Consider the following 115,327-nt stretch of genomic DNA (forward strand, 5'->3'; position numbering starts at 1 on the left):
TTGAAACAATCGAATTCGAGGCCAAATGCCACACAACCTATGACGTCAATGGTGAATGAAGCTAAGAGCTGAAACAAAAATGTTATCTTTTATATGTATTATATTATATTATGTATATTTTAATTATTTTAAATACTTCACATTAATTGAAATGTTTTTCTAAAAGTGTGAAATTGTTTCATATTTTATCCAAACTCAAAATAAATCTTAAAACCCTAATACCCGAACTGGTGACCGTACCAGTGTCGGGTATTAACTAAAAATGTTTATTGCCTTATTTTAAATACCGTTTTTATTGCCCTGTTGTTACAGTATTGGCCAAAAGTGGATGAACCAATACCAATAATTGCGAAGAAAATCAGATTTGAGGTGTTAAATATCAAAATTATTTTATGTACCTTTGTATGTTAAAAGTTTAATACATTCTCACCAAAATACTACAAACAAATATAAATTCTTCTGTTAGTCTTATCATTTATAGATAAGAATTGGCAAATATTGCTTTTTTGTCTTGGACAAAAGTTAGTTTCATTTGTTCTGCTTTTATGAACAATTGCGATTTAAAAACATTTGAGCTCTTGTGATATATCATGCCACGTGGAATTAACTTGTCTGCAGATCTTAAGTTGCGAGTAGTGAATGATGGTTTGAAGCAATCGGAAATCGCTAAGCAATTACGCCTTGGAAAATCAGCGGTACATTATATTTTAAAGAGATATATTTAGAGAGGAGATGTCTATAAAAAGAAAACCAGGACGACCTAAAAAAGTTGGTCCCATTATTATAAAAGCCATAAAACGAATTTCTTCACAAGATCCATTTTTGCCGTCAACGAAGATAAAAGCAAAACTTGAAGAAATGGGCTATCCACCAGTGAGTACAAGGACGATCCGACGTAAATTAGTTGACCAGAAGTTGTTTTCCCGAAGACCCGCCAAGAAACCACTGCTATCAAAAAAAAATTTGCCCGAGGCCCGATTAGCATTTGCCAAGGAATATCAAAACTGGACTGTGACATAATGGAAAAAAGTTTGTTTTAGTGATGAATCAAAGTTTAATTTGGTGTCATCAGATGGAATTCAACATGTAAGAAGACCTCCCAACACACGATTGCTACCAAAGTACACGCAACCCACTGTAAAACATGGTGGGGGCTCAATCATGGTATGGGGGTGTTTTTCTGGGTATGGGATGGGGCCTCTCCATAAAATTGAGGGCATAATGGATCGATTTGGCTACAGAGACATTTTACAAAACCTTTTAGTGCCTTATTTGGAGGAAAAAATGCAAATTGTACAATACTTCCAACATGATAACGACCCGAAAGAAACATGCCTCACAATTGGTTAAAAGGTTTTTGGAAGATGAAATGGTGACTGTTCTCAAATGGCCATCGCAATCCCCAGACCTGAATCCAACAGAAAATTTATGGGAAATTTTGGATCAACACATTAGGACCAAATTCTACAAAAATAAGGAAGAATTATTTGCAGCTTTGGAAGAGTCTTGAAAAAATATCGATTTTTCTATAATTGAAAATCTTCTGGGATCTATGCCTAAGCGATGTCTGAAAGTAATTAAGAATAAGGGTTATTACACTAAGTACTAGTAAATTATAAGTTAATTTTTCAGTTTTTGTTAACATAAGAATTTTTTTTATTAAATATATATTTTGTTCATCTACTTTTGTCCCATAGTTTTTTCAATTTAAATTTTTTGCTACCTTATTAAAGCACATTTTAAAAAAACAATGCTATTTATTTTTATAGCACTGACACTAGACTTCAAGTAAATATAGCTCAAATTTTAATTTTAAACATATTAGGAAAACCCCATTATTTTAACAAAGTTCATCCACTTATGGCCAATACTGTATATACCGGATGTGTCCATCTAAAAAACGTGTTGGCATGTCACACTGTACAAAGTGGGTCAAATTGGACGCTTTTAAAGGGAAACATCCTTTTCTATAGGAGATAGGCGAAAACTAATATCGGTGTCTGTAGCTCAATTTTCATCAAAAACATGATGGTGCAAACCGCACATCAACATCTGTTGCCGTTTCGGAGTTACGGAGTGTTTTTCAAAAATATGCATTTTTAACAAATCGCTGTAGCTTTTTTGCTATGGAAAATTTTGTATTTCTATGAAAACATTTCCAAATCACCTTTTTACGTAGAATTTATTGGTTTAAGTATAATTTTTTTAAAATTAATAATTTAAGAGTTATCAACAGAAAAATTGATTTTTTATATGGGACACCCTGTATATTTTTAATTAACTGAAAATAACTTAAAATTACCTTTCCAAAAATATAGCACACCTGATATTTTGTTATAAATCCCTTCGAAATACAGAATTTTTAAAAGTTCGCCACTTTTAACTAGTAGGCTTTGGACCCCTTATTGATGATATGCCCCTAATAGAACTCGAAAACATATTTTTCCAGCAAGACGAGGCACCGCCTCAGAACGCTGAAGTTATAAGCACATTTTTGCAGCCAATTTCAAATAATTGAATAGCTAACCAAGATCCCAGGCGTTAGCCGTCGAGGCCGCCGGACTTAGTGCCTATATGGATCTAATTCTATGGATATATTTGCGGAAGAATAAAGGTTCTTATTTTTAAATTGCCCGTATAATCTAGACAAGAATTAGAAATACTTAGCAGTTATGAGAGGGTATCTTCCACCCCCACTGAGTTAACGAATTCCGCAAGAAATTTTCAAAAACGACCCCGTCTGTCCATAACAGAAGACGGTCGATATGTCGAACACCTGTAGCAAAATTTCATGTCTTGGTTTGCTGTTTATTTTTATTGTTATTAGATATAGTTTAAATGTGTTGATGTTAGTTAAATATAGTTTAAATTGTTATAAAATTCTACATCTCTCATAGTAAATATTATTTTCCTTTGAATTGATGCTCACAGCTAGAATTTTTTTGCATTACAGCCGAGGCCGTTCAACGCCTACTTGTTTAAAGTGAGCGAATTTTTATAAACTTTATATCTCGAAGAGGTATAGAGCAAAATATCAAGTGTGGTTTATTTTTAGAAAGGTAATTTTAAATTCTTTCCAACAAATTAAAAATACACAGGGTGTCCCATATAAAAAATCAAAATTTCTGTTGATAATTCTTAAATTATTAATTTTAAAAAAATTATACTTAAATCATTAAATTCTACGTAAAAAGTTGCCTTGGAAATGTTTTCATAAAAATCAAAATTTTCCATAGCAAAAAAATTACAGCGATTTGTTAAAAATGCATATTTTTGAAAAACACCCCGTAACTCCGAAACAGTAACAGATATCGATATACGGTTTTAACCAACATGTTTTTGACAAAAATTAAGCTCCAGACACCGATATTAGTTTTCGTCTATCTCCCACAGAAAAGGGCGTTTCCCTTTAAAAGCGTCCAATTTGGCCAACCCTATACAAAAGAAAAAGTATTTTGCGTTTATAATGAAGGTCTTGTACTATCAGGCTCTTAGAAATATATTATAATTATAACTTAAATTTATTGATGACTTAAATTTCTGTTATATAAAATATGTATGTTACGCACAATACTCGAATTCGGATAATGCCCGAAAAAAATGCACAGAACTAGTTTTGAGCAAAAAATATTTTCCAAACCCGAAATTATACATTTAAACGGGTATTGCGCATTACAAAATAGTCCAAACTAGTATTGTGCATTTTGAATTACGCAAAACTAGTATTGGACATTTTGAAATGCACCAAACTAGTTTTGCGTAATTCAAAATGCACAATACTAGTTTTGACTATTTTGTTATGCGCAATACCCGTTTAAATGTATAATTTCGGGTGTGGGAAATATTTTTTGCTCAAAACTATTTCTGTGCATTTTTTTCGGGCATTGATCCCGAATTCGAGTATTGTGCGTAACATGTATATTTTATATGAAAATTTTATTTACGTATATTCTATTTTAATGACCATTTTAATTATAGAAAAATATAGTACGTTGTGAATATTACTTTTAACAGTTATTTAGCGTTTAAAATAATTACAAAATTTGACCCCAAAAAAAATCACTTACGTCTTTGATATCAATGTCGTCTTTGGTACCGCTTGCAGCTTCAATGCATTCTATCATCGGTTTCGAACACTCCACCACCATATCGAACATCATTTTCATTTTGGCCGATGTAAACACTGGTGATAGCTTTGTCCGCATGTTTTTCCATTCATCTTTTTTCACGACAAAAAGGCTTTCGTTTTTCGGGTCATGTACTGGATTAGAGTACATATCACGGTCAACAAAATATTGAAAGTCCTAGAAAGAAGTTTGTGTAAAACTTGGAAAATAAGTTGGTTATAATAATGGTTTTATAATTTGGAAACTCTCTATTTATTTATCTAGTAATGCTGAAACACTCTATTTGAAAGTCGATTAGAGAAAATAGTATGATTCATTGGCAAGTAATGTAAATATTTACGATCCGGTAAAATTGTGATGTAAGAGGAGGCTTAGCTTGCCTGAGGCGAGTCAGTGGTTGATAGGCCGGCCGGCTGTTGTGTTGTGTTTTGTCATAGAGCTGATATTTGGGGGTTGAGAGTCTTTTGACTATAAACGTTGCAAGTACTGTAAGGCAACGGGTCGTTTGACCAGAAGAAAACCTCTTGTGGTGTGACGTCTTGCCTTCGAGGTTGGTCTTGAGAGTTTGAGGTCTCCCTTGCCTTCTCGATTGACACGATGCGGCGTTGGGGTAGTGAGCTACCCCAATTAGCTTATTCGATTGGGATGCGAATCTGTTTAGCGGCAGAATTGCGTTCGGGGGAAGCTCCTATACTATTTCAGGTGACCTAGCTAGTGGCCCCCTTGTTGAAGATTATTAACCAATAGATCCGAATAATATTTGAATTAGATGGAAGATATGAAATGTGATATATTGAATAGAATGTCAGTGATGTCAGTGGTTAGGGGGCGGAGTACCCCCGGGTGAGTCTTACTATTTAATTATCAGTTTTATCCAGATCAGTGAATGTTTGTTTTGTTATTTTCATGTTCAATGAGAGAGTGCTTGCCAATGACCAACTAAATGGATATTTGAGGTGAATTTGCATTGTGAGACCCGGTTGAGTAAGCCCCGAAAATTCCGATTTTACATTTGTTCATTATTTTTAATGGAATTATACAGGGTGTCCCAGGCTGAGCGTGCATTAGAAATTTCCAGAGAACTACAACATCTATCTCTGAGATTTTTTGCACATCATAGTCTCACAACAAGATGTATCGATTAAAGATATTTTCAATATGGCGGCACTTCTGGAAATACCGGAAGTTGACGGCAACTTTCTTATTTTAAATGGGTGCCCTCTTTTTTTATTACATACTTAAATTCTCTGTAAAATTTTATGAATTTTAATATTAAACAGTCTATACCTAACACTGACCGTTTTTGAGAAAAAAAATATTTAAAATTTTTGAACGAAAAAAACTACCTGGCAAAAATATCTGTATAGCCTAAACGTCAAATTTAGTGATTACCACAGCCACTGTACCATACAGAGAAAACATGTGGCTAGCTACACCAAAAATTAAATTATTCGAATGTCATATAATAATGGCCCCAGTTGTCATAGAATTGAGCAATGAAAAAGTATCATAAATAATTTTTTTCAAATAGAAACCCACTTTTTTTATTTCACTAGTGAAAAGGCTTTTCAGTTCGTTACTTTATGACTACAGTTCGTCTGCTGGATCTGTGTCTATGAAAGGAATGCGGACAAAAAACATTTAAATAAACAGCAATATATTTTATACGTCGACTTGACGAGTACGTCGCCGCAAATCGCTCCGCCCACTCATTTTATTGGCTACTTGCAAAAACATCGAGAGAATATCGTTTCCCCTCTCACGGATACCCCGTGGCCACAGAACGGACAGACGTACTGTATACATATTCCTATACCTAAAATAAATCGTTTTTAAGTTAAAGTGAATAGTTTTCTTGATTTTAACAAGTTGCCTATGACTTTAAACATCAAGTGATGAAAAACAATAGATCTGGCCATGTCGTATTGTGACGCTTTGTTCAAAAAGCAGCATCATCATTTCCGAGCCAATTTTGCGCTGTTTTTTTTCGATCATACGGAATATTATTAATATCAACTTTTAGTGATCACTAAAGAGCGATAATACGAGATGTATTTTTATAAATATACTTTTCAAAACTCTTAAGCAAGCAGTATAACTAACACCTTCTAGAACGCATATATAAAGTCATTTCTTATATAACAGATTTCAGCTAAACGAAAGTTGAGCCTACAACTTTATTACAGTTACCTTTAAAAGAACATCTCTAATATAATCAGGATCGGTTAGCAACAGAACTGGCTTTGCCCAACTCCAAGCCCCACCATATTTCAAACCCCTGCTCTTGAAGTCTTTGTACCATGCAACAGTTTCCAAGCCATAAGATGTTGCTTGGGGAGCAATACAATCATTATTACCTAAAAAATAATCGGTTATTTGAAATTATATCATACGTGTATATAATTTAGAGTTAAGGCACAATAAAAAGAATAAAGAAAATAACTTAAAACTGACCTACTACCTCCAAAAACTCACATTTTTTTATAATATCTAATGAATACTCATTTTATGGATTAACTTTTATTTAAATGAAATCATATTTAATAAAATATTGGCAAAAGCAATGTGTGAATTTAAGGTAAATTAATTAATTACAGAAGGCATTATAACACAGACTCTTTAATCAGTATGTTACGGATATATTGCTTACTTGGCTAGTTTATACAGGGTGTCCCAGAAATAAGTGCAAGTATTTTAAGGGGTGGTAGATCTCGATAAAAGGAGCATATTTTCTCTTTATCGTTTTTCAAATAAGTCCGAAATAACAGAGTTATTTTACTTTCGAAAATTTCCAAAAAAAAATAATTTTTTGCTAAAATTTTGAGAACCACTGGATCTTCTCTGGATTTTCTTCCTTGTAAATTTAATCTAATACCTATGTATGTTGCCATATTATCAAGAAATTATGTTTTTAAACTAAAAACTAAAAAAAAATCAAAACAGTTTTTCAAAAAATTTCGAATTTTTAAAAAAAAATCGCGAAAAGAACCTCATAGGCGTGTTTCTGGGGTTGAACTATATACTACCAGTTAAAATACTTGCACTTATTTCTGGGACACCCTGTATAAGCTAGCTGGAGAGTATACAAACTATAATAACTACAATAGGCGATTATAATATATTATAATACACACACTTGATCTAACGCTGGTGCAACTTGCTTCAATAAGTATTTAAGAGAATTATTTTTTTTATGTTACTAATAAATAATTAATTAATAATATTTAAAATACGAAGATACGAATGGCAGAAAAATTATAGATATGTGATTCTTCTGAAAATCTTACCTAGAGGAAATTTGGGTTTTATATATGGAACAGCTTTTCTCCGCCAATACGTGTAAGAATACTGAAAATATACATAAATGAATATAAACACAAGAAAAAATGGTAAAAATCCATAGAATAAAACGGTTTCTAGTAACATTTCCGAAAACAATGTCATTTAATAACTTTGTATACAAAAGTGCGTGTAATCTCGACTAATCTCAATTTGAACTAATGTTGATAAATACTCTCGCATCTTATTTATATGACTTTGAAATTAAAAATAATATTATTGATGAGAATAATAAGAGTACGGAGAATTAAGCAGTATTAATTGTAGTGAAAAACATAAAAATCTGTTTAAAAAACAATGTATTGTATAATTTAGTCAATTGCAGGTATTTTATTAATAGTAGCTTCTATAATACCTTGATCTATATTTAACTATTTTAATAACATCGATTTAACTATTAACTAATGTTGTGTCATAGTTTTTGCAGAGTATAACAAACGTCTTTTGTTTAGCACAAAATTATAAAGCTCCATATAGCCTAAGAGCTGACGACATATTTAGAGAACATATTTTAGGCAAGCTAGAATAACTAAAAATGTATAGTTTATTAACTGGTGAACCCAGAATACTAAGTCTGGCTGGGGGGTTGGGGGTATTTCGCTACTGCGCAACCCATAACATTTGCAAAAAAATAAATCCAAAAAACATTCTTTAGGCAACTTGAATTTGTATATTCTTAAATTTTAGCATCTATTTAACCTAGAAATAAGTATGCCAGTCTTTTTTTTCGGGTTTAAAGTGTAACCAGACCATTCCAAATATGTTTAATTATTATACTTGGAAAACATACTTTAGGCATTCTAAAATTTTTACAGCGTGTTTATTAGATGATATTAAGAATATGTGTTAATTGCCAGACGAATTCAATGGGATTTAATACTTGCCAGACGCGAATAAAGATTTTAAATGAGCGCGATAAGAAAGTCTTATGAGTACCTATAAGCGCGAGAAAGATAGTTTATTGAGACCCGTCGACAGCCGATACGGCTGACGTAACAGCATTTTGGAGTTGTAAAAACTTAAAAAAAAAACTAACTAATATTGAATAAATAAAAAGAAACATTTTTTAATAAAAATGTATGATTGAAATGCTTTCAATAAGAAGACTTTTTAATTTAAGCATTTTGTATCTGAAAGAATAAAAAGGAATAATTATTTAAAAATTAGCATAATATAAAATATATTTTTTTCAAACGTCACAAATGTATAATTATTATTATACTTTTGTGAGACATATTATATTATTATTAATTTTTGCGACCTGATTGACAATATAAAAAAGTAATTTTAACGCCTAAGCATAAAAGTAAAGCACTTTTACTTACTTTTGAATCTATTTAGAAAGATTAACAATGGTAGGTACTTTAATAAAATTCCAGAATACTTATTTTTTAGCACTGTACATGGTACCCTTTTGTCAGGACTACGTTTTCTGGTAAAATCACTTCTTTAAATTTTAAACCATGTTGTTGGCGCACTTTTAAAATTTCTTTGCATTTTTGTAGTCTGCCTTCATCAAAAACAATAACTTTGTCACTAGTAACTTTTTACAAACTACACAACTTAAATGTTTTTATCCATTGTGATTTAGTAGTTAGTAGCGAAATTAGTAGTTACTAAAATATTTATTTGCAGTAATTATTCTAAACTATTTACACTATGCACGTCAATATTTAATTTATAAATACATATTTGTACATGGTAACTTAATTCCAACAAAATAATCTCTGAATTAAAAGCCTGCAAATAATTGAAATGAAACCGAAAAAAATTGTTTTTATGAAAATTTGAAGTACATACTCCAAAATACTGTTACGTCAGCCGCATCGGCTGCCGACGGGTCTCAATAAACTATCTTTCTCGCGCTTATAGATACTCATAAGACTTTCTTATCGCGCTCATTTAAAATCTTTATTCGCGTCAAGCAAGTATTAAATCCCATTGAATTCGTCTGACAATTAACACATATTTTTTAATATCATCTAATAAACACGCTGTAAAAATTTTAGAATGCCTAAAGTATGTTTTCCAGGTATAATAATTAAACATATTTGGAATGGTCCGGTTACACTTTAAACCCGAAAAAAAAGTCTGGCACACTTATTTCTAGGTTAAATAGATGCTAAAATTTAAGAATAAACAAATTTCAAGTTGCCTAAAGAATGTTTTTTTGGATTTATTTTTTTGCAAATATTATGGGTTGCGCAGTAGCGAAATACCCCCAACCCCCCAACCAGACTTAGGATCCTGGGTTCACAAGTTATTAAACTTTATTTTTTTTGTTATTCTAACTTGCCTAAAATATGTTCTCTAAATATGTCGCCAGCTCTCCGGCTATACTCACACTTCACTCCTTCGTCCATTCGCTTCCTTCCTGCGTCCATTCGATGCTTGGAAATTAGTCGATTATGCAACAACACACCACAAAATATGTTTAATATAGCAGAGCTACATGTTTATTACGAAATATCTAGTAACCTCTAAAATTTTTATTATAAAACGGCAATTCTTTGTCGTGTCAAAAGTAAAAATTGAATTTTAATAATATAATTTTTTTAATAGATCCGAATATTTCGGTATTATGTACAAGGTATATATCAGTATGAATGTACAAGGCGAGTCAACAATAGAGTAAAGTTTATTATGTCATTTATATCGAAACGAAATATGACATACTAATTAAACGTTGATGTCAATCCCTATTTTTTCAGATATTTTTGTAAAGGCATCATGCACACTATTTCTATTTTTTTATTTTTGTCGCTACGATTACATAAATATGGACATGTATTTCTTCACAAATATGAAGACAAAATTGTCTTTTCGTTCCATTTTTAAGACTATTGTGTGTGATATCTATTTTTATATCGACTGGCGATCGCTAGATGTACAGGGTGTCCCATTTTTGTGTGTTTTATGGGGTTTCTGGTTTATGAGTAGAGATATAAAGATGCCATTTTCACATCTGTAAAACCTGGAAAATAAGTTGGTTATAATAATGGTTTTATAATTCGGAAACTCTCTATTTATTTATCTAGTAATGCTAAAACACTCTATTTTAAAGTCGATTAGAGAAAATAGTATGATTCATTGGCAAGTAATGTAAACATTTACGATCCGGTAAAATTGTGATGTAAGAGGAGGCTTAGCTTGCCTACGGCGGTTCAGTAGTAGACTGGCCAGCCGGCTGTTGTGTTGTGTTTTGTCATAGAGCTGATATTTGGGGGTTGAGAGTCTTTTGACTATAAACGTTGCAAGTACTGTAAGGCAACGGGTCGTTTGACCGGAAGAAAACCTCTGGTGACGTCTTTCCTTCGAGGCTGGTCTTGAGAGTTTGAGGTCTCCCTTGTCTTCTCGATTGACACGATGCGGCGTTGGGATAGAGAGACTAGTGAGGTACCCCAATTAGCTTATTCGATTGGGATGCGAATCTGTTTAGCGGCAGAGTTGCGTCCGGGGGAAGCCCCTATACTATTTCAGGTGATACTAGCTAGTTGTTGAAGATTATTAACCAATATATAACCGAATGATATTTGAATTAGATGGAAAATATGGAATGGGATATATGGAATAGAATATATAAGTGGCTAGGGGGCGGAGTACCCCCGGGTGAGTCTTACTATTTAACTATCAATTTTATCCAGATCAGTAAATGTTTGTTTTGTTATTTTCATGTACAATGAGAGAGTGCTTGCCAATGACCAACTAAATGGATATTTGAGGTGAATTTGCATTGTGAGACCCGGTTGAGTAAGCCCCAAAAATAACGATTTTACACATCATTGTTCTACTTATTATGAAACTAAATATGTTACACACAGATTTACCCTAGCCTTCTTAGTTCAAATTTATTTTTTATTTCTTTCTTTTATACTTTTTATTTTTTAATTAGTAGAAATTTTTGCATTCTTCGATAACCTTTGTATCTCGATAATCTTATAACTTATCAAAAAGATGAAAAGGGTCAGTGATGGGCGGTGGGTAAGTACCCAATTTGTAGATTAACAAAATCTGGCTATATACCTGTACATTTACTGTAAAAGAGTTTCCGACGATCGCATAGTAAATACCCGGTAGAATACCGGGAACAGGAATATACCAATATATAATAGGAATATTGTAGATATATTCCTGATATTACTGGTATATTTCTGGTATTATACCGGATATTTACTGTGCGGCCGTAGGAAACACCTTTTATAAAATTAGACTGTTCATCTAAATGTACAGGTATATACCGGATACCCTGATTTTGTTTTTTTCTACCTATTGAGTACTTACCCACTGCCCGTGTCTCGTTTTTCAGGTAGAATGCAGTGACGAAACTAGTTCTTCGTTAGGAGCTGTCTATTTCGAAAAATGACTCAAACTTATGTTCTGTTTTTAAACAGGACGGGGAAGGAGCGTTTTGAGGAAGTAAACGGAGGAAGGAGCGTTTTGACGAAGGAGGAAGGAACACACAGTCGCATAAAATCGACAATTTCCCATAGTAAATATACGATTTTTGGACGAACGGACGCGACGAAGGAAGGAAGTGAAGTAGCGAAGTGTGAGTATTACTCTTTACGACTATCAACCTTTTTTAACATTAATTTTAAAAAAATAGTGTTAAATCAATTCTTGTTGTAAATTTTACTAAATTGGTTTCCTATACAATAATTTTCCTACCTGTGAGATGTTAATTTCAAACAGTACAAAACAAAATTAAATTAAACAGCCTGTTTTTATACGTACAAAATCATAATAAAAAACAACTAAACTAATAAACGCGCCATAAAAACAAACGGCACTTTGAAATTACCCTTAAAAGTATTCCTAACAAATTAAAACTTGTTCAAAAACAGGGTTGAAAGAATGCAAATGAAGATTTTTACAAAATTTTATCGCGGAACGACTAAGGAGAGGTAGACTGGAGAATCTAAAAGTAGATAAATTTAATCACGAAGCTGCTCGGCATAAAGGAGTAAGATATTAAAACTTCGAAAGAAGAATTTTTCAAGTAATTAGATAGGATTTTAGTAGGATGCTTAAGAATTTGCTTAAGTTTCGGCATTTTCTACAGAGCTTGCTTTACGAAAGAAGCTAGCCGATTTTTAATAATAATAATTTATTTTATTAGTTAAAAAAATTATAAATTAATTTAACTAATTTTGTTTTAATTTATTTTAATATTTTTTTAATACCAATTTTCTCTTCTAAAATAAATAACTTAATGATTACCGATCTACGTAGATCTAAAATAAATAACTTAATGATTACCGATCTACAGTAAATGTTGGTCCAACAGCAAAATTAAACACTAGTTCACCACAATATCATCAACATATCAATAATCATCATAATAATTTAAACCCAAGGATAGGAAGAGGTGGGCCAATTGCAGGGGCCTCCTCGATCACCTGACCTATCTATTTTAGGTTGTTTTATGCGGTATATTTTTTGAATATTTTCTAAAATAACTTAAAGTGTATGTAGTGATATTATTTTTGTAAGTTTTAGTTTTATGTAATGTAAATTGTAAAGAACTGTTTAATAAAATATTCTGTCTTTTTATAAGTTACTAGCGTGTACCAGCGACTTCGTTCGGGTCGAATTAATCATTTGTAATGATGATGATAAAGCAGAGCAAGAATTTCCATTAACATACAAACTGGATAAAATTTTCTCACATTTATGTCAGCATGAAAAAAAACGATATGGCGATATTATTATATAACTTGGTAATATTTGAGGGGTACTTTCATCTCGTTGGAATTTGACCTTTGAAAAATCTGTTTGCCAAAAATAAGCTTTTTACGTCAAGCAGTTTAAGCAGAATCGTGGTTAAGAAATTACCCAACATTTTGGAACACCCTGTATGATTTTTGAAAAAAATTCAAAATATGTAAAAAACCAAATAAATTATTCTTGTGCAAGCGTTTTCTCGAAAGACTAACCGTTTTTTAAATAACAAATATTGTAATATTTGAGAGGCGTTTTCACCCTCTTGGAATTTGAGATTCGAGAAATCCTTCCTTATCGAACCTCTACACCCCACAGTCAATCCGTTTGCCAAAAATCAGCTTTAAACGTCAAACAGTTTAAGCAGAATCGTGATTACTCTATGGTCATATTTTATGAAACGCCCTGTATACAGTTTTAAAAAATCTTAAAATATGTAAAAAAACAAAATAAAATATACGTGTTTAAGCGTTTTTTCGGAAACTTGACCGTTTTTTAAATAAAAAATATTGTAATATTTGAGTGGTGGTTTCATCCTCTTGGAACTGGAATTTCGAAAAATCCCTTCTTATCGAACCTCTACACCCTAGAACCAAGCTGTATGCCAAAATTGAGCTTCTTACGTTGAGTGGTTTGAGCAGGATCGTGATTAATCAGTATGTCAGTCACTTAAGGATTTTATATATTAGTATAGATAATAATATACGTATATAGTGTGACCAACGGATCTGTAGCTACGGGGTATCGGCAGAGGAACGCAGTTGTAAACAAGACACGCCCAATTTCATTCATAAAATAGGCATGGGCGTACGGTGTTTTATGAAAATAATGTGTATCAAATATAAATTCTGATTAATATTTTTTTTACAAAAAACTTTATCCTGTTTGAATCGTTACTGTTGAGTTAGCAGGTAAACACACTAAAAGCTTTTAATAAAGCTCCCTTAAATATTTTGAATAATTTTATTATTATGTGTTGTTAATATAATAGAAGAAATAATTACAGCTGGGGGTTGGAACCTTTGGTGTTACACAGCAAAATAAAACACTAAATCAGCACAATACACCAAAACACTTTTACTTTTACACTGGGCGCACGTTTCGCTAACCATGTTAACATCATCAGCAGATGATCAAGACTGAGTCTTGAGGTATATTTATTTATATATCTGTACTAACTATATTTTTTTCTACAATACATAATTTTAGATATAACTATTTCCAGCAAAAAAAAATCTTGAAAATAGTTAACTTTGGAAGCGCAAATAAAACATAATTTTACTCACCAGTAGATCCAATATTGCCTATTACACCAGATATGGTACCGCCCCGCCAGCATTTTTTAAAGGTTAGGTCATTGTCTACCCATGTTTCATCCAAATAGATAATACTTGGCGATATTTTCGAATTTCGCGTATATATTTATATCTCTCTCTGCAATATAATGGGCCGCTGCATTAATATTTATCTGTTATTTTAACATTTACGCCAAAAAAATCCATTTGATTTTAATAACTCCCTAAGCGTTTCCCTGCCAAAGGAAAATTCGATTCATCCTGCAATTTTTGCAAAAGTTTTCTAATTGTGGGGACGACTTTGAATTCGAGATAAAATCTATTTATCAAATTCCTGACCACTTGGAAATCAAAGTCGTCGAGCTCACGTAGCCGTTTCTTTCCAGGGCTGGATATCATTTTCTCGGGGTTAGTTTCCAGTCTTTTTTAATCTTCTGTGTGATTTTTTGTATAGCCGATACGCTAACTCCGGTATAAAGAGATATCCCCTCAAGTTTACGTTTAAGCGCCAACTTAAGCGAACTCTCTGTAGCTTCTTCGTCGCAAACCCTGTTATGAACACAAGGAAATAAACCAAATGAGATTTCATCCACGTTTATTTACATTTATTTTAGTTTAGCTAAAATATTTAGGTAAAATGAGTGCTTTTCATTTTAGCCAATATTTAATTTTAGTACTCTAATAATTACATTATTATTATTCTACTTACCTATATAAATTAGCTATTATTTCTCTTGCCCTGGCTATGTAGTGTCTTACCCTTAACAAATTTATTCATTTTAAAACACAAATATACGATCAAACTTAATATTAATAATTAAAAACTACGACCGAAAAACATTATAACAAGATAACAAAACAATAAAACACATTTTAACTATTAAATATACGAAAAATGAGCAGGATCGTGATTAATCAGTATGCCAGTCACTTAAGGATTTTATATATTAGTATAGATAATAATATACGTATAAGTCACTTGAGAAAATTAGCCAAACCTAACCTACCTAAACATTTCCCAGCGTGACTTATATGTAAGATAACGCACTAGTACAATAAATAACTATTTAACTTGTTATTATTATCTTAGCTTCAGAATATAGATTAAAGAAAGCATAAAAGCAAAATAGTACTGAAGCGACATAATTTCTCACGATTAAATCCGAGTGGAACTTTTTCCGGTCGAAGTCGAGAGCGCGGAAAATCTTCGCCCCAGAGATCGCTTAAAAGCAGAAAAGGAGACAGCCAAGGCTGGAACTAACTACAATTTGCTCATTGTTCCGGCACGAGGGGCATTATCTTTATTAAGTTGGGCAAAATGGCAAACTCAGACGCCCGGCTTTCGTCTGAAGACCCCTTTAGAGGTTTCCACTCTTTCTGTAGATATTTAATATTGATAATGTAACCCTTCGCGGCTATCCGGTGTTCGCGACACCATCGTATAGGAGGCGGAACGGTGCTTAATTTATTTTAGACAATTCTTATGCCAAGCCATGGCATGGATGGGTCCAGACCAAGCAGACAAAACAACGACAAGGCAGAAACATTCATGTTTTACGACAAAATTGCGCCAAAGCCAATACAGGGTGTCATTAAAATGGTGTAAAAAAATCGGAGGGTGATAGTACTCCTAAAAATAGTAAAAAAAGTTCCTATAGGGCGGAAAATGCATATATTTAGGGAGTTAGGGGCACTGAAAGGGTGAATTTAGAAATTGTAGGTTTGTTGTACATCGCCCAGAGCGATGGTTTTCGAGAAAATTGAAGGAAAAGAGTTTGCTCTGATGGGTTCCTAACTGGTTAATCAACATAAACTTATGAAAGTTATGGCGATTCAAAAGTAACCAAGTAGTTATCAAATAATTAATTGAAAAATCAAAAGTTCATGATTTTTAAAACATCTTATTGCTTTAAAAAACGAAATAATCCAATTACCAAATTTCCTTATTAAAATAACGCATTCCCTAATTAATTCATAGTAAATGTTCAAAGTGACCACCATTCATTTCAATGCATACATCTGATCTTCTTCTCCACCATCTGCGTACCCTGTGGAATATCCTTGGTGTTGTCCAAATTAGATTGGAACAGTCAATAATGCGTTGCCGTAATTGCTCTTCAGTATTCTGAGTAAACCAAATTTTTTTAAAACCAATAAAGTTTATTTCGTTTTTAAAGCAAGAAGATGTTTTAAATACCATGAAATTTATTATTTTTTAATTAATTATTTAGTAACTACTTGGTTCCTTTTGAACCGCCATAACTTTCATAAGTTTACATTGATTAACCAGTTTGCAACCCATCAGAGAGATGGCAACTTTCATTTTTAATTTAGAAATAGATACTAAAAAGTCAAATAACTTAGCCGCAAAATGCTTAAAAAATCATCAAAATCGGTCCTCTAGAACCCTAGATCATATATACTTACATGGATAAGTAAATCACTATGGAAACTGTCGCAAACATATCAACACACTAAACACTTTCTAGATTTTTACGAGTATTTAGAAATTCCAACGAAAAAAAATAGAAATATAGTTGTACAAACTTAAAATTAACTTCTCACTGAACACACTGGCATTCTTGGCTATATAAAAGCGGGCGATAAAAGAGTAATTAATACAATTTAAAAAATAAAAAACGCAAAAAACCAGCGTCGTTACACAATGGAAATAAGATTATGATATATGATTATGACAATATGATGACAATGAAAAGTTGATTTCCATAATAATGTACAACAAACAAACTTGTACTTTCTAAACTGTATAAAATTGTGATTATTTTGGAAATACGTGCAACTTTTAGTGCCAAACATGGAAATGTGTTTAAGATTTTCCAAAAAAAGATAGATGATAAGTTAAATCATGTCTGTCATGAATGGCGTTGCTATGGGTGTGTTTAGTTGCATTCATTTGTTTCAACGAAACGTCAAAGTTGTTACTTCTCCGAGATAAGAGGCAAATGGCTAAATTTTATGTTTAAAATTATAAATTGTTGTTGTTCTTGTGCTCTTTTTACGTATATATTATTGTTTTGATTGAAAATGGGTCAGCAAGCTGCAGGTATGTATTCTACAAAAACGTATTATTTATTTTGATATTCTCTATACTAACGATTTTTTTTGCAACTAAAAGTTAGGCGTTCAGAAAATTTGATTAAATTTGTGACATTTTTATTATACTTAGAGATTTAGTTCCGCATTTCGAAGAATTCAGCTTATTGTCTACATATACGTTTTACTTAGTAAACATTGGGCTTTCATACAGTAAAATAAAATACTGCGACTTTTTGCGACTTTGCTGATAAAATGAGAAAAACCTTCTTGGTTTGTTTAATAATAATTTAATTTGCAAATCAGTGATATACTAATGCAAGGTGTAAACCGCGATGGCATTGTTGTGTACAAATCGATCGCATTAGTGCCATTAGCAGTATAGCACAATTTGGCATTAGTAGCGACTTTAGTGGTATGGGCATTGCCCGCGGATCAGTCGTAGCATTAGTAGTATTAGTTGCGATATTACTACTGGCATTAGTGGCATTGGCCGTGGAAACACTGGAACAGTGATTTTTCTTTCTTTTATTTTAGAATCGACGAATTATCCTTTATATTGTTCATATTATTTCCTCTTTAATTGAAAATAGCAATAATTTATATAAGGTCTACATAAAAAAATTTCGATCAACTCTCTGTGTCAAATACCCCACTGTGTGCCGGTGCGGTGAGTGTATTATACTGGTGATTGATAGTTTATAATATTTTATCATAAAATTAAATGTATATTGTTAACACAGATGGGATCTTAAAATTAAAGCTTTTACTTACCTTACGTCTTTTGGAATAATTTGCAAAGGATTGAGATATTTGCAATGGGACGATATGCGTGTAGGAAGGAACTAACATTCTCCCGGTGTTTAGATTAGGTCTCATCGGGGTCGTGTTGGTTCAGTTTCTGGAATAGTCCGGCGGCGGCAAGGCTCGTAATTGGAATTAGGGCTGTCGCGAGAGATATTCAGGTAATAACGGTTTCCTTAAGGATGTTGATACAAGCAAGGCAGGAATAATAGAGCGCCAATCTTGGGAGATTATTTCAAAACAGCGCCCGTGTTGTTCTTTCGAGGTTATGCTCGGCATTTATTACGCTGATTATTTCGTCTATGTGGGGAGAGAGTGAAGCGAAGGTGTTTGTTTTGTGGGGCTTGATATAGAGATAAACCAGCTAGGTGATGCTTACATCTGGTGTATAATAAGGGTGGTTTCTCTACGAAGAGAATATCGCTGCTTTCCGACAAAAGCGGCACAACTCAAAATTAATAATAGAACTTTATAGTAGAGGCAATTGAAAATCTTTGAATCATGTTATGGGTTGGTTTGGTTTGTGCCCGGTGGTGTAGAGGTACAGCTCTCGTTTACCAATCCAAAGGTTGTGGGTTCGAATCCTATATCCGGCATTTCATCAGCCGACTATTTTTATTAAAATAAAAATAGTTTGGGTACCTAGGTCGACTCAGCCTTAAACGAGTACTTGGGATTCACAATCCTGAGGTAATAATAGGCGGTTGGAGCGTAGTGCTAGCCACATTACCTTCCTTGTATACCGAACGGCTCTAGTATGGCAAGCTGTACCTTGCCACTCCCAAAGCGTTAAAGGCTATATACGGGAGCTAATATTATTATTATACGGTTTCTTACAAAATCAGTTTTTAATATAATAATAGCTCACGTATACAGGGTCCGGCGATAGTGCGTCGGGTATCTGTAGCTCCTAAAATAGAAAACTTAGCAATTTTGTTTAAGTGCAAACCTAAGGTATGTATTAGGATGTATTTCAGGAAAATAACTTAACCTCTACAGGGGTGACTCAAAAAAGTGTGAGTGGATCAGACTGATTTTTTTTTAAATGGGACACCCTGTATATTATTTCATTTTTAGCTTTCTTTCTAATCACTTTACATAATCTTAAGATCTTTTTAAATAAGTTTTGATAGTTTCATAGATATTAATAAATAAATAAAAAAAAATCAGCCTTTTTTAAAAAAAATATTTAAAATACAAGAAGTGTCTAATTTCAAAATTTGAATGTTTAAAATATCTTACAGCTAATAAATAATTAAAAAAATTATTCGTTGCCTCAGGCATACTTGAAATAGAGTATATAGAGATATTTAATAAATAGGAACAGTAGCAAATTCGCTTCTTCATATGACAGATAGACTATCTACTTCGCGCAGCCGCAAAGAAAATTGAAAGCCGGTCTGTCGCTACTCGTCGGTTTACTAAATCAAGCGAATCGCTCGTCGCTTGCTACTTGCCATTCATCACCGAAAGAATATGTGCCTTGCGCACGCAACTTACTGCTTGGCGTTACAAGTTAGAGGTGGGAATTCTAGTTCCTTGGGAGGAACTAGTTCCTTAGTTCTAGTTCCTCCAGAGGAATAGTTCCTTGAACTAGGTCTTTAGTTCACAATAGTTCCCGACTAACATTGACATCCACCTTGCTTGCTAATGCGTTTCGTTATCGATTTTCAAATTAGCTGATAATTTGTGAGATACAGAGGCCAACTTAATTTTTTTAAATACGAACCTGCATTTTTTATTACAGGTTATGAAAGAACTCGGTCTCCTGAGTACAATGATATACCACACTTAATATTTTTTTTGTTTCGGAATTTTGAGCACAATTTATTTAAACTAATTTCAAGTCCGGCTCTGTTTTTTTTTGGAAATATTTAATCTATTCATCGTTACAATGTTGATAAGCTTTCAAACTTAATAATGACTTGGGCTAAAATATTGAATACGGAAAATCAAATGCAATAAAATAATAAAAAATAAATAATATGTGTGTGTGTGAAATCAATACATCTCAGCATTTACAATTTACAATAAAGAGTATAAAATGCATTCGGAAGTATAAGAAGAAGATCTGTTCCAAGAGCTATAAATAAAATTGAACGAAAAATATATTTGTGCAATATGGAGGGTTATAATCATTTCGAACATGTAGAGCACTAGAAACTAGTTAGTAGAAGTTACAGTTGAGGGTTGGAACCTTTGGTGTTACACAGCAAAATAAAAACACTAAATCACCACAATACACCAAAATACTTTTACTTTTACACTGGACGCGCGTTTCGCTAACCATGTTAGCATCATCAGCAGATGATTATAAACTCAGTTTATAAGTATATAGTGTTTTTAAGTAGAAGTTAATTTATTTATAATAACTACGATTAATATTATGCAAATTATTAGATCGTACACTGAGATTTCAAATTCACAATAAAAAAAGTTAAAAATAATATCTTTAAATTGCTGACCTGGATATTATCAGGGCCGGATTTCCGCCTAGGCCTGCAAGGCCCGGGCCTAGGGGCCCAGCCAGCCTAGGGGCCCCATGCAATGAGTGGCGCGCAACTTTTATATATAAGCTCGATATATAGGCTACGTCAATGCTAGTAACATGTCAGGTGTATATTCTGGTCTTCAAGCGAGGATGAAACAAGTGAATCCTTTGATATATTTCGTTCCCTGTTCGGCTCACTCGCTGAATCTTGTTGGATCCTGTGCGGCCGAGTCTTGTGAAGCTGCTATATCTTTCTTCGCTATTTTGCAATCATTATACAATTTTTTTTCGGCATCAACACATAGATTGGAAATATCGCTGTCGAAACTGAAGCCAAATTTAACAGTCGTAAAACCTCCTTCACACACAAGATGGTCTGCGCGAGCTGATGCCTGCCGAAGTCCTGGAATGAGATCATGGCAGCTCTTCAGATAATTGCCAATGATGGAAGTGAAAAACCATCTTTGCGCTCTGAGGCTTCGGGTCTTCTGAATTCATTAGACTCCTTGGAAACTTGCTTTTTATCCATATTTTGGAATTACATCTTGGGAAAGTTTAACAAAGTGAGCAAGTCTCTCCAATCTGTAAACATTGACCTGAGTACGATCGCTGAACTGTATCGGTCTTTGGTAACATACTTAGAAGACTTGAGGAAACACAGTACCTTTGATTATTATGAGTCGAAAGCCATAGAAAAATCCGGTGAAAATAGTTATTCATATGACATGCAGAGGAAACGTAAGTGTAAAGTCCAGTTTGACGAAGTCAAAGGAAACGAGACCGAACTCTCTGGTAGATAATAATTGGTAACTGGTAATTTATAGAATCATTAACGATGAGAATCATACGGCGAACCATTTTTTTAATATCGTAAATAATATAGTAACATAGATTTTAATATTCTGATTTGATGTTTATTAAAGTCATTAAACTCGATTAAAAATTATATGTTCTGTACTAGTGTATTTAATTCGGCAAATTTCCAAATTGGCTATGACAAGAGGGGGGGGGGGCCCAAATGTCAAGTGCCTAGGGACCCTGGATGTCTAAGTCCGGCACTGGATATTATTTATTTGAATCTTTCAATTGGCTCGATATTATTATTCAATGTTAAGTTTAAATAACATAAAAAATCAGAGTCGGACTTGAAATTATTTTAAATAATAATTAAATAGTTTTGTTGTTGTTAAGATGCCCAAAACAAACAAAAATATAATAGTGTGGCATATCATTGTACTCAGGAGACCGAGTTCTATCATAACCTGTAATAAAAAATGCAGGTCCGTATTTAAAAAAATTAAGTTGTCCTCTGTATCTCACAAATTATCAGCTAATTTGAAAATCTAAAAATATTACTAGATAGACCTTATAAAGTAGCTATGAGAATGTACAATTCGTTTTTTGATTTTCTATAAACCAACGGCAGAAAAAAATTAAATTGATTTTCAAAAAAATTAGTTTTTTCCAAAAAAACTCAGCAATCCTTGGAATTTTTAAAACTCTTTTGATGGCATCTTGGTAAACATGCCAAGGCGCAACTTTGCCCCAATTTAACCATCTTCGTATCTATTACGGTTTCCGAGATACCAATGCTCCTACCTCGAATTTGTAGCACCCTCTATACTCGATTATTGAAATTTATAGGTTTTTCCCATTACTAGTAAAAACAGCTTTGTAAAAAACCGGTTTAAATCGAAATAAGGACCTGTTAAAATATTTTTATACAAAATTATAGCGCATTTTTACCGTTTTCCGAAATCCATTAATCTTGATGTTGTGGCGCAGAGTGGCTTACAATGGAAAATCTGGAATCATACAATATTCAGGACGCCCCGCGTACGCAGCATAATTTAAGAAGATTCGAAGACCATCAATATTCGAAACAGATCTATCGGTTGGGGCGCAACCACATATTTTCCACACGTATCATCCAATATAGTCTACTTTATCGTTCATTTTATATTTTAAATATACTTTTATGTATTCGCAAAAGGATCTGCCCGTTTTTTTCTGTATTTATTCCACTTTTTCCGCGCTTCCTTTACCAAACATAAAATTTGATGGTATACGTGACTGTATAAATTATTATTTTTGTTTTAGTCTCCATACAGCGTGCTCTACCGGGTGATGCATCGTCGTTGGAAGTATAGGAAATCCCATGCAAATTTTGAACTGTCCAAATATTGGCTCCCCTATTTATAGTCCAAGATCCCAGAGCGATCAGACATAACTTATTTTCACAAGGATGAAATCTTAGTACTCTAATGTGCTGTGAATACCGGCGTGTTTGTGGAGTTCGCCCTGTGACACCTTGTCAGATACCAGATGAGAAAGGTAAAGAAATAAATAAACTTTACTTATTTTTACATGTCTAATTTTTACATATGTTATTAAGATAGCTATTATAAAGTTATATTTAATCAGTCAGACAGATTGTAATGGTCAAACATCCTCTAAACACAAAAATTATTCAGCCGTGACTATGAACGCGCCGGGAGAACTATGCACTTCCCAGTAAAGTATTTAAATATTTTAAAAATACTTACTGCCTTCGATTTAATAGTTCTGCATCTCTATTTAAATAAGATGAGCTTTTTTTATTAAAATAATAATTAATAATTATTATTAAAGTAAATTATTTTTTTAATTTTAATTATTATTTATTGCATATAAACTTTACTCGGAAACGCATAGTTCTCCCACGCTCATAGTCTAGCTTTCCATAAAATCAATAGAATGAAAAATATATGAAATAATATACATGTACTGATTTCTTTCGAAAATCGACAACTATGAAACTATGATCCCTTCCCCGACACAAACGGTACATTGTGAGACAGGAAATTGTAGAGAGAAACAAGCCCTATAACATAGGATACAACATTTTAATGAACAGTGCTTTCCATAACATTAGTAAAATGAAAAATATACGAAATAATATACATGTACTGATTTCTTTCGAAAATCGACAACTATGAAACTATAATCCCTTCCCCGACACAAACGGTACATTGTGAGACAGGAAATTGTAGAGAGAAACAAGCCCTATAACATAGGATACAACATTTTAATGAACAGTGCTTTCCATAGAATCAATAAAATGAAAAATATCCGAAATAATATACATGTACTGATTTCTTTCGAAAATCGACAACTATGAAACTATGATCCCTTCCCGGACACAAACGGTACATTGTGAGACAGGAAATTGTAGAGAGAAACAAGCCCTATAACATATGATACAACATTTTAATGAACAGTGCTTTCCATAAAATCAATAAAATGAAAAATATATGAAATAATATACATGTACTGATTTCTTTCGAAAATAGACAACTATGAAACTATAATCCTTTCCATGACACAAACGGTACATTGTGAGACAGGAAATTGTAGAGAGAAACAAGCCCTATAATATAGGATACAACATTTTAATAAACAGTGCTTTCCATAAAATCAATAAATTGAAAAATATACGAAATAATCTACATGTAAATATAAGAAATTTCTTTCTTAAAATCGACAACTATGAAACTATGATCCCTTCTGTTCTCCGATTTTTATTGTCAGACAGGAAATTGTAGAGAAGAAACAAGCCCTATAACATAGGATATAATATTTTAATGAACAGTGCCTATAGATATTCCATAGAATCAATAAAATGAAAAATATCCGAAATAATATACATGTACTGATTTCTTTCGAAAATCGACAACTATGAAACTATGATCCCTTCCCTGACTCAAACGGTACATTGTCATTGTGAGACAGGAAATTGTAGAGAGGAACAAGCCCTATAACATAGGATACAACATTTTAATGAACAGTGCTTTCCATAAAATTAATAAAATGAAAAATATACGAAATAATATACATGTACTGATTTCTTTCGAAAATCGACAACTATGAAACTATGATCCCTTCCCCGACACAAACGGTACATTGTGAGACAGGAAATTGTAGAGAGAAACAAGCCCTATAACATAGGATACAACATTTTAATGAACAGTGCTTTCCATAGAATCAATAAAATGAAAAATATACGAAATAATATACATGTACTGATTTCTTTCGAAAATCGACAACTATGAAGCTATGATCCCTTTCCGGACACAAACGGTACATTGTGAAATAGGAAATTGTAGAGAGAAACAAGCCCTATAACATAGGATACAACATTTTAATGAATAGTGCTTTCTATAAAATCAATAAAATGAAAAATATACGAAATAATCTACATGTAAATATAAGAAAGCATACACTTAGTATATATACTTCCAATAGTTCCTCTGTTCTCCGATTTTTATAGCATTATTGTGATCTTCCAGGGGAGGGTACATGATTTTATCAATAATATAATAACTTAAGGCTCAAGGCCTCTTATAGATAAAATCATAGTCTCGCGACGGACGTCTAAATACAGTTTTCCACGTTTCAATACACATAAGATGAGAAATCTTTAATTTTAACATACTTATTGCTTACGATCTAATAGATTAAAAAGAGACGTGAAGAAATTAGAATTAGTTGTAAATAAAGCATGTTTTAATATTCCCTTCTCTGTATATTAAACCCTTTCCCTATTTTAGGAGAGGGAGAATTATATTTTGAAAATTTAAACTGTTTAAGCCGCCAATTTGAATATTCTTATCAAGTTTTAGAAACTTAAATTGACAGTTTATACCTTGGGACTTAACATCTTTAGTGAATAAGAGGATTTTCTGGATGGTTACTTACGGAAAACTTCGTTGATGCTGTAAAGGGAGCAAGGGCGGACTTAACCAACCATAAAGTCTGTGAAGTTTAAACGCTTACAGTTTTTACAAGTTTATCTACTCTTCCTGCTGTTATATCTTTATTTTAATATAAGTTTTTGTTTAACCCTTTTCTGTATAAAAATTTTATTTAAAGAATACTTCATAATAATTCAAAAAGCAATTATTTTAGTTGCACAACATATTTTGTTTAATAAATATTATTTGTCCAAAAAATCCTATATGGGTATTTCGCCACTGCAACAAAATCTACAAAATAAAATAGTTATTTTTTGTACACACTTCTGCGTGAATCCCAAACCGAAACTACTTGTCAGAAGTTAGGTTTAAAGATATACAAATTTGCATAACGAACAAAAGAATGCTTAACGTTTCGGAAAGTTTATCTCTTTCCGTCGTCGGAAGCAAAAAAAATACAAAGAATAAAGAAAAAAACTATTTAAAATATTTAAATTCGATTTAAAGATGGTGGAATTCCACCATCTTTAAATCTAGAAAGCAACTCCACCTAAAGAAAAGCGTTTTGGATTTGATCATACCACTAGTAATAACGACAGCTTCAAAACTGGTCTATCTCTTTAACAATATTCATAAGAACACTTCAGTCAGCACAAACATCTATGCTGTAATGGTATGATTGTTAAAAAAAATGTTATAATTGTTGTTAAATATAAATATACATCTATAGTATAATTTGAATGACGAAGGAGGACCCCAGTAGAATAAAATGAATAAGATAAGAGAACCCAGATAGGTAAAAAATGTAAAAAACATACATAAACTACATAAGAACCAAACACGCTAGCTATAATAAAAGAAATATATAAAGTGGTCTATCATAATTTAACAAATTATGATAATAGTGAAACAGTCACATCCGTAAGTGGGGAAACGAAATTCTCTGTTAGCGAGCAATTCATGGGCGTGCTATAAACATTTTAAATGAGATTGCTTACTTGTACAACATTTTTTTTTAAATGAGACATAATCTTTGCAATAAATAATTAATAAAATCATACAACTATTTTACCGATAATGACTGCACTGCACTAAGCTCGGTCTACTACCGATCTCGTCAAAAAAATTAGGCGATGTATCTCGTCTATAAAAATTCGAAAAATTTGCAAGTGGCTAATGTAATGAGTGGGTGGAGTGTGTTTGGCGGTCAAATCCACGTGGATTCTCTGCTGCGTGTATATACAGTACTAGCGTGTACCAGCGACTTCGTTCGCGTCGAATTAATCATTTGTAATGGTGATGATAAAGCAAAGCAAGAATTGCCATTAGCATAAAAACTGGGTAAATTTTTCTCACATTTATATCAGCATGAGTAAAAACAATATGGCGATATTATTATATAACTTGGTAATATTTCATCTCGTTGGAATTTGACTTTCGAAAAATCCGCTTTTTACGTCAAGTAGTTTAAGCAGAATCGTGGTTAAGAAATTACCCAACTTTTTGGAACACCCTGTATGATTTTTTAAAAAATTTCAAAATATGTAAAATAAGCCAAATAAATTATGCTTGTCCAAGCGTTTTCCCGAAAGACTAACCGTTTTTTAAATAACAAATATTGTAATATTTGAGGGGCGTTTTTACCCTCTTGGAATTTGAGATTCGAGAAACCCCTCCTTATCGAACCTCTACACCCCACAGTCAATCCGTTTGCCAAAAATCAGCTTTCAACGTCCAGCAGTTTAAGCAGAATCGTGATTAATCAATGGTCATATTTTATGAAATACCCTGTATAAATTTTTAAAAAATCTTAAACTATGTAAAACAACAAAATAAAATATACGTGTTTAAGAGTTTTTCCGAAAAACTCACCGGTTTTTAAATAAAAAATATTTTAATATTTGAGGGATAGTTTCACCCCCTTAGAATTCGAGTTTCGAAAAATCCCTTCTTATCGAACCTCTAAACCCTAAAGTAGATCTGTTTTCCAAAAATCAGCTTTTTACGTCAAGCGTAAATTAGTCAATAAGCGTTATTAATTAATGACCAGATTTTTTGAAACACCTTGTATACATTTATAAAATATCTTAAAATATGTAAAAAACAAAATAAAATATACGTGTTTAAGCGTTTTTTCGGAAACTTGACCGTTTTTTAAATAAAAAATATTGTAATATGTGAGGGGTGGTTTCACCCTCTTGGAACTAGAAATTCGAAAAATCCCTTCTTATCGAACCTGTACACCCTAAAATCAACCTGTATGCCAAAATTGAGCTTCTCACGTTGAGTGGTTTGAGCAGGATCGTGATTAATCAGTATGTCAGTCACTGAAGGATTTTATATATTAGTATAGATGTCCCCTGGTCGTCTTTACAAGAGGAAAAAGGTGAGTGGTTTTTGAATTATGAGGACGTTAATCTAGTCCAAGAACCTTCGTATTAGAACTTCTAATCGAAACGATCGACTTATTGTAAGTTTATCGCTAAGATACCGTCGCGTTGACCAGCTTTTCAAATTTATAATGAATTGCACCTAAGGAATGTACATATTAACTAACGGACTATAAGAAGAAGACTATATAAAGCAAATCTTATGCCAAGAAGACATGCTTCGGGACCAGAACTTACTAGATCTGTTGACTAGGACCTTACGAAAAAATGTTAGTGTCTTCTTCCAAAGTGTATATCCCCAATAAAAATAAAGCTAATGAGATGAAACTATCGAGAAAGGATGTATCTAGATGAAAAAATGATTTTTAAATTTCTTGCTGTTTTAACATATTCTACAGGGTGTTTCAAATTTTCACTAAAATATTTGTTTTCCCTAGTATAATTAACAGATGGGGAGTTTCATTTTTAATTTAGAAAGATATACTAAAAAGTAAAATAATATGGCTACATACTGCTTAAAAAATCATCAGAATCGGCCCACTAGAACAAAATATATTGAACTTTAAAATTTAAGGTGTCCATTTTTCGTGCCGGTGAATGTATTTCAAAAACTATACATTTTAGTCATATACTTCTCTAATAAAACTCACCTTTATTTTTTTTTACTAGAATCCGAAAATTAATTAATATAGGTATAAGGTTTTCCATTACAAAAAAGACAACTTTGATGTGTAACTTTTTTTAGAGACACCCTCTAGAACTTTATATGAATTTTATAAAATGCTTTAAATTGACTTACATAAGCTCAAAAAATTTCACTTCAATACAAACTTTTGTTCGCCTTACAAAAACTGCGACGTATATGACGCGCCACCCTGTATAATTCGATTTCAATCAAAATTTCAATGATTAGAATATAAGCAGATTAGGTATAGCTTATCCATTAGATTCATTTATTTCAATAAAAAAAATTATAAAAACAAAAAAATTAACAAGGAAATAACTAAGGATTTACTAAAATTATTAAAATAAAAAACTAAAAGCAACGACAAAAAATGGGTAAACATTTTAGTATTTTATCTATAAAACACAATAATACATTCATAGTAATTGAATTCCGAGGTAAAAGTCTCTGGGCAGGGTTCGGAAAACTACGTGTTACTTTTAAAAACTACATTAATTACATGTAATGTAGTTAATGTAGAGGGTGTAGTTTATGTAACTTATGTCTGTAACTTTCAAATATCAAAGGTTTGAGGTGAGGTTTTAATAAGCTGAAGCTTGAAAAACACATAATGTATTTACGAAAACAGAAGAAATATGGCTTTAAATATAATATTTACATCATATTATCTCTATTACACCTCATACAAAGGAAAATTATTCATAATATCAATACATAGTTTATTAACGTAGTTTTCATGTAGTTAATGAACGAGAAAAGACGTAGTTTTTGAAGAAAAACTACACGTAGTTAATCAGGTAAATTACGTCTTAATTAACTACTTCCGAACCCTGCTCTGGGGACTCCACTAAATCAAAATATTTTGAAAATTTACTATTTAATAAACTTGTTTTACAATTCTTATATTTTACAAACTATAAATCTCCCCACAGAAGATTAAAACCCCATACAAAACCGCACTTACGGAATATAAAACCTAATCCTAGACTTATTCCGCCCAACTAAGACCGCCAAACGGCCTGATATTATCCCATCGAATTAAACAACACCGACGTTTAATCGGCAGTCATCAGGAGAAGCCGCGTCGTACAGCCGCCACCCTCCAAATTACCATCTTAAAAACTATGCCTTATCCCACATCATTAATCTTACTTTATAGGCGCTGGCAATTTTATGCCAAAGTTGGCATTAGCTGCCGCATCGAACGCTCGTCATCGGCAAAAGAAAGAGCGGAAAAGAAGAAGACTTATCTGCCAGGCCTCTCTCGATTACCCCCGCGTAAATCGCGTGTCATTTGTTAGCGGAGCGAGCGGCTGGGAAAACGCAGGTGTTCTGTGGGTAATTTGGCCGGGATTTACCGTTTTTACGTTAGAGCATAAAACACAGAGATACCCGTGGCGGCTTGTGATATAGTTTTTTAAACTCTGATTTGAGTTTCTTTTTTATTTTTTTATCTGCAATAAAACTTACCTACATGTTTTTAACATACACAATTACACGTCTCGTTATATCTCCGTACATTATAAAAATTATACAGATCATACTGTGAATAGTTCTGACTGACAACGAAACGCATTAGCAAGCAAGGGGGACGTCAATGTTAGTCGGGAACTATTGTGAACTAAAGACCTAGTTCAAGGAACTATTCCTCTGGAGGAACTAGAACTAAGGAACTAGTTCCTCCCAAGGAACTAGAATTCCCACCTCTAATACAGGGTTGTTCACCACATACGACACGGAGTATTGTAGCTAAACGATTAGATTTTTACAAATTGTAAGTTTTGGCTTCGTTGAAGGACTATTAGAGCTACAATTTAAAAATATTTTTACAAGATACAGAGTGTCCCAAATAAGTAAAAGATATTATAGTTGTATTTTTTTAAATAGAACACCCTGTATATTATTCTGTTTTTGGATTCTACGATTGAAATAAAGGTAAATTTGATTAAGGTTTATCACACTTAAACCTTACCGTTTTTGAAATATTTTCAATTTTATGAAATTGCAGTAAAAAATTTAAGGCTTTATTTCTCCAAGGGTATCAAAGTTTTTAATACTAAATATTTACTGAAAGTTATTTATTGATCAGATATTATGTTGCAATAATAAAAATTTTACTACCTTATACAGAGTGTCCAAAAATTTATATTAAATAATTACTAGCTTTAAACGGCAATAACTTGTTTAATTTAAATAGAACACCCTATATATTTTACGTGAATCAGATGCACAATGTAATTGTCTATCAAATTGTGTTGTTCCATTTTTTACCCATCTCTTCAAGTTTTCATAGAAAATGCATTTTCTTATAATTTAGACCTCATTTATCACTACTATACTCATGGAATATTGACATTTCAGATTTTTTTATAGCACCATAATATGTACAAAATGTACAGGTGGTAAATATTGCAAGCCCATTGGCATACAAAAAAACTATTTAAAAAAGAGTATACCAATTAAGTATACCTATATAATATGTATAACTCACAGTATTCTCACAGTATCTCTTGAAGCGATATGGGTGTGATTTTATCTATCATCGCTTGTCGAGTCGAATCAGTGGAATTTAAATTTGTTCCCTAAACTTCCCTTATTTTCCAAACTCTCTATGACATAATATGACCTAAGGTTATCCATGGCGTGCCGCTCGCACTTGTTTTCCCCATTCCTTCCTCTCCTCGCTTGTTTTATGCCATTCGAACGGCTAATCGGAGCCTTTCGTCTTTTTCCGGGCAAGATTAGGATTTCGCCAAGGCGCCTGTGACGGCGCTGCGGTAAGATTTACGGTTTTCCCAGATACTTAGGTAATTAAGAGGCCAGTTCAATACGATTGCTAAGGGAGGTTTTTCTGAAAAGAGATTCTGCTACTCGAGTTCATTATTACCGAGGCGACGTCTCTTTAGAGGAAACGTAGTTAATCAATAAACACTCGATTATTAAGAAGTTGAAATAAAATATTTCGGTCAGATATTATATCACAGTCTGTTATCATTAGAAATTTTAAAAATAATTGTGAATTTTGGTTAGTTCAAAACATTTACAGTTCGCAAGCGCTTACGAGAATATTGATTGTTTTCTTAAAATAAGTAGGAGAAGTATGAACGGCATTTTCTTAAGTTCTTAAAGTTAATTTCTTAGGATTAATGTTAAGAGCCAGATTAGGACTAATTCACAAAGTGTGAAGCCACCATAAGACAAGTTATACGGATCTTTTGATATAGTCTGTGAAGCGAATAACTTTGAATTTGACAGTTCCCGCGGGCTTTTCTAGTGTTAATTTTATTAGGTTAGCAACTTGCGGCCATGCTGACGCAATGCCGTCTCTAATAGAACAGCCCCGGAGCGAGATTTATGATGTCACGCTAGTTAGATACTACGGATTAATAAATATGTTGTAGAATACATGGAAAACATAATTATTCCTCGTATTTTTGGTTTGTATTTTAAAAATGGTACAGTTTACATGAAATATAGATAATATACAGTTAATAAATACAATATATATACCTATTTATAGTAATAAATACTTTGGCAGATAAACTATGATCCATATAAATGCAGCAAATGTTTTACAATATGGCTGAAATCGTACTCCATAGTCAATGTAGATAGTTTTTGTGTTAAGAATAATAATTTTAAAAAATATGTGGTCATCTTTTGACAAGTTTATATTAGTTTATTAATTGCAGTAAACATTATAATATATAAATAATTTTTGTGAATGCAAATAATAATACATCACTATTAGTAGATATTGAATGTTTTTTTGTTAAAATAGATCGATTTTCAAACCCCAAAATTTAAAATATATTTTACATTTTACCCATTATCTTATGTACCACCTATTCATTATTTGTATATTGTAAAACATTTGCTGCATTTGTATGGTTCATAGTTTATTTTCCAAAGTATTTATTACTATAAATAGGTATATATTATATTGTATTTATTAACTTATATTATGTATATTTCATGTAAACTATATCATTTTTAAAACACAAACCAAAAATACGAGGAATAATTATGTTTTTCATGTATTCTACAACATATTTATTAATCCGTAGGATCTAACTAGCGTGACGTCATAAATCTCGCATATCTCTCGCTATTAGAGACGGCATTGGTCTAATATTTAGAAATGTCAAAAGCTGATGACATTTTACTTTTGTCAATTATGACATTTCGTGTTGATTTTTGCAAGAAGAGGAAGAACTGTCACTTGTTTTATTATTTTCCTTTTCTATTTCACGAAAGTAAAAAGAGTTACATGTCTGATTCATTCAGGCACTCAATTTAAAGAATATCATTAACTTTTTTGATAGAGGGATTTTGTATTTGCCATGTTGGTAAAAAATAACGGTCAAAATTCAAAGTTATTCATTTTATAGACTATACCATATATATTTTTGCCTAAAGGATGCTGGGACAGATACTTATTTGTTTGGAGTATTTAGTTTTGACACAAATACTCCTATCCTTATTATTTATACCGGGTGCGCTTGAAAAGTGGCTCAGCCCTATAACTTTTTTATTTTTTCAATTAAAAAACGACATTTAGTATATTAGTATATGGCATAAATTAGGATTGATTGACGTATTCAATTGTTTTCGGTCTCTTCCTGTTTCACCCTAAATGACTACAACTTTTGATTATTAAATAGCACCTTCGGTATTTTTTTACTTCATTCGATAGAAAATGACACTCTAAATAGAATGACATATCACATGTCAACTTTTGACATTTTTTTAATTGAGAGGTTCTGAATGAACTTTACTCCTGATTCTCCGCTTCTGTTTTCAGCCAACCACAACTCCAATGTAAAATCCTCGGCGCGCGTCACCACTAATTTTCCTGTGACTCTCTAAATCAAAGGGGTCGCAACCCCCATCCTCTACGCCCTCGCCGCTAGGTGTCGCTGTTTCTTAATTAATCCACTCGAGATGTTTAACGTCGTTGTCAACGTCAACTCCGTCGCCGCGCAAACAATGTGTCTCGCTGTCTGAATATCAAATTTGGCGGTTTCGTCGCGTCTAATACAATTTCCGGTGGCGCGAGAATCCTATTGCTAAATGCTACGTAAACGAAAATTTGCATTTTAAGACATTTGAGATCAGACAAACACCTTAGGTATAGGCTAGAATTCAATCCAAAATAATAATTTAAAGAAATATTATAATTAATATATCCCTATAATTAATATACCCCTGTATATCTGTTCAAAAATGCAGGTAACTATTCTACAAACCGATTATTATTGTTATGCGAGCAAGTGAATTAAACGGTTCTCCTCTATCGTCGATATACTGTTTTTTTCTCAGGTAAGATTTCGACAGACGATGACAGAAGAAAAGCAGATGACGTCCCATACCAATCTATTTATTTTACTAAAAAAAGTTTCTAATTATTTTTAAGTTATCTATGGATGGGTTTAAATATAAATCCGTCATGCGTCGTGTCTTGTTGTTTTTAACCAGTTTTATTGGTTTATTTCAAAAATGACAGATCGTATTTCAATTTTATTGGTTTGACGGAACGATGAACGATAAACGGACGCCGATGCGTATGAACTCGCCTTTAGATTTTTGTCATTTTTGACGCTTGTCAAAGTCTTGCCAAATTATAGGTTATAATTTTGTGTCAACTTTTGTTAAATACCCTGCGTTTTGGAAGATGGTGCATTTTGATTCGTATTATTACGTGTGTTTTGTGTCTTTTGAAGTCAAGTGGAGGAAAAATCGAGTGAAAATTAACTGTAGACCCAGAGCACAGTTTATGGTTAATACTCGCTGCCCAGGCAGAAAGTCTTATACACCAATGAAGTTGCCATCGATAAAGTTTGTATACCATTTCGTCGTAGATAAGTGCATCTCGTATAAGGTAGAAGGATCAAACTAAACACATACTAAAAACTGGAGTAGCTGTAAAATATCGACATCACACGATAGGCAAATAATGGATTTTAGTACTGCAGAAAAATAATGTCAAAAGGTACTGGTTTAAAAAAATTAAGATTAAAGTTAATTAATCAACCTTTATGGTATAAAATTTGGTAGGAGTTATTATTAATAAAATAGTTTGTTTTATTTACCTATGTTGTTTTATTTATTCCGGTGGAATATTACAAATTTGTATTTGTACATAAGTTATATTGATAAATATAATCATAAATGCGGGTAGTTTCATAAAGCTTAAAAGTAAATAATAGTTCTTTTTTGTATTTTTTGGTATGTAGTGTCTTGTTCTTGTTTGTTTTGTATTAACACATACCGTTTTTATTAAATAAAATAACTCGATTACCTTTTTTCAGTTTTATACAGTTTTTTTCACAATATTTTGAAGTAATCACTTGTCATCTTGTCAATCAAATTTTAAATATTTCCTGCTATGCGTTCCAGTTGTACCAACTTATTTCTTTGTAAAATAAAATAAACTACTTTGAAATTAAAATAACAGACACATCTATCACTGTCAAGGATCTTCTCGTTGGACAGACTATAGATAAACCATGGTATGCTCATTTGTCATGTCATTTCAAATTGGTTCATTTCTGCGCATGACGTCACATTCGATTCAAATCCATGACAGCTGCATTTGATCTAATGGTTTTTATCTGGTTTTTATCGTGGTTTTATGGTAATTTGCCTGTTTTTATAGAGTGAGTTTTGTTAGTATTTTCCGTAATTCAGTTTCTAGTATTTAGCACGATTGATTTTAGGTGGCTAGACTAGGAATTAATTTGTTTTAAAAGCTTAAAATGCCTGGGTGTATGGTGGCTACTTGCAACAACACTATCGGAAAACGAAAGGCACTCACAGTAAATATTTCGGATTTCCAAGAAGATTTGGCTAAACAGTGGATAATTGCTTGCTATCGAGAGGATAAGATAAATCTAAAAAATTGGTCAAGTGCGAGTTGGACTCGCGCACGAAGGGTTCCGTACCATTCATTATCTATACAACATTAGATACTATATTATTATAAACTTTTTTTTCCGATTTAGCTGAAATTTTGAATGCGCGTATATAAGTAATTATTTAAAAAAAATGAAGAAACACATTACTAAAAATTGTATTAATCAATAATAAATATGTAAAAAGTAAAAATAAATATGGAAAAATATGTAAAATTTAAAAAAACGATTAAAAAAAATCGCCTTGACTAGGATTCGAACCTGCCTTACACGGCTCCAACATCATAGCAGCGTAAAGTCCTAACGCTTTACCGAGGACTTGAAAGATTCTATGAAAATTCTTACTTAAAAGATAATGTTTAGTGAAAGTACTTTTTTATTTATAAACATTTATTTAATTCTGTTTTTAGTATTTGTTCTTATAGCGGCAATATAGATACATTATCTGTGAAAATTTCAACTGTCTAGCTATAACGGTTCATAAGATAGACCTTTGTGACAGACGGACGGACGGATAGCGAAGTCTTAGTAATAGAGTTTTTACTCTTTACGTTTTTACCCTTTGGGTACGGAACCCTAAAAATGATTAGATTACATTTTGAAATACCGTGATTTGTTGAATTTTTACCGTGGTTACAAAATTGGTCCGAGAATACAGCGATTTTTTTACTCATTTTCAACGAGTTGTAACTTTGAAAAAAATTGACCAATTTTGTTGATTTTTTTAGCATATTAAAGATCGTTTTTCGTAGATTGATCTGATTTTTCTAAATTTTGTATGAGATTTAGTTTTCTATGATATACAGGGTGTGAAAAAAAGGAATGTAATTTTTGTAATTTTTGTGTTGCTCCCATTTTGCTAAAAAACAATATTTAACTAGAATTATAAGAGTTCTGGGTATAGCTAAGACTAATATCTCGGGACATAATATTTGGAATTTTTACGATAACTCATCGGGAATAAAAGATAATCAATTTTTACTCTAACTTGTATTTATTCTACCTTTCTTAAGAGACATGCTAACAAAACTGAAATTAACTTTAAAATTGTAGGATATTCGTTACTTTTATAATATGAAATAAGAAAAAATGATTTAACTAACGCAGTTTAATACAGGATCTCTTAAAAATACGACCAGCGAAAAAGTAAAATTATTTTTTTAATATTCTGAACTTAACAGTCCATAAGGTTAATATAAAAGCTCGACACGTATTTGATATTTTTGTAAAAACTCTTTTAACAAAAAAAACTTTTGTCTAAAAATCTGTAGTTTAGCTGCAACTTAGTAGGTTTTTTTTTAATTTAACGTTGTAAAAGTAACGAATATCCTACAATTTTAAAGTTAATTTCAGTTTTGTTAGCATATCTCTAAAGCAAAATAAAAACGCTAAATCACCACAATACACCAAAACACTTTTACTTTTACATTGGACGCGCATTTCGCTAACCATGTTAGCATCATCAGCAGATGATTATAAACTAACTAACTAATAAATAATTATAACTCAGTTTATAATCATCTGCTGTTGATGCTAACATGGTTAGCGAAACGCGCGTCCAGTGTAAAAGTAAAAGTGTTTTGGTGTATTGTGGTGATTTAGTGTTTTTATTTTGCTGTGTAACACCAAAGGTTCCAACCCTCAACTGTAATCATATCTCTAAAGTTAGAGTAAAAATTGATTATCTTTTATTCCAGATGAGTTATCGTAAAAAATCCAAATACGTCCCGAGATATTAGCTGTGATATTAGTCTTAGCTATACCCAGAACTTATAATTCTAGTTAAATTTTGTTTTTTGGCAAAATGGCAGCAACACAAAAATTACAAAAATTGCATTCCTTTTTTTCACACCCTGTATATCATAGAAAACTAAATTTCATACAAAATTTAGAAAAATCACATCAATTTAAGAAACCCGATCTTTAATATGGTAAAAAAATCAACAAAATTGGTCCATTTTTTTCAAAATTACAACTCGATGAAAATGAGTAAAACAATCGCTGTGGCATTTAATTTGAGGGGCAGTTTAAATGCAAATAAACATATATTGAATATAGTCACCATTTTAATAGTCACCCAGTATTACAAAGTTCGCTTTGCATACGGGTAACATCCTCTTGGAGTAATATTGAAAGGAATTTAATAAGCGCTATATTAAATAGAGAGTAAAATTGAAAATGTCCATACAAAGGAACTTGAGGATATATTGAAGTGGTAATAGCTAGAGTCCTTTATGTCCGGTTTCTTTTTTTTTTTCATAAAGCAAGGACTTATATTTCGTATCCTTTTTGCAATATACATTCTGAAAAATATTACTTCGTGAACTTTCTGTCAATAACAGACGGTAAAAGAAGTAGCAAATATATACAGAAATCCTTTTAAATCAATATAGATATTTCAATGTGTTAAATATTATAATATATTGTTTTATTATTTAAATATATCAAAATAAAACAAAAAGTGTGAACCGAAATATTTCAAATGTACAGGGTGTCCCACTAAGAATAGCTCTCGGCTGTATCTCGGAAAGTATTAGCCGTAGGGCTTACGGAAAAAAATATTTGTTACTAAAAGGGCTATGATAAATTGCTGGAAATTATTTTCAAGTTTGTAAAACGGCCGCTAGGTGGCGCAACTGCTATGGAAAAGAAGAAAATAGAATTTTTACAGAATTTTGCCTAGATAATGGGTACTATAAATAATAGCTTTATAATCTTCAGTAAATTTTGGATTTTTTTTGTTAAAACCATTTTCCCCTATCTGCTAAAATAAAGTGGTGGGGGAAGATTAGGTCTATCTTTATTTATATGTTAATAACTCCGGACTGAATGATCAGAATCTAATCAACGAGGGCTCATTTAAAAGAGCGTTTCTTACTCTATATTATACCATAAAAATAATAAGAATAAAGTAGTTTCAACGTAGACGCTAGAGGGCGCTTTCTTACAATTTAACAAACATAGCACGTTTTTTCAAAAAAATTAAATACGATAGTATATGTAATTTTAGCTGATAGGAAAGAGTAGTAAAAGCTTAAAAAGTCAGCGAAAACCGCGTCTTGATATCTTCTTTGAAACCGAAGATATTAACAAAATTATAATAAATACCAAAAAATAAACCCTTAATTACCTTATTTTAACAACACGGTATCAGTAGCCCTCTTGATTGTGCCCATTCTAACAAAAAAATAAGGTAGAAACAGTTAGTTTATTTTAAAATCGACGAAATACCAGAATACCATAATACCAGATGTATTAATATCTAATAATTAAGATATTAATAACAGTGAACAAGAAACGATGATTCAGTGAAGTCATGGTAGGCTTTGGAAAAAAATTGCTTTTGACGTAATAGTATAAACGTCAATTTGTTATTAGATCAACATTTTAGCAGCGTTTTTTTTATCTTTTAATTGCTTTTTCAAAATGCCTTTATTATTTGAAGTAGTTGAAATTGTTGAGACATTTTGAAGAAGCAGTCAAAAGATATAGACTATCAAAATGTTGATCTAATAACAATTTGCCGTTTATACCATTACGTCAAAAGCAATTTTTCTTCAAAGCCTACCATGACTTCACTGAATCATCGTTTCTTGTTCACTGTTATTAATATCTTAATTAATTTAATCGCAGCTATGTGCGATTCGCACTTAAAAATTAGAAGTCACTATTAAAGGCGTATATCCTCGGAAATCGGCTATATGAACTTCCACCTTCATCATCTCACTTCACCATGGAAATCGGAAAACAAGTCGAGGAATGATTACGGAGACGTAAATCGTATACCACTTGGGGGAGCTCCCACGGCACCAGATGGTGCCTCTGTCCGATTCAAAACGTGCCCGACTTTTAAATCCCCTCTCGACGACGACGGATTAAATTCGAGGGGGGTAAGGGGGCCGTTCCTTCCTTTGGAGAACATATGTTTCCTCTCCATAATACGACCCCCGCACATGGTCGTATAATATTTTCACACTCAATTTCGGGCGCTTTATTGCGAATTTAAACCTTATGATCGAAAGAAGGATGGAATATTGAACGGCATCTGAACGTTTGTCTCCGTGCTAAAAAGCTAAAAGATTTTGATTTTTTAGGTATCCAAAAACGCCTAGAGAATTCGTTACAAATTATTATACATTAGTAAAACAAAGTTTCGATTACTAAAATAGTTATTTATGGTGTGTTATCTTACATATAAGTCACGCTGGGAAATGTTTAGCTAGAGCTAATTTTCTCAAGTGACTTATCTGTTATAGCACGCGAGTGCCATACAAAATTTTATCCAACAGCAGAACTATTTCGTGTCCAATCTCTAAAGAATAATCAAGCAGCAAGTCAGATTTTAAAGAAAAATGATTCAGGAAGATGTTCCGCAAGAAATTATTAACCAGGCAGAGGCGGCTACAGCACAAATACTGCCAGAAAAGTCTCGTGGCGTATATGATAGGGAATTCAAGGCGTTTGAAGAGTGGATGAAAGATGAAAGTAAAACATGTCAAAGTTATAAACGAAATAACTGTATTTATCGTTAATTTATCGTTTGATTTTTAAATTATACCCTCGGTATTTTTTTACTTTATTTGATAGAAAATGACACTCTGAATAGAATGACATATCATATGTCACATTTTGACATTTTTGAAGCACAATATATCAGTAAATCGATAAATCAATAAATCAATAAATCGATAAATCGATAAATCGATAAATCGATAAATCGATAAATCGATAAATCGATAAATCGATAAATCGATAAATCGATAAATCGATAAATCGATAAATCAATAAATCAATAAATCAATAAACCAATAAACCAATAAACCAATAAATCAATAAATCAATAAATCAATAAATCAATAAATCAATAAACCAATAAATCAATAAATCAATAAATCGATAAATCGATAAATCGATAAATCCATAAAACGATAAATCTATAAATCCATAAATCGATAAATCCATAAATCGTAAATCCATAAATCCATAAATTCATAAATCCATAAATCGATAAATCCATAAATCGATAAATCAATAAATCAATAAATCAATAAATCAATAAATCAATAAATCAATAAATCAATAAATCAATAAATCAATAAATCAATAAATCAATAAATCAATAAATCAATAAATCAATAAATCAATAAATCAATAAATCAATAAATCAATAAATCAATAAATCAATAAATCAATAAATCAATAAATCAATAAATCAATAAATCAATAAATCAATAAATCAATAAATCAATAAATCAATAAATCAATAAATCAATAAATCAATAAATCAATAAATCAATAAATCAATAAATCAATAAATCAATAAATCAATAAATCAATAAATCAATAAATCAATAAATCAATAAATCAATAAATCAATAAATCAATAAATCAATAAATCAATAAATCAATAAATCAATAAATCAATAAATCAATAAATCAATAAATCAATAAATCAATAAATCAATAAATCAATAAATCAATAAATCAATAAATCAATAAATCAATAAATCAATAAATCAATAAATCAATAAATCAATAAATCAATAAATCAATAAATCAATAAATCAATAAATCAATAAATCAATAAATCAATAAATCAATAAATCAATAAATCAATAAATCAATAAATCAATATATCAGTAAATCGATAAATCAATAAATCGATAAATCGATAAATCGATAAATCGATAAATCGATAAATCGATAAATCGATAAATCGATAAATCGATAAATCGATAAATCGATAAATCGATAAATCGATAAATCGATAAATCGATAAATCGATAAATCAATAAATCAATAAATCAATAAATCAATAAACCAATAAATCAATAAACCAATAAACCAATAAACCAATAAACCAATAAATCAATAAATCAATATATCAATAAATCAATAAACCAATAAATCAATAAATCAATAAATCAATAAATCGATAAATCGATAAATCGATAAATCGATAAATCCATAAAACGATAAATCCATAAATCCATAAATCGATAAATCCATAAATCGTAAATCCATAAATCCATAAATCCATAAATCCATAAATCGATAAATCCATAAAACGATAAATCCATAAATCCATAAATCGATAAATCCATAAATCGATAAATCCATAAATCGTAAATCCATAAATCCATAAATCCATAAATCGATAAATCGATAAATCCATAAATCGATAAATCAATAAATCAATAAATCCATAAATCCATAAATCAATAAATCAATAAATCAATAAATCAATAAATCAATAAATCAATAAATCAATAAATCAATAAATCAATAAATCAATAAATCAATAAATCAATAAATCAATAAATCAATAAATCAATAAATCAATAAATCAATAAATCAATAAATCAATAAATCAATAAATCAATAAATCAATAAATCAATAAATCAATAAATCAATAAATCAATAAATCAATAAATCAATAAATCAATAAATCAATAAATCAATAAATCAATAAATCAATAAATCAATAAATCAATAAATCAATAAATCAATAAATCAATAAATCAATAAATCAATAAATCAGTAAATCAGTAAATCGATAAATCGATTAATCGATAAATATCATCTGCGATGCAATGAAGAAGCAGTAATTTTTTGTTCCATATTTATTTATTATAAGTACAATTATTGTCCGTCGGTGCCAATATTTCATAATACCATGTTATCTGTATATAATACCTCAAAATGTACCGCATAGATAATGTCTAATTTCGTTAAATGATAAAGCCTAATATAAAAATGCCCATTTTCTTCTTCTCCGCCCAAATAAACCCCGCATTTTGCCTGTTAAAAAGGTAAGTAAGTATATTTCACATCCCCTCTTAAGAATTCGTTCTTTTCTCCCAGGCCTGTAAATATTCCTGGCTTTATCGGAACCGGTGGCAGCGGCGCCTAGGTGAACTAACACCACCTTAAAGACAAAGGCTGGAAGACGAGGATATGAATAGGAGGGACTCAAAAAAGTTTTGTTGGTTTCTTTATTAAGCAAGCTGTTATTTTTTGCTTTAACTGTTTTTATATTCGCATTTTTATGTTATTGTTTGTATTTCTTCTACAAAACATTGTAACATGTCTCTCTTTTCTCTGTTATGGTATTGGGGGTCTTTTTTCCACAAACATGAGTATTTTTCATAAAGTTTAATAAACCCCGTTAGAAATTCAATATTTCCACATAAAAAACGACAGCGATCTTTATTTCATAGTCATAGGCGACGGATCGGCCAGCGCGATCGTAGCCCGATGCTATGCAGGAGTGGGGAGTGTCAGCCGTATGTTATCGGACCCGAACCTAGAGGAACTAAATAAAAGACTAATTTACGTGGTTTACGTATGGATCGGCCAGCGCGATAGATGCTAGGCAGGAGTGGAGAGTGCCAGCCGTATGTTATCGGATCCTGACCTAAAGGAACTAAATAAAAGACTAGTTTACGTATGGATCGGCCAGCGCGATTGATGCTAGGCAGGCGTGGGGAGTGTCAGCCGTATGTTATCAGATCCGGACCTAGAGGAACTAATTAAAAGACTAGTTCACAGGAATCTATTCAGTCGGCCGATCCGAGATATAATACAGGGTGGCGACGATGGATTCGGCTTTGTCTATTGCCACAGCCGGCGTAATTACCACAGTTTGATACTGTTTTTGATTTTAATTTGTTCTATAAATATTTTATGGGAATGTTTCACTTTAGGTACCTAAAAATAAAAAAAATATCTTATAAAACAAAGTAGATATTCTGAATTTTTAGACAAAAACAAAAAGCTGGAAGTGAGAAAAAATGGCAATTTTTCGTAATATTTGCTCCAATTGATTTGTGATATAGTTTTTTAAACTCTAATTTGAGTTACTTTTTTAATTTTTCTTATCTGCAATAAAACTTACCTATATGTTTTTAACATACACAAGTACACGGCTCGTTATATTTCGTACATTATAAAAATTACACGTGAATATTTCTGACTGACAACTAAACCCATTAGCAAGCAACGGAGATGTCAATGTTAGTTGGGAACAACCTAGTTCAAGGAACTATTCCTCTGGAGGAACTAGAACTACGGAACTAGAATCCCCACCTCTAATTTATGCTTATTAGGCCATTTATACTTGCTATTGATGACGTCTTAATCGGAGAGGTTAGCTTTAGATGTAGCCTCAGTTTTCAAGATGGTATTGTGCAATCTCCATCCCCAGGGGCGCACACAATGAAGACATTTTCCCGCAGTTGATGAGGCCGAATAGGAACGGACGGGACAAAATAACGGGCGCCGAAGAAAAGAGCAGAACAGATAGCGCTAATGCGCCGGAGAGCGCAGCTGTCATATTCCCATACACCTTTATAAATAACTATCATTAGCTGTTTTGCGGCCCTAATACACGATTGCTCCCGGGAAAAGGAGATATGAGCAGCAAGGGCATCTTTTTTTCTTATATACGCGTTTCCATTTTCTTTAACAGTTACTTATTCTAATTACTTAAAGTATACACAGGATGGCGGCCCCTCATACGATTCGGAAGTTCCAAGGAGAACGGTAGTTTATATTGAAATGAAATTTTGGGAGCTTATGTATGTTAAATGCATAGATAAAAGACTTATACTATTAAATAGATAGGCAACTTATAATACATTTCAATTTTATTATACAAGGGCGCCTCTGGTAGACGGAGGAAGAAATACTAATAGAAGAGAGGGGTGCGGAGAAGGGGGGCTGTTTTAGTTAATTTAAAATAAATTTAGACATACATGTAAGAACACTTTGTGTGCTTTTAATTAGGTTGAACATATTATAAACGATAAATCAACTGAATTAAAAGCATACAAAGTGTTCTTATATGTCGGATATTAATTAAAAAATATATTAAAAAGACTAGAAATAGTATATATTAAGTTGTTACAGTTATAATTTAATCTTTGGCAGTTTTCAGCAAATAGCAGGCAGTTTTACATAATTTTCCTCCCTTTGAAGTGAATTGGAAACGGCTATATAATTTTGGTGTAGGCAAGAGTCCCAGTTTGTTTCCGTTTGGGACCTGAAATAATAAAAACAAATTAAATTAGATGTAATCATCTGCTGATCATGCTAATATAAAACGCGCGTCCTTAATTCCTTACATGCACCGTAAAAAAAATTAAATAACTGCTCTGCAAGTAGCATTTATTAGCAGTACTAATTTAAAAAATCTATAACTGTAAGTAGATATGTTCAATTTACTTACCATTGTATCCTTCGGAAACCAGGTGTACAACAATTAAACTCCATGATAAAAAATAAATAAGAGTCGTATATAAAACACAAATTGTCCCACCATTTTTAAAAAACATTGTCTAAAACAGAATACTGGCAAAAAATCTGAAGGAATTTAATTGTACAATAATTCGACAAATCAAAACGAAATCAAACCGTAAAATCACAACAAAAGCGTCTCTGAGTGACAGTTAAAAATCAAATTTTATTATTGTCAGATATTGACATTTGCATTGTTAATATTGACAGTTTTAATATTTTGCGCCTCTGCATTTTGGAGGAAAAACTATTTTTAATGAACTGTCATTTCCATTTAAGTTTCCCAGCCATGGTTAAATGGTAGCATTTTATAAAAATATAGAGAGTTCTACAGGGTCTCCTCCAAAAAAGTTACTCATTAAAGTTATATTTTGTAAAGGAACAATACCCTATACCGGGTGCGTCTCAAAAGTGGCTCACCCCTATAACTTTTTTATTTTATCAGATAAAACAACGAGATTTGGTATTTTAGTATATGACATAAATTAGGATTGATTGACATATTCAATTGTTTTCGATCACTTCCGGTTTCACCGGATGTGACTGCAACTCCGCCGGTGCTGCCACCGCCGGAGAACTCGTAAATAACAAGTACATTATAATTTATTATTCCAGTTAAAAAAAATTAGATCAGTTAACTCCGGTAGCGAGAATAGTTTTATCACTGATTTTGCTAGTGGGGCATAATTGGAGCTATTTGGGCTATAACGAAATGTTTTAAAGGTAGGTACATAATTATAATTTTAGAAGATGTTCATAAATCATCTAATCAATAGTTGATTAAAAAAGTATACCATTAATATTGCACACGCACACAAATTATATTTCATCCTCTCATAGTATATGTCTATTTAATTTTTTGATTATGTAACAAGGACTTTGTTTACTCGCTTGTTTCGTCGAACTGCTTGAACCCATTTTTGCTATTGATCAAATCGGTCTAAGAAATTATGAAGCTATAAAATGTTGTTTCGGGAGAGTTGAATATCCGGGAAAGTTGAGTTATTGAATGTTCTTGTACCCAACAACGCCCTAATTACGCTCTCCTTTACGCGCTAACATTTTTTTAGGCAATTTTATTAACATTTGAAATTGTCACAACACAACAAGACGCCTAGTTCGAATTCTTTTTCACTTATTTTTTACTACCCGAAATAGCGTTACATCACACAGATCTCGTACCTGAGTGTTTTATAGTCTCAATAACTGCACTAGCAAAGAACTAAAATACTTAAATATTATGACAAAACCCCGATTTCAATATTATTTTAATGTGATCGACCTGACGGCGCGGCGGAGCACGGTGGGGCTGATTACTGGTTACAGATCTGCATCCAAAAATTTTTTCTGTGCATAATATAATATTTAGGTCTTTTCTGTATTCTATGGTCATCAAAACTTTTTGAAAAAGCAACTTCTGTTTTATAAGGTTCTGGCCGCAAAAATGGCAATCGGTCCCACCATGCGGCGCGGCGTGAACTATGTATTGATATTTTCTGATTTCTGCCATAGAATGCGCTGCGGTCGGAATTTGTTGAAATCATCTGAAATGCATCAAGCCTATAGAATTGCAAAATTATTTGAAACCTAATACAAAACCAAGTTAAATATATACACATAGACATAGCACAAAACAATGTTTTTTGTCGAAAACAATCGTTTTTTTTTCTCTCTAGATACAACGACTTAACGACTAGAAATTCTGCAGAATCATTCATAAATTTCATGTTCTATCCATGTTATTTATCCATTGTCAATGTGAAATTAGTCTCATTCATATGGGATTTTTATTAGATTAAGCAGACATCCTTTGTTTCCTTTCTTCCACAGAGTAGGCGAGCCGTCGCCGTTCTATATCTGTCACGGTTACCTTACTTGCCAATGTCATCGACACACATCATTAGCTATTTAATTAGCACTGACGTTAATTGGCAATCAATTCAAATCCGTCGTAATATAGCACATCATACACGTGTTATTGGAGAATTCCTGTTTATATGTTATTTATTTCTTAGATTAAGTCTAATTCTCGTTTAAGATGACATGTCTAAATTTGTTTATATTTTTACTAGCGTGTACCCGCGACTTCGTTCGCGTCGAATTAATAAATTATGCATATCCAAGCGTTTTACCGAAAGAGTTTTTTAAATAACAAATATTGTAATATTTGAGGGGCGTTTTCACCCTCTTGGAATTTGAGATTCGAGAAACCTCTCCTTATCGAACCTCTACACCCCACAGTCAATCCGTTTGCCAAAAATCAGCTTTAAACAAGTCAAGCAGTTTAAGCAGAATCGTGATTACTCAATGGTCATATTTTATGAAACACCCTGTATAAATTTATAAAAAATCTTAAAATATGTAAAATTACAAAATAAAATATACCTGTTTAAGAGTTTTTCCAAAAAACGGTTTTTAAATAAAAAATATTCTAATATTTGAGGGGCTGTTTCACCTTTTTAGAATTCGAGTTTCGCAAAATCCCTTCCTATCGAACCTCTACACCCTAAAGTCAATCCGTTTTCCAAAAATCAGCTTTTTACGTCAAGCGCTTTAAGCAGGATCGTGATTAATCAATGACCAGATTTTTCGAAACACCCTGTATACATTTTTAAAAAATCTTAAAATATTTAAAAAAACAAAATAAAATATACGTGTTTAAGCGTTTTTCGGAAACTTGACCGTTTTTTAAATAAAAAATATTGTAATATTTGAGGGGTGGTTTCACCCCCTTGGAACTGGAATTTCGAAAAATCCCTTCTTATCGAACCTCTACACCCTAGAATCAACCTGTATGCCAAAATTGAGCTTCTTACGTTGAGTGGTTTGAGCAGGATCGTGATTAATCAGTATGTCAGTCACTTAAGGATTTTATACAGGGTCCGGCAATAGTGCGTCGGGCATCTGTAGCTCATAGAATAAAATACTTGAGAATTTTGTTTTAGTGCAGACCTAAAGTATGTACCAGGATGTATTTCAGGAAAATATTTTAACTTCTATAGGGTGGCTCAAAAAACTGTGAGTGGACCTGGATGATTTTTTTTAAATAGAACACCCTGTATATTATTGCATTTTTGGATTCCTTTCAGATCACTTTACATACACCTAAGATATAAATAAATATATTTCGATAGTTTCAGACATATTAAAAAATAAATCAAAAATATATATTTTTCAGCCCTTCTTAAAAAAAATATTAAAAATACAAGAACTGTTCTGAAATCAAAACTATATTAGGTATTTACTTTAGATGGTCTATTCTTACTTTGCTATAAATATAGCTCGTAAATCCTACAGGATTTACTACGGATATTCTACGTCAAACTTAATTTCTAAAATATAAAATATGTTTTCTTTGTTTTTTTTTAAATGGAACACCCTGTATATTATTTTTTTATTAGATGGAGAGTGTAAAAATGAACATTTTTTGTATTTTGAGTATTTCAAAATCCTTAACGGTTTCGCAGATACACGCAGTATTATTTCATATGGCGCTTTCAATGGTAAAATACAAGAGAAAAATCATTGGGTGGCTTTGATAAAAATTTACTGTGAAAAATGCCATATGAAATATAAAACCGCAACTATCTGCGAAACCGTTAAAAATTTTAAAATACTGTAAATACAAAAAATGTCCATTTTTTAATTCTCCGTCTATTGAAAGAATAATATACAGGGTGTTCCATTTAAAAAAAACGAAGAAAAATTATTTTATATTTTAGAAAGTTTGGCGTAGAATTTTGAACATCCTGTATAATTTACGATATTCATATTTATAGCAAAGTAAGTACAGACCATCTAAAGTAAATACCTAATATAGTTTTGATTTCAGACCAGTTCTTGTATTTTTAATAATTTTTTTAAGAAGGGCTGAAAAATATATATTTTTGATTTATTTTTAATATCTCTGAAACTATCGAAATGTATTTATTCATATCTTAGGGTTATGTAAAGTGATCGGAAAGAAAGCCAAAAATGCAATAATATACAGGGTGTTCCATTTAAAAAAAATCATCCAGGTCCACTCACACTTTTTTGAGCCACCCTATAGAAGTTAAAATATTTTCCTGAAATACATCCTGGTACATACTTTAGGTTTTCACTTAAACAAAATTCTCAATTTTTTTATTCTAGGAGCTACAGATGCCCGACGCACTATTGCCGGACCCTGTATATTAGTATAGACAAAGGTATAGATTAGTATAGATATCTTTCTTATATGTTTGAGTTCTTTAAAAAGTATTGACTTGCCTTGTAACTAATCAGCTAAAACTACTCAGATCAGGATTACTTTAGCAAATTGAATTAAGGGAAGGAAAATTGGGATTTTCAATGCCAAGCAATATATTTTCCTGCCTGTTATTAATTGTATTATCCCTAGTTTGAACGCTAACTATTTTTCTTACGCTCACTTCCTCGCATCCTTCGTGATTACAAGAAAGAACAAATGGTCCTATTTTGTTCAACCTGCCGTCATTTATAATTAAAATTTGGCACAAAAATACTGTGGCACCCGAGAATCTGGCGAAATTTAGTTTTTGGTGGGGGGGGGGATTGGTAAGGGGGTATGAGAGGGGGTTAAAAATTTAAAAAAATCGTAACTCCAAAATTACAGTAGCTAGCGAAACGCGGTTTTCAATTTAAGATTAGGAATAATGTTTGCTACGAAATTTGTAATAACTTCAAAATCAGTCAAAGTCGCAGTTTTTGAGATAATTGAAACTAAAAGAACTGCCTACCAACTTTTTATTACCATATTTTAGTATGGGCGGCTATATCTACGTGCCTCCCGGCGGCAATTTTTTAAAACTCTATTTGATAAAGTGAATAATTGGCATTAAAGTCATGAAAACTGAGTTTATGCATCGAATTAACCTTTGCCGAAACGTCAATAAACGCTTCTGTCAATTGATATGAATGTAGAATAACCTTTTTCCTCATTGCCATTAAAATTTAATCAGGGAGTATCGGGGTAGAAATGACCTTTACCTTTTCATTATGGGGAATAGCGCTGTATGACATTTCGAACGGCAGTATAATATGAAAATATTATAAAAGAAAATAGAAAACAGAACAGACAATAAGTATGAAATTTGAAGTATAAGAAATGTTTATATTAATAAACAATCGATAATATACAGGGTGGCGCCTCTTATACGCCGCGGAGGCTCCAAGGAGAACGACAGTTTGTATTGAAATGGAATTTTGTGAGCATATGTAGGTTAATTCAGAACACTTTTTTAAAAATATAGAGAGTTCTACAGGGTGCCCCCAAAAAAAGTTACACATCAAAGTTGTTTTTTTGTAATAGAACACTCTATATATTAATTGATTTTCGGATTCTGGGAGAAAAATAAAGGTGAGTTTTCTAAGAGAAGTATATGACTAAAATGTAATGTTTTTGACATATTTTCTAGAAATAAAAAACAAAATTTTTGGAATTTACCTAAATATAGCCTAATATGTAGTTAAATTAACTATTGTACTTTAAATCAAATTAAAACTTGATCCAAAAAGTTTTACAGGGTGAGACAAAATTAATATTGAATATTGGTCACGTTTAAAAGCATGTTACTCTTTTATTTTAAATGGAACACCCAGTATATTATTCCGATGTTCAATGGAGAATTCATGTCTCTTCAAAATAATATTAAGGTTGCCTACCCCTAAAACAATTTTTTTCTAGATATTTTCATTTACATGATTTGATCTGAGTAGATCTCTATTATTTGATAAAATCTAGGGTAGGCAACGTTAATAATATTTTGAAGATACATAAATTTCCCATTGAACACCGGAAAAATATACTGGGTGTTCCATTTAAAATAAAGGAGTAACTTGCTTTTAAAAGTAACTAATGTTCCATATTAATTTTGTCTCACCCTGTATAACTTTTCGGGTCAAATTTCAATGTGGTTTAACATACAATGGTCACTGTTACATAAAAATGTAAGATCGCAAGAGTCTTGCATGCTGGTCTTCCTTTTTGTGCAAGACGAAGACCTAGACCGCAAGACCAAACCGCCCTCACATACAATCAAATAGTCCGCCGATCGGCTTCATAAAAATGTATTGATTTTACTTTTTCAACTAAATAGTCGGCCGACTGAAATTGCATGTCAGCGCATAGGCTAAGAATAACAACTCAGCGTATACGTGATTAGACTATTCCCTTTTACATCTATGGCACTTTGTTAATTCGATTACAACTCGGAACAATAAAGCAATTCAAAGCTATCTTAAAGAACTTTCTTTTCATGTTCTCTTCCCGTTTTCTAAACGACATTGTAAGGAAAGAACAAAGAAAGGAGTAAGGGACAAGAACGGGATGGAACAAGAAGGAGTACGTTTATTTGTAAGTCCTTAATCTGGAGAAGCGGGAAAGATAGGGACTGCGGGAGCGGCAGCAGCGGTGCTATTAGGGGAATAACAAGCTAATAATCGACGGAAACAGTGGAAAACAAAAGTGTGATTATCCTCTCCGAAACTGCTAACTAAGGTCGAGCGGATCGAACGCAAGATTTATGCGTCGACTAAGATTTTCTCGTGCAGATAATTTCGAATCTCCCCGGTTCCAGAGTTTCTCGTTCGTTTCCATTCCTGTCTCGTTGTCTGTTGTTTTGACTTAATACAATTTAGGAACCCTCGATATATTTTCTACAAAAGATTGTCGCAAAACCAGCATGCTGAAATAAGGAAAACAATAGTTATTTTTTATACAAGAATGGTATTTTATCGTCCACCGAAAAGATTAATTCTCAAACGATGAAATCGCGATTGAATTAATTTCAAAAGACGATAATGCAATTTTATCGTCGTGTATAAAACAATTTCAAGGGAAGATTAAATGATAGATACTTAAACAGCGAGGACACGTTAAAAACTTTATTCTTTCTCGTACGTTTTTTAATTGCTTCCATTTTTGAAAATCTTAGTATTCCTTTTCATAAGTTGTTCGGGATTTAAATGGATGTAATTTGGATATGGCGTTTGTCGCCTCAGCCTGAATATCTGTTGGTAATTTACTTATTGCGTTTTGAGCCATTTCTGCCTCCAATTCAATCAGCAAACGACACGAAAGAGAATTAAAAATATTGACTCAAAACCATAGACAAATAAATAAAAAGAGACTGGCAAATTAAATGACAAAGAGAGGGACAACGTTCCCGTAGCGCAACTCAGAACGCAAAATTTCGTTCTATTTATGTTGATCTGCGCATTGCGTCCATTGGGCCCACTATCTCATTCTAATATAACAAGAGAGAAAGAAGCAGCCATATAAAACGTAATTTCTAAATAGAAATTAGAACAATCGCCTTTCGTTTTCGTTATAGTTTTCGTCAATGACTAAAGAATATAAGGACATGTAACGCCCCTGTACGGGCTGTAGTAGAATTTGTGACGTTAGACGCCATTCGTTTGATGCCAAACAGTGAGTCATCATCCAGTCACCAGCGACAATTTTAGCGATTTTTAATAGTTTGTTGTGTGTAGTGAACTTTGTATAAACTTTGTTACATGTATTGGTGCCCCTTTCTCTGATAGATATGTTAAAGACGCCCGGTAAGATAAAAGTAAGTAGTTATATTTATCATCTTATTAAGAAAAAGTAGAAGTAGTATCAAAAATATTTCGAACCTACAACAAATTAATACAATTATTTTTTTTTTCATTTTGAGGTAGGTAGTTTATAGCTGGTTTATAGTAACCAGAAACTTTATTAATATACCTATTTTACTTTTGTTTTAGGATTAAAACTGAACTTGAAAATGGTTCAAGATCATGATTCTCGTAAAGTCTTCTTTGCTTGGATATTCACTTTGTTATTGCAATTAGGCAGTTTTTTCGAAAATGAGATTTTTAACGCCCTTTAAAAAAAATTAGCCAATCGTTTCCTGCAACAGTCAGTTCTTCTGCATTTAAAATTGGTAGGTGGGTGGAATAAACAGTGTTATTTTTGTTATTATATTAAAAAAATTTATTTATTTTTATGTATAAATAAATATGTTAATAAAACAGTACAATTTTTGCTTTTTTTTAATTTCCCTTATAATAGTAGTATTCTTTCGTTCTGAAAGAAACTGCAAATTTTCACTTACACTGATTTATTCCCTACACCACGTTTCCTTTACGTGGTATAGGTAATAAATCAGTTTAAGTGAAAATTTTCGGTTTCAGAATGAAAGAATACTACTAATAATGGCTTATTTAAATTTTCCGCCATCCAGAATGTGCGATAATGTCTTACGATACGTTTTATACCTATCTCTTTCTTTTTCATATAAAGCATACATAATAAAGAAAGATAGCAATAAAGACGTACGTCCTGCCATGGTCCTGCTAATTGGTTTCAAAATTGTTATTTTGAGTTGCGCTACGGGAACGCGGTCCCGCTCTTTACCATGGGATTTGTCAGTCTCTTTTTATTTGTTTGTCTATGCTCAAAACTGACAACTAAAGAGACAGATTTATTTATTTGTCAAATTACGTAGAAACAAACGCCAACCCAGCACAACATTTTTTCTACTTGTAATAAATTCGTTGAATTAATAATTTCTGAATATTTTTTGAAACGTAACTGGCTATGGAAAAAAATATTGTTTTATACACGACGATAAAATTGCATTATCGTCTCTCGAAATTAATTTTATCGTCTTGTATAAAAAATAACTATTATCTGCTGTATTCCGTTCCTAATCCGACCCATCCACCAAAACAAAGATCGATAAAATGACAAAAAAGTCCATCGTTTCTTGATGATTTGATCGTTACTCAGCGTTCCTCGCAGGACGGCCTTTGGTTCCGAGAATAATCCAATCCACTCTTCGTCGACATTCATCGACTGATTAAAGCGTAAAAATCTCACACTCGCCGACAGGATATCGCAGATCGATTGTTAATCGAAGAATAAGAAGAAGGCCGATACGGTCCACGGTCGATATAAAAACGAGACGAAAATGGGGCCCCCTCGTCATTTTAACGGTGCTCCTCGCGCAAAATGCTGCTAGTGTCACTAGTGTCGTGGTGTGGCTTAGTGTTTTGGGCCTGCGGTGGTGCCGGGGCTAACTCTATAGTGATCAAGTCGGGGGTGCAAAAGGACCAAGGTCAGACGCAGGGTGAGAACCTGGAGGACGTGCAGTTTCACAAAGGAATAGCTAACTACGAGGGAGCTGAGGGATTTAACAATAACGGTGAAGCTAAAGTGGCGGTGGCTAAAGATTCCGGGCGGTAAGTGAATATTAGTGGAGTGCCCAGAGATTTTACCTCGGAATTCAGTTACTGCGAATATATTAACACAGATATTAATGTGAAACCTTTTGTATTATTTTTTATACAGGGTTGTTCCCCACATACGACACGGAGTATTGTAGCTAAACGATGAGATTTTTACAAATTGTAAGTTTTGGGTTCGATGAAGGACTATTAGAGGTACAATTTAAAAATAATTTTACAAGATACAGAGTGTTCCAAATAAGTAAAAAATATCAAAGTTGTATTTTTTTAAATAGAACACCCTGTATATTATTACATTTTTAGTTTCTGCGATTAAAATAAAGGTAAATTTGATTAAGATTTATTATACTTAAACCTTACCGTTTTTGAAATATTTTCAATTTTGTGAAATTGCAGTAAAAATTTTAAGGCTTCATTTCTCCAAAGGTATCAAAGTTTTTAATACTAAATATTTACTGAAGTTTATTTACTGATCAGTTATTGTATTGCAATAATAAAAATAATACTACCTTATACAGAGTGTCTAAAAATTTATTTTAAATAATTATTAGCTTCAAACGGCAATAACTTGTTTAATTTAAATGGAACACCCTGTATATTTTACGAGAATCAGATGCACAATTTAATTGCCTATCAAATTATATTATACCATTTTTTACCTGTCTCTTTAAGTTTCCGTAGAAAATGCATTTTCTTGTAATTTAGAACTTATTTATCAATATACCCAAGGACTATTGACATTTTAGATTATTTTTAAAGATGTACCAAATTTTTAAAGAGTACAGATACTAATATTGTCGATATAATTCGTTTATTTCATTAAAAAATAAAAAACTGTTTAAATATTTGTTAAAGAGGACCAATTAATATGATTCCAGTATTCAAACAACATTAACTGACTGTTTGCTTTGATTAATAATAATTGCTCCAAATACTAAAAAACTGAATTTTGTATGGGCATTAGACAGTGTGATAAAAAGTAACACCTTAAAAATGATATTTCATTTTTTAATAAATGCTTATTTATAACTACAGAGACTTTAATTTGATAACTTATTATTATATTGATTTCTGACTCAAATCCACATTTATTTATAATAATTTAATAACGAACACAATTAAGTATGTAATTAATTAGTATATGGGCGCAAATAATGGTGTTATATTTAATTAATGGTATACTCTTTTATAAAGATTTAAATAGTTTTCTTTTTGCATACAAATGGGCTAGTAATATTATCGTTTTGCTAAAAACGATAATATTACTAGTCTGTACATTTTGTACATTTGTTGCTTTAAAAACAATCTAAAATGTCAATATTCCATTGATATATTGATAAATGAGGTCTAAATTATAAGAAAATGCATTTTATACGAAAACTTGAAGGGATAGGTAAAAAATGGTATAATACAATTTGATAGACAATTTAATTGTGCATCTGATTCTCCTAAAATATACAGGGCATTCCATTTAAATTAAAGAAGTTATTGCCGTTTGAAGCTAATAATTATTTAAAATAAATTTTTAGACACTCTGTATAAGGTAGTATTATTTTTATTGTTGCAACACAATAACTGATCAATAAATAAACTTCATTAAATATTTAGTATTAAAAACATTGATACCCTTGGAGAAATGAAGCTTTAAAATTTTTACTGCAATTTCACAAAATTGAAAATATTTCAAAAACGGTAAGGTTTAAGTATAATAAACCTTAATTAAATTTACCTTTATTTTATTCGTAGAAACTAAAAATGTAATAATATACATTGTGTTCCATTTAAAAAAATACAACTTTGATATTTTTTATTTATCTGGGACACTCTGTATCTTGTAAAAATATTTTTAAATTGTAGCTCTAATAGTCCTTCAACGAACCCCAAACTTACAATTTGTAAAAATCTCATCGTTTAGCTACAATACTCCTTGTCGTATGTGGTGAACAAGCCTGTAGATAAAATACGAAAATGTTTACCCATTTTTTTTCGTTGCTTTTAATTTTTTATTTTAGTAATTTTAGTAAATTCTTAATTATTTCCTTCTTAATTTTTCGATTTTTTTAATTCTTTTTCTAAGTAAATTTATTGAAATAAATTAATCTAATACATAAACTATACTTATTCTGCTATATTCTAATCATTGAAATTTTGATTGAAATCGAATTATACAGGGTGGCGCGTCTTATACGACGCGGTTTTTGCAAGGAGAACAAAAGTTTATATTGAAGTGAAATTTCGTGAGCTTATGTAAATCAATTTAAAGCATTTTCTAAAATTATGTAGAGTTCTACAGGGTGTATCCAAAAAAAGTTACACATCAAAGTTATGTTTTTGTTTAACCTAACCTAACCCTATATATTAATAGATTTTTGGATTCTAGTAAAAAAATAAAGATGTCAAATACTCGCCAGCGAGTAATGGCAGTATGTATTTATTGTTGTATATTGACAATAAATACAGTTAAGGTCGGAACCATTATTGGCCTTAAACAGAAAAATATAACAACACTACTAATTCACTAAAAAATATAAAACACTAATACACTTTATATTCTGGGCGCAACTTCTGATGATGCTTGAACCTGTGTCCATAGTTGAAGGCAAAGTATGTGTTGACATGTTGGGGAGGTATCCTACTAGCCAATACATATTTCAAAATTTTATATTAAACTTATAATTTCCATTATAAGTTTGCGGCCAATATCATACCCAACTATTTTGCAGAGTTCAGAGTCATAATGACACAGGTTGAAAAACATCAGAAAATTACCTAACCAGAACTGATTTTGTTTGAAATATGGTATATCGTTCATATCTCCTACCATAATACTGTTATGGCGATTGTAGACTGTACAATAAAAAATAAAAATGGTGATGTTTCTTTCCAAAATAAATATAATGGACTTCAATTTTTTCAGTTTTATTGTAATTTTTCAAATTCGGATAATTAAATTAGATAATACAGAAGCAGTTTTATAGATAAACTAGCGTGTACCAGCGGCTTCGTCCGCGTCGAATTAATCATTTGTAATGGTGATGATAAATCAAAGCAAGAATTCCCATTAACATACAAACTGGATAAAATTTTCACACATTTATGTCAGCATGAGAAAAAACAATATGGCGATATTATTATATAACTTGGTAATATTTGAGGGGTAGTTTCATCTCGTTGGAATTTGACTTTTGAAAAATCCGTTTGCCAAAAATAAGCTTTTTACGTCAAGCAGTTTAAGCAGAATCGTGGTTAAGAAATTACCCAACTTTTTGGAACACCCTGTATGATTTTTTAAAATATTTCAAAATATGTAAAAAAAACAAATACATTATGCTTATCCAAGCGTTTTAACGAAAGACTAACCGTTTTTTAAATATCAAATATTGTAATATTTGAGGGGCGTTTTCACCCTCTTGGAATTTGAGATTCGAGAAACCCCTCCTTATCGAACCTCTACACCCCACGGTCAATCCGTTTGCAAAAAATCAGCTTTAAACGTCAAGCAGTTTAAGCAGAATCGTGATTACTCAATGGTCATATTTTATGAAACACCCTGTATAAATTTATAAAAAATCTTAAATATGTAAAACAACAAAATAAAATATACGTGTTTAAGAGTGTTTCCAAAAAACTCACCGGTCACTTGCGAAACCCTCCTTAGAATTCGAGTTTCGCAAAATCCCTTCTCATCGAACCTCTACGCCCTAAAGTCAATCCGTATTCCAAAAATCAGCTTTTTAGGTCAAGCGCTTTTAGCAGGATCGTGATTAATCAATGACCAGATTTTACGAAACACCCTGTATACATTTTTAAAAAATCTTAAAATATGTAAAGAAACAAAATAAAATATACGTGTTTAAGCGTTTTTTCGGAAACTTGACCGTTTTTTAAATAAAAAATATTATAATATTTGAGGGGTGGTTTCACCCTCTTGGAACTGGAATTTCGAAAAATCCCTTCTTATCGAACCTCTACACCCTAGAATCAAGCTGTATGCCAAAATTGAGCTTCTTACGTTGAGTGGTTTGAGCAGGATCGTGATTAATCAGTATGTCAGAAAGGCGGGTTCTCACTTGTCAGTTTCGCTGACGCAGTCTGACTGATTCATTATCAATGAAAAATAAAAATCAACGAATGTATTCACACGTTTCATGTTTTGCTACATTCAGTATTCAGTTGGTCCAAACATTTTGGTGGTGATTTCGCAGACATGAAAATGGTTAAAACAAAATTGAAACCAGGTGTTCGCGAAGTTTTTAATTCGCGAAGTTTACAATTAGCAAATGAATTACAGAATATTCTGGTGAATCAGAAAAGAAGAAAACGTTTTTTTAAAGCAGATACGTCTACAAGAAACCGTTGACGTTCTATTTTAACAGAACGTCAACGGTTTCTTGTAGACGTATCTGCTTTAAAAAAGCGTGTTCTCATAATAGTTTGAATTTAAATATTTTAAATAGTTTGTTTTTCTTTATTCTTTGAATTTTTTTTGCTTCCGACGATAGACTTTCCGAAACATTAAGCATTTTTTTCTTTGTTAAGCCAATTTGTATAACTGTAAACATCTTCTGATAAGCAGTGTCCGTTTAGGTTTAACGCAGAAGTATTTACAAAAAATAACTATTTTATTTTGTAGATTTTCTTGCAGTGCAGTGGCGAAATACCCATAAAGGATTTTTTTTGGAGATATACATTAAAATAATTAATTAACTTTAACTTGTAAACTGAACAAATCACGAAAATGTAGTTCTCACGCTTCAGTTTCTAGTCATTATTCGATAATGATCAGTCAAAAATGAAAAAAGTAGAACTGGTTTTCACTTTAACTGAAAGTACGAATTTACTGATCATTTAACATGAAAATGTGTTCTGACGTTCATTGTTTGTTCAGTATCACTGAATCAGTCAGACTGCGTCAGCGAAACTGACAAGTGAGAACCCGCCTAGGATTTTATATATTAGTATAGATAAAGTAGAATATCATTTCCTTTCATTGTGTTGTAGATTGGGACATGTTTTAACAATTTCGTTATTACATAAACAATTTTTACAGAAGGAAGCCTTCTGTATTAATGTTTCTCTTTGATATTCTGTTATCATGAGGTAATTTTAATAAATAACTTTTTGACAAAATCGATTTGAATTATAAAAGATTAGTTATTTTTTTCTTAATGTGGTAGATATGGTGAACATTCAGCTGACAAGAATACTCATTTAGACGCCAACAATTACAACAACCAAAACTTCCATCAAAACGGCGGTGAACATTTGGGTAACGTGGACTCGAAGGTAGCCCATAAAAAAGGCCATCACAAGGCAGGATTTCACAATTCGTATCACAAAGACGAAACCGGCAGCAACTCCAGTTATTTTGATGATGGAAGCGACGAGGGTGATGAACTAGTCCACAAAAGATACAAAGGTAAGTGTCCTAGAAAATTAGCGGCATATGGATAGAACTTCAGACAAATGAGTAGACATACAGGGTGTCCCAGGCTGTGCGTGCATTAGAACTTTCTAGAGAACTACAACATCTAGCTCGAAGATTTTTTGCACGTCATAGTTTCACAACGAGATATATCGATTAAAAATATATTCAATATGGCGGCACTTCTGGAAATACCTTGCGATAAAACGCAAGGTTTTCGAGTTATTTATAAAAAATTGCACAAAAATATGCAGTTTTTAGTTGAAAAATCAACATTTTCAATCATAAATAACACGGAAAATATTAATTTTCTGAAAAAATGTTATAGAACATTTTTTGCTTAGAATTCGTCTCTTTATTGGTTTTTGCAATTAAAATGGGATTTATTTTTCACCCCCGAGAAGGGGTGGCAGTCACCCCCCAAGGTGAAAGCACACATCTCTACTATGTAACTTTTGTTTCTTACATATATCTCTATCCACTGTTAAAATTTCACCTCAATCGGTGCGGGTGTCAAGAATTCGGAGGTAATACCCTATTTTTATTCTCGCTTACTGGCCTATACAGGGTGTCCCACTTAAGATGGATACAAGCCAATATCTTGATTGTTTGTTAAGCGATCTTTTTCATTTTTAGCAGGAGGCTGTATGGCTATAAGACGTACATTTTACCCAAGATAAGAAATGCGATACCTCATAGACGTACGTTTTAATGGGGTTTGATATTTTTCGAGTCAAGAAAAACTACCCTTAGGACAGTATTTATTTCAAATCTGATAAATTATATTGAATCCTCCTTACCTAAGATAGTTAAGTTCTAATTTTTATAAATATTGATACAGGGTGTGTCATGAAAATAAGACATTTTTATTTTTATTATTATTTTTTAAGTACTTCCAACGCCACTGGATAAACAACTGGTTTATTATCAATGACCAATTATATCCAATTATTAATTAATAATCGATTTAAGTTTGGTCGAAGATGGTCGAAGATGTTGACTTTTAGTTCGTTATAGGTTTATAAATCTTTGTTTAGAGCATATTTTTCAAAGTTAATAGTGATTGTTTTAAATAACTATTTGGATTTTTTAAAATATTCCTCAATAAAACGAATAAAAATCATATTTCAGATTCCATTGAAAACTCATTTTATTCATTTGTAGTAAACTTAAAAAAAACAATTTTTTAAAGTAAACAAAATAAATAGAAAATATTTAGTTTTTTTGTATCGTATCTTAATTATTATGGAAGCTATCTGAAAACTTAAATCGATTATTAATTGATAATTGGTTATAATTGGTTATTGATAATAAACCAGTTGTTTATCCAGTGGCGTCGTAAGTACTTAAAAAATAATACCTAATAAAAATAAAAATGTCTTATTTTAATAACACACCCTGTGTCAATATTTATCAAAATTAGAAAGCTTAAGCATCTTGGGTAAGGAGGATTCAATATAATTTATCAGATTTGAAATAAATACTGTGCTATAGATAGTTTACTCTTGACTCGAAAAATATCAAAGCCCATTAAAACGTACGTCTATGAGGTATCACATTTCTTACCCTGGGCAAAATGTAGGTCTTATAGCCATACAGCCTCCTGCCAAAAATGAAAAAGATCGCTCAACAAACATCCAAGATATTGGCTTGTATCCATCTTAAGTGGGACACACTGTATGTAAATATTCTCTTCATAAAATAATTTGAGAAATCGTCTTCTGATTTTTTGCCTTATTTAGGACGCATTTTATTATTTTTCTTAATTATTTAATTTTCTTTCTAAAAAAGTACCTATATATCTTGGTATTTCTAGGTGCTTATGGAGACGCTGGCCAAAACCAACACAACGGTGGCAAGTACGATAGCAGGGAATTTGCGAAAGATCAAGGAAGGCAAGGGTACTACGATAACGAAGGAAAGTACTTGAAAGACCACGGAAACAGGGAAGGATACAACAGAAACAATTACTACAACAACAAAGAAGACTATGGGAGAAGAAACAGTGGAAATAACTACCAAGGAGGTGGCAGATATGCAGAAGAAAAATATATTGAAAGGTAAAATTTCAGAGAAATATGTGAACCTACAGAGGACAAGTCTTCTCTTTTCTCTCGCTCATTGAAAAAGTCCTTTTTTACACACTACATCACTTTTTACACACTTACATCAACAAAAACGCGTTTACCGCATCTCCAGTAAGCATGATTTCAGAGCTTTGCGAAATGCGGGAAATATTAAATACTCGACTTTTGACCAGTGTGTGAGATGATCAATGTTTTAAAATTCAAAATTGTTCATGATTAAACATCAACAAAAAAGTCGTTTACCGCATATAGGGCTCTCTCCAGTAAGCATGATTTCAGAGCTTTGCGAAATGCGGGAAATATTAAATACTCGACTTTTGACCAGTGTGTGAGATGATCAATGTTTTAAAATTCAAAATTGTTCATGATTAAACATCAACAAAAAAGTCGTTTACCGCATATAGGGCTCTCTCCAGTAAGCATGATTTCAGAGCTTTGCGAAATGCGGGAAATATTAAATACTCGACTTTTGACCAGTGTGTGAGATGATCAATGTTTTAAAATTCAAAATTGTTCATGATTAAACATCAACAAAAAAGTCGTTTACCGCATATAGGGCTCTCTCCAGTAAGCATGATTTCAGAGCTTTGCGAAATGCGGGAAATATTAAATACTCGACTTTTGACCAGTGTGTGAGATGATCAATGTTTTAAAATTCAAAATTGTTCATGATTAAACATCAACAAAAAAGTCGTTTACCGCATATAGGGCTCTCTCCAGTAAGCATGATTTCAGAGCTTTGCGAAATGCGGGAAATATTAAATACTCGACTTTTGACCAGTGTGTGAGATGATCAATGTTTTAAATTCAAAATTGTTCATGATTCAACATCAACAAAAAAGTCGTTTACCGCATATAGGGCTCTCTCCAGTAAGCATGATTTCAGAGCTTTGCAGAAATGTGGAAATATTAAATACTCGACTTTTGACCAGTGTGTGAGATGATCAATGTTTTAAAATTCAAAATTGTTCATGATTAAACATCAACAAAAAGTCGTTTACCGCATATAGGGCTCTCTCCAGTAAGCATGATTTCAGAGCTTTGCGAAATGCGGGAAATATTAAATACTCGACTTTTGACCAGTGTGTGAGATGATCAATGTTTTAAAATTCAAAATTGTTCATGATTCAACATCAACAAAAAAAGTCGTTTACCGCATATAGGGCTCTCTCTCCAGTAAGCATGATTTCAGAGCTTTGCGAAATGCGGGAAATATTAAATACTCGACTTTTGACCAGTGTGTGAGATGATCAATGTTTTAAAATTCAAAATTGTTCATGATTAAACATCAACAAAAAAGTCGTTTACCGCATATAGGGCTCTCTCCAGTAAGCATGATTTCAGAGCTTTGCGAAATGCGGGAAATATTAAATACTCGACTTTTGACCAGTGTGTGAGATGATCAATGTTTTAAAATTCAAAATTGTTCATGATTCAACATCAACAAAAAAGTCGTTTACCGCATATAGGGCTCTCTCCAGTAAGCATGATTTCAGAGCTTTGCGAAATGCGGGAAATATTAAATACTCGACTTTTGACCAGTGTGTGAGATGATCAATGTTTTAAAATTCAAAATTGTTCATGATTAAACATCAACAAAAAGTCGTTTACCGCATATAGGGCTCTCCAGTAAGCATGATTTCAGAGCTTTGCGAAATGCGGGAAATATTAAATACTCGACTTTTGACCAGTGTGTGAGATGATCAATGTTTTAAAATTCAAAATTGTTCATGATTCAACATCAACAAAAAAGTCGTTTACCGCATATAGGGCTCTCTCCAGTAAGCATGATTTCAGAGCTTTGCGAAATGCGGGAAATATTAAATACTCGACTTTTTGACCAGTGTGTGAGATGATCAATGTTTTAAAATTCAAAATTGTTCATGATTAAACATCAACAAAAAAGTCGTTTACCGCATATAGGGCTCTCTCCAGTAAGCATGATTTCAGAGCTTTGGTGAAAAATGTGGAAATATTAAATACTCGACTTTTTGACCAGTGTGTGAGATGATCAATGTTTTAAAATTCAAAATTGTTCATGATTCAACATCAACAAAAAGTCGTTTACCGCATATAGGGCTCTCTCCAGTAAGCATGATTTCAGAGCTTTGCGAAATGCGGAAATATTAAATACTCGACTTTTGACCAGTGTGTGAGATGATCAATGTTTTAAAATTCAAAATTGTTCATGATTAAACATCAACAAAAAGTCGTTTACCGCATATAGGGCTCTCTCCAGTAAGCATGATTTCAGAGCTTTGCGAAATGCGGGAAATATTAAATACTCGACTTTGACCAGTGTGTGAGATGATCAATGTTTTAAAAATTCAAAATTGTTCATGATTCAACATCAACAAAAAAGTCGTTTACCGCATATAGGGCTCTCTCCAGTAAGCATGATTTCAGAGCTTTGCGAAATGCGGGAAATATTAAATACTCGACTTTTGACCAGTGTGTGAGATGATCAATGTTTTAAAATTCAAAATTGTTCATGATTAAACATCAACAAAAAGTCGTTTACCGCATATAGGGCTCTCTCCAGTAAGCATGATTTCAGAGCTTTGCGAAATGCGGGAAATATTAAATACTCGACTTTTGACCAGTGTGTGAGATGATCAATGTTTTAAAATTCAAAATTGTTCATGATTCAACATCAACAAAAAAGTCGTTTACCGCATATAGGGCTCTCTCCAGTAAGCATGATTTCAGAGCTTTGCGAAATGCGGGAAATATTAAATACTCGACTTTTGACCAGTGTGTGAGATGATCAATGTTTTAAAATTCAAAATTGTTCATGATTAAACATCAACAAAAAAGTCGTTTACCGCATATAGGGCTCTCTCCAGTAAGCATGATTTCAGAGCTTTGCGAAATGCGGGAAATATTAAATACTCGACTTTTGACCAGTGTGTGAGATGATCAATATTTTAAAATTCAAAATTGTTCATGATTAAACATCAACAGAAAAGTCGTTTACTGCATATAGGGCTCTCTCCAGTAAGCATGATTTCAGAGCTTTGCGAAATGCGGGAAAGAATGAAAGCGACTTGATATTCAAAGGCAGATTATTGTACATTTTTTTGGCATTGTACCGGGTGTCACACTAAGAATAGCTCTAGGGGGCGCAACTGCTATGAAAAATAAGAAAATTGAATTTTTACAGAATTTTGCCCAGATAATGGGTACTATAAATAATAGCTTCATAATCTTCAGTAAATGTTGGATTTTTTTTTGTTAGAACCATTTTCCCCTATCTGCTAAAATAAAGTGGTGGGGGAAGGTTAGATCTATCTTTATTTAAATGTTAATAACTCCGGACTGGATGATCAGAATCCAATAAACAAAGGTTCGTTTAAAAGGGCATTTCTTACTCTATATTATACCATAAAAATCATAATAATAAGGTTTTGAACGTAGACGCTAGGGGGCGCTTTCTTACAATTTAACAAACATAACGCGTTTTTTTCAAAAAAGTTAAGTACGATAGTATATGTAATTTTAGCTGATAGTAAAGAGTAGTAAAAGCTTAAAAAGTCAGCGAAAACCGCATCTTGATATCTTCTTTCAAACCGAAGATATTAGCAAAATTATAATAAATACCAAAAAATATGCCCTTAATTACCTTATTTTTCCAACACAGTATCAGTAGCCCTCTTGATTATGCCCATTCTAACAAAAAAATAAGATAGAAACAGTTAGTTCATTTTAAAATCGACGAAATACCAGAATACCATAATATACCAGATGTATTAATATATAATAATTAAGATATTAATAACAGTGAAAAAGAAACGATGATTCAGTGAAGTCATGGTGGGCTTTGGAAAAAATTTGCTTTTGACGTAATAGTATAAACGTCAAATTGTTATTAGATCAACATTTTGATAGTCTTAGCAGCGTTTTTTTATATTTTAATTGCTTTTTCAAAATGCCTTTACATTTGAGGGTTGGAACCTTTGGTGTTACACAGCAAAATAAAAACACTAAATCACCACAATACACCAAAACACTTTTACTTTTACACTGGACGCGCGTTTCGCTAACCATGTTAGCATCATCAGCAGATGATTATAAACTAAAGTACAATCTACAAGGTGAGCGTTTATATACTCGCTCAGTGGGCCCCGAGTGGGCGTGGCAAAATCTAGCCAACCGAGTAAGAGCTAACTGAGCGTAACAGTTAGATTTCCGCCACTAGAGTAGCAGGAACAAAGAACTTGAAGGAATTGGACCGTTGACTCTGTTCATACTATCTTTACATTTATTAATTCTGATGCTTTCATATGCATCTAATTGCCTGTTAGTAATTAATGAATTAATGGCTTTATTTATTATTTTAAGTACCCAATTTACATTTGTGCACTAGAGTATATCTAATGTTACCTAACTGAGCTAACTAACACAGCAGTCTTTGTTAGTTAACAAAAATTTTGTTTTTATCCATTACAGACAGTATTTTTTTGTGTTGCATTATTTTTTTTTATATATTAATTATTATTAGCTTATTGTTAAAACTAAAATATGTAGTATAATTTTTATGTTAAATGTTAAAAAGCAAAATAAAACACTAAATCACCACAATACACCAAAAGCCTTTTACTTTTACACTGGACGCGCGTTTCGCTAACCATGTTAGCATCATCAGCAGATGATTATAAACTAAAGTACAATCTACAAGTTGAGCGTTTATATACTCGCCCAGTGGGCACCGAGTGGGCGTGGCAAAATATAGCCAACCGAGTCAGAACCCACTGAGCAAAACAGTTAGATTTCCGCCACTAGAGTAGTAGGAACAAAGAACTTGAAGGAATTGGACCGTTGTCTCTGTTCATACTATCTTTACATTTATTAATTCTGATGCTTTCATATGCATCTAATTGCCTGTAATTTGAGAGTTGTTTAATTAATTTTAAATTATTAAGACCTATACAATGTTCTTTATCAACAATATGTTCGACAACGGAAGATTTATCCGGTCTACCATATCTTATCTGAGCTAAATGTTCTTTAAATCTAGTTAATATTGATCTTCTAGTTTCCTCAACATATTTCTGATTACAATCTTTACAAGAAATTTCATAAATACCCGACCTTTCCAGTGGAGGTGTTTTATTCTTTGGATTACCTAATAATTGTTGTAATTTATTATTAGCACTATACACAAGTTTATAATTGACATTCTTAAAAATTCCTTTTAGACCACGGGATAACTCTCTATCAAACGGTATCGAAAAATATTCAGACGTATCTTTCTCCACTTGAAAAGTCGAATTTTCAGAAATCATTAACCTATACCTACGTTTTCTAATTAATTGATCAACTCGTGAAGGAGAATATCCATTATACTCAGCTACATTCCTAATGTAATCTCTTTCTATTTCATATCTTTCGTTGGAAAGTGGGAAACTAAATAATCTATGAACTAAGAAATTTAAACTAGCCATTTTATGTTCAACACTATGATGTGATTCATTAGGAATATATCTGCGTGTGGTCGTATTTTTCCTATAGATATCAAATTCAGGCAATTATTAGTATTTCTAATAACTAATATATCTAGAAATGGTAATCTGTCGTTGTTCTCAATTTCATGCGTAAATTTAATGGAAGGAAAACGATTATTTAACTTAGAAATAAAATTATCTATGGTGTCTGAATGTGTATCAAAAACAGCAAAAATATCATCCACATACCTAAACCATACTCTTGGAAAATACTCAAACTGATTCTTAGCCTTAATATATAATAAATTACAACAATTATTAGGTAATCCAAAAGATAAAACACCTCCACTGGAAAGGTCGGGTTTTTATGAAATTTCTTGTAAATATTGTAATCAGAAATATGTTGGGCAAACTAGAAGATCAATATTAACTAGATTTAAAGAACATTTAGCTCAGATAAGATATGGTAGACCGGATAAATCTTGCGTTGCCGAACATATTGTTGATAAAGAACATTGTATAGATCTTAATAATTTAAAATTAATTAAACAAGTCTCAAATTACAGGCAATTAGATGCATATGAAAGCATCAGAATTAATAAATGTAAAGATAGTATGAACAGGTCAACGGTCCAATTCCTTCAAGTTCTTTGTTCCTACTACTCTAGTGGCGGAAATCTAACTGTTACGCTCAGTTGGCTCTTACTCGGTTGGCTAGATTTTGCCACGCCCACTCGGGGCCCACTGAGCGAGTATATAAACGCTCACCTTGTAGATTGTACTTTAGTTTATAATCATCTGCTGATGATGCTAACATGGTTAGCGAAATGCACGTCCAGTGTAAAAGTAAAAGTGTTTTGGTGTATTGTGGTGATTTAGTGTTTTTATTTTGCTTTAAAATGCCTTTATTATTTGAAGTAGTTGAAGTTTTTGTAACATATATATTAGGTATACTATTATTATAGGTATACTATATATTTCTATTTTAGACCTCATTATCATCACCATCCACAACCATTACCCTATTACCGTGAAGAACCCTACAGGGTACCCATACATTTGCCTCAGAAACCACACATAACCATCTACGAAGACCCTCGATACGTCCGCTCAGACCCGAGATACCGAAGATCAGACGACTACTCAGACGACTACATAGACATAGAATATAGAAGTCCTTTGTTGGATCGCGAACAGTTTGTAACGAGTAGGGGTAGAATTCCAGACTATTATTACTAATTAATACGAAATCATAAAGGAATTGTGAAAATTTGTGATAAGAAATGGTTAGATAAAAACAGAAAATTAAATAAGAATTCATTGCAATTTGGAAAATGTAAAATATTATCAAGTTTGGTCAGCACTGAAACAATCAAGTAGGTACCTAATAATAATGTTAAATATCACTAATTATGATGAACCTTTGTAGCGGGTTCCTTTCTTGAAAAAAATCCAAAATATTTCGCCACTGAATAAGAAACCTTAAAAATAAAAAGTATTTTTTTTTTGTAAAATACAACAAATAATAGTTAACTTTAAAATTTACATAGTTTTTTACTAATAAAAAGCCACTGACAAGCTGGTTTCTGTTTGGATTCAACTCAGTGGTGAGAGTCAATAATAATAATAAGTAATAGCATAAAATATACTGGTAATAGTTTGTTAATTATTTTTGAAAAGTACGATATCTCCCACCCCCCTCATTATTATTTAATACAACTTTCTACATATTAAAAAGGATTATTTCAAGCCAAAACAATTATTATTATTACATTAAATTTTTTTGTAATGTAACAATATTATTATATATTATACCGTATGATCGAAAAAAAACGGCATCCAGTTGGCTTGGAAATGGCGATCGATGACATTTCCCATATAATTTTACATATAAAATGACAGCGATCTTCATTTCATAGCCATCGCTGACGTCGTTTTTATTCGATCATACGGTATTATCTTGTTGATTTTGTAATGTGCTGCAAAACTAGTAACATATACATTTTTTACCTTTCTGTATTTATCTATAAAACTTAATTTATTGTTTAATTTAAATGTTGTGGAAGAAATATTGAGACCTGTTTTTTTCAAAAATTCTTTTATAAAAAAGAATATAAAATAAAAATAACAATGTATTTATTTTATAAAATTTGAAAATAATAATAATGTTAAGCCAGGTTCTCATAAGTGTTCCAAAATTTATAGTTAAGGTTTAATATTGTACGTATTTTTTCTTAATAAATTGAAAAAACTTTAAACCAGCTTTAAACTTTGATTTTCCTTCCGTTTGGTATTATTAGGCAACTAAACATACACAACCAAGTAGGAATGTTGCAGCTTTTTATATCGATACTTAATAATATGTACTTTTATAAATAAAATCAGAATTAAATAATTAAAAAAAGAGATTAAAATATATGTACCGTATGATCGAAAAAAAAAACGTCGGCGATGGCTATGAAATGAATATCGCTGTCATTTTATTTGTAAATTTATATGGAAAATGTCATCGATTGTCATTTCCAAAATACTGGCCAGATAGATATAAGGCGTGATACAAAGAATACAAGGTATGATATTGCGCAGGTTGGTCACTACGTCACAGGTGATAAACGGCACCATTGGTCGGCAAGCTCTGTGCGCCAATTTCAAATTGGCAAACAGATTGTGTCATCTGTGAAATTTGATTGTGTCAAAATGTGAAAATAATTTTTCAAATGTCAAGATCGATGTCAAAACATAACTTTTGGGGTTATGTCCTAATTCTTCCCTATTTTAGGTCTTTTTTTATTAGTGGCAATTGAACAATATGGATATTTTTTTGTATGGCGTATGACGTCACAGGTGGTATGCGCAAACTTAACGAAATTGGAGCCGCTATCGATCATACCTTGTTTTCTTTGTACCATGGATATAAGGGGTATATGAAACCCTAATATAGTTTGAAAGAGCATTTAAATCTGCTTCGACTTATTTAAAAAAATACATAAAAATAACGAAGTTTTTATGTAAAATAAATATTTAAAACAGACGAATGAGGTGCGCCACCCTGTATACTTTTGTTTCGTTCTTATTTTTCTCTCACAATTTTTTCAATTACACCGCCAAATCGGAAGTCAAAAACTCAAAATAATTTATATAAACATATATTTAACTTAAGTTACTAAAAAGGCACAAATAAATACAAAAGTAAAGGATCGGTATCACAAAAACGGATTCAATAAAAACGTACAATAATTATTGCTACAATTTCCAAAAACTAAAACTATATCTATATATTAGGCTCGCAGATTGGCCCGAATTTTATGCCAATTGTTGAACTTTTGATATGCCGCGTTTAGAAGCTGATTCAAATGTTTCGTTAAGTATTGAGACAGTGGAGTCAGTTCTCTAATTAATTTGTCCTGAAATAGAATAAAGATTAATAAAATTAAAATATGAAGAAGTAGTTAGTAAAGATATACAGACTAAGGAAGGAACATATCAACAAAATTAGCACAACCGCGAAGGAACTTTAATATGGCTGACGGAAATTTCGGTCTGTCAATGACGTTCTATTTTTTAAACGTAAAAAAAATAAAAATGTGTTAGTATTCAGGATAATCTCACAGAAATTCAAGTCCTGACAAAATAACCTTCCAAATTTATAAATTTTGCATAAAACCAATTATAATAAACAAAAAATAACATAAAATAAACTAAGTAAGTGCAACAAAGCAAAGACATCCAAATGAGCAGAGAAAACGCTCCATTCATAAAACTCATTTTTTTAGAATCATACATGGTTTGACACTTTCATGAGAGTTAAAAAGAGATAGGTAATATATATGACAACACGGTTGAGTTTCGTCTATTCTTTCTGTCAATTGGGTCTATCAGTGGCGTGATGTTTTTTTTATCAAAAATTGATTGGGATTGCCTCAGACTAATTTTCCATTATAACTAGTTTTGCTTGAGGTCTAACTAAGGGTATAGTCTGTGAAACGAATAACTTTGAATTTGACAGTTCCCGCGGGCTTTTCTAGTGATAATTTTATTAGGTTAGCAACTTGCGGCCATGCTGACGCAATGCCGTCTCTAATAGAACAGCCTCGGAGCGAGATTTATGACGTCACGCTAGTTAGATACTACGGATTAGTAAATATGTTATAGAATACATGGAAAACATAATTATTTTTCGTATTTATGGTTTGTATTTTAAAAATGATATAGTTTACAGTTAATAAATACAATATATATACCTATTTATAGTAATAAATACTTTAGCAAATAAACTATGAACCATATAAATGCCGCAAATGTTTTACAGTATGGCTGAAATCATATTCCATAGTCAATGTAGATAGTTTTAGTGTTAAGAATAATAATTTTAAAAAATATGTGGTCATCTTTTGATAAGTTTATATTAGTTTATTAATTGCAGTAAACATTATGTTGTGTGTGGGGTGAATATTTTATATGTAATTTTTTGGATTATATTTGACACTATTTTTTTCATATGACACAACACTGATGAAGGCTATGATGTTAGTCGAAACGTTTTTTTAACCAAATAAAAATAATGAAAAACCAAATGAAAATTTGATCAGCGTTTTTCCCGAACCTAAATCCCAAGAAAATCAAAATCTTTAGAATAATTTTACATATAAAATGACAGCGATCTTTATTTCATAGCCATCGCTGACGCCTTTTTTCTATGATATTGTATTATTTGCAAATATAATTTTTCGAGCATTAATAACAATACATCATTATTAGTAAATATTGAATATTTTTTGTAAAAATAAGATCGATTTTCAAACCCCTAAATTTAAAATATATTTTACATTTTACCCATTATCTTATATACCTATTCATTATTTGTATATTGTAAAACATTTGCTGCATTTGTATGGTTCATAGTTTATTTGCCAAAGTATTTATTCCTAAAATAGGTATATTGTATTTATTAACTGTATATTATGTATATTTCATGTAAACTATATCATTTTTAAAATACAAACAAAAAATACGAGGAATAATTATGTTTTCCATGTATTCTACAACATATTTATTAATCCGTAGTATCTAACTAGCGTGCCGTCATAAATCTCGCTCCGAGGCTGTTCTACTAGAGACGGCATTGGTCTGATATTCTGAAATATCAAAAGCTGATGACATTTTACTTTTGACAATTATGACATATAGTGTTGATTTTTGCAAGAGGAAGAACTGTCACTTGTTTTATTATTTTCCTTTTCTATTTCACGAAAGTAAAAAGGGTTACCTAATAATAATAATAAAAAAATATTAAAATTACCTAATAATATTTTAATTTAAAGAATATCAGTAACTTTTTTGACAGAGCGATTTTATATTTGCCATGTTGGTAAAAAATAACGGTCAAAATTCAAAGTTATTCATTTTATAGACTATATTACAGTTGAGGGTTGGAACCTTTGGTGTTACACAGCAAAATAAAAACACTAAATCACCACAATACACCAAAACACTTTTACTTTTACACTGGACGCGCGTTTCGCTAACCATGTTAGCATCATCAGCAGATGATTATAAACTATTATTAGTTTATAATCATCTGCTGATGATGCTAACATGGTTAGCGAAACGCGCGTCCAGTGTAAAAGTAAAAGTGTTTTGGTGTATTGTGGTGATTTAGTGTTTTTATTTTGCTTTATAGACTATAACTCTAATTTCACAATCAAAAGCGCCAACAAATAAGAGAATTTACGTATTTTATAATAATCTACTTATAACTAAAAGTATCTAGATACGCTACTGTAAGCATGGGTAAAGGTAAAAAAACGCAAATACCGTCGAAATGTCAATTCCGAGTTAGAATAGTAATAATTATTAGAAAGTTATTCAAAAGCTACAAAAACTCACAACAACTGTCAAATATAAGTTGAATGAAAACAAATGAAAACGTCCAATGTCAGCGTAATTCCTACAGATTTCGACAATTTCGTAGTAAAGATGAATCAGTAGCGATGCCGCTAGTTGTCATTGTAATTTCCCAAAAATATCATTTAATTAGAAAACTAAAAGTAATTTCAAAGATAAACTCACCGGCAAAAAAACCGGCCACTAAAAACTAGTCCCAATTTCAAAGTTGGATTTCTCGCGAACCACTCGTTAGATTTTGATGATTTTTTTTAAATTTTAAATTAATCCCTTCTTAACGGATGCTACGTCAGAAATTTTTATTCCGAATTTATTTTGAGCATATACAGGGCACAACAATAAGACGAAGTTTTTTGCCCGAACTTTGTAACACCCTGTAGGCTGCAGCAGCTGTAGTAGCTATTACTAAATCAAATCACATTGTAGCCTCATCTTTTGTGAGCATTTTATTTTTTTAATCACGACATTATCTCTGTTTGTATTGGAGATACGCTGCTTTAAAACGAGTCTCGGAAAAATGCTTCGCAGGCAGAAAGTTTTATGTGTAAATAATCAAAAGGCGACATAGGCGAAAACGGATTTCTGAGTATTTGCAATATGACAACAACGGTTGTCAAATTAAAAAATGCCATTATCAGTGACCTTTGAATAAGAAGACTAAGGAAGGAGCATATCAAAAATGTTAGGTTCACCGCGATGGGCCTCAAATATGGCCGACTTAAATTCCGGTTTATCAGTGTCGTTCTAATTTTATTTAAAAAATGTAAAACTATGATGTAGGGTAGACGTGGGGTAGACTCAATAATTTGTTGTTTTATTTTACGTTGTGAATAAATGTTGGTAGTTATTAAAATTGTTATAAAAATATATAATTCTAATAAAAATAGATAAGTTATAATAAGTATTTATTAACACAAACATCCGATACGCTACTGAAGCAGGTAAGTCAAATTAACGTATCTAAATTCTTTGACAAGTAATAAATAAAAGCTAAAATGCAAGAAAAATATATAATTTAGTTAATTTAAGTGAATTTCATAAATGATCGGTTTTTTTTTATATACTCACTTACTAGCGAAAAGTTGTTCCATTATTTCACTCAATTTTTGCCGAGATCTACCGCACGCTACACAACCAACTATTTTAGAGTCTTTTTCGATAAATCGCGATAGTGTCACTGTTAATTTAAGTTCTGCCACAATTTCCATCTAGATTTACTACCTTTATACAACTATCAGTAGCAGAATAAATAATAAATAACATAAAATAAGCTCCGTAAAGACTGACAAATCCACGAAATTTCAAATCAAATTCAAATGTGTCAAATGAATCGTCAAACAGAACTGTCAAGGATCCCCACCCTAGAGAGTTTTTATGGTGGCTTTTCCGCCCACCATGCATGAATACATGGATAGCATTATGCTCCTTCCTTAGTCTTCTTATTCAAAGTCAGTGACGGATGTTGCTCGTATTCGCGAACTTCGAGTTCCGGGCTTTACGCCCTGGGGCTACTCGAGAACGGTTCTGAAAGGAGCTGTGCGCGATAGCCTCGTGCCTCCATATGGCGCGGAACAGTTCTGGAACTTTACGACTCAAGTGAATGGAGTGAGAGTCTCGCGTTCTTGAAAAGTTCAGAGCTGCTCAACTGCGTGAAAGGAGGACAGCAATTGTTGCTTTAACTGAGGATGGCCGAAGTCAACGTTATGCGTCCGATACCCTGGGTATATTTCGAATAACAGTCCAGGATGCCTGGAATTGGTATAAGGAAACGGGAAATTTCACCAGGTCAGTGGGTTCGGTAAGAAAACGGAAGACAAATGCAATTGTCCGCTTTGTTGTCCTGAATACTTACTCAAAATACAAATAAAAGTCAATTCTGTCAAGTAAAATATCAGAAAAAACTACCCGTCAATTGCTATCCTCCATTCACGCAGTTGTGCAGCTCTGAACTGTTCAAGAACGCGATACTCTCACTCCATTCAATTGAGTCATAAAGTCCCAGAACTGTTCCGCGCCATATGGTGGCACTAGGCTATCGGCGCACAGCTCCTTTCAGAACCGTTCTCGAGTAGCCCCAGGGCGTAAAGCCCGGAACTCGAAGTTCGCGAATGGAGGACAGCAAATGCGGTACCTAATGTATGAGTATAAAAATAGTGTTAGGCTCAGTCCTTAATCCCTTTTGAATAATGAATAGAGTTGTAATTTTATACCCACCTCAAATGGTTTAAGTTTTGCAGATTGGAATCGTTGCAGTGCTTCGTGCATTTTAACAATTTTCTGGTCTGACTGAGGATTTGGGGGAAAACATTTCCAAAAATGACCCAGCAACTCGCAGAGAGCTAAATATAAATTTCTGACTTCTTGTTCAATGTCTGAAGGAACTAGTTCTAAAAAGAATAAATTAAGAACTAAAATATGGCATTATTCTTAGATACGTCAACACAAAAGTCTTATTATAATTTATATAAAGTAAAAAAATAAATGTAGGGTTGATTTAAGACATATTCAACCAAAATGGTCAATTATTTTCTTTGTAGATATAAGGGTAATCTGAAAAGGTTTCAACCTCATATTATACAGGGTGGCGCCTCTCATACGCCGCGGAGGCTCCAAGGAGAACGACAGTTTGTATTGAAATGACATTTTGTGAGCATATGTAGGTTAATTCAGAGCACTTTTTTAAAAATATAGAGAGTTCTACAGGGTGTCCCCAAAAGTTACATATCAAAGTTATGTTTTTTGTAATGGAACACCCTATATATTAATTCATTTTCGGATTCTAGGAAATAAATAAAAGTGAGTTTTATTAAAGAAGCATATACCTAAAATCTAAGGATTTTGACATATTTCACATTTTGTGAAAATGAAGAGTAAATTTTAAATTTCAATAACAACTACCTAAATTTTAGTTGACCTTGTATAGCCTGATATTTAATTACAGTAACCATTGTATATTAAACCAAATTGAAATTTGACCCGAAAAGTTATACAGGATGAGACAAAATTAATATAGGAACATTAATCACTTTTAAAAGCAAGTTACTCCTTTATTTTAAATGGATCACCCAGTATATTATTCGGGTGTTCAATGGAGAATTTATATATCTTCAAAATATTATTAAGGTTGCCTATCCCTCAGACAAAGATTTTCTTGGATATTTTAATTTTTATGATTTTGCGTCAGTGGTTCTTTATTATTTGAAAAAATCTAGGTGGCTGATTTTGTTAATTTAACAAACATTAAAGATTGTAGAGATTTTTTTCGTGTTTTGGCTGACACAAAATGTTAACTAGTTGTTAAAGTTGGACTAATTAGACAGCTATGTTAAAGTAACGTCAGACATATGACAGCCACCTAGATTTTATCAAATAATAAAGATTTACTCAGATCAAATTATGTAAATGAAAATATCTAGGAAAATCTTTGTTTGAGGGGTAGGCAACCTTAATAATATTTTAAAGAGACATGAATTCTCTATTGAGTATCGGAATAATATACTGGGTGGTCTATTTAAAATAAAAGAGTAACATGCTTTTAAAGGTGAACAATGTTCAATATTAATTTTGTCTCGCGCTGTATAACTTTTTGGACCAAGTTTTAATTTGATTTAAAGTACAATAGTTAATTTTTTACATATTAGACTATACCATGAGAGATATTTAATAAGATTTCATCATCTTTGTAAACAACTATTTTGCAGACAAAAATGCTTATAGCTATTTGGAGGGATTGAAAGTTGACAGGATCATAGAAAAAAGTGTAGTGAATATAGAAACATAAAAAAATATTTAGTGGAAACTTTTCAGGCTATCCCCGGATACTTACGTGCCAATGATTGTTCCTGGAATCCCTTCATCAAAGCGCCCCCTGGTGACAACTCCCCTAAAGCCACAATCGCGGCGGATGGCGTTACCAGTGCATGGTTCGGATTGTGAAGTCTGCTCTGCCACTGTCTTGTTTCTTGCAACACATTTCGCATAATATGGGCAGCCTGATTTTGATTGATATGTTCAGTTACAGAGTCCGGCATTGGACCATGTAGGTACCTTTCAACCTACAAAGAAATATTAAAATTTCTTAAGGAGCTTAATTCTTGTAATAAACTTACTTTTGACAAACTCAAATGTATGCCGCCATTTTGCTCACTCTCGTTGCTTTCTAAATCATCGTAAGTAATTTTCTCTAATATCTTCTGTTTCTTGTTAATATGGCCTTCAGCTTGTGTGTCATTACTGGTTTCCGATTTTTGATTTTCGTTTGCTTGTGCTGCTGGTTTACTTTTAGTAGCTTTTAGTACCTATTAAAACAAGGTGGTTAAAAATAAAGAGAGAAATAAGAAAACCTACAAACACTACTTAACACACTGATAAATTGTAGTCAATAACGTCATTAATGTCAATATATTAATGTAAGATTAAAGACCAAGACAGGCTGTAAATAAATATATAACATTTAATAACAACTTTTTTGAACAGCAGGAAGGTACAGCAATGGGTAATCCATTGTCTCCATTTTTGGCTAATTTATTCATGAGCAGGTTTGAAGTGGAGGCTAAGAATCAGTTTGAGTATTTTCCACGGGTATGGTTTAGGTATGTGGATATTTTTCCTGTTTTTGACACACATTCAGACACCATAGAAAATTTTATTTCTAAGTTAAATAATCGTTTTCCTTCCATTAAATTTACACATGAAATTGAGAACAACGACAGATTACCATTTCTAGATGTATTAGTTATTAGAAATACTAATAATTGCCTGGAATTTGATATCTATAGGAAAAATACCACTACACGCAGATATATTCCTAATGAATCATATCATAGTGTTGAACAAAAATGGCTAGTTTAAATTTCTTAGTTCATAGATTACTTAGTTTTCCACTTTCCAACGAAAGATATGAAATAGAAAGAGATTACATTAGGAATGTAGCTGAGTGTAATGGATATTCTCCCTCACTAGTTGATAAAATAATTAGAAAACGTAGGTATAGATTAATGATTTCTGAAAATTCGACTTTTCAAGTGGAGAAAGATAAGTCAAAATATTTTTCAATACCGTCTGATAGACAGTTACCCCGTGGTCTAAAAGGAATTTTTAAGAATGTCAATTATAAACTTGTGTACAGTGCTAATAATAAATTACAACAATTATTTGGTAATCCAAAGGATAAAACACCTCCACTGGAAAGGTCGGGTATTTATGAAATTTCTTGTAAAGATTGTAATCAGAAATATGTTGGGCAAACTAGAAGATCAATATTAACTAGATTTAAAGAACATTTAGCTCAGATAAGATATGGTAGACCAGATAAATCTTGCGTTGCCGAACATATTGTTGATAAAGAACATTGTATAGATCTTAATAATTTAAAATTAATTAAACAAGTCAAAAATTACAGGCAATTAGATGCATATGAAAGCATCAGAATTAATAAATGCAAAGATAGTATGAACAGAGACAACGGTCCAATTCCTTGAAGTTCTTTGTTCCTGCTACTCTAGTGGCGAAAATCTAACTGTTACGCTCAGTGGGCTCTGACTCGGTTGGCTAGATCATGTCACGCCCACTCGGTGCCCACTGAGCGAGTATATAAACGCTCAACTTGTAGATTGTACTTTAGTTTATAATCATCTGCTGATGATGCTAACATGGTTAACGAAACGCGCGTCCAGTGTAAAAGTAAAAGTGTTTTGGTGTATTGTGGTGATTTAGTGTTTTATTTTGCTTTTTAACATTTAACATAAAAATTATACTACATATTTAAGTTTTAACAATAAGCTAATAATAATTAATATATAAAAAAAAATAATGCAACACAAAAAAATACTGTCTGTAATGGATAAAAACGAAATTTTTGTTAACTAACAAAGACTGCTGTGTTAGTTAGCTCAGTTAGGTAACATTAGATATACTCTAGTGCACAAATGTAAATTGGTTACTTAAAATAATAAATAAAGCCATTAATTCATTAATTACTAACCATAATCGAATGTTGGTTGAATCTCTTTATCATAGCCTGACTAACGGTACCCACATTTCCCGATGGTTTGTCACTGTTTGTTCCATATCCTTCATCTAAAGATTTATCTTCAAATTCTGTCAAATTAACTAATGGATCTTTCACGCCATTTTGGATATCTTTTTTCATTTCTTGATCATCAATTTTTCCACAATCTGTAAACAAATCTTTGCTCTCTGCATATTTTCGATCTCTAAAAATTTTAAAATATTTTACTCGAAAGATATCATAAATTTTAGTCATAGAAAAATATAAATTGAAAAGTAACTAATATATTACCTGTGAAAATAATGAGATTGAAAAAACTTAGTCCAAAACTGTGCCTCAGTCAATTTTGATGGGACATTTTCAATATATTTCTTCTTTACAACTGGATATGTCTTAAAAATACACTCTATAATATCGGCTGTAATATTGTACTTTAAGCCATTGCATCCGTCAGTTTGAGGCTTAATATCTGCTAAGAAAGCTCCCGATACACCTTAAAAACAACTAATTAAAAATTATCATTTAAAATAATATATTATAACAAACCTATTTCTTGAGGTTGCTGTTTCCTTTTCTGAGTATATTTGACAGCGTGTTGAGACCAAAATTCTTCTGATGAAACTACTTCCGTCATTACCAGATCTTTGTATAATTGTAAAAGAGTAGGGTTCGTTGATAGTAAACGATTTTTCTCTTCTAATTCCTTATCAACCTTTCTTTTAAACTTTGGCAACAAAGTCTGTAACATCTCCTTAACACGATCCCTGTCAGCAATTTGTGTTTGTATGCCATTTTTATTGGTAAAATGAAACGTAGAAGAAACTCCACTGTGAAGAACAACCTGTAGTTGAACTTTTGCTTTGCCTTCAGGTGAAATTTTTTGAGCTAAAAGAGTAATGACAATGATTTGTTTTGTTGGTTAGGTCAAAAATCAATGAAATTATTCATTGAAAAAGTATAATCTTTATAGCACAGAGTGTTTGTGAACATTTACATTTAATATCAGCGTATGGATGAGAAACAGCAACAGTATCTCTGTTTTCTACCATCCATATCAAACGTTGGTCCATAAGAAATAATGTACCATCTCCTTTCTTATATCTCACATTGGGCACTTGCAGCAAAACATCTTCACTTGAAGTAGACATACTCCACACTTTTTAGTATTAAATAAAACAATAATTAAGTATCAAAAAATTGGGTTTCATTGTTTTAAAATAAAAGAAATTTATTTACTTTACACATAACCCCACCTTTTTGGTATTTCTGTCTCTGTCACTGTCATTTCTGACATTTCTGACTAACCATAGATTTTGAAAATAAATGTAGATTTTTAGCCACAAATTAAGAGATGGGTAGTAGTATCGAATAAAATAAACTTCGATTGTCTTTTCAGTGAATTATAAATTATTTATTAGTAATAAATAATTCATAATCTGGTAATATTGGGTAATAAATTATTACCCAATCCAAAGTAAAATTATTATTGTAAGTGTATTATTGTAGTTGATTCCAATATTATAAAATTACTATTTTATAATATTGGAATCATTAATTGGAACATTTTTATCATTTATTTTTTTTAAGAAAACCAAATAAAACAATATATTATAAGATTTTTTTTTTATTTTTAATTACTACTAGTATAATTAATTTGTAAAGAATTAATATACAGTCAAAATCTATAATTATTTTAGAAAAAAATATTCTTAAGATGTAGATACCGTATGATCGAAAAAACGGTATCAGATGGGGAATATCATCGGTGTTCATTTCCAAGCCAACTGGATGCCGTTATTTTTTCGATAATACGGCATTTATTTGCTGTTCTACGATACTTTCTAATAGGAATATATTCTTGCAGGTACGTACTTATTACAAATAATAATAGGTATTCAAATAATTCTTTTTTAAAATGTTTCCCAATTAAATAAAAGGAGATATGTTTTCTTTTTCAAATCCATCCGTACTGGGGTTGCTTCTTTTTAGGCTTACTAGGAACTGGTGGAGGTTCTACATCTGCTACTGTAGATGATTTTGAAGTTGCTTCACTGGGTGTTTTTGCTAAAAAATAAAGGCAATAAGAAAAGATGTATTATGAATAAAATGTAAACAAATATGTGTTAAAAAATTGGGCCATTTCAATAAAAAAATACGAATTTTTATACAATAAGAATTTTCCTATAACTATTTCATTTTTTTCGATTTGTCGTTTCCTTACAAAAATAGCACGTTAAAAAATAAATTAATTTAATCATTATTCTTACCTGGCTCTTTTTTTTCTTTTGAAGAATGATCTGTAGAAGCTGATGATGTTGCTGGTGTTGTAGACGCAACAGGCGGAACATCTACAAGATATGTTTTGCTTAAAGTTACCGGTAAGCTTAAAGCAGTGTTTAAACTAATTTTCTTAATATTAAAATTATATTTAATATATATGAATAATAGGAATGAATAATTAATAATAAAAGTATCTAAAAAATAATTATTTATAATTTATAATTTACCTTTACATATTGCATCCGTTTTTTCAGTTGAAACTGTAGTAGTAGTTATTGTAGATGATGTAGAAGAAGATATAGTAGACGTTGGATCTATAAATGTTAAATGTTATTTATAAAATATAAAAAAGGAACTACAAATATAGCAGTATTTGCATGTTTTACCTGGTTTAATTTCTTTAGCAACTGATGTAGTATCAGGTATTATAGCAGAGGTAGTTGTAGTTGAGTGTTTTACTACTATTACAAGACAAGCAGATATTAACAATTTAAAACGTATAATTTTTCTTTATACCTTCTGGTTTTTTCTCAGTTTGTAGTTGAGTGGTAGAAGTAGATGAGTCAGGTGTACTCTTAGGTTCCTAAAAGAAATTATTGGATAAAATTTAAGCTATCTAAAGTTTACTATACGATAAATAAAATTAGAATTTATACAAAATGATGATAGAAAACAACTTCGAAAAAAGGAAGAGGCGATTGGTATTTTGTGTTCGTGTGCTTTATACAGGGTGTCCCAGAAATAAGTGCAAGTATTTTAACTGGTAGTGTGGTTCAACCCCAGAAACACGCCTATGAGATTTTTTTCGCGAAAAAAAAAATTTAAAAATTCGAAATTTATCGATCGAAAAAAAAACGGCGTCAAGGACGGCTGGTTAATGACAATCGATATAAATTTTGGCGAGGCATTTAAGTAGGTTGTAATTTATTTTTGTATTGAGCAAAAATCTCAGAAAAATATTTTTCTGGAAATAGATTCGTGGTAGAAACGCTCTATCCTTTTGTAATCTTTCTATAATTAGTGCTAATTTTTGGCAAGTTTTATGTCAATTTTTATTAAATTGCATCTAGAGACTGACCTCGTCAAAATTATTATCGATTGTCTTTCCCCAGCCTTCTTTAACGGTTTTTTTTTATAAAACATTACTTAGAGCTTGAAATCCTTAATTTTTAAACAATCAAAACAATTTTTTTAAAAAATAGGAAAGGGAATTATAAAATTGACCTTTAAAAATTCCATAAAATTCAAAAACCGACTGTATACAATATCGTGTATAGGTTTATAAATATAATTTTACCTTCGACCGTAAAATAACCGAGAAAATTTATTAAGTTTATCAAGACTTTCATATGAAAATATATGGATAGTAAATATTTATTTAATTCGAGTTTGAAAATGCAACTCGAATTTGTGTCTTTGAACTAGTCAAGAAACTATATATAGTTTATTTTTTCTGTACAGATACTTATGTCAAAGTTATATTTTCTTTTTTTTTATATGTTACTTAGTTTTACTGTTAAACTCCAAAAAAAAAATAAACAAACATAGGAACATAAGCAAACAGAGCAATATTATTTGTGCGACATCAATAGGTATATTAAATAAAATGAAAATTAATGATATAAAATAAACTATAATATATAATAATATAATATACCGGGTGTATAACTTTTTTATTTTTTCAGATAAATAAACGAGATTTGATATGTTAGTATATGACATAAATTAGGATTGATTGATGGTATTCAATTGTTTTTGGTCACTTCCGGTTTCACCGGAAATGATTACAACTTTTGATTTTTAAATGGCACCCTTGGTATTTTTTTTATTATTCGCCACACACTTGGTATTTGAAGTAACATTTTCGTTACGAACCGCAAATTTTAATTTCTAATAAACTATATGCGAAAATGTCAAAAGTTGACATATGATATGTCATTCTATTCAGAGTGACATTTTCCATCGAATAAAGTAAAAAAATACCGGGTGCCATTTAAAAATCAAAAGTTGTAGTCATTTCCCGAAAACAATTGAATACCGTCAACCAATCCTAATTTATGTCATATACTAACATACCAAATTTCGTTTTTTTAACTAAAAAAATAAAAATTTTATAGGGGTGAACCACTTTTGAGACGCACCCGGTATATGTTATAATTTTTGTTATATAGTTTTAAGTAGTTTGTTTCAAACTATGGAGAGAGTAGACGCTACAAATCAAGTTCTTACCCTTGTTCAAAAAAATTGTTTCCGGGCTGGATCTTGCCAGATTAATGAGAAATTTCTTCTAGATTACTTAATTCCCTGAGGTGCCTCTTCAAAAAATTCTTAGTATACTTACCTCAGATGCGGTATTTTCGCCTGGAGATGGCGGCTTGGGAGCTTTTTTCAAACTCGCGGCGCTCTTGCTGCTGATACTAATCCGTTTAGGCATAACGGAAGTGGATCCTATAAATAAATCCAGAATAATATCCTATTGCGAATGGATTTTTCTTTAAAGTTGCATTTATTACAACTAAAAATAGCGAGAGAATATTATTTTTCCGGTATTAGTGATGTGAATCGCGAACGAAGATATGGTAAGCCGATAAAATGTTCTTGTTTTCTTAGTAATTTTGAATTTCAATTATGCGTGTTGTTCTTTTCTGTGTTTATTTTTATTATTTCTTCTTTATTTCATAATTGGTTTTATGTGAAGTGTGGATGATGCTGCAAAAATAGTTACTCGTGCAGTATGCAGGCGGTCGCAGACACAAAAATATGAAAAACGTTACCATTTTTCACTAGTAAATAATTACATATATTTTACATCATTTATGAAATTCGTTTAAAGTTAATTATATCTTTATTCTTGAATTATCGTATTTTACTACTTCACTAAAATTCTGCAAAAAATCCTATATGGGTATTTCGCCACTGCAAGAAAATCTACAAAACAAAATAGTTATTTTTTTCTAAACACTTCTGCCTTAATCCCAAATAGAAACTACTTGTCAGAAGTTGGGTTTACAGACATACAAATTTGCCTAACGAACAAAAAAATGCTTAACGTTTCGGAAAGTTTATCTCTTTCCGTCGTCGGAAGCAAAAAAAATACAAAGAATAAAGAAAAAAACTATTTAAAATATTTAAATTGGACTATTCGAGAACACTTTAGTTTTTTAAAACAGATACGTCTACAAAAACCGTTGACGTTCTGTTAAAATCACATTATATCAAGTTAAAGTTCAAAATTAACAATTACTACCTGATAACAATTACTTAATAAGGTAAAACCAAAAAGCCCCAAACTTTCTGTATGATTATTTTTAATTTTTACGTATGTTCCCAAGTAGCATCTATCTGACTTCGAATTAAATCTGACCTGAAGCGACGTCAGACTTTGTGCAAATTTAGGTCGGGTGCTCGTGATACGACCTGTGACGTCGCTTTCCTATTAAAAGCGACGTCGTTGGATCCGAGTCGGTAAATCCAACGATCTGTCGACGTACAAAATAACAACGTACCATTTTTATTAATTTCCCAACGTCGTTCCCACGTTGGCTTGCACGACGTACCTATACTTGAACTAGCCCGACGTCTACCCGTTGTCCGAATAGGATACGTCTCACTGATAATCCCTAAACTAACGTCCAATTATATTTTGTTGTATTTTATGTTCATATTTATAACCTAATATTTATAACCTAGTATCTCTATTTATGTCCGTAAATACAACCCATTAAGTAGCATTTGCGACCCAATGAACATCATGAACATAACCTAATAAAAAGTTTTTGTAAACAAATTTAAATTTCTTATTATGCCTAAAAAAACATTAAAAAGGCATTTAGACATTCATCTACATTTTACAGAAAGAAGTCGAGGCTTTTGCAAAATAATAATAGTAGTAGTGATGTCTTGCCTCCACCCGTAAATGCTTTTTATCCGGAAGAGATGCTGCATTACACTGGTGCATCTTAATTTCATTTTTTAGCTTAGGATACCAGCAGGCCCCATCCTCCTCCGACATGTGAGGTTAGGCTTAAAAAAGTGGCTGCCCCAAATACGTTTAAATAAAATATACGACGGCCTTCCCATAAGAGCAATGAGAGGATTTACGTCCCAGTATTGAAGGAGGACAAAAAATCGAGTCGAATGTTCAAGACATAGGTTCATCCTTGTTTAGTCAAACCTCCTACAAACCAAGGATAGACTTATGTAGGAAATGCATTGAAATTCTATAGCCATCCTTCAATATCGGGACAGGAATTTAAGCGGTACCCTCCGTATACTTTATTTTAAACGTCTTTGGGCTGCCCATTTTTTTTAACGAGAAAACAAAAACTAAAATATAGTTGCACAAATCCACAAATCATTGATACGCAAAACGCAAAGTGAGGTTACGTGGCGTACGTTGGAATTATATACGTCATAATACGATTGCCGGTCGTCCGGTTTGATGACTTCGGTCGTGTGAGACGACTAATGGACACAGAAATCCGCCATTCGTAACACGTATCCGATTGTCAGCCATTTTAAAATCGTTTTTGTTTTAAAATTTATATTCACATTTCGATTTCTAGTAGAATAATATTGATAAGGTTGAGTTTGGGGGGAACCACAGTACAGTTTTATGATTAAACCAGCTAGAAAATTAAAAAATATTTTGCGAGTTACTTTTTTATAGACATTTTTATTTCATAAATCTACCTAATTTTGAAGGCGCTCGTTGTTTTCCGGAGTATTTTAATCAGATATATCAAGAAAGTGACTTCCGTTGACAAAACCGATGTCTGGATTAATGATTCAGAATTATTATAATATGAAATTAAATAGGCACTTATAGTTATATTCGAGGAGTGATTATGAATCCATTTGTAATTAGGTAGTTTGGTTAGGTTTTTATGTATTCTTGGTAGCGAATATGAAACCAAACGTAACGTAAGTGCTTAGCGACGAATTTTAAGTGACTAAAATCCAACGTAATATGACGTTGGTTTGGTAGAATTGGTAGAATTACATTCCCTATTAGGTCAGATACCGACGTCGAGGCGACCCGAATCTGTATTCCCCATTTAGGTGCAAATAAGGGTCGTCAGGCGGTCGAACCGACGTTGGTAACCGACGTCGGGTTTATTGAACGCGACGTATACCCGACGTTAGATAACGTCCTAATTTATGGTATGTTCTTTAAAATCAAAGAAGCGATTGCCATACATTACTAACATCTACAGATGCTAATACATTTATTTTAATTAGATTGTATTAAAAAAGCCTCTTTTATTTTTCTTTTAGAGGCTATCGCTTCTTTCATTATAATTTTGGCGTTATTAAACTTTATTCTGTGCCCTGTGTCCCATGAATGCTGACAAATCTTAGATTTGTGAAAATCTCCGCTTCTTGAATAATCTTTATGTTCTTTAATTCGAACATTTAAGGGTCTAGATGCTTCACCAATGTAAAATTTATCGCATTCACACGGTATTTGGTTTCAGAGGCTACCTATCGCTTCTTTCATTATAATTTTGGCGTTATTAAAATTTATTCTGTGCCCTGTGTCCATGGTGTATTTGTTTATCAAATTTAATAACTAACAACATTTATTGACGCAACGTAAAACAAAACCAGTAATATTATGTAGTTTACCCTATTTTATATTTTAATACGGTTTAAAAATATACGCTCCTTTATTTGTTTATTCAATAGATATTTTTAATTTGGCAACAAGCCGTTGTCTTATACGTAATACACAGTTTAAAATTACGTTTTTAGATTACCTTTTGATTTATCTTCTTCTGATGTAAGCTCTTCATTTTTAATTTCTTCTTCTATTTTCTTCGACATAAATTTGACATAGGCTAACCTGGCACCTTTAGGCAAAGCTCCTAATTTTGGATTGTATTCTAAAATTAAAATTGAGATTTTTTATAGATATACAGGGTGCTACAAATTCGAGGTACGAGCATTGGTATCTCGGAGACCGTAATAGATACGAAGATGGTTAAATTGGGGCAAAGTTGCGCCTTGGACTGTTCACCAAGATGCCACCAAAAAAGTTTTAAAAATTTCAAGGATTGCTGAGTTTTTTGGAAAAAACGGATTTTTTTGACAACTAATTTTATTTTTTCCTGTCGTTACATTTTAGAAAATCAAAAAACTAATTACACATTTTCATAGCCACTTGATTAGGGCTATCTGATAGTATTTTTAGATTTTCAAAATAGCTGATAATTTGTGAGATACAGAGGCCAACTTAATTTTTTTAAATACGGACCTGCATTTTTTATTTCAGATTTTGAAAGAACTCAGTCTCCTGAGTGCAGTTATATGCCACACTTTATACCTTTTTTTTGTTTTGGGTACCTTAACAGCAACAAAACTATTTAATTATTATTTAAAAAAATTTCAAGTCCGATTCTGTTTTTTAAATTATTTAATTTTATTATATTCATCGCAACAATATTGATCAGTGCTAATTAACATTGAATAAGGAAAATTGAGCCAATTGAAAGATTCAAAAAAATAATATCCAGATCAGCAATTTAAAGATATTATTTTTAACTTTTCTTATTGTGAATTTGAAATTCTCAGTATACGATTTAATAATTTGCACAATATTAAGTAGTTATTATGAATAAATTAACTTCTACAAACTAGTTTCTAATACCTTACTACATGTTCGAAAGGGTTCATTAGGGTTTTTGTAAAATTTGGACCTGTCGAATTACTTGACGTCATCAGACGGTCCAGATACCTCGCTGGCCATTATACTGCTCTACCATTTCCAATCCATCTTCCGGGGAAATGATTTGATTGTTTATATTACATTTTATGTATATTATTTTTTATTATTTTATTGCATTTGATTTTCCGTATTCAACCCACGTCACTGTTAAGTTTGAAAGCTTATCAATATTGTAACGATGAATATATTAAATATTAGAAAAAAAACAGAGCCGGACTTGAAATTAGTTTAAATAAATTGTGTCCAAATTTTCAAAACAAAAAAAAATTAAGTGTGGCATATCATTGTACTCAGGAGAGCGTATTCTTTCAAAATCTGAAATAAAAAATACAGGTCCGTATTTAAAAAAATTAAGTTGGCCCCTGTATCTCACAAATTATCAGCTAATTTGAAAATCTAAAAATACTATCAGATAGCCCTAACAAAGTGGCTATGAGAATGTGCAATTAGTTCTTTGATTTTCTAAAAAGTATCGACAGGAAAAAATAAAATTGATTTTCAAAAATATCCGTTTTTCCCAAAAAACTCAGCAATCCTTGAAATTTTTAAAACTTTTTTGATGGCATATTGGTGAACATCCCAAAGCGCAACTTTGCCCCAATTTAACTATGTTCGTATCTATTACTGCTACCGAGTTACCAATGTAGCACCCTGTATATACCCAATCAATTTAAAAATATTTAATTGCATAATAAGATTTTTAACATATTATATATTCTAGATAAAGCTATTTGGAAAGGTTGCTTAGTATGAAAAACAGATATTGGAACATGTGAGAAAAAATAATTTTTAAAATACCATATTCATTTTGTGATGTAAAATATACTATATTCACCTATTAATTTATGATCATCTTCAACAGGTCCAACTTTATTAGCCGTAGACATGATGTACTGTCTCAAACTCTGTCTCCTTTGCCTCAGCTGTTCAGCTTCTTGCGCAGAACCAATTGGATTGCTCTTGTTCTTCTTCACCAGTTCGTTCCAATTTTTCTTGCTGGACTTCATGCTGCTTCGCTTCTTCAGCGCCCTCGCTATTTCGGAAAACACGTTTTTCGGTTCTTTCAGGTTCATCTGGATTTCGTTGACCAGGCCTTCTTTAATTCCTATGTGGAAGTCATTGAGGATACGACGTTCCATGGCTTTTCCCTTTTTGCCAGATACTGAAAATATAACAGATTTAGAATTAATACATCAGTAATCATATTGCCTACATAAAAATATCAAAAAAATACTGTACGAAAAATGGACGGATTTTTATGTACACTCAGGTGCAAAAAAAGGCAACGGAGAAATCTTTGGTCAAATTTAAAGTGTTATTTTTAGTCCTATTTTTATTATTTTTTTTAACAATCTCTACTAATATATCGTCCCATTGCTGCCAAAAGTCACTAACTTACTTTTTATTACTTCCGAGAAAAATGCGTCTAAAGATGAATTGCATTGCATAAAGATGTTATAATTAGTAACTATTCGGTATTAAAATAAAACATAAATAGCCAGAAATCGTAGTTAATGACTTTTACAATCGATTCTCCGCTTCAAAACATAGTGATTGAATCTGGTTGTTCGGAAAAATGTTAGTTAGTGACTTTTGGCAGCAATAGGACGATATAAAATCCTTAAGTGACTGACATACTGATTAATCATGATCCTGCTCAAACCACTCAACGTAAGAAGCTCAATTTTGGCATACAGCTTGATTCTAGGGTGTAGAGGTTCGATAAGAAGGGATTTTTCGAAATTCCAGTTCCAAGAGGATGAAACCTTGGGTGAAACCACCCCTCAAATATTACAATATTTTTTATTTAAAAAACGGTCAAGTTTCCGAAAAAACGCTTAAACACGTATATTTTATTTTGTTTTTTTACATATTTTAAGATTTTTTAAAAATGCCCAAGCAGCATTTGGACGTCGGGACAACGTTGTAACACGCGAATTAACGTCGGGGCGCAACGTCGGCACAACCTCGTGCCAACCCTAGTCTGCACTAGTTTGGAGAATAATTTTTGGGTCGAAACGACGTTGGATACCGACGTTGGCTAGAAGCCTAATTTAGTACAAACTGCAACGTTGTTTAAAATCCTAATTCATAGAAATACAAAACTAATATGGCGTCTAAGTCGCGTTTTATCCTAAATTGGGATAATTATAGTAAAAATATTATTTTTATGATTTAGTTAGAGACATAAGTCAGATGGCAGTGAAGGAAAACAAAACAAAAGTATTTAAGTGTGGAGGATGTTTGAAGATCATAATTATTTAAACACTTTAACCGACTCTGTAACTCGTTACCCAAGGCAAAAAAGTTAAACGCAAACAACTTTATTGATAAATGTATTGTTTCTACTTTGAAAAATACTAATGGGCCTTAAAATTAAAGAAGTTTTAAAAATTTTCTTGATTTTTTTTTTAGGAAAATGAGAATAATTTATTCGCAGTCGAAAAAATTGTTTCCGCGTGTTTTTTAGGGTCAAATATTTCAAGTTAATGTATTCAAAAGCAGGAATTGCTATTTTAGGAACGAAACATTTTCTTATTTAACAACATGGCGGCTTTCACTTTGTTATTTTGGAGATTAAGATGGAGTAGTGCGAGTAGTCGCATACTGGACTAATAAAGTCGCAGTTCGGCCTTAACAGGTAGTATACTAGTCGCAAGATTGCCTAATTTAGTCATCCTAGAGTCTAGCTTGTGCCGCCCTCTATAATCTAAATAAACGAGGGAGTGGATAAACTATCGGTAATATTTGTCGATGTATATTTAAATTTAGTTTTATATGTACCTTTCTTATGTCCCATTTTAATTAAATTTTTTTATAAAAACAAAAACAGCACTGAACTGTCTGACTGAACAGAACAATGAAGTGAAAATTTAAGATTTAAGGTTATGGTTCAATACAGTTGCAAAAAGTTTGTGACTCGACGTCCTACCAACGTAAGAATAAGGAAATATAAACAACGTTGGAATTAGTAAAACAGACGACGTTTGCATAACGTTGGAATAGGTCCTGAAACTGACGTCGGAAAACTCAATATTGTCCAACGTTGTAACTACGTTGTCCGAATCACCTAAAGATCACTTAAGCAAAAAAGGTTACAAGACAACGTTTATTCGACGTCGCAGAAGCTTCTACTTTGCTGTAGTACTAGTCCAACGTCGGCACAACGTTATAAAAACGTTTAAATTTATTTTAATACCCAAGGTAGGGAGCTAACTATTTTTTGTAACTAATCCAACGTTGTGTTTAGTAAACATGTGGTCGCAAGTCGTGAAAATGCTACTTGGGTGTATACAGGGTGCTTAGAAAAATCTGGTTATTGATTAATCACGATCCTGCTTAAAACGCTTGACGTAAAAAGCTGATTTTTGGAAAACAGATTGACTTTAGGGCGTAGAGGTTCGATAAGAAGGGATTTTTCGAAACTTGAATTCTAAGGGGGTGAAACTATATATCCTTCAAATATTAAAATATTTTTTATTTAAAAACCGGTGAGTTTTTCGGAAAAACTCTTAAACACGTATATTTTATTTTGTTGTTTTACCTATTTTAAGATTTTTTATAAATTTATACGGGGTGTTTCATAAAATATGACTATTGAGTAATCACGATTCTGCTTAAACTGCTTGACGTTTAAAGCTGATTTTTGGCAAACGGATTGACTGTGGGGTGTAGAGGTTCGATAAGGAGGGGTTTCTCGAATCTCAAATTCCAAGGGGGTGTAAACGCCCCTCAAATATTACAATATTTGTTATTTAAAAAACGGTTAGTCTTTCGGAAAACGCTTGGACAAGCATAATTTATTAGGTTTTTTTACATATTTTGAAATATTTTAAAAAATCATACAGGGTGTTCCAGAAAGTTGGGTAATTTCTTAACCACGATTCTGCTTAAACTGCTTGACGTAAAAAGCTTATTTTTGGCAAACGGATTTTTCGAAAGTCAAATTCCAAAGAGATGAAACTACCCCTCAAATATTACCAAGTTATATAATAATATCGGCATATTTTTTTTCTCATGCTGACATATCGGCATATTGTTTTTTCTCATGCTTAGTATAAAGTACCCAATAATATGACATTATAGACGACAATAGTCACCAAAACCATCTCGTCATATTAAAAAATTACATCAAAAAATAATAATAATTGAAAAAATTGCAAATTGATCGTGATCAGTTCATTTCGTTCTTACAAATTAACCAAAGGATGTATTGACATGAATCAAAAAACAAAATCTGACGGTAAAATTATATTTTAGAAAAATTCACAAGCGAAATTATTAAATAATTAGTAATTTAATTAGTATCTCTCTCTAAATTAAAAATGTAAGTTCCAATCTGTCAATTATACGAGGGAAAACAATATGTTATTTTGGTGAAAGTTTGAAACATCTTGTGGAATATTTTAAAATAGCAAGAAATTTAAAAATCATCCTATCATCCAGGTACATCCTTTCTCGATAGTTTGTTATTTCAAATTGCCTATAAGGTTGCGCATCTTCTTAGTTAGTTATTAGCGTTGAATAAGCTAATAACTAACTCTGAGGTGTAAATAAAGATTGGCTTACTTTGTGTCTCTTCTAAACTGATTGTTGGCGTCTGCATTCCATTTTTTCTCAAAATATCTATGAGTTCGTAACGTAAAGAAGATATATCCTGTCTTATTTCCATGACATCGTCAGCGGTAATACCAAAGACATCCCTCTTTCTCTGCTCCGCAGTTACGTATCTTCGCACGAGCAACTTCATCACAGATTCGTATCTTTCTCTAGCAAATTCTTTAGACTTTGACTACAGGATAAACAGAAACTGTGTTTATTGGGTAAATAGATATACGAAATACCGGGTACCTACGTCTCAAAAGTGGCTCACCCCCTATAACTTTTTTATTTTTTCAGATAAAAAAACGAGATTTGTTATGTTGGTATATGACATAAATTAGGATTGATTGACGTATTCGATTGTTCTTGTCACTTCCTGTTTCACCGGAAATGACTATAACTTTTGATTTTTAAATGTCACCCTCGGTATTGTTTACTTTTTTATTTATTTATTCGATAGAAAATGACACTCTGAATAGAATGACATATCATATGCCAACTTTTGACATTTTCGCATATGGTTTATTTGAGATTGTAACATGCGGTTTATAACGACAATTATACAGGGTTGTTCACCACATACGACACGGAGTATTCTAGCTAAACGATTAGATTTTTACAAATTTTAAGTTTTGGGTTCGTTGAAAGACTATTAGAGGTACAATTTAAAATTATTTTTAAAAGATACAGAGTGTCCCAAATAAGTAAAAAATATTATAGTTGTATTTTTTTAAATGGAACACCCTGTATATTATGCCATTTTTGGATTCTACGATTGAAATAAAGGTAAATTTGATTAAGGTTTATCACACTTAAACGCTTAAGCTACTGTAATTTTGAAGTTTTTTAAAATTTTTAACCCCCTCCCATACCCCCTTACCAACCCCACACCCCCACCAAAAACTAATGGCCAGATTCTCGGGTGCCACAGTATTTTTGTGCCAAATTTGGTTAAAATCGGTTTAGCGGTTTTTGAGTTATCATGTTACAGACGGACAGACAGACAGACACCACGAAAATATTTTGTATTTAGGTCATTTATGACCCAAATAACTCACTTTGAGTGAAATTAAAAAAACTTTTTTTTACCGATCTTAATAGCCTACCATACCTGTTGGTATGATCGGCTAAAAATGCTTTTTGCGAATATGCTAATGAGCCACCCTCGTTCCATTTGAAAAAAATTGAGATATGATTAAAAATAATATTTGGGCATCTCTTAACTGGCCAGGGCAAGACACGAAAAACACTAAACGATCAAATCTATTTTTTCAAGGCTTCATGATTAAAAATTAGTGTTTTTAACACAGCCATGGCACTCTAGATTAAAATTTAAAATACGAATTTTTTTAAAGCGAAAATGTCAAAAGTTGACATATCATTCTATTCAGAGTGACATTTTCTATCGAATAAAGTAAAAAAATACCGAGGGTGCCCTTTAAAAATCATAAGTTGTAGTCATTTCCGGTAAAACAGGAAGCGACCAAAAACAATTGAATACGTCAAATCAATCCTAATTTATGTCATATACTAACATACCAAATCTCGTTTTGTTATCTGAAAAAATAAAAAAGTTATAGGGAGTGAGCCACTTTTGCGACGCACCCGGTATATATGAATTATACAGGGTGTCATTGAAATGGTGTAAAAAAATCATAGTACTCCTAAAAATAGTAAAAAAAGTTCCTATAAGTATAGGGCGGAAAATGCATATTAAGGGAGTTAGGGGCACTGAAAGGGTCAATTTAAAAAACGGTTGTTTTGAAATTGCAGGCTTAGAAAAGGAGATAAAATTTCGAAAAAAAATACTCTGCCATAAATTTTGACCCTAAATTAAATGGTGATACTGAAAAATTATTTGGAAAAGCGGAAAGGGTAGTTTTTGCAAGGGTGGGAGGTTGTTTCATGAATAACTTTTTTGAGGTTATTTTTTTGCACGTGGGTTCATTTTTTGAAAACTACATACTTTTTCCTACAAAAAAGGTACTCTTGTTGAAATTTTTTTATGTAGACCTTATATAAATTATTGCTATTTTCAATTAAAGAGGAAATAATATGAACAAAATAAAGGATAATTCGTCGATTCTAAAAAAAGAAAGAAAAATCACTGTTCCAGTGTTTCCACGGTCAGTGCCAGTAGTAATATCGCAACTACTACTACTAATGCTACGATTGATCCGCGAGCAATGCCCATACTTTTAAAACATCTTATTGCTTTAAAAAACGAAATAATCCACTAGATTTCTACTTCTGGGGCCACTTGAAAGCTTTGGTTTACTCAGTGCCGATTAAAAGATCGCGCACACTATACCTACACGGACCGGCACGGACCAGACCAGTAAAATCTACCGATGAAGGTGACCGTGTTATTTAATAGAGTAGAGCACACTAGACCAGTACCAGCACGTACCGCCACAAGCCACGACCGTCAAAACAGGTCGTGTCGGTCAGGGACAAATATGACCGGCAATATTTATGCCTGGTCGTACTGGTCCGACCTAATGTGCGCACCGGCGAACCAGCACACCTCCACAAACATGCTAAATCTCTAAGTATAATAAAAATGTCACAAATTTAATCAAATTTTCTGAACGCCTAACTTTTAGTTGCAAAAAAATCGTTAGTATAGAGAATATCAAAATAAATAATACGTTTTTGTAGAATACATACCTGCAGCTTGCTGAGCCATTTTCAATCAAAACAATAATATAAACGTAAAAAGAGCTCAAGAACAACAATTTATAATTTTAAACATAAAATTTAGCCATTTACCTCTTATCTGTGAGAAGTAACAACTTTGACGTTTCGTTGAATCAAATGAATGCAACTAAACACACCCATAGCCACGCCATTCATGGCAGAGATGATTTAACTTATCATTTATCTTTTTTTGGGAAATTTTAAACATATTTGCTTTTTCGAATTTCGATCACCTTTTTCATGCTAATACCCCACCGTGCCACGTTGCAAAAAAAATAACCTCAAAAAAGTTATTCACGAAAAAACCCTCTACCCTTGCAAAAACTACCCTTTTCGCTTTTCCAAATAATTTTTCAGAATTTTCATAATCACCATTTGATTTGGGGTCAAAATTTATGGCAGATAATTTTTTTCGAAATTTTATTTCGTTTTTTAAGCCTGCAATTTCAAATCAACCGTTTTTTCAATTCACCCTTTCAGTGCCCCTAACTCCCTTAATATGCATTTTCCGCCCTATACTTATAGGAACTTTTTTTTACTATTTTTAGGAGTACTATCACCCCCTGATTTTTTTACACCATTTCAATGACACCTTGTATAAACGAAGTATGCTATTGGTAGAATAATATAGAGCTATAAATAGAGCCTATGTAGTAATATTAAGGACATATCAAAAGAAGCTTCTAAAACAGTGAAAAGTGACATTTTTAAAATTTAATTCAAGTCATCAGAACACGCTGTACGAATATGAAAATACAGGATACCTTAAAGCTGGCAGAACTTCGGTCAGATTTATTGCAACCCATTGCTCTAAGCATAACTTTCGGTTGAGGCATAATATTGAAAGGCGCCGGTAAAGTATCACCGTCATCAAAATAGCTGATCCACAAGCGACTTCTGGCGAACTTCCATTCCGTATCAGATCTTTCCTATAGAACAAACCTGAATATCATGAAAAAGATAAAAAATTTGAGACTTACGGAAATTATTTGGTACGAATTGGACATCATGGCGATCAGCATATTGAGCAAAACGATTACATTGATGACGGAGTACGATCCGAACATTAACAAGGCCCAAAACCTTGTAAAGCCTTTGATTCCAGTCAGTTCAAAACACATCAGGTCAACCAATCCGAAACTTGCCCAAAACAGTGATTGAGAAGTCTCAAATAAACTAAAAAATATTAACGGAATAGTTAAAAAAGTAAGACCCTAAGAAACTTTCCTCAACACACTAAGAAACTTTCCTTTGCACAATTATTCATAATCTTATAATAAAATTTAAATGGGGAGGCGACAAGTTTCTAGACAATAAAATTATTTTTTAATATTTTTTTTTTCTTTTGGAACACCCGGTATTTTATTTCATTTTTGGATTCTTGGGCATAAAATATGATTTTATTATAAGGGTTTAATATCTTTAAATGCTTTGATTTTTGAGATATTTAAAAATATTTAAATATGCATGCTATAATAAACAAGTCTGTCAACACCCTGTACATTACTTTTCAGAGTTAATTCTTGTGCTGACTTTGAAACCAGAGAGATAAAAATTTAAAAAATGTTATTGCTTAAATGTATACAGGCGTATCAAAAAAAGTTTTATGTAAAATTAATATTCAAAATAGACCAGCAATTTTTGATACCCAGGTATATATATGAGAAAGCAATCAAATTTTTTAGTAAAGTTTATTTCTCTGGCTTGAAACTCAGCACAAGGATTAATTCTGAAAAGTAATGTACAAGGTGTTTTGTACAAGGTTAACTTTTTTATTATAGCATGCATATTTAAATATCTTTAAATATCTCAAAAACCAAAGCTTTTAAACATATTAAACCCTTATAATATAATATACCTTATTTGATGCCCAAGAATCCAAAAAAGAAATAAAATTCAGGGTGTTCTATAAGAAAAAATATAACTTTGGTATGTATCTTAGTTCTGACACAACCTGTACATTTCAAAATGATTTTAAATTATGCACATTGCCTTCCCACATATCCACACAAAATATTTTGTTTCTACATCTTTCCGTTTTCGTATAATCAACCGAGGCGAATAAGGTGCGCCGAATAAGCGTCGATTTGACCCACCCTGTACAGATCATACAGGGTGGTTCAAATTCGACGCTTTTAAATGGAAACACCCTTTTCTATAAGAGATAGACAAAAACTAATATCGGTGTCAGGAGCTCAATTTTTGTCAGAAACATGATGGTGAAAACCGCATATCGATATTTGTTACCGTTTTGGAGTTACGGGGTGTTTTTCAAAAATATGCATTATTGACAAATCGCTGTAACTTCTTTGCTATGGAAAATTTTGTATTTTTATGAAAACATTTCCAAAGCACCTTTTTACGTAGAATTTAATAGTATAAGTATAATTTTTTTAAAATTAATAATTTAAGAATTATCAACAGAAAATTTGATTTTTTTATATGGGACACCCTGTATATTTTTACTTTATTGAAAATAATTTAAAATTACCTTTCCAAAAATATAACACACTTGATATTTTGCTCGATTCCTCTTCGAGATATAGAGTATATAAAAATTCGCCCGCTTTAAATAAGTAGGCTTTGAACGGCACCGGCTGTAATGCAAAAAAAATCTAGCTATGAGCATCAATTAAAACGAAAATAATATTTGCTATGAGAGATGCAGAATTTTATAACAATTTAAAATATATTTAACCAACATCAACACATTTAAACTATATCTAATAACAATAAAAATAAATAGCAAACCAAGACATGATATTTGGCTACAGGTGTTCGACATATCGACCGTCTTCTGTTATGGACAGACGGGGCAGTTTTTGAACAATTCTCGCGGAATTCATTAACTCAGTGGGGGTGAAAGATACCCTCTCATAACTGCTAAGTATTTCTAATTCTTGTTTATATTATATGGAAGAATAAGGAACCTTTATTCTTCCGCAAATATATCCATAGGATTAGATTCATGGGCACTAAGTCATGCGGCCTCGACGGCCAACGGCTGGGATCTTGGTTAGCTATTCAATTATTCTTGAAATTGGCTGCAAAAATTTGCTGATAACTTCAACGTTTAGAGGCGGTGCGTCGTCTTGCTGGAAAAATATGTTTTCGAGTTCCATTAAGGATCATCAATAAGGAGTCCAAAGCCTACTAGTTAAAAGTGACAAACTTTTAAAAATTCTGTATTTCGAAGGGGATTATAAGAAAATATCAAGTGTGCTATATTTTTGGAAAGGTAATTTTAAATTCTTTTCAGTTAATTAAAAATATAGAGGGTGTCCCAAATAAAAAATCAATTATTCTGTTGATAACTCTTAAATTATTAATTTTAAAAAAATATACTTAAACCATTAAATTCTACGTAAAAAGTTGCTTTGGAAATGTTTTCATAAAAATACAAAATTTTCCATAGCAAAAAAGTTACAGCGATTTGTTAAAAATGCATATTTTTGAAAAACACCCCGGAACTCCGAAACGGTTACAGATATCGATATGCGGTTTATGTTTTTGATAAAAATTGAGCTCCAGACACCGATATTAGTTTTTGTCTATCTCCTATAGAAAAGGGTGTCTCCATTAAAAAGCGTCGAATTTGACCCACCCTGTACATGATCTATTACTTTGACTTACTTAGCGTATCGTCTCCATATAGTACAAGCTTTGTCATTATTTTCGAAGTCCGGCAATCCGTTTTGGAAATGATAGCATTTATTTTTTTCCAATTCTGCATAATACCATAGAAGCTGGTTCAAACCTAGTAATTTTAATTGTTGGTTAGTTTTTTATACAAAAATACAAAGAGTAGACTCTAAATATTTAAAAAAATTGTACAATTTCAAATAAATGCTTATTGTATGTTATGTAAAGTGTATTTAAATAAGTTAAAAAATATTAAAAACTTTTTTACAAAACGTACCGCAACCGAAGGCAAATAGTACAAGCGTGTAAATAAAGAAGAACTTTACAATGTCAATAATCATCCTGCCCAGGGATATTTGTAGAGGACCCAAATGCGGATTGACGCTGAATATGTGTACCAACTTCAAGAAGCTGCAAAACGGGAAAATCAAATAAAAATAAATATGTATTCGAAAGTTAAAAAAAAATAAAAAAAATGAAAAATTAAAGAGGAAATTGCAAGTATCCAATCCCTCATTACCAAAATTGTATGCTTTGCCAAAAATTCATAAACCGGACAAGTCTATGCGCCCAATTGTTTCGGCTGTAGATTCTCCGACTTATAATTTGGCAAAATGGTTATCAAGGGAGTTCGAAAATTTACCTGATCATGAACCTTCTTCCTCAGTTAAAAATAATATTGAATTCATTAACAAAATTAAAGATATAACATTGTATGAAGGTGAAATTTTGGTCTCCTTTGGTGTATCTTCGTTGTTCCCAAGTGTTCCAATTCCACATACTTTAGGCAATTACTGAACGCAAATGGTCTCGACAACAAAACTGTGAGTGAATATATTGAGCTTACATCGTTATGTATGAAACAAAATTGTTTTCAATTTAATAACAACTTTTTCGAACAGCGGGAAGGTACAGCAATGGGTAATCCATTGTCTCCATTTTTGGCTAATTTATTCATGAGCAGGTTTGAAGTGGAGGCTAAGAATCAGTTTGAGTATTTTCCAAGAGTATGGTTTAGGTATGTGGATGATATTTTTGCTGTTTTTGACACACATTCAGACACCATAGATAATTTTATTTCTAAGTTAAATAATCGTTTTCTTCCATTAAATTTAGACATGAAATTGAGAACAACGACAGATTACCATTTCTAGATGTATTAGTTATTAGAAATAGTAATAATTGCCTGGAATTTGATATCTATAGGAAAAATACGACCACACGCAGATATATTCCTAATGAATCACATCATAGTGTTGAACATAAAATGGCTAGTTTAAATTTCTTAGTTCATAGATTAATTAGTTTCCCACTTTCCAACGAAAGATATGAAATAGAAAGAAATTACATTAGGAATGTAGCTGGGTGTAATGGATATTCTCCTTCACTAGTTGATAAATTAATTAGAAAACGTAGGTATAGGTTAATGATTTCTGAAAATTCGACTTTTCAAGTGGAGAAAGATACGTCTAAATATTTTTCGATACCGTTTGATAGAGAGTTATCCCGTGGTCTAAAAGGAATTTTTAAGAATGTCAATTATAAACTTGTATATAGTCCTATTAATAAATTACAACAATTATTAGGTAATCCAAAAGATAAAACACCTCCACTGGAAAGGTCGGGTATTTATGAAATTTCTTGTAAAGATTGTAATCAGAAATATGTTGGGCAAACTACAAGATCAATATTAACTAGATTTAAAGAACACTTAGCTCAGATAAGATATGGTAGACCGGATAAATCTTGCGTTGCAACATATTGTTGATAATGAACATTGTATAGATCTTAATAATTTAAAATGAATTAAATAAGTCTCAAATTACAGGCAATTAGATGCATATGAAAGCATCAGAATTAATAAATGTAAAGATAGTATGAACAGAGTCAACGGTCCAATTCCTTCAAGTTCTTTGTTCCTACTACTCTAGTGGCGGAAATCTAACTGTTACGGTCAGTTGGCTCTGACTCGGTTGGCTAGATTTTGCCACGCCCACTCGGTGCCCACTGAGCGAGTATATAAACGCTCAACTTGTAGATTGTACTTTAGTTTATAATCATCTGCTGATGATGCTAACATGGTTAGCGAAACGCGCGTCCAGTGTAAAATAAAAGTGTTTTGGTGTATTGTGGTGATTTAGTGTTTTTTAATAAATTGTGATAGTATATTTAGTCCTTGATATACCCAGTACAACTAATATGAAATGATAATGAGAGCTAATTAAAAAATAAAATGACTATTTCCAAATAAAATGACCATCAATTTAAAACAACTATATTTTAGTTTAATCCTTGTCGTACACAGAGTGGTCCAAACTGTATTCCGAAAACTTCGGCAACATATTCTGCAGATAAAAATAAGTAAAAAAATTCGTATAAATGTATGTCCTAAAATGCTTACTTTCAGAGATACAGGGTGTAGAAATTTCATTTTTATTTCGATTTTTTCTAAATAATTTCTGAAGTAACGTCAATATTTCGATGAAAATTGGTATCTGGGAGTTTTTTGACATGAGAAATTTGATTTTGATGTCAATATGACTCTTACTAGTAGAGGGCGCCACCTACATATTTTTTAACTGGTTTGAAAGGTAATAACTTTTTTTCCGTACCTGTATAAAACTAGTGAGTAAAAAAATATACATTTACGATATTTTTTACATAAAAAAAGTCTCTTGGTAAAAATCGCTATGAGGAATGGTTATCGAGATATTTGAAATCGAAATTATCCATACCTGTCATTATTGACATAAATTGTTGACTAAATATGTAGTTATTAGATTGAAATCATAAATTTGAAATGTTTTTGTGCCAAAAGTTCAACAGAAACTGTTTTATCATCATTTTTTGCAGAAAAAATTATTATTAATTTAAAAAAATTAAAAATTCATACCATTTATTTATTTCAGTGAAATAACTATCTACTCAACGTGTTTATTTTTCATCAATAATGGCACGTATTGTCTATTTGCATTCTTCATTCATATCTTAAGAACGGTTGCTCGTAGCGATTTTTACAAAGAGGTATTTTTTACGTAAAAAGTCACAGAGAATGTATATTTTCGCTAGGTAGTTTTATACAGGTACGGTTTGGTTTAATACAAAAAGTTATTACGCTTCAAAACAGTTAAAACACATGTAGGTGACGCCCTCTACTAGTAGGAGTCATATTGACATCAAAATCTAATTTCTCATGTCAACAAATTCTTAAAAAACTCTTAGAAACGTTACTTCAGAAATTATTTAGAAAAAATCGAAACAAAAATGATACTTCTACACCCTGTATTTCTGAAAGTAAGCATTTTAGGACATACATTTATACGAACTTTTTTACTTATTTTTATCTGCAGAATATGCGGCCGAAGTTTTCGGAATACACTTCGGACTTTTACAACTTTGTACTGATTTGGATATTTTGTTAGGGAAATATATTTCTATTAAGTGTATCCCAAGAAAACCAATTTTCATTAAATAATTAATTTCTAATTACAATATATAGGTACCTAAATATCATTCCCGCTGCAAAAGCACCTTCAGATAACAGCATAGGTTCAAAAGTATCCCATTGTTCTCTTGGGTACCATGTTGTCTTGCCCAAAGAATCATCCCTCTAAAAATAATATCATTAGTCGATTTATTACAAAATTATACACGAACAAAATATTTTAGAAACGTACCCAACATATGTACCAAGATGTTAGGCGTAGAACCAGCCAAAAAACGTACATCATATTTGTAATAAAATCAACTATGTTCCATAAGTCTGATATATATTCCATAAGGCCGTCATTCCATAGGGATTTAATTTCTGCCCATATTAAACCTAAAATTTGATATTTGTATAGGCTTGACGCATTTCAGTTGATTTCAACAAATTCCGACCGCAGCGCACTCTACGGAAAAAATCTGAAATTATCAATATATAACTAACGCCGCCGGCCGGCGCCGCCTCGCCGTCATGTTTTCATTAAAATAATATTGAAATTGTGGTTTTGTCATAATATAGTATTTTGGTTTTCTGCTAGTGCAGTTATTGAAACTATAAAACAATCAGGTACGAGATTTGTGTGATGCAATGCTGTTTCGAGTAGTAAAAAATAAGTGAAAAAGAATTCGAACTAGGCGTCGTGTTGTGTTGTGACAATTTCTAGTGTTAATAAAATTGTCAAAAAATGATAACACGTAAAGGAAGGCGTAATTAGGGCGTTGTTGGGTGCAATAGCATTCAATAACTCAACTTTCCCGGATATTCAACTTTCCCAGAACAACATTTTATATAGCTTCATAGTTTCTCACACCGATTTGATCAATAGCCAAAATGGATTCAAGCAGTTCGACGAAACAAGTGAATAAACACAATGCTCGTTACATAATCATAAAATTAAATAGACATATACTATGAGAGGATGAAATATAATTTGCAATATTAATGGTATACTTTTTTTTAATCAACTAGTGATTAAATGTTTTATGAACATCTTCCAAAATTATAATTATGTATCTTTAAAAAATTTCGTCATAGCCGAAATAGCTCCAATTATGCCACACCATATAGCAAAACCGGTGATAAAACTATGTTCGCCAGCGTAGTTGAACTCGTTTAGTTTTTTTTAACTTGAATCATAAATTATAATGCAAGTTAGACCTTGTGAAGATATCAGAATATTTATCTTTTTACTTTTTTTAGAATAATTATATACTATTTTTTTCGTTCACTCGCCATTTAAACCCGTGTATTTATATGTATTCGTTATTTACGATATTCCCCGGCGGTGGCAGCACTGGTGGAGAATGCACCAAGCCTATAGGAACTCTTACACAATACCTAATTAATTATTATCCTCAGTTAAACTCGCTTGGGCCATTATCCAAGAATAACAATAAACTGAACTAGTCAGCCAAAAAATAATCAGTTTTTAAACAGAAACTTACTTACTACATACAGAATGACTCCGCATTCAGCCAAACCAAATAAAGCTCCCCTTTCCTTTCTCTCCCATTCATCTATAATATCCTGCATCCATTGAGAGCCAAAAAACTCTAGAACTACTATTTCCACCCTCTGAGATGCTGCTCCTAAAAGAGCTGGAAAATAAAATTTTATTACATTAAAAATAAATACGTTAAAGCAAGTCAATCGGACGAATTGAAATCTGTTAATGGATTTAATAAATGTATTAATAGCTATTTATGTAAGAAGTTGCGAAATTAATTTCATACAAGATTTTTTGTGAAAGCGGATAATTTGAAATTTATATAATGTTTAAAAAATGTTCTGGTAATCAGTTTCTAAGGCATTGTTTATGCATTGTTTAACATTTTAATGACAAAGTTCTGTCAGGTTCAAACATCGCCTTATTTCCTACAAAGTTTTGTGAAAAAATGAGTGATAATGACGAGTCTTTGGATATTCAACAAGCTACTGAAACTGCGCTATCCATGTTAGTGCTCGAGAACCGAGCACCTACAACAACTTTGAAACTTCAAAAGAAAAACATGTTGAGAATTTCACAGAAAAGGTATTGCTAGCTTATTTCCTGAAGTTATCCACTACCTTAAAGCCGTCAACTCTGTGGAGTAAATATTCGATGCTCCGCACCATGATTTACCTGAACAGAAACGTAGATATTAGCAAATTCACAAACCTTATTGCATTTTTAAAAAGAAAAGCTTCCGGATATCAGGCAAAGAAATCAAAAGTATTTACAAAACTGAAAATAGAACGCTTTATGAAAGAAGCCGATGACAAAGAATTCCTGTTAGCTAAAGTTGTCTTAATCGATGGTGTATTTGGAGCATGTAGGAGGGAAGAAATCACGTTTTTGACCGTAGATGCCATTAAATATTATCAGCCATTTATTAGTGTGAAGTTTCCGAATACAAAAACTCATTTTCCAAGAGTGTTTACGATTACTGAGGGACCAATTGATGGTATCAATTTCTTACATGTATTTCGTAAGTACGCAAAACTTCGACCACTCAATGTGACACATCAGCGATTTTTCTTGACGTATCGAAAAAATCAATGCTGTACCCCGCCTTATTTTTAAAAGATCTGTTATTACTAGTAGATTCGAAAAGAAAAATCGCTGCTTACATAGAAAGAATCCGTACGACGCAGAGTGTATAATAAATTTTACAAATGGTTTCTTCAGGAATTGACCCATCGTTGAGTTTGGAGCCATCATGTAGGCCCCACAATAAGCTGGAAACATCATTCCAAGTTTGGCTACTTGGATGGATTGTCCCACTAAGCTTTTTCTCCTGAATCCTGGCAATCCTTCGTACCAAATCGATGCTAACAGTTGCTGAACGTTCGGATGAGCTATAAACTATTGAAAAATTATTTAAAATCTGTAATAGTGCATAATTTAGATACTAATCTAGATAAGATTACTACATATTCTCAATATATCAGCATCAGAACCGTGTCAGTATTTTCTTTGAGTGGCCAAGACATCAGGACAAAAAAAAAGATCGCTCAACAAACATCCAAGATATTGGCTTGTATCCATCTTAAATGGGACATCCTGTATATGTTTTTTAACTTAAAATTTAAAAAAATATTTTTTTTTCAAAAAATTCTGAATTTGAAAAAAAAATATTCCAAAAAACATTTCGCAAAAATAATCTCATATACGTGTTTCTGGGGTCGAAATATACTACCCCTAAAATTATTTGCACTGAGACTCATCCTTTTTACAAATTTTTGTCAATATTAAATTTATGAATATTGTACTGAATGGACTAAATAACACACTACTCAATTCAAATAGTCCAATACCTTTTTCTGTTTATATTTTATAGCCAATTTCAGTCTTTCCAATGTTTGTCTTTCGCCGATAGACCATACTTCACCCTGTGGATTATAATTTAATATTATTTCCAGTTCTTGAGATGTTCTCACGTAGTCCAACAAGGATGTAGCGAAGTTTTGTACTTGTGCTCTCATTTCCTAAAATATGTAATATTCAATAAAATGTTACTGCATATACAGGTAAATCCTACTTCTATAGAGTATACCGGGTGCGTCTCAAAAGTGGTTCACCCCTATAACTTTTTTATTTCTTTATTCTTCAGATAAAAAATCGAGATTTCGTATGTTAGTATATGACATAAATTAGGATTGATTGATTTACATCGGGCCCCATGCCCCCCCCCTGTATTCTGTTTGAGGGTATTTTAACTTACGTCGTAATCTGATCTAAATTCATTCTCCATTCGGCTCAATCTTCTCAAATCCCATGATAACTCGAAAGCAGTTAACAATGGATCGCTGGACGATAAAGATATTAATGATGGAGATGATAAAGCTCTATAGGCGTTTATTCTGGATTGAGAATGCCTCAGTGAATCTGTTTTAGTTGAGAATACACAGTCATCACAACCACATCTAAAAAATAATTTATTATATTAGGTAGTTGTTTTTGGGGCGGATATAAAATATATATACAGGGTGAGTCTTAAATAAGTGCAATGTACAGGGTGTCCCACTAAGAATAGCTCTCGGCTGTATCTCGGAAAGTATTAGTAGGGCCTACGGAAAAAAGTATTTATAACTAAAGGGGCTATGAGAAATTGCTGGAAATTATTTTCAAGTTTGTAAAACGGCCGCTAGAGGGCGCAACTGCTATGGAAAATAATAAAAAAGATTTTTTACAGAATTTTGCCTAGATAATGGGTACTATAAATAATAGCTTCGTAATCTTCAGTAAATTTTGCATTTTTTTTGTTAGAACCATTTTCCCCTATCTGCTAAAATAAAGTGGTGGGGGAAAAGGTTAGATCTATCTTTACTTAAATGTTAATAACTCCGGACTGGATGATCGAAATCCAATAAACGAGGGCTCGTTTAAAAGAGCGTTTCTTACTCTATACTATACCATAAAAATAATAATAATAAGGTATTGAATGTAGACGCTAGGGGGCGCTTTCTTGTATATGTAATTTTAGCTGATAGTAAAGAGTAATAAAAACTTAAAAAGTCAGCGAAAACCGCATCTTGATTTTTTCAAACCGAAGATATTAGCAAAATTATAATAAATACCAAAAAATAAGCCCTTAATTACCTTATTTTTACAATACGGTATCAGTAGCCCTCTTGATTATGCCCATTCTAACAAAAAAATAAGATAGAAACAGTTAGTTTATTTTAAAATCGACGAAATACCAGAATACCATAATACCAGATGTATTAATATCTAATAATTAAGACATTAATAACAGTGAACAAGAAACAATGATTCAGTGAAGTCATGGTAGGCTTTGGAAAAAAGTTGCTTTTGACGTAATAGTATAAACGTTAAATTGTCATTAGATCAACATTTTGATAGTCTTAGCAGCGTTTTTTATCTGTTATTATTTGAACTTGATCCTGAAGTTGGTTAGTGATAAATATTTTTTTCTTATATATTCTTTTCTAATATGTACTTTCCGAGATACAGCCGAACTCTATTCCTAGTGGGACACTCTGTACATGAACAATATCGCTGAACAATATTATTGAAACTTTCTAAAAATGTAGAATAGAATTTAACACTCTCCAATGTGGCGAAAATTTCGAAAACAAGTCGCTTTAGAAACGACGATGGATATAATTTATTAATAATAAATTAATATTGTATTTTTTTATTTAATAAAATATATTTAATTTATTGTATTTTCCAGAAAACTTCCAATACATATGATCAGCCAGGGTCACCCTGTTTACATAAAAAAAGTATTACCGGACATCATGAGGCATCGGCAATGTCGCACCCCTGTCTAACAGAAGCTTGATTATTTCATAATTATTTTTATGAGCGGCCAAAATAAGTGGTGTAATATCAGTTGTAAACGATGCTCCAGACTTGTCAACTCGTTCCCAGCTCTATAAAAAAAATTAATTTTACTAAATTATCGAAATAAATTTAATATTAAAGTTTTGACAGTAGCAATTACAGCCAATAGTAGTTTAATCGTCATTGGTAAAGATAATCATCGAATATAGAATATAGATACAAAGTACCGTAAGCCGTAAGATGGATTCTTCTTTGTAAACTACTTATACTGTACATATTTGATTTTTTTTAATGGGAGTTAAGTAACAAATCATTGTGAATCTCTTAATAATGTAATAGACATAATATAGATCAAACTAAAACGTAAGGGCAGCGTTAATATTGGCCATTACTTGACCACATGTCACTTACATAAGGTTCATCCTCTTTATGGCATTTTTCCTCCCAATTCAACAGTACTTCAACACCTTCAACGTATTCTTCTTTAATCGCATGTAGCAAGGCATCCTAAAACACTATCTTATAAAAATTGAATTTTCTTCAAAACTTAATGTATTTGGCTACTTTGACTTGGATTCCTTCCTGCAAAAGCAATTTAATCAACTCGATATTCTCATTTTCTATCGCAGATATAAGAGCAGATCTGGTAAGCGGATCGACACAGTTTATATCAAACTCTTCAGGACGAGTTTTGTACTGATCGATAATTCTAAAAAAAAATTAAAAAGGAATGCACAAAACAAGTATACAAATTACATAGTTAGTCTTATTGTTTAAAATAAACATTTATAAATGTTTACAATGTCAAAGAATAAAAAAATAAAAATAAGATTCAAAAATATTTAGTAAGTTTAAGTATAGTAAATATAGTAATAGCTAGCGATGGGAACTATCGAATGAATTAGACTATCGAATGGTTAATGAATGAATGATTTCAACTATCGAATGGTTTTATTCGAATAAAATCATTCATTCATTTGTACACTAAAGCATATGTGACAACCTCGCCGTGCGACTAAATGGTTATCGTTGAGCCACGACTATCGAATGCTTTTGATAAATGAAATTTAGTATTCGTTTGATTTTTGTATGCGTCAGTGCATTATTAGTTCTTCCAAATTTTTATAACTTCGCCGTATAAATACTGTGCTATTTTTGCGTTTATTAAAATAGTTAAAGTAAATGAAAAAAACATTGTGTGGTTTTCCGTAATCCGATCTTTCAATTATTTAATTTTATATGGTATATGGTCTATTTTTTAATGGGAAATTTTGAGAAGTAGCAATTGTTAAGAAAGATGAGATGAACTTACAATTAATTTTAAAAATACATATTTGTATTTTAGATATTTTAATAATATGAATTAGTTGAACTTAATAATCATATTTAAGTAATATGGTTAAGTAAATGCGGTTATCGAACTCAAACTATGGGGTGAGAAAATTAAAATGAAAGTTTTACACGTGCCAATTTAAAAAAAAAGTTAACGATGTTCGTATTTTGTTTATGCTAATTCTCTTACATGTAGTTTTTTGCAAAGAAATATTTCATTTATTTTTTAAAGTAAATGCCAGTAAAAGTAAATATAATTTTTAAATAGTAATATAAAGCACCTAATATAAATAATTTTGATTTTTAATTTTTTATTTATATTTTCCTTCCATTACACTGCATGCTTAGAAAATTAATAAATGTTTATATTTCATGATTTTAAAATTTGTTGTTAATATAACAAATTAGTTCTGTAATTATTATTATTTAATAAACCAACGTTGCCACACACAAAAAATTTAGAGACTATATTATTTTTAAATAGGATCTAATATAAATAATTTTGACATCTAATTTGTTGTTTATATTTTGCTACTGCTTAAAAAAAATATTTATATTAAATGATTTAAAATTTTGTTGTTAATAGGTATAACAAATTATAACTGTTATTATTATTTATTAAACCAGTCTCTGCTTAAAAACATTAAAAATAATTTTCCTACATCCAAAATAACAAGTATTATTGCAGTGTAACAACAGAATATTAATAAAAAAAAATGCAGAATATATAGACATACTATCCCTAACTAACTAAAGCCAAACAATAATATTCTTTGCTAATATCAACTAATACCAAAATATGGCAACAGCGCCCTTCATAATGTATTTTCTGTGTAAATACTAGCACCTCAATAAAAAAATAATGTGTCCTTATCTATATCTGACTCCGCAAAAATCAAAGATGCCGGCTTCTTTCATAGCATTGCCACCGACCGCTGTCGGGTTCCTCGGAAAGAAACCTACGTCGCCGGGCGACAACTAAAATTCAGTTAATATTTTATTATAATCGATCCTGACGAATAAATGAATTTCATAAATGAATGAATTTTATAAATGAATGGTTTTTGCTGCCGAATTACTAGAATACAATATTTCAAGGCAGATGACGGATCTATTCGATAATTTTTATTCGAATAGTTTTAAACGAATGTTTTCTTACTAACTATCGAATTATTCGAATGAATTGCAACTATCGAATGTTTCGATAGTATTCGTTCGATAGTTCCCACTACTAGTAATAGCAAATATTAGACAAATGTGTTTACAAGATCAAATTCGATTATCAAAATATAAGTCATTTACGGCGTAGAAAGCCTTGTCTAGTAAACAAAATTTCAATGCTTTGCGAAATGAAGAAAATGATGTTATGGATTTGATTTCAAATGGCAGGTCATTGTGCATTTTTTTTCGAGTTGTATAATATTGAACTTTTAACTAACCCTGAGCGTGGGGTAGGTACAGTACGTCTGTCCGTTCTGTAGCTACGGGGTATCCGTGAGAGGGGAAACGATATTCTCTCGATGTTTTTCGTAAAAAATTAGACGACGCGTCCCATCAATAAACATTCGACAAATTTGCAAGTAGCCAATAAAATGCGTGGGCAGAGCGATTTGCGGTGACGTACTCGTCAAGTCGACGTATAAAATAGATTGTTGTTTATTTAAATGTTTTTTGTCAGCATTCCTTTTATAGACATAGATCCAGCAAACGTACTGTAGATAAAGATCTTGCTCCGCGTTCCTGAGTGGATAAGTGTGAGATGGCCTTTCTTGAGAAGCTGATACATGCTTACGTATTAGGCAAACGGATTCAAATATAAGTAAGGAAGGAAGAGTTAATTAATATTTCGATCGTATGATATACATATCTTTTTACATTTGGCTATTAATATATCATCTAACTAGTCTACATGTTTTTAATGTTGTATTACTAATCTACATGTTTTTAACGCTGTTTTACAATTTGATCCAAACCAGCAATCAAAAAAGTCGAACCAAAATACCCCCATTTACAGTACGTCTGTCCGTTCTGTAGCTACGGGGTATCCGTGAGAGGGGAAACGATATTCTCTCGATGTTTTTCGTAAAAAATTAGACGACGCGTCCCATCAATAAACATTCGACAAATTTGCAAGTAGCCAATAAAATGCGTGGGCGGGGCGATTTGCGGTGACGTACTCGTCAAGTCGACGTATAAAATATATTGCTGTTTATTTAAATGTTTTTTGTCCGCATTCCTTTCATAGACACAGATCCAGCAGACGAACTGTACTTATACTGTCAGACAACAAAGTCAAATCGTTCTAAAGAGCATTCACGTGAAAAAATACAAACCATATATTGTACAAACATTTAATCTATTCATCGTCACAATATTGATAACAATGACGTGGGGTAAAACATTGAATACGGAAAATCAAATGCAATGCCAAAATAATAAAAAATAATATAAATATAATATAATATAAAAAATAAAATCATTTCACCGGAAGATAAATTGAAAATGGTATAGAGCAGTATAATGGCCAGCGAGATTCCCGGACCTGTCGCCAAAGGGCGGGGGGCATTACTTGACGTTATTTGTACAAGTGAAATGAAAATACATCTTAACAGTTACAATAAAGAGTACAAAATGCATGTGGTCAAAGAGCTACAAATAAAATTGAACGAAAAATAAATTTGTGCAATAGGGAGAGAGGTAACTCTTTCAAACATTTAGAGCATTAGAAACTAGTTTGTAATAGTTGATTTATTTATAATAGCTACGATTAATATGATGCATATTATTAAATCGTACACTGAGATTTCAAATTCACAATAAAAAATATTAAAAATAGTATCTTTGAATCGTTGATCTGGACATTATTTATTTGAATCTTTATTGCCTCTATTTTCCTTATTAATGTTAATTAGCGCTGATCAATATTATTGCGATGAATACAATCAGAGTAAATAATTTAAAAAACCAGAGTCGGACTTGAAATTATTTTAAGTAATAATTAAGTTTAGTTTTGTTGTTATTAAGGTACCCAAAACAAAAAAAAATATAAAGTGTCGCACATCGTTGTACTCGGGAGACCGTGTTCTTTCAAAATCTGAAATAAAAAATGCAGGTCCGTATTTAAAAAAAAATAAGTTGGCCCCTGTATCTCACAAATTATCAGCTAATTTGAAAATCTAAAAATACTATCAGATAGCCATAATAAAGTGGTTATGATAATGTGCAATTAGTTTTTTGATTTTCTAAAAAGTAACTACAGGAAAAAATCAAATTGATTTCTTTTAAAAATTCGTTTTTTTTTTCAAAAAACTCAGCAATCCTTCATATTTTTAAAACTTTTTTGATAACATGTTGGTGAACATCCCAAGGCGAAACTTTGCCCCAATTTAACCATGTATATATTCGTATCTATTACGGTTTCCGAGATACCAATGCTCGTACCACGAATTTGTAGCACCCTGTATAGAATAACAGAATTAGTGAGAAAACTGAAAAAAATATTCTAAATATGCTCTTATGTCTATCCTTGCTCGTCTATATATTGTTACCTTTTCACCGTTGCACAATCACCTCTTTCCGCGTAGAGCAGAAAAGCCTTCTCAATTTCAGAGAGCGGTCTCTCCACTGGATCTTTACGCATCGATTCAGTACCGTAACTCTCCTCAATCTTCTCCAACAAGTTTTCCTGCGACTCCGAACTCATTTTCACCGAATAAATACACCGTTGCACCGGCACTCAACGATCTATATCCTACCTGATTAAAACGATAATGAGACGGAAGAAAGAGGTAAACGTGGTAACTTGAAACCGGCATAGCCATGGACGGAAATCCTCCAAGTTTCCACATTCCCGTATCGATTGGTTTTTAATCCAATTAAAATGATTTAGGAGATGAGGATAGAGTACAGTCCGGTGGGAAATACACCTGCATGTATCGATTATTATATGGAAATAATCGGTTAAGTTTTTGATCGTTTAAATTTTATTTTGCTTTGTCTTTTGACTTTCACTTTTATCAGCGGAAAGGTCAAGTTAGTTAGTGTTCATATTTAGAGACTTGCAGTAGAAATTCGAACAGACTGAGTAAGAGTAGAACTATATGTTGAAGATATGTTTTCTTTTCGGCTAGCACTAAACGGTATTTTGTGAACTCATATTTTTCAAAGTATAATGCATTTGGTCCTTTAATTAACATTATAGAGAAGACGTGGTTATAGTATAGTCCATTAAGGGGAAAATACACAAGCCTATATCAATTATTATACCGGGTCCCAAGTAGCATCTATCTGACTTCGAACTAAATCTGACCTGAAGCGACGTCAGACTTTGTGCAAATTTAGGTCGGGTGCTGGTGATACGGCCGGTGACGTCCTATTAAAAGCGACGTCGTTGGATCCGAGTCGGTAAATCCAACGATCTGTCGACGTACAAAATAACAACGTACCATTTTTATTAATTACCCAACGTCGTTCCCACGCTGGCTTGCACGACGTACATATACTTGAACTAGCCCGACGTCTACCCGTTGTCCGAATAGGATACGTCTCACTGCTAATCCCTAAAGTAACGTCCAATTATATTTTGTTGTATTTTATGTTCATATTTATAACCTAATTTACGTATCTCTATTTACGTCCGTAAATACAACCCATTAAGTAGCATTTGCGGCCTAATGAACATCATGAACATAACCTAATAAAAAGTTGTAAACAAACTTATTTTTTTTATTATGCCTAAAAACACTAAAAGGGCATTTAAAGATTCATCTACATTTTACAGAAAGAGGTCGAGGCTTTTGCAAAATAATAATAGTAGTAGTGATGTCTTGCCTCCACCCACGAATGCTTTTTATCCGGAAGAGATGCTGCATTACACTGGTGCATCTTAATTTCATTTTTTAGCTTAGGAAACCAGCAGACCCCATCCTCTTCCCATATGTGAGGTACTGGTTCCAATTCTTTTAAATTTTGTATATATACTATCTTAAAAAAGTGGCTGCCCATTTTTTTTAAGGAGAAAACAAAAAATAAAATATACTTGCACAAATCCACAAATCACTGATACGCAAAGTGAGGTTACGTGGCGTACGTTGGAATTATATACGTCATGATACGATTGCCGGTCGTCCGGTTTGATGAGTTCGTCGTGTGAGACGACTAATATTGGAGACCCGGTCGGAATTGGTATATTGGTAGTTCATATTAAGTCGGATACAGGAATCCGCCATTCTTAACAAGTATCCGATTGTCAGCCATTTTAAAATAGTTTTTTGTTTTTAAAATTTATATTCACATTCCGATTTCTAGTAGAATAATATTGATAAGGTTGAGTTTGGGGGGAACCACAGTACAGTTTTATGATTAAACCAGCTAGAAAATTAAAAAAAAAAAATTGCGAGTTACTTTTTTATAGATATTTTTATTTCATAAATCTACCTAATTTTGAAGGCGCTCGTTGTTTTCCGGAGTATTTTAATCAGATATATCAAAAAAGTGACTTCCGTTGACAAAACTGATGTCTGGATTAATGATTCAGAATTATTATAATATGAAATTAGATAGGCACTTATAGTTATATTCGAGGAGTTATTATGAATCCATTTGTAATTAGGTAGTTTGGTTAGGTTTTTATGTATTCTTGGTAGCGAATATGAAACCAAACGTAACAGAAGTGCTTAGCGACGAATTTTAAGTAACTAAAATCCAACGTAATATGACGTTGGAAATTGGTGGAAAATGGCCCTATTGGGTCAGATACCGACGTCGAGGCGACCCGAATCTGTATTCCCCATTTAGGTGCAAATAAGGGTCGTCAGGCGGTCGAACCGACGTTGGTACCCGACGTCGGGTTTATTGGACGCGACGTATACCCGACGTTAGATAACGTCCAAATGTTACTTGGGGTGCGTGTCTCAAAAGTGGCTCACCCCCTATAACTTTTTTATTTTTTCAGATAAAAAAAACGAGATCTGATATATATAGTATATGACATAAATTAGGATTGATTTCACCAGAAATTACTACGACATCATTTTGTTTTTTAAATGGCACCCTCGGTATTTTTTACTTTATTCGATAAAAAATGTCATTTTGAATAGAATGACATCATATGTCAACTTTTGCCATTTTCGCTTAATAAAAAATCGTATTTTAAATTTCAATCTAGTGTGCCATGGCTATGTTAAAAACACTAATTTTTAATCAAGGAATCAAGGAAAATATATTTGATCGCCTAATGTTTTTAATGTATTGTCCTGGTCGGTTAAAAGATGCCCAAATCGTATTTTTAATCATATCTCAAGTTTTTCA

General features: G+C 31.8%; 4 protein-coding genes across 8 annotated transcripts in view; 1 reads left to right on the forward strand and 3 right to left on the reverse strand.

Annotated features, from left to right (window-relative positions):
- LOC115876404 (probable cytochrome P450 6a14) overlaps window positions 1-7,628 on the reverse strand; it is a 17,260-nt gene extending 9,632 nt beyond the window's left edge. Inside the window, exons 1-4 of the mRNA XM_030892178.1 lie at window positions 7,415-7,628; window positions 6,318-6,484; window positions 4,068-4,304; window positions 1-68 (exon numbers count right to left, since the gene is read on the reverse strand). The exon at window positions 1-68 is cut by the window's left edge and continues 314 nt beyond it. Of these exons, the coding sequence (XP_030748038.1) occupies window positions 1-68; window positions 4,068-4,304; window positions 6,318-6,484; window positions 7,415-7,571 (629 nt within the window). The 5' untranslated portion in view covers window positions 7,572-7,628. The remainder of the gene's footprint in view (window positions 69-4,067; window positions 4,305-6,317; window positions 6,485-7,414) is intronic.
- Window positions 7,629-53,740: 46,112 nt separating this feature from the next.
- On the forward strand, window positions 53,741-68,511 carry LOC115876405 (GATA zinc finger domain-containing protein 14-like). The gene is made up of 4 exons (XM_030892179.1): window positions 53,741-54,079; window positions 59,263-59,504; window positions 61,327-61,570; window positions 68,031-68,511. The coding sequence occupies exons 1-4, from the start codon at window positions 53,850-53,852 to the stop codon at window positions 68,278-68,280; spliced, it is 966 nt and encodes a 321-aa protein (XP_030748039.1). The 5' UTR covers window positions 53,741-53,849; the 3' UTR covers window positions 68,281-68,511.
- A 1,660-nt stretch (window positions 68,512-70,171) lies between these two features.
- On the reverse strand, window positions 70,172-80,251 carry LOC115876406 (general transcription factor IIH subunit 1). Its single transcript, XM_030892180.1, has 8 exons — window positions 79,950-80,251; window positions 79,502-79,840; window positions 79,247-79,448; window positions 78,929-79,160; window positions 77,055-77,243; window positions 76,772-77,000; window positions 75,160-75,332; window positions 70,172-70,445 (listed from the first exon to the last, which is right to left on the reverse strand). Exons 1-8 carry the CDS (start codon window positions 80,101-80,103, stop codon window positions 70,320-70,322), a joined length of 1,644 nt encoding a protein of 547 aa, XP_030748040.1. The 5' UTR covers window positions 80,104-80,251; the 3' UTR covers window positions 70,172-70,319.
- Window positions 80,252-80,589: 338 nt separating this feature from the next.
- Window positions 80,590-112,767, reverse strand: LOC115876407 (transient receptor potential protein). Of its 5 annotated transcripts, none has more exons than XM_030892182.1 (23): window positions 112,567-112,767; window positions 108,251-108,395; window positions 108,098-108,193; window positions 107,633-107,775; window positions 106,098-106,299; window positions 105,691-105,861; window positions 105,004-105,238; window positions 103,839-103,991; window positions 102,584-102,729; window positions 102,410-102,516; window positions 99,184-99,317; window positions 98,898-99,021; window positions 96,245-96,440; window positions 96,029-96,193; window positions 92,532-92,754; window positions 88,798-89,124; window positions 86,995-87,120; window positions 83,577-83,683; window positions 81,752-81,818; window positions 81,622-81,693; window positions 81,463-81,549; window positions 81,223-81,303; window positions 80,591-81,019 (listed from the first exon to the last, which is right to left on the reverse strand). In XM_030892182.1, the coding sequence occupies exons 1-23, from the start codon at window positions 112,719-112,721 to the stop codon at window positions 80,910-80,912; spliced, it is 3,372 nt and encodes a 1,123-aa protein (XP_030748042.1). In that variant the 5' UTR covers window positions 112,722-112,767; the 3' UTR covers window positions 80,591-80,909. The 5 variants fall into 5 exon arrangements, 3 of the variants coding, with proteins under 3 accessions (XP_030748043.1, XP_030748042.1, XP_030748041.1); XM_030892181.1 differs by having other exon boundaries at window positions 81,622-81,696; XM_030892183.1 differs by lacking the exon at window positions 81,622-81,693 and having other exon boundaries at window positions 80,590-81,019.
- Window positions 112,768-115,327: the final 2,560 nt, after the last annotated feature.

The sequence above is a fragment of the Sitophilus oryzae genome, unplaced genomic scaffold (assembly GCF_002938485.1).
Source record: "Sitophilus oryzae breed Bouriz unplaced genomic scaffold, Soryzae_2.0 scaffold_1436_pilon_pilon, whole genome shotgun sequence".
Lineage (NCBI taxonomy): Eukaryota > Metazoa > Arthropoda > Insecta > Coleoptera > Curculionidae > Sitophilus > Sitophilus oryzae.

Coding starts and splice junctions, on each gene's coding strand:
- LOC115876407 (XM_030892181.1), bottom strand. CDS start 112,721: ATGAGTTCGGAGTCGCAGGAAAACTTGTTGGAGAAGATTGAGGAGAGT. Junction 107,776..108,097: donor ATAAAGAGGATGAACCTTAT/GTAAGTGACATG, acceptor TTTTTTTTATAG/AGCTGGGAACGAGTTGACAA. Junction 99,318..102,409: donor GCAGCGGGAATGATATTTAG/GTACCTATATAT, acceptor CCCGTTTTGCAG/CTTCTTGAAGTTGGTACACA.
- LOC115876405 (XM_030892179.1), top strand. CDS start 53,850: ATGCTGCTAGTGTCACTAGTGTCGTGGTGTGGCTTAGTGTTTTGGGCC. Junction 59,505..61,326: donor AGTCCACAAAAGATACAAAG/GTAAGTGTCCTA, acceptor TGGTATTTCTAG/GTGCTTATGGAGACGCTGGC. Junction 61,571..68,030: donor GAAGAAAAATATATTGAAAG/GTAAAATTTCAG, acceptor TTTCTATTTTAG/ACCTCATTATCATCACCATC.
- LOC115876406 (XM_030892180.1), bottom strand. CDS start 80,103: ATGTCTACTTCAAGTGAAGATGTTTTGCTGCAAGTGCCCAATGTGAGA. Junction 79,449..79,501: donor ACAGCAACCTCAAGAAATAG/GTTTGTTATAAT, acceptor GTTGTTTTTAAG/GTGTATCGGGAGCTTTCTTA. Junction 79,161..79,246: donor CAATCTCATTATTTTCACAG/GTAATATATTAG, acceptor TAAAATTTTTAG/AGATCGAAAATATGCAGAGA.